Raw genomic sequence first — 111,456 nt, forward strand, 5'->3', positions numbered from 1 at the left:
TTCTAATTTGACTTGCTTTTCTGTGAATTAGAAATACTGCAAAGAGTACTTAGTCTAGTAATGTTGATGTAGATTGTATTATCTTCTGTGTCATAAAATATTCTTTTAGATTTTATTCAATCATTTAAAAATGTAAAACAAAACAAAACAAAACAAAACATTCTTAGCTTGTGGACTGTACAAAGGCCAGCAGCAGGCTAAAGTTTGACCTGTGAGTCAAGCTTTGCCTACTTCTGCTCTAGAGCACAATTATTTCTCCCCATGGTCTAGAAAGGTATGTGATAAGAATCCGTTAACTACCATTTATTGGGGGCACCAGGTTGGCTCAGTCAGTTAAGCATCTGACTCTTGATTTCAGCTCAGGTCATGATCTCAGGGTTGTGAGATTGAGGCTACCACAGGTGTGCTGGGCATGGAGCCTGCTTAAGATTCTCCTTCTCTCTCTCCCTCTCCCCCTACTCTCTGTCTCAAAAAAATTAAAAAAAAATAAAAAAAGAAAGAAAACACCTAAAAACTAAAAAGAAACATCTCTCCCTTTCTTAAAAAAAAAAAAAAAAAGTCACCATTTATTGGTTTCTTCTTCAAGAAGGGTAGATCCTTATTCATTAAAAGGATAATTATTTCTACTAGATTGTTTAGATCTTGCAGAACTACTGGTTGCTCAGTTTTAAGTGAGTCTATAGCTTTCAGGAAACTCCATCGTTGTGTCTGATTTTATCCCTTATTTCAACTTGCCCTTTTCAGTTGAGGAAAGAATGTGTGGCCCTTGGGTGAGACACTGTTAGAATTATTGAACCAAAGCTCAGGTTTGGGTCATTCTTGACCAGTGAGGCCTTCCAACAGCCCGAGAAGCCCCCGTTATGCAGGTACTGCTAAATTTGGACTTTTTTATTTGAATCTGACACTATGGGTCACAGAGAATACTGTGAAGAATATATGCTACGAAATCTAAGCATTTCTAGTACCTAAAACTGGGCTATAAGGACTCCAGCTCCTAGTTTTATACGTCAGAACTGTACAAAGGTGGCTCAACGGGGAGCTTCCCCAGCACTATTCCCAGTGGGCATTAGAGAAATCCCTAGCATTCCAGTCATCCTGAAAGATCGTCCCTTCTTTCTTGTCCCTTATCTCTATACCTGACTCACCCCTTCATGTTTGGGGGCTCCTTTTTGTTGCCATTGCCAAGTGGAGCCCCTTCACATTGATATCCCACTGTATACAGATGAAAACGAGGGAGGAACTAAGTCACATGCAGGCTAGGATGTGGATGTCATATCGCCCCCCTGCAAAGTCACTTCGTGTGCACAGGCTCCAGGTAGCAATCCGAAATTTCTACTAATCCATGAAAGGCCTACCCTAGGCAGCATCTGTTAGTTCCAAATAGTGATGTTACCAAACTTTGTATTACACTTTGTCGTCCCTTCCCGCTTCGTTTCTCCCTGACTTAAAATGAAGAGACATTGGGGAAGCTGTGGTCACTGGCTCAGGCAACCAGATGAACGTGCTTTAACCCTCTGAGTGGGGAAGAGGCTGCAGGATGATCAGTGCACGACGGGCAAGCCTATGTCTTGTGACGACCCTTTACAATGGCCAAAGGCCAAAGCATGTGCCGAGGCTCACACACTCCCCTGTTACGCAATTCTAGGGTGGCTGGTGAGCCAGAGACCTGGAACGACGCACGTCGACGGTGCTCCAACAGGAATCCTGGGGCTCAAGTCTGCTGAAGAGAGTCAGGGTCTTAATCATAAAGTCTTACATCTAAAGATAGATCCAGTTTACAGAATGGAGAAGGATGCTTCTCACTCCTAAAAAAAAAAAAAAAAAAAAAAAAAAAATTATACCTTATAGTGGGAAGGAAGAGGGAGAAAGACCCTGTCTTAACCTACTCCTGCACAGTCTTGAAGAGTTGTAACTGGAGAATGAATGGCAGGGGTTGAGCTCAAAACCAGACTGGGGGGGGGGGGGGGTAGCCAGATTAGGGGCAATAAACCAATCAGTGTCTTAATTTTGTTATTTTCAAAGAAGATAGTGCCCTCTAGTGAGAAAAAGGTTTTAAGCAGTCCTTACCAACAGCCCTATTTCTACAAAACAGGCGGCTACAGAGCAATTATGATCAGCTGAAATTCTGAAATACTTGTATTTACTGGCGACATCTGACGCCGAATACTCAATACGTGCGAGGCACTGTGCTAAGCAAGCTTTTCATGAGTATTATCTCGTTTAACACCGTGTGAGGCAGGTACCATTATCTCTGCTTTATAAATTGATCTTAGAGCTGCAATTTGCCCAAGTCCCCCAGCTAGTAAGGGCTGCAGTGGGGGCAGGGGGAAGGAAATGCTCTTTAAATTTTTTTTTTTAAAGATTTTATTTATTCATGAGAGATACAGACACACAGAGAGAGGCAGAGGCACAGGCAGAGGGAAGAGCAGGCCCCATGCAGGGAGCCCGACACGGGACTCGATCCCAGGACCCGGGGACCCTGGGACCCCAGGATCACACCCTGGGCTGAAGGCGGCACTAAACCGCTGAGCCACCAGGGCTGCCCATGATCTTTAAATTTGAAACTGTCCTAAGAAATCTCAGAAAACTACATGCTCACACACTAAAGGCCAAGAATACAGAAATTTGGAAAAACTTTGCTACAATTTGCTCATTTTTTTTAAAGATTTTATTTATTCATGATAGTCACAGAGAGAGAGAGAGGCAGAGACACAGGCAGAGGAAAAAGCAGGCTCCATGCAGGGAGCCCGACGTGGGATTCGATACCGAGTCTCCAGGATCGCGCCCTGGGCCAAAGGCAGGCACCAAACCGCTGCGCCACCCAGGGATCCCTAATTTGCTCATTTTTAATACATACTGATTCTGTTCTAACTTGCAATAATGAAATAAGCAAATCTGTTTATGAATAAAATTCTTCATATTTCCCCTAAGTCTCTCTCAAAATATTAAAGATTTAAATGATACGAGGGGTGCTGAACCATTAGTTTGTCGGGCATCATCACGTTCCTTTTAACCCCTGGGTGAGCCAAGTTCTGCACAATACTCTCCTCTATCACCAGAGCTTCTGAATTCCCTTCCAGAATACTTTATGCTCATTTCTCTTTCCATCTTATACGCTTGTCTAGAAACCCAAGTAAATTATTCAATAAATCACACAGCATCTACTACTGCGAGCTAACACAAGTCAACAGCCCTCCAAATATTATAAAAAATAAAACTTACATTCTGAGAACTTTACACTAAAACACCACAGGAGCCTCAGTAAAAGTAGCTCTGTGTCTCTGAACAAAAACTAAATAAAGCCTGCATTCTAATTTTACTACCTAACGACATTGCTAACACAATGCATCTTTGCCATGGTACCAGGTTTTAAGGACTAGTACCTACTGGAAAGAAGGCAAAAGGTTGGTTTTAGTATTTGGAAAAAAGTTCAATTTGACCACAACCACCAACTAATATAGGGACTAACACAAAAGATTAACATTCCCTGTAGACTGCACTGGAAACATCGGTTCCCTTCCTTTTGCCTACAGGATGAAATCCAGAATTCTTAGCTGGATTTTCAAGGGTCTTAGATGGACCCCCAGGCCGCTTTCTCCGCCTCATTCATTCAGAGAACACATATTTATGTTTCACTCCAAATTAATGCTAGGCACAATTCTAGTTGTTGGGAAGAAAAGAGTGAATTAAAAAAAAAAAAAAAGTCTCTGCTCTCAACTTGAAGAAAAATAAAGTAGGAGTAAAGCCAGGTGGGGACTGGTGGGGGTTAGGCCTTCCTGATAAAGGGACGTTTGCGCAGACACCGGAGGAAACGGTTTCCTCACCGGTTATCTGAGGAAAGGGTTGCCAATGAGGGACACAGGTCAAAGCCTGGGGCCGGAGGCGGATCTGTGGTTGTTGGAGAACAGCGAGGGCACGGGCTGGATTCTGGTTTGGGGGTGAAGGGACAAGCATCGCACCCACCTAGGATCCCTGGGCTGCGGCCGAGGCCTCACACTGACCCTGAGGTGGGAAGCCCGGAAATTCTGAGGACAGGCCCATCGCAGACGTGTCTTGCAGGAGTCTGCAGGATAGAATAGGGCAGTCCAGGGGAGCAGCACATGTGCGTCCCCCGCTGGCACGTCCCCCCAGATGCCCCCACACGAGCAGCCAGGAGCCGCCGAGTCTCGCGGCCGTGCATAACGTTACCTCTTCCTCCTCAAACCACACAGTAGCTGTAACAACAAATGGGCGGGAAAACCAAGACGACTCAGGCAAGGCCCAGTTTCGCGGTGCGGTTCCCCCCGCTACAGTGTGACACACACGACCGCCCTGGCCCGGGAACCCCAAGTCGCACCATTCTCCACTCTGGGCTCTGCGCGTCACCCTCTGCCTACAGCACCCTCGCACCCAATTGCTTTGATGGCAAACCTGTTCCTTTTTCTAGATCAACTCCATTTCTCTCCTGAGTGAAGTCATTCCAGGCCTTCTCCAGGCCACTTAGCTGCTCCATCTTCTGTGCCGTTACAGCACTTTCTCCATCTTTCTGTGAAACAATACTTGCTGGTTACAGCGTGTGTCCACTTGTCTCCCTCCACTCTTGAGTCCTCATGGAAGAACGCTTCTTAGTCTTCGTCACCTCTCTCACCCCATTATTCCGCCCTCCTCCGTCCACACACACCCAGCACATCCAGGAGCCAAATAAATGCTAGCTGGGTGGAGCAGTAAATTATTAAGGAATCGAATGCAGAAGGGCGCCTGGGGGGCTCAGTGGTTGAGCATCTGCCTTTGGTCCAGGTCGTGATCCCCGGGTCCTGGGATCGAGTCCCGCATCCGGCTCTACCCTCAGGGAGCCTGCTTCTTCCTCTGCCTGTGTCTCTGCCTCTCTCTCTATGTCTATCATGACTGAATAAATAAATAAATGTTAAAAAATAAAATAAAAATAAAATAAAAAATTAAAACAAAAGAATCAAATGTAGAGTCGCCATTCTACTCTTTGCATCTTACATGTTGGTGCCACAATAGAAACCCGCCCAAAGGAAAAAAGATAAATATGAGATGGTGGATGGATTAACTAGATGGAGGAGGGCACTCCTCACAATGTGCATGTATAGCAAGTCATCACAGTGTACACTTTTTTTTTTAATTTTTTTTTTTATTTATTCATGATAGGCACACAGTGAGAGAGAGGCAGAGACACAGGCAGAGGGAGAAGCAGGCTCCATGCACCGGGAGCCCGACGTGGGATTCGATCCCGGATCTCCAGGATCGCGCCCTGGGCCAAAGGCAGGCGCCAAACCGCTGCGCCACCCAGGGATCCCACAGTGTACACTTTAAATATCTTACAATTTTGTCAATTATACTTCAACAAAGCTTTAAAAAATTTTAGACAAAAGAGGCAAGAAGAAAAAACAAAGTGAGAAAAAGACAAGTCAAGAAACAGACTCTACTCTCCACTGTAGAGAACAAACTGATGGTTCTCAGAGGGGAGGTGGGGGGGGGTGCGTGAAATAGGTGATGGGGATGAAGGGGTGCACTTGTCCTGATAAGCACCAAGTGATGGAACTGTTCAATCACTATATTGTACACCAAAAACTAATGTAACACTGTACGTTAACCATACTGGACTTAAAACTCATAAAAAAAAAAGAAGAAAAAGTGGATGGGTGTTAGACTTATTGTGACCAATTCACAACATACACAAATATCAAATCATTATGTACACATGAAGCGGTTATAATTCAGTTTTTTAAAAATAAAAAAAGTAAAGCATATACTCTAGGCTTCGCCATGAAGTAGGGCTCTGGATTATTGGTCAATTGTAGGCTCTTAATCAACAAAATATTTAGAGAACATCCAAAAAAGTGAGACAATAAGAAACAAAGCTTTGTCTAAAGAAATATTTTAGAAATTAGAAACAGTCTGAAAGATAGAGCATTACCCTTGCTTTCAATACTTGGAAGGCTGAAATGTGCACGCGAGATTGTCTTGGGGGGCAAAATTAAGAGCAATATGAAGAAAACACAGAACAGCGAAAAGCGCTTTAATTGAAGCAAGAATATGGTATAAAACAATGCATTCCAGTTGCAGGAAACTCATTTCCAGAAACATTCCTACAAAAGCGACGTGGCTACCTTGATGAAAAATAACGGAGGGAACGTCTGGGATTCCTCTCTGACCTGATGGAGCAGAATTCCTATAATCCCAGGATCCTTGCAGGCGTCCCGGAGCTCCAGTTCGGACCCAGCTTAGCAAGTTCTCAAACTCATTAGACGTTTAGGGGCTCGCGGGCAGGCAGCGCAGTCAGTGAAGCACCCACTGAGGTTTGGGCTCAGGTGGCGACCTCAGGGTCGGGAGACCCGGCCGGCAGCTTCAAGCTCAGCGCGGATCCTGCTTGAGGCTCTCCCTCCGCCCCGCCCCGCCCCGCGCACTGGCTCTAGCATAACGGACTCTCTCCGGGGCCCAAGTTCTCATCTGGCCTGTGTTCTGGATGACCTGGTCTCTCTGCCACCTTACATCTTTATGCCCAGTTCCTGATTCGAAGGCTACAGAAGACCCTGCAAAACGGACGGCAGAGGCGGACAGATGGGGCATCTTAGATTTTTCCAATATGATGTTCTCTCCCACCAGAACCTTTCTAGAATCTTATCAATTCAGCACCTCTCCACTCCAGATTCATGCCGAAGGGGCTCTCCCGCTGTTTGCTGGCAGCTGCGCCATCAGTAGACAAGCTGGGTATGAAGACATCTGGTGATGCTCTTCCTCAGTCACAATCTCAGACTAGCTCAGAACATGTGGGGTTCTCCTTGGCACTCAGAGACCTGGACCAGGCTGGTGATCACCCTTCAACCCTGCCAGCACCAGCACCTCACGTTTCTGTTGGAGATTTTACTCGAGAGACACACACACAAGCAGAGACACAGGCAGAGGGAGAAGCAGGCTCCCTGCGGGGGGAGCCCAATCCGATGCAGGACTCGATCCCGGGACCCCAGGGTCACGCCCTGGGCCGAAGGCAGATGCTCAACCGCTGAGCCACCAGGCGTCCCCAACACCTCGTGTTCCGAGTCCTGGCCACACCGAGATCCCTTCCTGTCCGCGTGCTCACACACCCAGTAACTGGCTGCAGCTTTCCTAAACCTTGGAGGGTGGCTTCCCACTTGCCTAGTGACGATGACCAACCCTGGTCTATGCAAACCAGTAAACTCGGCCAGCCAGTGGGCTGCAGCTACCCCGTCTTCAGGGAGGCCGAAGCCCGAATCTTTGGCTCTCCTACTCCCAAGAGGTACCCAAGTACCTCTCCCTTGGGTACGCTCCCCCAACTCTGGGGTACCATAGAGCACGCTCAGATCTTATTTCGTCAGCTTAAAATCTTTTTATATTAAACTTCGTTATAGTCACTATGTGGTCCTGTTTCTAGACTGAACCCAGACTGACAGCCACCAAGCCAGGCTCAAAGAAGCAACACAGTGAAAATCAGCCACTGGGTTTCCCTGGATGTAGTACAAGATCTGTAAAATAACTTGTATACCTGATGAAATGCAAGACATATAAAATCTTAGCTGTGAGGGCTCAAGAGTAGCTAGAAGGCTTATGTCTTCCAAAACACACATATGTTGATCCTATTTGATTAACAGTGGCATTAACATAAAAAATAGGTTTAATTTACTTCATTTTAAGCATTCGCAGAACATCAGATAAATAAAAAACATGGTCTTTCTTTTCTTGTGCTTACAATCTGAGAGAGAACTAGGCTTAAAATCATCAGTCACCATTTTAAGTTTCCACGTTCCAGATTATACAATGTAAGAAAAGTTATCACAAAGGAGATAAAAAGCAATCTTTTTTTTTTTATTCATGAGAAACAGAGGGAGAGGCAGAGACACAGGCAGAGGGAGAAGCAGGCTCCTATCAGGGAGCTGGATGCGGGACTCGGTCCCGGATCCCAGGGTCAGGCCCTGGGCTGAAGGCTGCGCTAAACCACTGAGCCACCCAGGCTGCCCTAGTCCTCTAACTTTTGAGACATTTTCTCCCCTGGGGATACAATGTGATAGGGACACTTTTCAATACAAAAACAAATATAATAGCTAAATGAGTGATGGGTAAGGAAAAAGGAAGCCAAAGTACCAAGCCTGAAAAAAGGTTAGAATATTTTGGGAAAAATGCACATTTGGTCAGAGCTTTAAAGAAACGGTGGAGTAAGCTTTACAAAACCAAAATGAAAGAAAACTATTTCAAGTATAGGAAATAATACGCCCAGAGGTGAGAACATACATAGAAAGTCTGGGAGGATAGGGGTAAAGCAGCTGAACCACAGCAAATTTCTGAAATGCATTAGTGACTTCAGGGCGGTGGTGCTGCAACGGTGTCTTACAAACCAGCCAGCCTGTCCTCACTGCAAGGGCGGAGTGAGGGGAAGGAATGTTCCAGGTGGAAAGAGGTGTGAGGAGGCCAACAGGCTCCTTCTAGTCAAGGTTATGAAGGACGATGGAAGTGGTTACGCAGGTAGAAAGGCTGCCACCCTGGGAGAGAAGCTGTTACATACATTGGGTCTAGAGTAAAACAATGTAGAACAAACTGGGAGGGTAAAAAGCAAAGAAACTTTTGTTCAAAAAAGGAACATGATCTTAGCCACAGATGAAAATAAGAAGAAAAAATACAGAGAAATAGGAAGGGAATAATTTCAAGTATCAAGGGGGAAAGATGGAACAATATAAACCTCAATATATGGCTCAGGTTTAAGCCCAGGTTTGCATCAGTCATTTTAAGATTAAGTATCACAACCCAAGAGGACATATAATCATGATAAAACATCCAATCAATAAATGGGATAGAAAGATACAGTCTTTCACACCTGAAGAAACTTGCTGCTCAGAAATTATCAATTTTATTGGCTTTTTGCTGTCTCTTTTCATAATACTTGCCTTTTGGCACGTTCACTTCTCGATAGCACTTCCACCAAACAGTTTTTGAGACACAGTGAACTTTGGAACAGGAAGGATGAAACAAAAATTCAAATCTATGAGTGATTCCATGTGTTTGAAACTTAAGGGGGAATATCTTTCATGATGTTTCTTTAAAAAATATTTTTGTAGAATTGTATATAATGTTACCCTAAACATTAAACAGAATACCAAAAAAAAAAAATCCACATTTATAACTTTAAATAAGAAATAACAAAACTAGAGAGACATATAACCCAAACAAACCCAAGATAGTGTTCCTCGATTTGGTCAGAAATCTCCATATGAAGCTGGAATGTGCCAACACAGAAATACTGAAAGTAAAGTTCCTAGGACAATAATATACAGTTGAGTTTTAAGTCTTCATAGACTTATTACACTTTTATCCCAAAAAAATTTTGGAATTAGGATTGTTAAATTTTTTTCATACTCAGCTAAAAATCTGAAATCTTATTAAAATTCTTTTTCTAACACTTTTAAATATACCTAAAAGTAATGGATTGATAAAAATTTATATTCCCACTCCAATTTTTAAAACCTGTAATTGTTCTGTCTGCTTTTAATTTACAGCTCAGCAGTCTCATACAGTTGTCACCCTTTTACCTCTGGATAACTCACACTAAAAAATACTTAAATATTTAACATGTAACTAATTCTTTAGAGAATTTCATGATCATTTATCATTTAGATTGTTCTTAGTTGACTCTCCTATACATTTCTTTTTTAAAAAAGTTGGAATTAATCATTTTAATAAAGTTAATTCCCTTTTAAGGTAAATGACTAGGCTTCCATATTTAACACAACAGGAAAAATACTCCTTTAAGTATAATCAAGTTTCTTAGAATATTAGTTATAAATATAAAAATTTAGGTGGCTTATCTTATTTAGCATTGGAGACATTTTCTTGGAAATGACAGCACTAACCAAATCCATGAACAGCCTGACAGTCAGTATAGCATAATCCTTCAGAAATGCTTTTCAGGCGTACTAAATACTAGGTCTGATCAACATATATGCAAATAGAAGTTAATTATCTGATGTAGTCACCTTCCCTGTCTTCTACAGAATTTGTCTAACGGTGGATCTGGCAAGGCCTGGAAGGAATATGATCAACTAAGATCCACCTCATATTCACCCACTTAAAATCCGCATTTTTAACAGCCAGCCATACTTTCATCATCCGAGTAATACCATGTTCGATTACATGCAAACTGTGTTTTGAAGTAGAAGGCAATAATCAGAAAATAAAATGTTAGTGGCAAAAATACCTCCACAGAGTAAACAAAACTTAATGGCAAGTGACTCTCAAACTGGGTAAAAACAACTGTATAGTGGGAATTCTGACTCACTGGCCAAGAAAAAATAACAGAGTTCACTCTATACAGTTTTTGACATCTAAGTTTATAGCAAAAGTCTTAAATAATGCTTTCAATTTGGGGGGAAAAAATTCTTCAACACAATGTACTTAGAAATTCCTATTTGACAGTAAAGCTACCTAGCAAAGATGCTATAATTTGGGCAGTGTTAATTTGTACTGTTTGTATGCATACAATTTTTTTCATTTCATCGGGCTTTTTAAACATGCGTTATGATTTAATTCCTAGTTTCGTTGACAAAGATGCTTTCTTGCTTATTAGATGTTTAATCGGTAGAAAATGTAAAATTACAGAACTCTGCTCAGTTCCAGCTAGAGACAAACTTTACAGATTGCTTTAAAGAAAGTTCAGCTCTTACAAAACAGCTTTGTAATACAGTTGCTTTTGGATTTTACATTCATTTTAAGTTTACTTAAAAAATTGCATAAAGAGATTAGGCACTGATCTCGTAACTTTTACTAGTTGGAGCTAACCCCAAAACTAAAATGTGGGAAATAATATAGTATCAAAATATTAAATTCTCAAATATACTCCCCAAAAATGTTTTATAAACTGACCAGTAGTATCAAAATTATCTTACATAGATTCAAAATCAAAGCATTAATTAAGTAAGGTTTTCTCTTGGATTTCACAACATAAGACATATCTTTTAGCTCTGCACCACCCCATTCTTATTTGCAAAAACTATATTAAGTATTTATAAAAATTAAGAGTAACATACTTCCACATGCATAAGATACACCATAACAATTTTGATACTCCTTTAACCTACTTAAAAGTAGATGCTAATTGTATAAAAAGGTCTACTTAAGAGATTTTGGACAGAAACCAGGAAGAGTTGCTCAATAATCCAGAACCAGATGATAAAATGATGAAGATGCTCAAGATTAAGTCCACATACGCTTCAATAACAGACATCATCCATCTCTGAATATTGGATATGTGCTGGCCTGAAAACCAAAGTCCGACTGCAGGACACAGTGTGGGTCCTTCCAGTTCACATTCTGGTATTTTGGCATAAAATGAAGATAGGTCACAAAACCTATGTATGTTTTCAAGTTTGTTTTTTTTAAAAATATATAATACTTGAACCAATCACAGAATAATATATGGCTTATAATTTATCAGTTTAAGCACTAGGAAAAAAAATACATCTTTGTTCTGTGGTGACTATTTATTGGTTGGACTGTTTTATTTTCCTCTTCACATTTTCGGTGACTGTTTCCCACTGGTATCATCAACCAGGTCTCGCAGGCGAGATAAATGGTGCAAAGCCCTTCATTAAAAAGTATAAAACACATTATAAAGCAATATTAAGGACTGAACAGACAATGCAGACAGCAACAAATGGTGATTATATTGTTTAACTTTAAAAGTAGTACAGAAATGAATATAAAATTAGTATCAGACATTTATAATTTTTCTTTATAAAACTTTGAGATTTAAATAACTGAGGGCTAAAATAATTCATTTAATTAAACATTTACTTTAAAAAATATACTTTTGACAGGTAAGAGGTTTTTCTTTGAAAGTTTGCCAAAAAGTTTAATGATAGGTTTTATTTGTATAACACTTAACATTTTTTTCATGTCATTTTCACAACAGCTCTGTGAAATTATACCTTTTTCTTTTGGAATACTGTTTATATCATTTAACAAAGTATTTTCATTAAGATGTATATTCAGGATAGCTAAAATTTAAAAAAAGCACTGAAGAATCAGTTACAGTTGAGGAAAACTCATTTTTATTGAGCATGAGGGGAAACAAATGACAATTATGTGGTACTATACCAACAACCTGGTTTTTTTCTCTAAAACAAAACTAAGATTATAGGTCAGGTCTCAATGAAGAAAACTTAATTATCCCCAAACAAACCATTAGAAAAGTGAAGGCCCTTAGCTTTCCAGTCTTCCTCTAAAAATATTCTTCCTTTTTCCTCTCACCTACCATTCATTCAGATCCTTAAGGACCTGATTTATCAGAAAATCTGTTAATCAACCATTTTTCAGATGTCTGATAAATGAGACCAACAAAAACAAATAATATTAACAATTATGATGTACAGTCATCTGTTAGTAATTTCTAAGTTGAGTTGAAAGGTGGCTGGGATCCCTGGGTGGCTGAGCGGTTTAGCGTCTGCCTTTGGCCCAGGGCATGATCCTGGAGTCCTGAGATCGAGTTCTGCGTCGGGCTCCCTGCATGGAGCCTGCTTCTCCCTCTGCCTAGGTCTCTGCCTGTCTCTCACGAATAAATAAAATCTTTAAAAATTAAAATAAAAAGGTGGTAACTACAATACCCTCTTCTACAGTCTCTAAGGGAGGTTTGGTAAATGTATTTTAAATAAGATGAATCTTCCACTTTACCCAGGATATACAGATGCAAGAAACTAGTACTGTTATTTATTGCATTATATCTGTTTCCCTGTACTCTACTTCTTGGACACTTTTACTCAAATGTATTAAGAAACTGGATTTTGCCACCCTTTTTGGCAACTCTAGTTAATTTTTGAGATGGTCATCTTCATTAGATTACAATAACTTACCCAAAGTTACTATGCAATCAGAGATTATCATTTCTATATCCTATAGTACTTTTTATCTAAAAAAATATTTTCTTTCTCGAGACACACATTTATGAGAAAGAATATAATTTGTGAATATACTTTGGACTCAGATCTATATTTTTCTTTTTAGGCTTATTATTTATAGCAACCTATGAATTCAAAACAAAGGGGCACATGGCTGGCTTGGTCAGTGGAACATGAGACCCTTGATTTCAGGGTTGTGAGTTCAAGCCCCACACTGGGTGAATCTTAAAAAAGGGGGAAAAGGGGAGAGGGAGAGGAGAGGCAAGGGGAAGGGAGGAAGGAAAAAGCAAGGGGCAAACAGCTAGAGTCTTATCTCAATGTTTACAACTCTGAGGGCCAGAGATCCATGGATTTAGAGGGATTATGAAATTGGATGGGGGGGGGAATTCCTCATCTCTATTTTCACTAAATGCTATCTGTAATTAGCATTTCTTTCCATTATGAATGCAAGCAACAGACCAAAATCTGTGACCTCATATGACATAGAAATCCGAGATATTTTCAATCACATTGTGGTCATTGCATAGATCTCAAAATATCTTTTATATTTATCACTTCAAAATTACAACAGTTACATATAATAGTTAGAAAACTAAATTATTAACCCCATTGCTAGAACATACGTAGTCTTTCTGCCAACAGTCCAAAACTTCTGACATATGACATAAATGCCTACAGTCCAAAAGTTCATATGACATATTAGACAACTTTGAGCCTTGCTGTTCATCCACCAAACAGCAAAGTGTCACTGGTGACTGAGACACTGAAGCTTTCCAATACCTCGTCCCCTTCTCTGTTTGCTGATCAGTATGTGAAAGGTAAATAAAAGACCACAGGATGGTTTAACACTTTTATTCAAATTATCTAAGAGGTCTTCATTCTAATATGTTTTTACAAAATAAATTTTAATTTACCTTTTAAATGTCCTATTTTATTTAAAGATTTTATTTATTAATTTGTTCAGAGAGAGAACACAAACAGAGGGAGAGGTAAAGGGAGGCAGACTCCCCACTGAGCAGGGAGCCTCACTCTGGGGCTTGATCCAGGATCCCGAGATCATGACCTGAGCTGAAAGCAGATACTCACTGACTGAGTCACCCAGGCGCCTCTTAAATGTCTTATTTAAATGGATTAGTAAAGAAGCACATATTACTAATTAGAAATTCATTCTGATATTTTCATAACTATAACTCAATATAACTAGTTTCCTTTCTAGTCCTATTTTATGTCTTTAAGAGCCAACATTAGGGAAAAATAAGAACGATGGTAAGGAAAAAGAGGGGTGTAGTATGATGGGAATGAATAAAAAACCTAAGTAGAAATGTGAACTCTTCAGTCTCTGTACCTCGGCTACACAATCAGCTAGCAGTTCCTTTCATTTAACCTTTATCCGCCTTGCTAAGAATAAGACAATCTACTTAGAGAAGAGGCTATCAAAAGTGATTTGCTATTATGTGTAGGGACAAGCACAGGATAAAATTATAGAAGGAAATCATTCTTGAGTTTCTTTTCTATAAAGTAAAAAAGCAAACTAATGGGGAAAATATCAATTTAAGAATTATGTTACATACAACGCTGAACAATCCACCTTAAAAACTAAAATAAAAAAAAACTTCGTCTTATTGTAAGAATGTATCTATCAATGAACATTAGAATAAATAGAAATCCATTCACAGAAATTCAATAATGGATTGAGTAAATGAGGCAACTTAACTATATTTTATCTTACTGATATTCTGTGCCAAACCTCCTATTAGTATGGCTATACTGGCTGTTGTTAAATACTGTTTACTGGCCTATATTCAGCCTCGTACCCAGCAACAACTCAGCAAACTGCCGACCATTCCCTTGGTCTTAGTAAAGAACATCAGAATAAAAGAAAAATCTTTGCTCAAGGATGTTTTACAAATCTGAGAGGTAATTCTATCTCTAGTATAGAACAAAGACCAGAAAATTTAGCAAGAGAACTGAGAAACAGGACTTTCCAGCTATCATTAAGTCTGCACAGCATGGCCTTTAATACTAAGAACTATAAAATCTTACACATTCATTTCCAAATTAGAATTCCAATATATTCCAAAGCCAATACAAATTACTTTTGGATGATTGATGATTTTGCAATCATCTCCTGCTGCTCACCTTTATAGCATATGAGCAATATAAATATACTATTGCTCATTCTTCAAAGCCTGGGTAGAGTGACTGGTGGCTTACATGACAGATAAGATTCTAGAAAAAGCCCCTGCTCAAAAACTAGTTTTTCATTTGCTAAGATGGCAAATTATTCTTATGGAGGTTTCAGTTAGTAAGTTTTTATTGAGTTCCTAATATGTAAATGCATAAGAAAAGCTAAGAATTCTAGGGATACAAAACAATTACAATTTAGGTTCCTACTAAAAGCAAAATCCTTAATTAATTATTTATTTATTTATGATAGTCACACAGAGAGAGAGAGAGAGAGAGAGAGAGGCAGAGACATAGGCAGAGGGAGAAGCAGGCTCCATGCACCGGGAGCCCGACGTGGGATTCGATCCTGGGTCTCCAGGATCATGCCCTGGGCCAAAGGCAGGCGCTAAACCGCTGCGCCACCCAGGGATCCCCTAAAAGCAAAATCCCTCTGGAAAAAAAACCCCACATTTTAAGCTACTCAATCATTTACACTTCAGGTTCAGGTCCAGTGAAAGTGGTAATTCTAATGGAAGAACACAAGAAAACTGAGTGGCAAACAGAGTAAATAGAACCTATACTGTAAGAGCTTAGCATTTACTAAGGCTAATGAAAGACATTTTAAAACTGGTTAGCAATCAAACTGTTAAAAACAAAAATTGTTATTTGAGAGGTGGGGAAGATACAATAGGACTTTCATCCTAGGAAAAGTCATTAAACCACCCAAAATACAATCTGCAACTTTTTTTTTTTTAAAGATTTACTTATTCATGAGAGACACAGAGAAAGAGGCAGAGACACAGGCAGAGAGACAAGCAGGCTCCATGTGGGGAGCCCAACGTGGAACTTGAACCCAGGTCTCCAGGATTAAGCCCTGGGCTGAAGGTGGTGCTAAACTGCTGAGCCACCCGGGCTGCCCAATCTGCAACCTTTGAAAAAAATGTTTATTTTGAATTATGAAAAGACCATAAACCTAACCAGAACAATTTGAATTTCAAATTGTCCTTAAAATCTACAGATTATGGGCAGCCCAGGTGGCTCAGTGGTTTAGCGCCACCTTCGGCCTGGGGTGTGGTCCTGGAGACCCGGGATCAAGTCCCACTCCCACGTCGGGCTCCCTGCGTGGAGCCTGCTTCTCCCTCTGCCTGTGTCTGTTCCTCTCTCTCTCTGTGTGTCTCTCATGAATAAGTAAATCTTTAAGAAAATAAAAATAAAAAAATAAAAAATATCTATGTTATAAATAATGAAAACATATACTAACATACTTCTAAAAGTTTAAACTTACTTCCTAACAGTATAAATGCCTTACTGATAATACTTCTGAAATGTAAGTAAAAGCCAAATTAAGATTGCCCCAGCTAATCCAACAAAATCAACAGCTAAAATCCATCTAACAAAACATAAATCTTACTCTCTCTGAAAATTGCATTCTATATGTAAGCAAGATTATTATCTAAGCTAGAAAAAAGCTGGTACTACTAAAAAAATTTAGGTATTAGTAAAAGCACCTACAATTAGTATCAATTTTTGTGCTCATTTAACTACTTATGACGCAGTATTCATCTTCACCAAGAAAAACATCTTCCAGGCTACATACTTTAACATAGAAAACTACATTTAAGTCTGTGACCCACATTCAAAATTAATGTTCTTAAGAGGGGCACCTGGGTGGCTCAGTTGGCTAACCATCTGCCTTCAGCTCAGGTCATGATCCCAGGGTCCCAGGATCAAGCCTGGCACTGGACTCCTATTCAGCAGGGAATCTGCTTCTCTTTCCCCCCTCTAACTCTCCTCCCCCACTGCTTGTACTCTCTTGTAATCTCTCTCAAGTAAGTAGATAAAATCTTAAAAAAAAAAAAATTTTTTTTAATTAAAAAAATGCTTTTAAGGTACATGATAAGCTTGAGGTCATCTACTTTAAATTTCAAAGCATAATGAAGTCTTTATCCTAGATAATCAATTGAGGCCCTTGCATCAGTCTAAATAGATAATGCACCACTATCATTAATAAGAAGAGTGTTAGGAACACAGGCTTTAAAATCAGACTATCTATCTGATCTGAATCCTACCTCTACCTCTTACCAGCTATGTGACCATGGACAAGGTACTTTGATACTTGATCTTTATTACCTAATTAAAAAAAAAAATAGTAATAGTACTTAACTTCATAGAGTTGTAAAGATCACATGAATTACATTCAAAAGCACTAAGAACACTGACACCTGGTAAGTGTTCAATAAATGTTAGTTATTATCATTATTCACTGACTCCTAGATAGGGACACTATATCCAAGTACTATGGCAAGCTATAAAGAAAGAGGTATTACTTCTACCCAGAAAATTATAAGTAGAGGGGGAAAAATCATACATACATATATTTTTAAACTATGGAAACAAAAAAATACGTGTGTGCGTGTGTGTATACACACACATACGCATACATATCATGGCAATTAGAGTCCTAAGTTTACATGTCTAGTGTTTCACTTTTCCACCACTTCCTGAGAAAACCAAATCCTCAGCAAATTCTGAAAGGACAAAAAGATAATGTGTAGCCCCACTTATAGCCAAGTGAAATGATGTTACTAAAGTAAAAAATTTCAATCTTAGCATGTCTTAAAGTTCAGTATTCCATCTTCTGAGGGTACTGCATATTCACACAACCAAACCCATAAATAAAGACCATTTCCTCTGCCAACACCATGACCATAGGAAATATATGTATTAGTCTCCATATTTTTACTTAAGATAATGTAACTAAGGAAAAAGGTTGATCAACACCCTTACAGTATTTAGACCTATCTTTATATCCAGAACATTATGTCCACTTGAGGTTTCTGTGGAGATATGTCAAACAATGACACATTTATGATTACTGTATTTATTCAAGGAAATACATAAAAACATATTTCATGAACAAGTTGTTCTTCCATGATATCTATACCGATATTATCCCAAATTTAGTCAGAAATGAGAAGAGAACTCTTTTAAGCCACTCACATCCATTATACTTAGGTGTCTAAGGTTATCTCATTAGGTTCTAAGAACATTTTAATAGGAAATAGTACAACAGGAAACTTCAGGATTAAACAATATGTTCCATGAAGCTTAAATATACCAAGTATATCTACTCTTAGAACTATTTAAATCCTCCTATAATCTTCTGATTTCAAAAGAATGGCTAAAATGGATTTGTATCCATAGATATTCAGAAATTAGTAGAGAATACTTACTTTTGAAGTGACCTAGTAATAGGAACCATACTTTCCTTCAACTGCAATTTAGAGAAATTGTCTTCTGAAACCTATTATTCAAAACACCAAATATAACAAGATATTGAAAGTATTAAATAACTATAAAATTAAAATCCTATTTAATATGTGAATAATAAGAATAAAAAACATTGTCTGCATTTCCAAGGAAGTAAGTCTAGCAAATAATTTTCAGTAAAGTATTAAATATTTTTTTTATTCTAGGGGTGCCTGGGTGGCTCAGTTGGTTAAACATTTGCTTTTAGCTCAGGTCATAATCCCAGGGTCCTGGGATTAACCCCTACATCAGGCTCCTGGCTTACCCCCTTGGCTTATGTTCTGTTATCTCTCTCAAATAAAGTCTTTAAAAATATATATATTTCTCTTTATTCTAAAAATCTAACTACTGCTTAGGTTCATCTTTTTTTTTCTTTCTTTTTTTTTTTTAATTTTATTTATTTATTCATGAGAGACACACAAGACAGGCAGAGACATAGGCAAAGGGAGAAGCAGACTCCCTGCAGGGAACTCGATGCAGTACTTGATCCCTGGACCGGGGATCACGCCCTGAGCCAAAGCAGATGCTCAACTGCTAGGCTACTCAGGCGTCCCTAGATTCATCTTTCACATATGCTTCTAAATATATGTCCAATATAAATAAAACCTTGACTTGAAATTATAACTGTAAGAACAAGATTATGTCTCAACAAGGTCTGAAAAAGGATGGGATACACTCTGTATGTTAATATAATAATCATTAAAATGTATAGAGAAAAATTAAGAAATAAATTCAGAGTGTGACAGTTCCCAAGAGCTGATCCATTTATTGGTAATTAAAACTGAATTTCATAAAGCTCTACTGAATAAGAGTAACCAAATGACAATAAAAATATTTATTATTTACCAGCTATTAAGTTTTTATCTGGTGCCAAGTACTATGATAGTACTTCATATAGTTTATCTCAATTTATCTTCTCAACCTCATTTTACAGAAGAGGAAGCTGGAACTCAAGAGGTTAAGTGATTTGTACAAATACTGTACTTGCTAATTAAGTAGCAAAATTAGAATTCACAATCAGATTTGGGAGAATATAAATTCTCTGTAAACAGTATACTATTATGAAGAAAATTCAATCCCTACAGAACAGCAGCCCAATGCACAATGCGATTTCTAACTTCCTAGGAAATACACCAAAAAAACGATGTTTTTAAAAAAAAATTTTTTTTTTTTTTAAGATTTTATTTATTTATTCCTGACAGACACAGAGAAAGAGAGGCAGAGACACAGGCAGAGGGAGAAGCAGGCTCCCTCCGGGGAGCCCGATGCAGGGCTCCATCCCGGGACTCCAGGGACACGTCCTGAGCCAGAGGCAGATGCTCAACCACTGAGCCACCCGGGTGTTCCTCCAATGGTTTTAAAATAAAAATTTACATCAACTATAAGTACCAAACTAAGTAGCAAAACGAAATTTCAAGAAGACAAAGGTTATGTGGAGAAGTCTAAGGTTGAAAAGATTTTCCAGGCATCTCCAAACATAAATGCAAAAAGTCGGATTTATACAGATAATTTTGTAGGGCATTAAAAAACAACACCTACAATTCTTTCATACTACAGTTGTAACACTATTGTATCTACATAAGATGTTGTATTTACAACCATAAACCAAATAGAACAATCCATTCAGGGATACACACAACTGCAGAAATCTAATAGTATTAAATCTGGATAAGTTACCTTCTGAAAAAATAACAATAGTACAACTCTACAATATGTTATGTGGCATGCTTATTAACATAAAACTAAAAGTCAAGCCGAAAAAGATCTAGGAAGAAATCTTATATCTACATAGATCTCAAGTCACATTCCCAGATTTCAATTCATAAATCAAGTTTGTACTTACTTGATTAATCTCTTCTCTCAGTTCTGCTGTTTTATTCTGATTAAAACTTTCCTGTACTGCTTGAAGATTAAATAACATTTGTTTTAAGGCTTCAACAGGACCATGATGTTTCCCTCCAGAAAGGGTACAACTCTGAGGTTAAAATAGATGAATCATTAACCAAGCAATTCACGGAGGAAAATGTTACACACATACACACACACACACACACACATATATATATATATATATATATATATATATATATATATATATAAAAGAGTAATAACCCTTCAGTATTTTTAAATTTTATTTATTGAGAGACATGGAGAGAGAGAGAGAGAGAGAGAGAGGCAGAGACACAGGCAGAGGGAGAAGCAGGCTCCATGCTGGGAGCCTGATGCGGGACTCGATCCCGGAACCCCAGGATCAGGCCCTGGGCTGAAGGCGGCATTAAACCACGGAGCCACCCGGGCTGCCCTAGTCTCCGCTCTTTTCAATGAACAGTACAGTACATCTTCACATTTGCAATGCATTCACTTAGACATTTAAAATCATAGATTTTTAGAGCTAAAAAGTCCTCAGGGCTCAGGTAGGCTGACATTTTCTTTTTGGGTATGTAAATGAAGCTGGTTATCAGCTGAACAATGACTAGAATTTCAAATATAGCATTCTCTAAATGCAGTATGTTTTCACAGAGAATGCTAGTTTTTCACCTATTCATTGGCCACACATTCCTTGCTACCTAAAAAATACTTATACTTTAATTATCACTGATCTTATCTGTGTCCAAGAAGGGCACTACATAAGAGAATCTATAAGGGATATTTTAAAACTTCTTTTCTAAAGTCTTCTTACCAACCTATTATTTTTACATCTTCCAAATGAGTGCTGTATCCTGATAACTATCCACATAGTGGCAAAAAAGCCACACAACAGATTTCAGCATAGACAATATAATATACATAGTATTTAAACTTTAAGCTGTTGACAAGCACAAAAAATATTAGAAATAGGCTCTCATTGGTGAAGAGATTCAAAGTTAAGCACACTCTCCACAGTTACATGAATAGAGTATAAGAAATGGGATGTAGAAATGTAAAATGGTGCAGCAGCTATGGAAAATAGTATGGCAATTCCTCAAAAAATTAAACAGAATTACCACATGATCCCCTTCTGGTTATATACCTAGAAAAAGTAAAAACTGAGACTCAAACAGATTATTGTACACTCATATTTATAATAGTATTATTCACAATAGCCAAAAGGCAGAACCAGCCCAAGTATCCATCACAGATGAATGGGTAAACAAAACATGGTACAAACAATGAAGTATTATTCAGTCTAAGGAAGGAAGGAAATTTTGACATATGATACGACATGGATGGACCTCAAGACATCAGGCAAAGCAAAATAAGCCAGTCACAAAAGGAAAAATATTGCAAGATTCTTCCTGTATGATACTATTGATTGAACTGTGCTCCTAACCACCATAAAAAATTCATGTTGAAGCCCTAACCTCAAAAGCAGCTCTATTTGGAGAAAGGACTGTGAGGTAACTAAGGTTAAATGAGGTCATGAGGGTGGGGCCCTAACACTACAGGATTAGTGTCCTTCTGATAAGAGACACCCGAGAACTCAAAAGGCCATGTGAGGACACTGTGAGAAGGCAGCTATCTGTAAGCAAGGAAGAGAGCCTTCAACAGGAACAGAACCAGCCAGTACCTTGATCTTAGATTCCTCAGCCTTCAGAATTATGAGAAATAAATTTCTATTGTTTAAGCCACCGAGCCTATGGTATGTTTTTTTACCATAGTAGACCAAAACACATAAGGTTTCTAGAGTAGTCAAATTCAGAGACAGAAAATAGAATGGTGCTAGCCAGACGTGGGCAGAACGGGAATGGCGTGTTAGTACTGAATAGGTAGTTTCAGTTGGGGAACATGAAAAAGTTCTAGAAATAGATAGTGGTGATGGCTGTACAACAATGTGAAGGATGTGAAGGTACTTACTGCATAGAACTGTATATTTAAAAATGGTTAAAAGAACAAGTATTATGTTGTATATATTTCACCAAATTTTGTAAAATAAAGAAAAATAACAAGGCTTAAGGATCCAATTAGCCTCAGGCACCTGGGTGGCTCAGTTGGTTGACCATCTGACTCTTGGTTTTGGCCTCTGGGTCGTAGGATCAAGCTCCGAGTTGGGAAGTCTGCTTGGGATTCTCTTTTTTCCCTCTTCCTCTGCCCCATCCTCCCCCAACCAAATAAAAATAAATACATTAAAAAAAAAAAAGATCCAATTAGCCTTATACTCCTGACTCTAACCCTTGCAGACAGCACCTGAAGCATTATCTCTAAATTACCTCCATCCAGCCACTGACTTAGAAGAATTTCTAGTCACCTGATGCCAACCATAAGGGCTACAAAAGCCTGCTTCTGGAGTGAATTTTTCTTTCCCTTTTTTTTTTCTTTTTTAAAGAGTTATTTATTTATTCATGAGAGAGACAAATGAGAGGCAGAGACATAGGCAGAGGGAGAAGCAGGCTCCATCCATGCAGGAAGCCCGATGTGGGGCCCAATTCCGGATCCCAGGATCACACTGAATCAAAGGCAGATGCTCAACCGCTGAGCCACCCAGGAGTGAATTTTTCATGCATAGTAGTGATCAGAGTTCCAAAAAAGAAAACTAAAAAAAAAAAAAGATTATATGAACTGTCTGGGCCATTCACTAATGAATTTTTAATAAATGTTGGTATGTCTGAATGTCTGATAGAATTTGTCCTGAGACTCATCACTGAAACCTGGTAGTGAATGTCTTGGAGTGTATCTTTTTGTATAGCTATCTCAGAACTACAATAATGTTTCACATATTAAAAAAGCAAATAATTTAAACCAAATAGAATGTGGTTTAAGCCCAATATATACCATAAAAGTGAACCACCTGACAGTATTAAAATTGAACAACATGACCACAACCACAACTGAAGGGGTTGGGAAGAAAATAATTAACCAAAGTAACTTTTGAAAGCAGTACTTTGGATATTTTAAGGCCAAGATCAAAAGAATTATATATAAATAATATGATATCGGTAGTAAATTTGTTTCTTACAGGCATATGGAGTAACATTTGTCAAACTATGTATATGCTAAAATAAACAAACAGTTAAGGGATTATGGGTAGTAGTAGGGATTCTCACCAGTGGAAAGAAGATACAAATAAGGAACAGGAAAGGCTAAAACAAACCCTGTAGGACTGGAGTGGAGTCAGAGGTATCAGTATGAACTCATGATTTTATACACACGTATAAAATATACATATATACAGATATGTGTGGATTAGTAAACACACGTTTCCTAGATCTGCCTGATGAGAAAGTCTAGTAGCAATAAGCATAACTAGTGGCTGGATCTTAGTTTCTAGATGGCTCCACAGAGAAGTGCTCAAAAAAAAGATGAGGATATGTCAAAGGGACACAGGGACCACCTGAAGGAACTCCTTATGGCCTAAACTGTAACAATTTGAGCAAGGAAATAACAATATTGCATTAAAAACTTAGAATCTAAATATAGAATCTATGAGTCCCTACCAATATAAATAATTTAATTTATAAATAAATGGGGAGAAGGAACAGTTCTTCATTCTATAAGAACTTCAATTAATGTAAAAGAAAAGAAAATCCACCAATGGATGGTAACATTGGTGACTGAAATTTTGAGATTATTTGCAGTGTCAAAGTATCTCCCCATATTTATTAATGACAAGAGGAAACTGTAATTTAGTAAAGAGACAGCCAGTAGACACCAAGTGTTCAAGGTTAACATCACAAGTATTAACACGTTATAACTTCATATATTATTACATTAACATACTGTTATGGACTGAATGTTTGTGTTCCCCTAAAATTCTTATGTTGAAGACTAATCCCAATGTGATGGTATCTGAAGAAAGGACTTTTGTGAGGTAATTAGGTCACAAGGGTGGAGGCCTTCTGAATGCAATCAGTGCCCTCATAAGAGACACAGGAGAGCTTGCTTCCTCCCTGTTCTCTGCCATGGGAGATCATATGGAGAAGATGGCCATCTGCAAACTAGAAAGCAGGACCTCACCAGACACCTTGATCTTGGACTCCTCAGCCTCCAAAACTGTGAGAGATAAATGTCTGTTGTTTAAGCAACCAGGTCTGTTGCATATTTATTGCAGTATAGTGTATTTTATACAGTAGCCCGACTAAGACACATACAATAAATCAATGATATCAATATATCGTGAACCTTTGGTTATGATGAACTGAAAAGGGCATAGCATGATCTGTTGCATTCTTGTCAAAAGCATAACCTCACTCTAATCATGAGAAAACCCAAATTAAGGAACTATACAAAACCAACTGACCAGTACTCTTACACAGTGTCAAGGTCATGACAGATAAGGAAAGACTGAAGAATTGTCACAGACTAAAGTAGATTAAAGAGACATGACAACTAAACACAATGTTGGATCTTGGAACAGGACATTGGTAGAAAAACTAGTCAAATTAGTGTAAGGTAGCAGAATTGTACCTACGTTAATCCTTGTTACTGGTCATTATACTATGGTATATGATAATATTAGGGAATCTGAAAAAAGGTGACAAGAACTTTCTACACATCTTTAAAAATTATTAAAAACAAAACAAAACAAAAACACCCTGGTAATGAGATTATGTATGTCTTGGCAGGGGAAAAGGGACCAGCTGGTTAATCTTTTACACTCATCCATCTCAACTTAAAAGAACTTCCCCAAATTTGTTCCTCTACCAGTTTTCTTTAATTAAATTAATTTCTTTCTTTAATTAAATTTGTTCCTCACCCAATCTTTTAGCTCCTTGACTCAAGTATCTCGGATTCATTCTTTGAATTCTATCTCCATCCTACTAGGTCTACCTTCAAAATACATGCCAAGTCTACTCGTTTCTGACTACCTCCAATGTACCCACCCTAAGCCAATCCTATCCAGAAAGATGACAAAAGTTTCCTAATTGGGTTCCCTGCTCCTTCACCAGTTCTAAGTCTATGCTCCCTCCATATAGCTGTCATTTTATAGTTTAAAATGTAGATCTGATTGTTTCATTCTTCCACTCAAAACCCTCCAGTGGCTTCTCATCTCACCTAAATATAACATAAAATCTTCATTCTATCACTTTTAAGACCCTACATGATCCATCTGGTTCCTGGTTACCTCTCCATCTTACTTTTTTTTTTTTTTTTTCCCATCTTACCTCTTATCATCCTTTTCCTTGTTCATTCTGATTGAGCTACCCTACATTCTTTTGAACATGCCAAATGTAATTCTGCCTTGGGGTTTCTGCACTATTACCTCTAAATGTAAAGTTATTTCCCCATGTATATTTGGTTTATTCACTCATTTTAGGTTTTTGCTCAAATATCACCTCATTAGATAGGTCATTCCTAACTACCCTAACTAAAATTATACCTCATTTTTCTATCTCAACTAATTTTTCTTCACACTTGCAGTACTCCCTTATATATCACATACTATTTTTTTTACTTTGTCTAATTGGAATAAAAAATCCAAGGATTTCCTCCCTCTTATTTACTAGTAGAAATACAATTCTTAAAAAAGTGTTTAGTACTCAAATATTTGCCGAAGAAATATTTGATAATTAAGCTTTACTTACTCAATATCTGTAATAGTACCTTACACAAAGTTTTAAGGTCAAACATTCTGACAGCCGCTACTTTCTCTAATAAATTTCACAGGAGGAATTTATTTTATTCAATTTTGCAGCTAATTGCTGAGTGTTCAACCTCTCAAATCTTCCACATTTTAAGACCTCAAAAGAATGATCTAGTATTTAACAGCCATGGCTATATTTCTATATTAAATGATACACAATTTCTTATATGTACATATAAACTCTTATACTTTACTTTAGGGTTACTGCAAGCACATATGCTGATTTTGCAAAACTGGATGATAATTTTTCAATTTTAAATTATAGAAATTTATAATTTTCTAAAGTTAGAAACACAACTCTCAATAATCAACCATTGTATGGGAAAATAGAACATACTCTATAATGATATGCTTTGTACACTACCCCAAAAAAACAAAACAAAAAAAAAACACGATAATTTAAGCTCTCTGTAGAGTTCAATCCCAGGTCCCTCTATTTAAGAATACTTAAAACAAAATCATCAATAATTCTAGGAGCAACGGTTTTATGCAATTGTGTTGAACAAAAGGGAATTTGTGTTTGTTTGTTTTAAAGATTTTATTTATTCATGAGAGACACAGAGAGAAAGAGAGGCAGAGACATAGGCAGAGGGAGAAGCAGGCTCCATGCAGGGAGCCCGATGTGGGACTCGATCCCGAGTCTCCAGAATCAGGCCCTGGACTGAAGGCAGATGCTAAACCGCTGAGCCACCCAGGCTGCCCCAAAAGGGAATTTGAAGCATTTTTTTGTTTCAACATCTTAGAAATTGAAATCTGTATATTAGTCATAAATCCTTTTTAAGAAGTTAAAAAAGTCCTCTTTTAATAAGTTTAAAAGATTTAACTTCACCCACCTGATTATCATCATTTAAAAAATCTTCAAGGAACCCGTTAGCACACTTTGCTTGTGAAGTTTGTTGAGGACTATCATCAGAGTTAACAGGAACAGGAGATTTGCTAAATAGGATTTAAGGATACAAGATAGTAATCAAGTTCCCAATTTGTAAAAATTAGTGTATAATTGAATGCTTATCATTTAAACACAAACAGTCACCAAGAAACAATCATTATAGATATGATTCATATTGATTTTGCTTGGTAATTCCTTCGTCTTCTCCCTAAACTGATACCAGAATCTAACCCTCCCTATCTCCTTGTTTCTCCTTTAAAGCTTTAAGAAAAAACTGTGAATAAAGTAAAAACATCAGTCTTAAATGAAACAAATAAGCCTTCAACTATAGGGTACACTCCAAAAGCTTGTTTTAAATAAGCAGTACATTTTTCCAAATTAACACAGTTACCCATTTATAATAAAACCCCCCACAAATATAGGAGTTTCTATTCGAATAGCAGTTACGTGCTCTTCCATGTCAAAGCAATAGGACTTGCCCTTCAGAACTGGTATTAACATAGATGACAGATTACAGTGGAAAAAGATCGATTTTCAAATTAAAATTCCTGAGTTCAAATCCCAATCCCATGCACTATGTGACTATATATAACTTATTTATCTAAATTTCAGTTTTACATTTGTGGTCCACTTATCTCGCAGAAGTACTATATAAAGTAACTCTATGTACCTGGAACATATAATAGATGCTCAACAAATATTAGTTCTTGATGTTTCAAGGGATAGCAGAACAAAGGGCAAACCCAGCAAAAGTCAGAATTTTCCCCAAACGAATTCTATTAGTCACAGAGAACACACAAACTCATTCTCTTATTTATATATCAACACAAAATGTATTTCTAACCCAAGTTACTCAGATATCGAAGAATCTTTCTATAACATTTAAATGTCACAATTCTGAATTTTTCTTAATAATTAACACTAGTTCATTATTGACTCATTTGATTTGTAACTTACTATGAGCTTTTCTTGCTCCCAAGTAGTCTTTTCGCCCATTCTTTACCAAAGGAGTTTGCACATCCATCCGCTACCATCAAAAAGCATTTATTGGATTACTAAAGAGGAGTGTGGGGTACAAGGGGATTCATTATACTATTCTTCTACTTTTGTATTTCTTTGAAATGTTCCATTATAAAAATGTCAAACAAAAAAGTAATTATCTGATTGTGTTCTACCTTCTAGTATACTACCTTGAGTACTTCCTAGTCAATTTTTGTTTTGATGATAGATTATCAATAAGTTGTCAACATCACATGGAACTTGTCAGATCTATTCCTTCTTCTCACAATCTATCATTCATTTTATGTACAAACATATCCACCACAATATGAATTCAATCTTCCAGACGTCAACTTCTATATACAAGGTCCTGGGCCAAACCAATGATTGTGATAATAATTATACAAGCGTAAATTATATATCTAATTACATAACACACTAGATGCATTCAAAAATTTTACTCTTAAACACTTCTTATACTACTTGCTCACTCATTTTGGTTGCAAGTGAAAGCAAAGCATTACAGTTACGGTACTTTACAAAGACCAACTGACCAGAAAATAAGAAATTAGAAAAAAAGTTTAAGAATTAATAAAAAAAAAAAGAATTAAGTGAATAAAGATACTATCAAACCAACAATTGAAAAATGAAGCTAAATATAGAAAAAATATTCTGGATAATCATCATCACTGTTAATAATTATGAGAGCTCATCAGAAGTCAAAAATTGTCCTAAGTACCTTATATATATTTTCTAATCAAACGAATCCTCAAAGCAACCCCAAGTAGAAGAACTTATTATAAGGTCTTATACAAGGTAGAAGTAACTTGTACAAAGTAGAATCTGTACAAAACAGTAGTAATTTGTAAAACAGCAGAAGTGTAACTTGTATAAGGTGTCAGCAAAGAACTCACAGAGCTGGGACTCTAAACCAGAACTATAGTCAGCGTCCACATTCAGAAAAATAAGATGTTCAACTGAGAAGTGATCAAGAATAGATCCAGAGGGGAATCCCTGGCTGGCTCAGTGGTTAGTGCCTGCCTTTGGCCCAGGGCATGATCCTGGAGTCCCGGGATTGAGTCCCGCATCAGGGTCCTTATATGGAGCCTGCTTCTCCCTCTGCCTGTGTCTCTGCCTTTCTCTCTGTGTCTCTCTCATGAATAAATAAAATATTAAAAAAAAAATGGATCCAGAAATTAACAGATTCTGTCTATAACAGACTACAAGAGAACCAAAGTTTAGCCAACAGAAGATGAGAAATTACCTGAGCCTAAGGCAGGATATAGGGTCACCAAGAATGCACTGCTGATGAGTTCAGACATAATAATATCACTAAGAAAAAAAGCTTTCCTACCTAAGCTCAATTCTTACTCCATACTCATATTCAAAGGTATTTAGGTAAACAGTGTTTAAATTATTCTTGGAAACTGTATCACAAAAGGCTAAACACACGAATGAAAACAATCTTAGAAACTACAAAAATTTATACCACACCAAAAAACACACCACCGTTTAAGGAAAATGACAACTAAGGGAAAGTAAAATGTAAAGAACTGGATAATTGCATAGCTCTATATATGGAGAGAATATAGAGGGAGAAAAAAACTTACAGTAAAAAGAAAATAACAAGAATTTCACAACACTCCTCAATCTGCAAAATAGTTGGTTTTGGCTATGATTCCTCGTATTAAACATAAATCAATATTTTACAATTCAACACAAGAAACGTAAAAAAAAAAAAAAAAACAAAGGTTATACAATGTGCCTAAGGTTATGAAACAGTACACCATCTTGTGGTAACAACTGAAAAATGCAATTTAAAGAAACAAAAAGCAATGTTCTGTACAATTAACATGTCATTATCATGGTTAATTATCATTGAGTTACTTAAAAAATAAATCAACTGTTCACATGACATTTTTCATTTGGAAAACTAAGAGTTTTTCCATTGTAACTTACGTACAAAGTAACAGGAATATTTTCCCATGATCTTTCTGCTTCAAGTTTATCTAACGAACAAGGACTATCATCCTTTTTTGTAGACTTCGGTAACTCTTCACTACAATGCTCTAGATTTCTCTTGGCCTTCAGGATAAGCAATTCAATCTTGTCACCTAATGTAAAAGATTGAATTAAGAAAAAAAATAAATGCAAAGCACAGCAAAATCTCAAAGGCAACAAATAAGAATTCAGATAATTTGGAATACATACATAACTGTAACAACTTTTTTAGAACATTTCAAAGAAGGGGGAGAAAAGACATTTCCTAGGCACAAAATGCTACATAAATGAAGACTGTAAGTGTTCAAAAGATTTATCATCTGATCACTATATCAAGAATATAACATAAAAGCTCCTAGATGAGGGGCACCTGGGTGACTTAGTTGGTTAGGTTCTGCCTTTGGCTCAAGTCATGATCCCAGGGTCCTGGGACTGAGCCCAGTGTTGGGCTCTCTGCTCAGCTCAGCAGGAAGCCTGCTTTTCCCTCTCCCTCTTCCCACTGCTCCCCGTTTGTGCTATCAAATAAATCAAATCTCAAAAAAAATTAAAAAAAAAAAAAAAAAAAAAAAAGAAAAGCATCTCCTAGACATGAAGTCAAATTTACAGCAGTTTGGTTCTTAAAAACAAAACAATTACCACTGAAGGGCTTTTTGGTTGGTCCTGGGAGAACTGGATTCTCACACTGACAGTGGCTATGTTCAGAATCACATTTACATTCATTAATTAATCCTTTATCATCACTCAAGGAATCTGAAATGTTTGAGGGTTCAAAAGAATATTCAAAACAATCTAATTTATTCATAAGTCGAGAAGTTCTTTGTGCCTGGTAACTATGCCTAGGGGAACACTGTTCTTCTTTAAATATTTTAGAAATCCTTTGACTCTTTGTATCAGGTAGCAAGTCTTGATGATGGAGCCAGACTGGGTATGTGAAGTCAGGTAGACTAGTTATTCCTGAAACATTAAGGTCAGATTTCTGGCTAGTGAGCCATCTTGGGTAATTCTTTTCACAACTGTGTTCTGCACTGTCCTTGAAAGACAATTTCTTGGAAAACGATAAAGATGGTTCTGAAATGCATTTATTAGTCTTATTCACAAGTTTTGGGTTTTTTAGCCTACCACGATGCCTTCCATTTATATTTGTATATATAACAGGAGTAATTACGTTATCCTTGCACAAAGGAGTGGAAGGTTCTTGAAAATTTTGTTTCTTTTCAGTATCCCATGAACTCAGTCTTCCAATGCACTTCTTGTTTTTCTTGCTAATTCGGTGACTTAATCCAATGTTAGTGAAAGAAAATGATCCATCCGCTGGAAGTTTTAATAGATCATCAGTTGTTAGGCTAATGGAGTCTATGTCATTAATAGTCTTTCTTCTACAAAATAAGGATGAAGAGCTTTTTTTGGGATCAAGATTTTCAAAAGCTGAAAAACAAAGCATAATTCTGCTTATTTTCCTATATCACACTCCTATAACAATACTTAATAATATTCAACAGTAGATAGAATGAAGAATTTAAGAATCATTTCTGCTGCTTTCCCTTATCTTCATTAAAGCTTTGATTAAAAGTATAAAAGGTATAGGTTGATGGAATACAATGCTTTTTTTCTCACATCTAATTTGTTTTAAGTTCTAGACTTTTGTCTCCAAATTTTCCTGTGTTCTTTATTGCTTCTTCAACTTTTTAAATCCAGACATACCTGATGCACAAATACATTCACATTAATATTGGTCACTCAACACTGGCTGCAACATAGGAGAAAAATATGCTATTAAACTAGGTGGAAAAATAATCTGCCTACTAACCCTGCAACAACACTAACACTGAGAGAACAGCCATTCTAACACTCTTCTGGAATATACTGTCCACATACTTCTAAGAGTGGAATGCAAATTTTTTCCATACTAGGGCCATCCTGTAAGTACTCAGTAAAGTGTTAACTAGGTCATCAACAAATATAGTCTCCGAACTGGTCTCTGTGAAAGCCTTATCAAGGAGAAACTCTTAACACAGTATAGTACTGTCCCACAGAATACACATCAGGAAGACTGACAGGGTCTTATTCTGTCAACTGGGATTGACTAAGCATGAATTCAGAAAGACTGAGCTCTGTATAGTTACCAAGCTGGTTAATGAAACCTAGAACCACCAAGTCAATGCTCTTTCCATTATGCTATGATAAAATGGCTTAAGGGTTTAGGATCAACCACTTGCTACTATCAGTTACATTCATCAGCTTCCCCTCCAAGGTCACAAGAAGATGTTAGCTGAAAATTCCTGAGAACCAGAGAATTACAGAATCATTTAAGAAAAGTATCCAGACCTCAATATTATGAAAGTTTTTTTTTTTTTTTTTTACCCCGAAGGAAGAAAAAAAGTTATCTAGTTTTTCAAGGCTACAATACATCCCTCAAATGCTTTAAATCAGTGGAAAACACACACAATTAACAGCATACCATGGTTTGCTTTATAAATACAGTTGGAGAATTCTGGCACATGAGCAGAACATCTACCAGCATTAACCTTTCCCGTGCTTGCACCAGGATACATTTGGTGGCTTGAATCAAAATCATCAATGTAGGCCTGCAGAGCCTGAGATGCAGAACGATACAGTTTATTCTTATACTGAAAAGAGCCATCAGAGTTAGAGGAATTACTACCACTCAGGCTGCAACTTGCTAACAGAGAAGATACTGAAGATTCTCGAGAACAAACTCTGTGTTTTGGAATTGATTTTGCCATGGCTTCTTCAAAATGGGTTATTTCTATTCATTTCTCTTAAAAACTGTAACAGAAAAACAAAAGGTTAAGATTCCATTAAAAGGAGTAATAGTCTTATAAAGAAAAATTACTAAATACGTAAATCTTTTATAATATACTTTAAAGAATAAAATTCATTTCTATTATCCTTTTTAGGCAATGCACATTATACATTTTCTATTATTGTAATTATTGTGAATTCCTTCATCACTGATTTAGAAATAGTTATTGAGTACCTGTTATGTGCCTAGAATTTTATATACATAATTATCTGAGAATAGTACCAAGGGAAGAGTAATCATTATTTTTAAGTCCTAAAAACTACTGATGTACAGTCTTTTCTTATGGGGACAGATTTTATGACATCACAATACCTAACATTCTCCTATACAGAATATTTTTCAATTCATAGCCTACCATCATGCATTACAGATAGCAGGTGCTCAATAAATTTTTAAAGCCATCAAACGAGGTGTTGGAAACAACACAGAAGAATATCTACCTTCAATGCTGTAAATGCCAATATGTAACTTTAGCCAACCCTTCCTCCCCCCATCCAGGGAAAACTTGACAAGATAATTTACAGTACTTATTACAAAGAGATAAACTACCAAGTTTATTGAGCCAGCAACATGTTCTTTCCCCAAAACAACACTGTTAATCATTTTCTCACCTTCATTGATGGCAATGCCCTTACTATTTTTTCACTTATGTTAGATTCACCCTACCTCTCTTTTAAAAGAGACATAGTTTGGAAATTGACAACATATTCATCTTACTGTTTTCCATTACTAAAATTGAGAGAATTCCTGTCTACCTTAATATGGTAATAGGCTCTATGTTTGAAAAACTAAAAAAAATCACAGAATGAACAGGCACTACTTCAGTACTTTGAAAAAAATCAAATCAGTGGAAATGGATCTTCTGTACTAAAAAAAACTGACGTCTAGGACTTAGTACACCCTACAATGTTACAAAGAATACGTTTACCTTTGGGCTATAAAATTTTGGGAATGTTTAAGTTATAACAACGTTTAATGTAATCTCAGTGACTATTAAGTTTGATGCCAAAATACTGAAAGTTTTCCACTTGAAAACGGAGTAAAACCTCGTCCTGCCTTAGCCTCGGAGCATGCACCTGCCCTTGCAGGACAGGTGACAGCAGCAGCAGCAGCCCAGAAGTTAGCGCTCACCCGGCCTGACTTCCCCCGACGCCCTGATGTGGCGCTCCCTCTAAAGGACCGCGAGACAGTCAGCCCTGCCCTTTCGTGACCCCTCTCCCTAACGCCGTTTAGATTTTCTGGAGTAAATACTGGTTGACCAAACATTTTTTCCCCTTATTCCAACACGGCACAGGCCACCAATGCATTCCAAAAACAGAAACAAACCTCTGAAAGATAAAACTGTTGGATTCCGGATCTTAGCAAGCGGCTGAGGACAATGTATTTTCGTTCACAGGAGGCAAAAAACGGAAATCCGCAATTGGATTTTTCTGTTGCTGTTGAAAGCTTCCAAACAGACCAAAGTACAATGACTAGTCTAAGGAAACCCTGTGCGGGCGCCTGGGGGGCTCTGGGGTCGAGCACCTCCCTTCGGCCCAGGGCGTGACCCCGGGTCGTCGGGCCCCCTGCGTGGAGCCTGCTTCTCCCTCTGCCTCTCTGTGTGTATCTCTCATGAATGAATAAATAAAATCGTAAAAAAAAAAAAAAAAAAAAAAAAACCAACCCCCTACGCGCAGCATCGCCCCTCGGACAAGCGCCAGGGGGCCCCAGGCCTTCCCCCGCGGGACCCTGTGGAGGCACCGCCTACGTTATGTTCCCATTTCTTCCGCAAACACGTCCGTTCGCGTCTCCAGAGGGAAATCATCACTCGGGACGAATAAAATGTTAAACGGAGAGGAAAAAAAAAAAAATTTGCACTTACCTTTGACCAAAAACGGAACGTTCGGCGCCAGAGGAGCGGGCGGAGCCCGCGGGGACTGAACGGCAGCTGCGCGGGTACGTGTCGCGGCCCGACATCTGCTTTCCCACAGCAAGAGGCCGCGGCTGACCAGGCCGGAAAGAGCGCCCCCCCCGCGGCCTCCGTCACCGAGGGCACCCCGCCCCCCGCCCCCCCGGGATGGCCCCCGCCCCCGCCGCCCTGACGGAAACTCCAAACCTGAGGGCCCCCGCTCCCGCGCCGAGCTCACCGTTTTCCTTCTCCACAGCGGATAAAAGCGCACCGGTCCGCGACTCCCACCGCAGCCCGCGCCTGCCCCCGGACGGCGCACGCGACCACGCCCCGCCGCCCCCGCCGCCGCGGCCCCCCGGGACCCCCGGGACCCCCGCGCTCGCAGCCGGCGCCGCCGTCACAGCGGAGCGACGCCCGCGCTCGCGTTCAAACGGAGCCAGCACGGCGCTGGCTCGGGCGCGCATGCGTGGAGCTCGGTGGGCGGGGCGAGGGCGGGGCGAGGGCGGGGCTCCGGCCCCGTGTCTCGGGGCTGCGCTGCCCGCCGGCCTCCGCCGTGCGCGGGCTCCCGGGACCCTGGGCGCGGGCGGCCGCCGTTCGGGCCCCGGCCCCGGCCCCGAGCGCGGCCCTCCCGGGGCTGGCCGCCGGCCCCCCCCGCAGCAGGCGCGGGGCGCTAACAGTCCTGGGGGCCTCGGTTCCCGGGGCGGGATGGCCGGGCCGCGCCGGGCAGCGCAGAGGAAGGGACGCTCTCGGAGCAGGCGCGCAGACCCGGCCGCAGCCCGCGTGCACGGGGATACGGGGGGCGAGAACGCAGCCTCGCCGGGTGCGGATGCCAGGGGAGGATGCCGTCGCGGCGCCGGGCTCCGTTTCTCTCCCGCCGACCTTAGGGGCGAAGGCCACCTTGCCCGTCCCTCCCGCCGAGTGTGACCCGCTGCCCCGAGGCCCCACCACCAGGTAACCCCGCCGTCGGGGCTCCTTGCGCGACCCCCAAACCCATCCTCTCCTCGCTTCTCAGCGACCGAGAAAGTCCACAAGCTGCGAGGTGCAATGAACCGGTTCAATCCACCGCGCTTATTGTGGTTTGAAGGTGAGTGCCAGGCCCGCAGGACTCGACCCTCTAGAGCCAATAGCGGTTCCAATAATTGGTGCCTTTTCTACAACAGCTAATATCAGGTAGGCCGCTGATGGGAAATAAAGCGCCGCGTCAAACACGCCGGGACGAGCACAGGCCAGGGACTGGTCAAGGACTCGTAATGGCAAGAGCTTAAAAAGTTAGGCATATTTATTTGTTGGTTTGTTTTTTTTTTAAAGATTTTATGTATTTATAAATGAGAGACACAGAGTCACAGGCAGAGGGAGAAGCAGGCTGGCTGGAGGGACCCAGATGCGGGACTCTACCCCAGGACCTTGGAATGACTCCCTGGGCCAAGGCAGATGCTCACCGGCTGAGCCACCCAGGCTTCCCACACATCTTTATTACCATTCCACCTGAATGTCTTCTTAACCCGTCCTTCTTTTTTTTATTTTTTTTTAAGATAATTTCTTAAAGGTCCTTTTCATAAACCCTACTATTAACATTTCTCTTATTGCCTTTTTCTCTCATCACGGTCGAGTATAGCAAGTGTTTCCTAATGAGGACATGAAGTGAAAGTAAAGGACGCTGAGAAAATTGGAAGGGCAATGATCAAATATGCTGACCTAATTCACGGGATCAAAATAATTCTACTCCGTTCCTTCACAGGTTAAGAGAGATGGAGAGCTCCACAAGGATTTGGAGAAGAGTCCCAATAATTATTAAAATCCTGGACTAGATCGATTAGGAAAGGTAAAGAAACCAAAAGTCGACTGGGTTAAAAGGAGTTGTAATGGTTTAGTAAAGCTTTTCATATAGAGATGTCAACTAGGCGTTATGCCTTGCTGGAGGACTAAACAAGAGAAAGCGGGTTTAGGAGCCAACCTAGGGCTTTAAGTGAGAGCCAGTTAAGACATAGTTCTGATAATTGAACTTTAAGGAGGTTTATTGAGGCAGCTCTTTGGGGAATTTTTTAAAAAGATTTTATTTATTTATTCATGAGAGACACAGAGGGAGAGGCAGACACAGGGAGAAGCAGGCTCCATGCAGGGAGCCCGACCGGGGACTCAATCCCGGGACTCCAGGATCAATCACATCCTGGGCTGAAGGCGCTAAACTGCTGAGCCACCCGGGCTGCCCTCTTTGGAGAATATTTTTAAAAAAGATAGATTTAAGTGTGTCATTTTGAGCAAAGAAACTAATGTTTCTGATCAAGAAGGGGTCCCACAGTTTCAGTCACTTTTGCATATATTAACTCATCTTTATAATGACCCCATGAGACGGATATTACTGTCCCCAATCTATTCAAAGGTTAAACAATTTATTCAAAATAATTTAGTTGGTGATGAGCAGCAAAGTTAGGATTTGAATCCAGCTGTCTGTTGTCACATTCCTTCCAACATACAATCCAGCTTCCTCTAAGGGAAAACTAGATAATGAGCCAAAGGACCAATGGGACTTCAGTTTCCTGAACTCATTCAGAACAGAAATAGTATCTTGCTCAGTTGCGTTTGCCACACCTCCATAGTACCTAATCCCTAATAAGGGGTTCAGTAAATATGTTCATATTGAATTGATTTGACCTTGATCCTGTCTGAAGAGGCAATGTTTCAACAAAGTCACCAATGAAGAGGAGTCTGTCATTCATTTGGGAAGAATATTACAAGCAGAGGGAACAGCAAGGATCCTGAGGTAGGAAGATGCTTAGTTGTATTTGAGGAACAGCCAGGTCAATATGATTGGAGCTGAGTGGAAGAGAAGACAGGTAAGAGTTGCCTTTGGAGAGGAAGCCAAAGGTCAGATTCTTTAGTGCCACTGCCGTCACTTAAAAAAGACTTAGTCCCAGGAACACTGGATCAACAGATTATGATGCTTTACAAGAGAAATAAAACATGATTAAGCGCTTAGAAATATTAATGATTTATTGAATGGCTATTACATGCCAGGTAATGGGATAGGACATTAAAGTGCATTATCTCATTTAATCTTCACATTAATTTTGCAGAGTTAGCTATTATCCAAGAAAATGGGAAAATGGAAATATTAAATAATGTGGTTCACAATTAGTGGCAGAGACAGGATTCAATCCAAAGCCTGCCTGCTCTTTGTACTATACCACATTTTCTCGTTTGAAATATAATGAATAAGGAATTCATGCATGTACGCACTTAGCAATTATTAAGTAAAAACTTAATAAAAAATTATTGTTCATTACTCTGTGTGAGACTGTAGAAATAGTCTTAAAATGTAATACAGCATTTTATTTTATTTTATTTTTTTTTAATTTTTATTTATTTATGATAGTCACACAGAGAGAGAGAGAGGCAGAGACAAAGGCAGAGGGAGAAGCAGGCTCCATGCACCGGGAGCCCGACGTGGGATTCGATCCCGGGTCTCCAGGATCGTGCCCTGGGCCAAAGGCAGGCGCTAAACCGCTGCGCCACTCAGGGATCCCTGTAATACAGCATTTTAAAATTGTTTTGTATGATTATATTCTTACCGGTTGTCTGTTTTTACAACTTTGCAGGTAAATGGACTATAAGGCACTTGCCCAAGAAACTGCACTAGAAATTTTAGGATACAATCAAGACACAACAGGCTGGAAAGTGGTTAAGACTTCAGTAAGAAAAAAAGTTAAATGTGTTTCAAGAATTTATTTCTTAATGAGAAGTTTTTCATTATAAAGACTTTTTAAAATATTTTCTTTTACGAACCAAATAATACATTTTTACTTTTTGTTTGTTTGTTTTTACTTTTCATTTTTTTCCATATCTGACAGCTAATTTATTTCTGGATTTTTATTCCCCTTTGAGAAAAAGATAACTGTTTCCAGCAAGGCTTCTAAAAAATTCCATGGAAATCTGTGAGTACAAGTTCCTTTTTATAGTTGTTTGAATTCAGTGGCATTGATGTATATAGAATTCAGTGCTGCTTCATTAGCTATAACATTGCTTGATAGTAATCAGGAAATAGAAATTAATTATAAAGTCTTATAAAGTCACTGGGTTGAAATGTGATATTAATAAATTAGAGCAATTGTGTACCATCTAATCATTTTCAAACTTGAAGACAATCAGGAAAAAAATCTTTCAAAAAAGAAATAATTACTACCTCAAGAGATAATTACTATAAAAGCAAATTGGTATTTTCTTGATAACACTAATATTTTGTGGCCTTTCAAACACTTAGCCTTTCCATTAAATGAACCACTAAAAAAATATTTTATTTCCCCCAATTTATTTCTCTTGCTGATATATATAATGTTTTCTGAAAGCTGCCTCTAAGGATATTTCTGAGGACCCTGTTTTTTCAAATACAACTACACTGAGGGTAATTGTGCTGACATTCTTAACCTTATTCTTAAGAGTTGTTCTTTCATTGCCCACAATATCATATTAATGCAAACAGATTATCATGTTATCGAAATCACATTCAATTTTTTTGGAGTCTACTCTCTCATCTACTTCATTTTGTATTTCTTGCTCTTTTATCATTTAACTAGAATTTACTTACCTTTTATCTCAATCCAGTTTTCTACTATAAGGTAAAACTGGCATGCTTTATCCTATTCATTTTAATAATTATCAGGAAGATGATCCCTGCCTTCATTATCTAAATAATTAATGACTCTAATAGCAGCACTTTCAAATATTGACTAAGAAGGGGAGTGGATAAAGTCAAGTCCAGTCATACTAGAGGAATAAGCTCTTGGATAAGCTTTTTGGTGCTTACAGATCAGACAAGTATAGACAGCAACCTATGCATCAAGGAAACTTTGGAAGTTATTTATTCATTCAATAATACTTGGATATTTGTATGCAAGGTGCTATGCCATGCCTAGAGCCATTCAGGGAATAGCCCCAATTGGGCTGTTTTAAAGCTTTATTGAGATTTTTTTTATCAGAGGCATTATACTCTTTTTTTTTTTTTTTCACGTTTTAAAACTTTATTTGCATATTAAAAAAATTGTGCATTCCAATAATTAAAATCATTTGAACAAAAAAATGGCACTCTGATTAAACTGCATTTTAACAGCCTGCAAGATACCTTGGGCCAGCTTGGTTTTTTACTCTAGATCTCACTGTCCTCCCACCCAGCTTCTTCCTTCACCAACATGCAAGTTCTTTTCCTTCCCTGCCAGCCAGCCAGACAGGCAGATGGGAAAGGCAGGCGCCTTCGTTGTCAGTAGTTCTCCATTCTTTGATGTGAAAAGGGGCAGCACAGTCATTTAAACTTGATCCAACCGCTTTGCATCTTACAAAGTTAAACAGCTAAAAGAAGTAAAATAAGAAGGCAATGCTTGTGGAATGTACAGTGCATATTGGCGGCGCACGCCTCATTACGATTCGCCTGCTTGCTTCTCCTGTTCAATCGTTTCTTTCGAAGGCAGTGGATTTTTCTCTTGCGTTTCTGTCTTCTTCAATTTCGACTTATCGAATTTCTCAATCTCAGCCATATCGGGTTTGTCAGACATGGTTGCAGAGGAAGCGGAGCGCGGCGCACGAGCGAGCTGGAGAGAGGAGAGGGATCCGGTCTGCGCTGCGGTCGCTGCCGAATAGAGGCATTATACTCTTGCATGCAAAACTAAACAAACAAAAATTGGAACTTTCTGCACTCACATTTTAAGTGGGAAATTTATATGTACTATATAGTAGTTATTTATTAAAGTATGAAAATATCTTACCCCATGTCTTAGGGACTTAACATTTATTATCCTATGGAATCTGTGGGTCAGGAACCCAGATGTTGCTTAGCCTGGTGCCTCTGTCTCAAAGATTCTTACCAGGCTGCGATCAAGGTGTCAGCTGAGGCTTTGGTCTCAGCTAAAGGCAGCTCTGCTTCCAGGCTCACATACATGGTTGTTGGCTGGAAGCCTTCCTCAGCTCCTTGACATATGGACTGCTCCATAGGGCTACTCACAACATGACAGTTTGCGTACCTCACAGTGAGGTTCTGGGAGAGAACAAGAGAAGGAGCAAACCAGTCAGAAGCCAAAGCCTTTCTGCAACCTAATTCTGGAAGTGACCTCCCATAACTTTTGGAATATTCAGTTTATTAGAAGTGAATCAGTAGATCCAGCCCTGACTCACGGGAAGGGGAATCCACAAGTGTGAGTACCAGGAAGTGGATCACTGAGACCCATGGTAGAGACTACCTGTCACACACTGGTTTTGGAAAACTGTCTTTTAGCTAGTTTTTTTTTTTTTTTAAGATTTTATTTATTCATTCATGAGAGACACACACAGAAAGAGAGGCAGAGACACAGGCAGAGGGAGAAGCAGGCTCCATGCAGGGAGCCCGATGTGGGACTCGATCCCGGAACTCCAGGATCAGGCCCTGGGCTGAAGGCGGCGCTAAACCGCTGAGCCACCCGGGCTGCCCCAGTTCTTTTTTATAGTTGTGCTGTAGTCCAGTAAATATCAAACAGAGGTTTAAAATTAAGGTTAGTAAAAGGTAATAAAATTCAGTTTTGCATGCTTGTTTTCTCAAGCACAACTCAGTGATTCTTTTAAATTTGCCATGTTTGCTAATGCAAGGAGGGTATGACTGGAGCACTTTATATCTTTCAAAATACCTCTATTATTCTGTATTCCTTGTGGCAGATATTGAGGTTCCTACAAAGGAAGGTAGTCTGAACATGTTGGTCAGGTTTGTCTGCATCAGTCAAAAGTTTACTTCCCCTGGCCTGGAGTGAGAGGAAAGTGAGGTTGCAATCAAATCATGGGGAAAATCTAGGGAAGCTTAAAACTTTTCCAGTACATCAAAGGAAGCTTCACATTTTATTTAAATTGTAAATATGAGAAACATATGCATATGAATTAGAATGTGCAACAGAGTGTAAGCATTACAGGCTTTGGGAATATATAGCATGGTCCAGTGCTAATTGGCAAAGTAGTATCTGGGAGAAATGTAATCCCTCAAAATGCCTTGAGGTGGGAAATGGGTTGCATTATCAAATAAATTTTTCTTTTCTTTTCCTTTCTTTTCTTTTTTTTTTTTTAAGATTTTACTTATTTGAAAGAGAGAAAGAGAACGTGCATGAGTATAAGCAGGGGGAGAAGCAGAGGGAGAGAGAAAGGGAGAAGTAGACTCCCCGCTGAGTAGGGAGCTGATACAGGGCTCCATCCCAGCACCCTGAGATCATGACCTGAGCTGAAATCAATAGTTGCTTACCCGACTGAGCCAAACAGGTGCCCCTCAGATAAGTTTTTCAAAATACTCCAGACTGTATTCTCTTGCAGAAATTCCCTCTAAGGTCTGAGAAATCCTAGAGTAAAAAAAAACTAATGTTAAGTCAAACTTTTCCAAATGTTTTTGAACAGGAATATGCCTCTGAAATACTGGCCTGGATAATAGATTACTGACCAAATCAGTTTTGGATTTTTTAAAAAAATTTTATTTATTCATGAGAGACACAGAGAGAGGCAGAGACACAAACAGAGGGAGAAGCAGGCTCCCTGAGGGGAGCCGGATGTGGGACTCGATCCTGGGACTCTGGGATCACGCCAGAGCCAAAGGCATACGCTCAACTGCTGAGCCATCCAGGTGCCCCTAAATCCAGTTTTCTCACACCTAATATCAGTGATGGACAAACACAAAGGTCAGTTAGTTGCCCAAATCCTGACATGTGAAAAATGAATGAAATTCAAAAGTCATGGTTTATGAATAAGGTTAAGTTGTAATACAGACATGCCCATTCCTCGTATATTGTCTATGGCTGCTTTACTGCAAAGTTAATAGTTGCAACATAGATGATGGTCACCTGCAAAGCCTAAATTATATACTATCTGGTGTGAAAAAATTGCTGGCTACTGCTTTAGACCACATCACATCCTTAAATTAAGAATTGGGGCTACAAGGGTTGCCTGAATGGCTCAGCAGTTGAGCATCTGCCTTCAGCTCAGGGTGTGATCCTGGGGTCCCACATCGGGCTCCCTGCAAGAAGCCTGCTTCTCCCCCTCTGCCTGTGTCTCTGCCTTTCTGTGTGTGTGTGTGTGTGTGTGTCTCTTATGAGTAAATAAATAAAATCTTTTAAAAAATGAAAGACTTGGGGCTATAAGATACTGTATGTGTAACTGTACAAACGTCTCATCAGTTGCGTTTGGCTTATGATAAATACCACAGGTTAATATTTATGAAAAAGATTTTAGAAAATCTCTAAAAGAAGGTAGTAGCCCTTCTAAAAAAGACAACTATAAAACACTATAGATTTGTAGAAAAATACATTTTGAAATAACTTACATTATTTAATGCTTATTTAAATAAACCTGGCTAATTGCAATTGAATATTAGTGTTTTGAATTGCTGATACTACTTACAAGTGTTTTTTCCTGTTATTTGCTAAATTAGCCTACTTTATACTATGATAGCATCGTATTTTGAGCTTAGGCTAAACATGTTAAATTTTGAATTTTCTCTGTTTTGTTAACTATAGATATCGTGTTGAAGGAGTGATTCCAGAATCGACAACTAACCTATCTGATTTCCTCTACAAACCTGAAAACAGAGTTACATGGGATAAAGCATTAAAAGTGTACAATATGGTACACAGGATTGATTCGGTAATTTATTGTTTGATACTAGACTCTTGCTGTATCAATGTATTTTAGTTTTATTAGTGATTTGAGTATGTTAACTTATATGATGTAGACACTTCATATTTTATAGACTCGAATTGAAATCTTTATAAAAGTTTTAAAACTTCCCTCATTATTAATCAAAAGTTTAATGCCAATTAGCCTGATTCTGTTGTAAAGGCTTAGCACATTCTGAATCTAGCCAGCTCTTGCAGATGTGTCTTTAGTCTTGAAGGGAGTTATTGTATTCACCTCCCCCATTAGGTGGAAGAAAAAGATTAAGCATGCCTTCTTTTTTTTTTTTTTTTTTAAGCATGCCTTCTTTGATGGGAAGTCAGTAGATTTACATTAGATACATTAGATAATAAGAGCAACGCAGACACATACTGTAAAGACTCAAGAGCAAACAGCATGTAATTTTTTTTAAAGATTTTATTTATTCATGAGAGACACACAGAGAGAGGCAGAGACACAGGCGGAGGGAGAAGCAGGGAGCCCGATGTGGGACTTGATCCCGGGACTCCAGGTTCATGTCCTGAGCCAAAGGCAGATGCTTAACCACTGAGCCACTCAAAGATCCCTCAATAAACTGTTTTTAAAAATTGAGTCATATAGCAAACCTTTATGATTTTCACAAACAGTTGCATTTGTAAAATTTCAGGTCACTGGGTCTTTGGTTCTTTGTGTCTCCAAGCCACATTCCACACGTGAAAACAATGTCCCACATATCTGCCATCACATTATCATTTAGTTAGAACTCTGTAGGTTACCTTTACCTCCTTTTATTAAATTTATTTGTTTTATTTATTTATTTATTTTATTTTATTTATTTTTATTATTTATTTATTTATTTTAAAGATTTTATTTATTCATGAGGATACAGAGAGAGAGAGAGAGAGGCAGAGACACAGGCAGAGGGAGAAGCAGGCTCCATGCAGGGAGCCCGATGTGGGACTCGATCCCAGGACTCCAGGATCACGCCCTGGGCTGAAGGTGGCACTAAACTGCTGTGCCACCCCAGGCTGCCCCTAAATTGATTTTAAAGCTTGGGAGTGAGGAGAGGTTGTGGAAAAGCCCAGGAAGGTAAATATTCCGTTTTGTAGAGCAGTCCTGAAGTTCCTATGCACAAGAAACACCTGTCCATTACCCTCCTGGGATTTAAACTTCCAGTTTGAGAAACATAGTCCATCATGAATGAAATTCAAACACTGGACTGTTCCCCTCATGACTCTGTGATACTAACTACACAGTTCCATTCATACTTCATACATGTCTGCTGTTGCTGCAAGTCAACTTTAATAATGGAAAGAATACTAGATTTGGCATCAAAAAACCTTAACAGATTCAGAGAAATTATGTGATTTGCCCAACGTCACTACAGCCAATATGTGGTAGAGCCATGACTTCATGCTTGATCTCCTGATTCCAAATTCTGTGCTTTTTCCAATATACTACATTACCTCTGAGTAGCATTGCAGCCTAAGAATTATTTTACCTTCCTATGAATTTCATAATATGCATCTCTGGGCATGTATTTTACTGACTCATTTACCCCCACTAATGAGGGAGGGAGGGGGGCAGCCGGGGTGGCTCAGCGGTTTAGTGCTGCTTTCAGCCCAGGGCCTGATCCTGGGGATCCAGGATCGAGTCCCACATCGGGCTCCCTGCATGGAGCCTGCTTCTCCCTCTGCCTGTGTCTCTGCCTCTCTCTCTCTCTCGAAAAAAAATAAATAAAATCTAAAAAAATAAAAAAAAATGAGGGCGGGAGAGATTCCTGCTCTGGGGTTATGGGGGTGATCAAACATAGGACGTCTGACACTAGGCAAGTGAGGTCAGCAGTTCGGTAATCATCGTCATAACCCAGGAGACAGCCCTTCGACTTACATGGGCCTTTGTGAAGCGGAGCACGCGGTGCCGGATGGTGAGCCACGTTTCAACCAAAGACCACAGGAGAAATTGAAACAGAGAAGTGCGTTGGTCACCAGTCCCGGAAGGCGTCACAGCCTGCTTCCAGGAGCCCCCGCCGGGGAGGGGGGGGGGGGGCACGGGAGCCGGAGCCCGGGCCATGGTCGGTGCCTGCAGGTGCAGCGCTCTGGGAATCCTGGGTCAGGCCGGATCCCAACTAGGAGGGCGGGTCATTCTGTAAAGTGCAGGCGCCACCGTCAGGGAGCCCCGAGGGGAAGGCCGGAGGCGGGGAGGTTCCCTCGGGAGCTGACCCTCGCTTGTGACTCGGTGGCGACTTGTAAGGCACATGCTTAGCTCCCCGTGAGTGGCCCCAAAGCGGATGCTGGGGCAGCAGTGCCGAGGGGTAGCGTGCAGGCTCAGCGCTCCAGGTCACGCCGTGCCACGCAGTGTGGCCTGGGAGTTGCACCCAGGCCCGGAGTGGATAGTCAGGGGTTGTTCAAGACCGACTTTGTAGTACCCAGAGGTTGGCCTGACCCGACTCCTACAGGAGGCTGTGCTTGGTTGTTGGAATAGTTTTGCAGCCCAGCGGGGCACAGGTGGGAAGTGGCCTGATCCTGCTGCTCAGGAGTGCGGTTTGGCTTAGGGCCCTCACCTGGAGGACAGATGGAGAGAGTAACTTGCAGCTGGGCCAGTCAAGACTCTCCTGATTTCAGCAGATGTCCAGGCAGCACCAAACACCAGTCTTTAACTTTAGGCCTTACCCCACGGGTGCTAAACCAATATATTCTTTAGAATATATTACCTGGCCGATGTGGACTGGGAGGAATAGTTCTGTCCTGGGAATCAGGAACATGGGTTTAGTTCTGTCCTTATCTCCAGTTTTGCATGTGATTTAATCTGTTAGGCTTCAATTTCTTCATCTAAAAATTTAAAGGGTAGGGCAGCCCGGGTGGCTCAGCGGTTTAGCGCCGCCTTCAGTCCAGGGTGTGACCCCGGAGACCCGGGATCGAGTCCTACGTCGGGCTCCCTGCATGGAGCCTGCTTCTCCCTCTGCCTGTGTCTCTGCCTCTCTATCTCTCTCTCTCTCTCTGTCTTTCATGAATAAATAAATTTTAAAAAAATCTTTAAAAAAATAAATAAAAATTTAAAGAGTAGATGATAACAAGATTCCATTCTGAATTTTCTGCACTTACATTAATGCTTTACCAGGTACATGATTTGCAAATGACTTTCTCCCCTTGTAGCATGGCCTTTTTATTTATAGTTTCCTTTGCTGCGCAGAGCTTTTTAGTTTGAAGTAGTCCCACTTGTTCACTTTTGCTTTTGTTACCTTGCACTTATAGATACAGTGTTCCTCTAACAGTGAAAATGCAAGCTGATTTGATAAGCTCTTATGATTTCAAAGCCCTGCTTTTTCCAAAAAGTAGCTAACCGTACTCAGTGAAATGCTTTGTGAAGTGATACGAAGACTAGATATTAAGTAACTGCTGCAATCTTTATGGTTTGATTTGTTGCAGGACACATGCATATGTCATACCATCACACAAAGCTTTGCCATGGGCTCAATCTCCCCCCGGGACTTTGTCGACTTAGTGTACTTCAAGCGCTGTGAAGGGAATATGGATATTATCAGTTGTAAGTTGGAACAATTTACCCACATTTTGGAATTCTTAGGAGTCATTAATAAATGTGTTTTCCTTTAACTCACAGTTTGGAAGATACCGTGTGTGTTCAATTAATTTTTTATTTTTATTTATTTATTTATTTTTTACTGAGACCAGTAAATATATGTATAGTATAGACAAAGAAGCCTGACATTTTACCCAACTCCGGAGGTGCCATTAACATCAGTAAATAATTATGGTATCTCTTGGCCTTCTTGCAGCTTATAGCATGCAGGACTAGGTATAGATGGGTGCTTATAAACTAAAACTTCACAGCATATACATCTTATATGTATATGATATATAGTTAATCTAGACACAAAGTTAATCTTTGGATACATAATATTATACTTGAATTGTGTAGAATGGGCATATCCAGTAAGGTAAAATTCCTGAAGAAATTTTCTTTAGACAAGTCTTTACATAAATGTGCTTATATTTATTTTTTTAAAGATTTTATTTATTAATGAGAGAGAGAGAGAGAGAGAGGCAGAGACACAGGCAGAGGGAGAAGCAGGCTCCATGCAGGGAGCCCGATGTGGGACTTGATCCCAGGTCTCCCAGGATCACAACCTGGGCTGAAGGTGGAGCTAAACCGCTGAGCCACCCGGGCTGTCCCTTATATTTCTTTCAGAAATTGGAGGTTTTGTTATATCCTTAGCCCTCCCAAAAATATGTCACTCTATAAAATGCAAACAGGTGATCATTTCCTAACTTGCTTCGTTCACTTAAAACATACCAGTTCATACCACAAAGATCTTTGGACTCACATAGATGAAGGAACTTCTGGTGAAGGGACTTTGGTAGGACAGTGGCCTAGAGCCGTTTTTCTCCAGATTTCAATTTAATCTCACCATTCCTATCTGAATAGCTTTATCTATTGTAAACTGCTTGGACAGTTTAAACTGGATAGGACAGTTAAGTGCTGTTAATTATTTTCCAGCATGGTTTCCGTTGCTCTGCTATGTCCGTAGGACTCTAAGGCTCAGAGTCCAGACGCGTCATCGTCCTGCTAACAGCCCTCACTCGAACACAGTGTATTGCAGCGTGTGCCGCTAAGGCCTGAGATTCGTCCCTTCCCTGTAGCTGTCTCTTGTAGGTTCATACAGTTGTCACTGAGCTGTCTCCTTCTTAAATGAGAGCACATAAATTTTATTCACTGCCTCCAGCACAAAATACTGGGTGACTGCATTCGAGATCTGTTGTTTTCTGTATTTTGAAGCAGACCATTTTAATCTCCTTTTTAGCCATCAGAGGGAAGGTAAAGAATTATGGAAGTTACAGTCAACAAATAGTAGTAGTACTCAATCATCTGGTGTTCGATACTAAATCTGCCTTAAGCAATTTTCTTAAATGAATTTTTGATGAATACTAGGTTTTCTTAATGTTCCATTTGTTGTTGTTTAACTTATTGTGCAGCTTGTTTTAAGCTAAATATTTTGTGTGCATTATTTCACCAGTGAGGAAACTAAGTGATACAGTTATATGGCTAATTAGCACCTGAACCAGAATTAAAACTCAAGTCTTCTGACTTTCAAAATCTGTGCTGTCATCCCACATGCCTCACAAAAGACCCATACTAGTTTGTGATATAACAAAAAAAAAAGTTTTAAAGAAAGACAAGGATAATCTCCATATTTTAAACAGAGACAAAATATATTAATATCACCTCTGGCCGTACTTTTATGCCAACACAACAGGCTCTGATAAGGTGATGAACAGGTCATGAATATGGAAAATGCATTCAGTCACATTTGTCTGTTAAGCTGTTCCTAAGCCAGTGTTTGACATTGCATTTCCCATAGAATTGACTGCTTATGTTAAAATCATACAGGAAAATCGATCTTTTCTGACAAGAGCAGGAATCAGTTGCACAAAAAACAAATATATATATATATGTATATATATATTTTAAGATTTTATTTATTTACTCACGAGAGACACAGGCAGAGGGAGAAGCAGGCTCCACGCAGGGAGCCCAATGCAGGACTCGATCTCAGGACCCCCGGGGTCAGGCCCTGGGCTGAAGGTGGTGCTAAACTGCTGAGCTACCTGGGCTGTCCCACAAATATATTTTTAAAAATATTTTTAGAAAGTGTCTATATAATTATCACAAACTTAATCATAAATCAGCTCCCTTTTACATTTACATACAATATAGTTATGCTACATAATTGCTAAAACATACTCTACTGACTTTTAATTATACTTTGAATTAGCTACAGGCAGAAAGAGCATTTTTTAAAAGATGTATTTATTTACTTTAGAAGAAGAGTGAGTGAGTGCAGGTGGAAGCCGGCAGAGATAATCCCAAGCCAGCTCCACACTGGGCATGGAGCCTGACCCAGGGCTGGATCCCAGCACCTTGAGATCAGGACCTGAGCCGAAACCAACAGTCTGATACTTATCCGACTGAACCACCCAGGTGCCCCTGCAGAAAAGAGCATTTGAACTATCTTCGTTAATAGACCAAATAATCATATCAAATATTTTATTTAAAAAATGATTAACATGTTGTATATAAATGTTGAATCACTTATATTATACACCTGAAACTAATATTCCACTGTATGTTAAGCAACTGGAATTCAAATAAAAACTTAAAAAATAAGTAGATTTAAAAGGATCTAACCCTAAATAATAAATAAATAGATCACTATTAACCAAAAAACATCTACAAACCCACTATCCTAACAGAATAGTCTTTTCCTTTGTGATTTCTTCTTTTGCTTCAAATCTCAGAAAGTAATTAAATGATACTTTTTGTTTTATGTAAAGGGTAATAGCATCTTTAGAGATACTAACAGGAGAAAATTTGAGAGGACGATAGTGCTCATACTGGCATATTCACAATTTTGATCTGTGTACATATGAATATGTACAAACATACACACATATAAAATTAATATCAGTGCCGAAAATAAATGCTATCGCATACAATTTTAAAAATATGCTACTTAAAATAAAACTTTTCATCTTTGTGGAACAGGCTTCATTAAAACTTTTTTTTTTAAAATCACTTAGCTAACAGTGTGGATTTTCCAGCATATCCTCCATCTTCAAATTATGTCCGTGGTTATAACCATGCTTGTGGCTATATATGTTCTCCTCTGCAAGAGTAAGTGTTACTTGCATTTATTTATTTTATTTTAACAAGTTTTTCAGTTCAGTTTGTGATTTCTTAACTAAAGGATTCCTAATTCGTTGGTAGAAGTGTGTGCCAGCATATTCTGTTAGGAAAAAATTGCCCCTAAGTGCAATTAAAAAATAAATTTTATAAGTATTTTAATAATCAGAATAGATAATTCCCTATAAAGTATAATTGGAGGTCTCTGGGACTAGTCACACATACACATTCCCTTCTGTCCCCTCACTCCCAGTTAACCTTAACCTGATGCTTTATATTTCCCCATTAGAGTTACTTCTGTGAATTTTAAGGAATTTTTGTAAATTAAAAAATAAATAGAATTATAATACACTCACATTTATCAGTAATGAATGCTTTACCTCAAATGAATTCTTTCCAGTGGACTACCTACAAATACCTGCAGAATGAGACCTACAGTAGGTAATTTGAAAAGAGCTAGAGAAATCAAAGGTGTCACTGCCTATAGGTAGGTGAGCAGCCTAGGGATGGATGGTAACATAAAATATACACATTTTGTGAATGGATGTACATTAATTCAATGTATATCATTTCACAAATTCCTTAAGTTTGAGTTTTTGTTAAATGATTTCATACAAGTAAAAGATACTGGCACATAAAAACATGTAAAATTTTATATTGGCCAGATATAAACCTCTCAATAGAAGGAAAAAAAATAAAACATGAGAAGAAAGTCAAAATAAAATTACATTATAGACTGTATTCTTAATATTTTCTTTACTGAATTAGAGAACTGAAAGAAATTCACAATTATGTACATTAATAGACAGGATCATCGGTGCAGATGGTGATGATGGTGATGCATGGTCTTTCCTCCCACGTGTTAACTTTGAAACTATGGTCAAGACTTTATTCTCCACAGCAGAAGAAAACAAAACAGGGGAAGGATTCCTGCTTCAGATCAGTTGCATAAATCAACAGCTGGGAAGGACTGTAGTTGAGAAGCTACACACTCTGATCCATGCTTCACAGGCTGAGTCCCCTTCTTGCATCTTGTCAACTTTCCCTTTCCGCTACGAGAAACGTGGGACAAAAGCTCTGATCTAGATATCCCATCTAGGGTGCGAGCTCTGCCTAGCATCCTGTCAGAGGAAAAGATACAGCCTCATTCATAGACTCAGGGAAAGGTACTGACAAAAAAGTGATTCCTTTGTACCTTCTCTTTTCATGCAGCACAACATTTTGGGCAGCCCACATTTGTAAATGTCATGTAGTAAGCTTATAAAACTTATAAGTAGTAAAGGTGCTCTCTAGTAAATACTGGAAAGGTTTCCTTAAGCATGTAAAGCCCTAGCAAACTCAAATAGAGATTTAAGACCTTTCCAGCAGCTAGTGAATATTCTCAAACTAGCCACTGGGACACTATGAAAATAGTCTAAACTCTCCATAGACAAGAGTAGAAGAAAATGGACACTCAGTGGTGTGTTGAAGCAGTGGTCTCCATACCCCTCCAAAAGAATTTTTTAAAACTGTACTCCACCTTGCACATTTTTAAGTTATTAAAATTTTCATAGGATTAAATAGGGTGCAATTTTTAGCACTCTAAATATTGACACTCTAAAAAAAAGTGTTATATAATTCATAAACATATCCAATAAATTCTAGATACCATAATTGGAAACCTATTATAACTATCAGCTTCAAAATACATACAACCTTTAACAGTCAGAAATTTACATCATCGATTTTCTCATTGCTCCCACACTCTTACTTTTTCTCCCTCACATAATTTAATCCTAATAGAATATATTTTATATTTGGATTATTTTATTCTTTTACTAATCACCCTGTCATTCTTCTTTGCAAAAATAAGTGTTTAATTTTAAAAATCCATTTTCTTTGTGATCTTAAGTATCTAAATGTCACAAAATATATGTGTACTACATTATTATTACATGATCAAAATAAAAAATATATTACCAGATGTTACATTACTATTAAATATAAAAACAAACTTATTGAAAACACCTTTTATTATTAGCAAAACTTAGGTAGCACTTAACTTGGTTCTAGGCACTATATAAACAGTTTACATATATTGATTCATTTGGTCGTCCCAACAGCCCCATGAAGTGTAGGTAGTACTACTGTCTTTTTGCAGAAACGAAAATGGAAGTCCAGAAAGACTAAGTAATTTTTTCAAGGTTGAACATAGGTAATAGCAAAGCTCAGCTTCAAACCATTCCAGAGTCCATTCTTCTAACAATTACAACTAATTTAACTGTAATTGGTAATACTGATAAAATGAGATTGTACTTACTATTGTTCACTCTTCTGCATTTTTATGAATGTAAGCACTCAAAAGGTTTGTTTATATAAGTGCGCTAAAATGAAAAGAGTATAATTCCAGGACTGTCATTAAATGTCTTGAAATTCTTTTGTGTTGTATACCATAAATTACATAACAATCTAGAGTCAAATACTATTTTTAATGACTTATCAGCTGACAACTAAGTTAGAACCTTAAATGTTATTGAAAGCAAAGAATTGACAACATGACTTGGTAAGAATTTATTATCCAGTCATTAGTCATTCACTTTCTCAATTCACTTCCGATAGATCAGATTTTCCCTTTGGCATCTCAGAGATTTTTATATGCCAGAGTAAAGCACCGTAGTATCATTTGGTGCTATTCAGGGAAGATGACAGGTATACCTTTGTTCTGTAAAGCAACAGAAGGATGATATGAACAGGCTGGTGGGAAAGGAGGAGCCTTCATCTCCATCAGAGACAGTCTCAGATCAATGTAGGGAAAAGGAAATTAGAGATTTGAAAATTCATTCCCTTAAGTGTTATTCATCCTCGCATACCCTTTGGAAAGTCTTCACATACTCCAGTTTGAAGATTACTGAGTTAGAATATAAAATACTAGTCTTCCTAATGTCATTTGGAAAGAACATTGCAAAATGTTAAATGCACAAAACCTTTGACCTAGAAATTTCATGTACTTGTAGAAGTGCATATGTATACATTACAAAGACGTTTTAGTGCAGCTTTATAGTGGTAAAAAGAGAAATAATCAAAATGATAGTCAATAAAGGATTGGTTACATAGACGAATACTATATGCAGTCATGAAAAACAATTAAGCAGATATGTATGTATCAACAGAAAAAAGTGCTTGATACCTACTAAGAGGGAAAATAAAACTAGTTGCAGAAAAGTAGGTCATTTTTGTAGGGAAAATAAAACTAGTTACAGAAAAGTAGGTCATTTTTGTAAAGACAGAAGTCTGTACATTGTGTATATACGTGGGGTAGGTATCCACATCCGCACATACGCATGCTGTCTTCCTGTATACACAGACAGTAGTCTAAGAAGATGCAGCAAAAGGTTCAGTGATGATCTCTGGAGAACAGAATAAGGAGAATAATTATGAAAATTGTTTAAATTTTTATAAGCATACATTAATTTTGTGATTTAAAAGTTAAGATGACAAAAAGGAAAAGCTGACTGAAGACTTAACAGATTGTCTGGCTACTTAATATTTTTATGTACGATGTTTATGAGTGCAAACCACTCGGTCCCTTTTTTGTGCCCTTCCCTCCTCCCTCCTCAGTAACTGTTCTGTCATAAGCACTAAGGAGGGAATCCATGGTAAACGAGACAGGAATCCCGGTATCTATAAACTTAGAAGTTCAGTGGACAAATTTTAAAAATCTTTATATTTTTTTAACTCTTCCTTTGTTTACAGGAACCCAGCACATTCCAAACTAGTGATGTTTATTCAGACAGAAATGAGAGGAAAATTGTCCCCATCCATAATTGAAGCAACCATGCCTTCCAACTTGGTAAGCTTCATCCTCAATGCAAAGGACGGAATAAAGGCACTGAGAAGTCCATCGGGATGCGGACACCATCAGGGTGGTCACTCATCGTTCCTAAAGAATTAAGGCCGTAGAAAGCATGTGTGGCAATGACTGCGGTTTACTTCCAAGTCAGTATGCATAAATACTGTTACACTATTCTAGGCAATATCCTTGTACACATTACTGAAGGCACTTTGTGAAAATAAGAACTCATAGTTGTACAAGAGAACAGCATTAAATATAGCTTTTAATCTCATATAAGAATGATGTTAATAACAAATGTTCTTAATGCACTTTAATCTGTTGCTTTTTTCCCCTGGAAAATGCTCTGTAAAAGAATCAGTAAGAAAAAATATGCAGTCAGAAGTCAGCATTAATTAAAAATTAAAATATGGGATCCCTGGGTGGCGCAGCGGTTTAGCGCCTGCCTTTGGCCCAGGGCGCGATCCTGGAGACCCAGAATCGAATCCCACGTTGGGCTCCCGGTGCATGGAGCCTGCTTCTCCCTCTGCCTATGTCTCTGCCCCTCTCTCTCTCTCTCTCTCTCTATCTCTGTGTGACTATCATAAATAAATAAAAATTAAAAAAATAAAAAAAAGCCAGGTTAGTGGGAGAAATTATTAAAGAAGAGGGTGCTAATAGAGATTCTGTTTAAAAAAAAAAAAATTAAAATATATTTTAAATTGTTTTTTCTTCATTTACTGCTTAAATTGATCATTGTAGGAGATAGGAACATAAAAACTGAAAAGAATTCCAATAGAATGTGTGAAGAATGATATCTAAAATTTTAAATTGAGTGAATCAGGGATTAATAGAAATTTATAACTTTTTAGCCTGTGTTTTTTTTTTTTTAATTTTTATTTATTTATGATAGTCACAGAGAGAGAGAAAGATAGAGAAGCAGAGACACAGGCAGAGGGAGAAGCAGGCTCCATGCATCGGGAGCCCGACGTGGGATTCGATCCCGGGTCTCCAGGATCACGCCCTAGGCCAAAGGCAGGCGCCAAACCGTTGCGCCACCTAGGGATCCCTTAGCCTGTGTTTGAGATCTTTTTAGATCTGCATGATGAATTAGAAATAAATCACCAGGGGCACTTGGGTGGCTCAGTGGTTGAGCGTCTGCCTTTGGCTTAGGTCATGATCCCTGGGTCCTAGGATGGAGTCCCGCATGGGGCTCCCTGCATGGAGCCAAGGAGCCTGCTTCTCCCTCTGCCTGTGTCTCTGCCTCTCTCTGTGTCTCTCATGAATAAATAAATAAAACCTTTAAAAAAAAAATTGAATGCATCATGAATCAACTTTTGGTTCTGGCCAAGATGTAGTAACCCATTCCTCCCAAATCCTTCCTCTTAAAACTAAAAGATTCTGCATATAAGAATACGAAGATTCAAGCAGAGGTGAAAAGAAGGCAAGCTGCCCAGGGACCTTCGGACTTGAGGAATGACATAGCAGTCATTGTCTGAGTCTCCTTATTGCCTTCCATATATTCCAGACAAGTCACTGCAGAAGCCTCCAACCTGAAACCACCAACAGGCAGGAACAATAACAAAAAGCTTCCAGAAAAAGCCTATTCTTCCTAGCTATAGGAGTAGCTATGAACAAAAGGGTGACCTAATGGAACAAAATTCTACAGCAGCCAAACATCAACCTAAAACTGCACCCACTCACTCTCTGGTTTCAGTGGGCAGAGAGATGATCTTACACTCCACCTTGTTTCCATCCCGCAGAAGCAGGTGGTGCTGCTCTGATGAAGTTGAGCAAAAGTAGCACTATGACTACCCTTCCAGGTGGTGTAGGCTGACCAACCAGATGATTTTCCATCTTCTACTCAGTAGGTAGTGGTCCTTTGATGTCCCTCCAGGGTCTGATAGAGACCCCTTAGTGTGACCACGCATCATTTGGGGCCCGGTGGCAGAGTAGGCATCTAACCCCACCTGGGAGGCAACAAGACTTAGCCAGCTAGTGCAAAGAAGGGTGGGTCACTGTTCACTGCCCTTTCCTGATCCCCGGAGTCACCAGGGCCCAGGAGGATAGGGTGCTGCACCTCCATGCCCACCCAATGTATTCCAGTATTCCATGGTTTCTCCTCTGTAAGTGTGTTGGATGGCCTCCAAAAATATGTCCTTGTCAAATCCCCGGAACCTTGAATGTGACCTTATTTGGAGAAAGGATTTTTGCAGGTGTAATTAAGGCCCTCAGAATGAAATCATTCTGGATTATCTGAGTGGGCCCTAAATCTAATCAAGTATCCTTACAAGGGATGTGCAGAAGAGAGACACAGTGGAGGAGAAGAAGAGAGTCAGGGATTAGAGTTTTGCAGCCACAAGCCAACGGACACGTACAGCCACCGAGAGGTGGAAGAGGCAAGGAAGATTGTCCCCTGAGCCTTCGGAGTAGGCTGCTGACACTTTGATCTTAGACTTCTGGTCTCCAGACTATGAGAAAATAAATTTCTGGGTTTTTTTAAGCCACCAAATTTGTGGTGATTTGTTTCAGTAGCCAATGACGTTAGTCAAAATTTTTAAATGTATACTCTAGGAAGGACCCCGTGGAGAAAATGAAAAGACAGGCCACAGCCTGGGACAAAATATTTGCAAGGTATTTCTGTCAAAGACTTGAATCTAGAATATGTAAACAGCTTTCAAAACTCAAACTCAACAGTATAAAAAAAAAAAAATCCTATGAGAGAGTTGCCTGGGTGGCTCAGTCAAGCACCTGACCCTTGATTTCAGCTTAGGTTATGATTTCAGGGTCATGAGATTGAGCCAGCATTGGGCTCCGTGCTCAGTGGGGAGTCTCTCCCTCCACCTCTGTCCCTCCCCTCTTTCTAAAATAAATAGATATTTTAAAAAATCCTATTAGAAAATGGACCAAACACATTTCAGTTAAGACGAAGATGGTACGTAGATGGCAAAGAAATTCACAAAAAGAGATCACTGGCCATTAGGTAAATGCAAATAATAACCACACTGAGTTATCGGTACCCACTTGTCAGAATTACTAAAATTTTTAAAAATCGAGATTACATCAACATGTAATTAGTGAGGATGTGGAGAAACTAGAACACTAATATAGGGCAGGTGGAAATGTAAAATGGTACAGCTACTCTGAAAAAGACTACGGCAGTGTCTTACAAAATGAAACATTGCATTTACTATGCAACCCAGCAACTGCATGCGTATACAAATGCAAATGTGCATATAAAAGCCTGTACACGGGGCACCTGGGTGGCTCAGTCAGTTAAGTGTCTGACTCTTGACTTCAGCTCAGGTCATGGTCTCAGGGCTGTGAGATGGGCGTGGAGCCTAATTAAGTTTCTCTCTCCCTCTCCCCCTGCCCCTCCCCAACTAGGCTCTCGCTCTAAAAAAAAAAAACAAAACAAAAAACCTGTACCTGCCAACAAATATTCACAGCACTTTTTATTTTACTATAAATAGCCCCAAGTAGGCAACAACTCACATATCCTTTAACAAGTGAACAAACTCTAGTAACCCATACATGGAACACTACTGGGCAGTACAAAGGAACGATCTATTGATACAACTTAGGGGGTCTCAAGGAAGTACTGCTGAGTGAAAAAAGCCAACCTCAAAAGGTTAAATAGTATATTATCCCATTTATAGGACATTCTTGAACTGACAAAATGATATGGAAAACAGAAATAGAGACTTGTTGGGATCAAGGCGGTGGGGGCAAGCATGTGGCTGTGGCTTTGAAAGGGTTGGAGGGATCCTTGTGGTAAGCCTGTTCTGTGTGTTGACTGTGATGATGGTCATATGAGTGTACATGTGATAAAACTGCACAGAGTTGAGAACACATACACACACTCACACATAAATGAGTGCATGTAAAACTGGACATATCTGGTTAAAATCTGTGGATTGTGCCAATGTAGATTTCCTGATTGTGACATTATACTACAGTTACACAAGATACTACCGATGGAGGAAACTGGGTGAAGGGAATATGACATCTCTTTGCATTATTTTTTTATAACTACATGCAAATATACAATTATCTAAAAAGGGAAAAAAAGGTAAAATCGTATCCAAGCCCCCCGCAACTGAATGAGTCATAAAGTTATAAGCTATAAGGCTCTCTTGTAGTATCATAAAAATCAATATTATAAGGCTATCTTTTGGTCAATATAAAAAAAATTGATTTTTAATGACCTATCATAGAGCTCATTATTTACCAATATATAGTTGGTACATTTACATTATGAGAACCTGTTTAACACTCTTTATAAGCAATCTTCTAGTCAAGTTTCTAATCTAGTTTCTAGTCTTCTAGTCAAGTTTCTTTCTAATAATCACCTTCTAGCTTCAGAAGTTCTTCTAGCCTCCTTTGTGTGAGAAAGGATGCATGGAAACCTGGTGGGGTGGGAGACGGGAGGGCATAGTGGGAAAGTCGCTGGGAAATATGTAGAAAACCACCACAGTTTTGAAGAGCAGCTTAACTAGGAAGTCAGACTTCTGTCCACAACTCCTTGAAGGCTGGTCTCCCTAAAACTCTGCAGACTCTGAGTAGTTTTCCTTCTCTAATAAAATTCTCAAAAGACATAATGAAAGATGAAATTATGCTGTGATTTAGGATGTGCCTTATTTTGGGAGTATGCCACTTTTACTGTTTTCCACTTTAGACTGTACTTTCAGAAGAATGTGAGCCTTTTAGCCATAAACACACAAATCACAAAATTAAACATTTTAATACAGTACATATATTCCAAGAAAGACAATTTTTGAAACTGTTTTCTCCATTATACAAACAGGAAGATAATATATTTAATAAATTTGTATCCTATGTAAGGTAAAGCATAATACCAAAAAAATAAAACTAAGTACTGTATCTTTGATTCCTTGTCCTTGTCCTGTCATTATCCCTATATATTATGTTTTACCATCTCGATTACCTCTTAATAGCTAGGAATTGTAGAAGGTACCACCTATAATAACAAAAATCCCATATAAAACTTTGGTTTTATCATCCAAATAATATGAAAAACAAAAATAGTTTAGCAATTCTGCACTAACAAGTGTTGGTGAGAAGAACCTCATGCACTATTGGTGGGAGTGCCCAAAGCTGCAGCCACTATGGAAAACAGTATGGAGCATCCTCAAAAAATTAAAAAAAAAAAAAAAAAAAAAAAAACTCTCATAGAATCCAGCAACTCCACTTCTAGGTATTTTTTCCAAAGAAAATGACAACACTAATTTGAAAAGACATGTACCCCAATGTTCAATCACAGCATCATGTACAATAGCCAAAATCTAGCCAAGACAAAGGCATAAAGATGTATGTATATTTACAGGATGGAATATTACTCAGCCAAAAAAAGGCATGAAATCCTGCCTTTTGTACCTACATGGATGGACCTAGAGGGTATAATGCTAAGTGAAATAAGTCAGACAAAGACAAATGCCATATGATTTCGCTTATGTGTGGTGGGACCTAAAAAACGAATGAACAAAGAAAACAAACAGATGCAAAGATACAGAGAACAAATTGATGGTTGCCAGCGGGGGTGGAGGAATGGACAAAACAGGTGATGGGGATTAAGAGGTATAATCTCTCCATTATAGTGTAAACAAGACATAGAGATGCAATGGACAGCGTAGGGAATATAGTCAATAATATTGTAACAACTTTATATGGTGACAGATGGTAACTAGACTTATCGTGACTATTTCATAGTGTATAGAAATATCAAATCATTGTTATGAGTCTGAAACTATTATATGTCAGTTATTCTTCAATAATAAATAAGTTTTTGGCCAGTTTCTATTATCACCATCATAAAATGAATTGGGATATAAGGATAAATCTGAGGTCTCATCCAAAAATATTTATTACAACTTTGTTTAAAAAATTTAGACATCAACACTTTAAAGTGGGACAGAGTGCAGGGAAAAATAATTTCTCAGTATTGTCAGCTACTAGACTATACCTGCAGACGCTATACATATTTGATACTATAAAACACACAGGTTCAAGTGGCAGTCTACATATAATCATCTTAATAAGTTGTTTTAAGTTTTTTTTTAATCCTCCATTTAAAGGTTGTTTTGAGATTTAATGGGTCAGAAGAAAGTAAGCTTTAACTACCACATTTTTCACTAACACTTTCTTTGTTGTATACTTTGTGAGGAAGATGATTCATCAAATATACTATAATGAATTATTATATGATTACCAATTACCGCAGTAAATGTATAATAGACAATCACGAAACCACAGGGTCACATAACGGGTGCCTTTATTTATCTGCTAGGTCTGTGGGGAAATTAGGCTGGCATCAGCTAGCTGGGCTCTCTCACATGCCCAGCTATTGGCTTTGGGTCATCTGGGAAAGGAGGACACCTGGAAAGTCTGGGCTGTGCTTTGTCTCATCTTCCAGCAGCCTAGCCCAGGCATGTTCTTATGATGAAGGCAAAGGGAGGAAGTGGAAACACTGTGCTTTTTTCAAGTCTAACATCCCACTGGGCAAAGCAAGTCACATGGCCAAACTTGTCATCAATAAGCAAAGAAATCAAATCTGCCCTTTTAGTGAAACTGTAGAATCATATGGTAAAGGAGTATGAATACGAGAGGTGGAGAACTGAGACAATTAATGCAGCTGTTCTAGGATGGTTCACTCTCTGGCCACAATCACATTCTTTCCACATGCAAAACACATTCACTCATTGTAGGACCCCCACAGTTCTCCTACAATCACAGCATGAGCCCTCAAGTCTAGGATTTCCTGAAATACGACAGGTCCATATGCAGCTCCTCTTGATCCAGAGATCTATGAAATACAAAGACAAGTCACCTGTCCCTCTGCCTCCACACACACACAATATATAATAATTAAAAGAGAACAGAATGACCACAATAAATAGTTTCACTGGAAAAAGGGGAGAAAGGGAAGCATATACTCGCTGCTTCCTAACAGAGCTGCTACCCTACCGTGCCTACCTCTCTGGCAGGGGGGAAATGTTTTCTGATTGGAGCCCAATCTCCTACTTGCTCTCTGGGAGTCTCTCCCTGACTCACCATTCCCTACAGCTTTTGGTTATCCTATCTAAGGTGTCCTTCTTTTCCTACCACCCTCCTCTTTGTTTTTTATGAAGAAATGATCCCTGATTTCCGCTCAGTTACTTTCTCAAGTGGCTTCCTGCCGAAGGAAGTCAAGGGCCAAGAGACATTTTTACAGTATGATCATCTTTTAGCCCAAGAAGTTTTTGTTTTTTGTTAGTTACCACTTTAAAATTTTTTAGCTTTCTTGTCTGGTTATGGTCCATTACACACTCAAAAGCCATACCTATAATTGGTATCAACATATGCTTCTTTATATTTTTTTCTTTATACTTTCTTATTGCTACTTTTGGATCACGCTTCTGTGGGGCCACACCCTTAGGCTTTTGTCCACTTGAGAATCTACTCAGTACCACCTTAACTCAGACATCTTCTCAAAATATCTGATAGTCATAATCTTGATTTGAAGGTTTGATATGTGTCCATGTCTTAATTTGAGACTTTGCTAGTTGAGGTGGCTGGAAATAAGAACACTTTACCTTTCCAATTTAGTAACTCTGGCTCTCTCTATAATAGAACCTTTAACTTCTGCTTACAACCTAACCAGCCCTTTCCTCCCTTCTTCCCTTTCTTCCTTCTTTCTTTCCTTCCTCCCTTCCTTCTTCCTTCTTAGCTCAGCTCTTTCTCATTAGTACACTTTAACCTATGCAGCTAAACACCACCAGGTGGCACTTTCTTCACTTTGCCTGGAGACATCCTTGCCCAAAGCCAGAAGTTCATTAGGTTTATTTTGTTTTCTAAGATAGCACAAACAGCTGTTTGTGTTTCATAACAGCTTCTTAATAAAGCAATTTCCTCACCATTATTCCAGCTTCAGCAAACAGTTTCTCACCTTACTACTGCATATACTTTAGGTTTTTGTTGTCCAGCTCCCCACCTTCACTACCAGCTTGGGTAGTTGTAATCTATTTCCCAAATAATGCTACAACACAAATAACCACACATTTTTTTTTGTTGACTCAAAAAAAAATGCATGTTCATCATAAAGTTATTGAGTAATTTCACCCTCTCATAATCCGTATTAACTCAATCTTTTAAAATATTTATTATTGAAGTAAGGTTGACATACAAGTTTATGCAAGTTTCAAGTGTACAATATAGTGGTTCGACAATTCTATACATTACTCAGGGCCCATCATGATAAGTGTAGTCACCACTTGTCACCATGATCACAATAATACTGACTATATTCCCTATGCTGAACTTTTTCTCTCTGTGACTTATTTTATCACTGGAAGTTTGTGCCTCTTAATCCCCTTCACCTATTTCACTCATTCCCCAACTCCCTCCTCTCTGGCAACCACCAGTTTGCTCTCTATCTATGAGTCTCTCTGTTTTATTTGCTCATTTTGTTTTTCAGATTCCACTATCAATGAAATCATATGGTACTAGTCTTTCTCTGCCTGACTTATTTCACTTAGCACAATTCCCATGTTTTCACAAATGGCAAGATTTAATGTTTTATGGCTGAGTAACAATCCAGTGTGTAAACTGTACACACACACACATCTTCTACCAATCTCTTTCTCTATTCAATAATTTGAAAATTAGTTGTTTTCTAAGTAAAATAGTTTTCATACTCATCAAATACTCCAACACTTTACTTTGTAATAACAATCACAAATTTATACTCTGATGGAATTACAAGAGGAAGCTCATGAGATTTTATTTGGTTATATCTAGAAAGCTTGCCTATATTTGAAATCGAATACTCAGATGCTAATAATAAATCTAAATATGACTTATTTTTATGACTAGAATCATTAACACTGCTTAGATATGATTGGCAACCTATATAATCATGTGGTAATTTCATGCACAATTTCAGTAAAGCCACAAATGGTGCTAAAGTAGCTGATTATTCAATTGTCCCAAAACAAAATAACTGAATTTGGCCAAATACCAAAACTAAAGCTAAATTATTGTATCCCTAGTTAAATAATACAAATACTGGGAGTGTATGGCTCTCCATTCTTTTTACTGCTAGGGTGTTATATCAAAAAAGGTTGATGACACTTAGAATACTACAATCTAGCTAAATCTAAAGATTAAATATTCTATCAACTTCTCAAGTTTTTTTACCTACAATATATCTGCATCCATGTAAGCTTGGTTTAGATAAATCAACTCCAGGATGAATTTCATCACAGTACGTTTGTAATATGACATTAAAAAATTGCCACTATAACACAAACATATTGTAATAACTTTAAAAAATTTAATAGTGATTTGTATAATAGTTATATATTTACATGACATATTATATATAATTATATATCCAGTAGTAATTATATAATTCATTTATAAATTCATATATACATTACATATGTATATAGTACTTATATAATTATATGTAAATATACCTATATCTGTACTTATATAATTATATGTAATTATGTAACTATGTATATGCATATTATATATATTATATACATACATATTCACATGAACACATAGACATACACACACATCTGTAATGGACAATTCTGTGAACTGGCTTGCTCACCTTCATTCCACCTTGCTTCTAACTAAAAAGGATGGAAAGCTAAAAAAACAGCATCCCAGGAGTTGATTACACCTAGTCTTTGGTTGCAAATTAGGTTACACCCATTGAATGAAGTCTTATGAGAGCTGAATGAGGCAGAGGCCATTTTTCCTATTTTTTTGTTGTTTCTGCTGGCCAGCAAGAACAAGGAAAAGTGAGGCTTTTCTTCTGTGTTCCAGTGTCCACCTGCCAGATTCTTCTGTGTCAAGAGGTGGGTGCATCAATGACTGAGGCAGCAGCATCTTCTTGGTTTCTTGTTCCTGATCACTAGGACACAACTGTAGATAACTGTTCTATAGCTTTCCAGATGTCAAGCACCGGCAGTGGTGACAGCATGTTAATTTCAGCTCCTTGAATTCATAGTATCACCAATGGCTTCAAATCAGAAAGCTTACCTGGTGGATTGGTTCTATCTAGTCCTCAGATGTGTTTCTGGAGGCCAAGCCCAGAACCCCACTGTGTCAGCAATGCAATAAATTTGGTAAGCATCTAATTTACTACGTTAAAAATTCTTGCCTAAACTCTCTACAGAAGTTCTATCTTCCAGACCAAAACAACATTTGAAAGAAGTTAACAGTTTTCTCAAAGTACTTTAGCATGTTTTAGAAATATTTTTTCAATACTTTAAATTTTAATATATCTAATATATAATAAATATAATTCAGGAAAGAAAAGATATTCAAATATCACCAAATTATGAAAGCCTTACCTGTACATATCAAAAGCAGAACTCTTTGAAAGACAATATTGTTAATAGCTCTTTGTTCCAAAAAAAAAAAAAAAAGAAAAGAAAGAACAGGTAATACTATGATACTATGAGATAAGAGAGTGAATTCCACACAACTCAATCATTTACAAGTGGAAAGAGTATGCCAAAGGGAGAAATGTGACAAATAAGAAAACAAAATAAATCAATCAAAGTTTATAGACAAAGGACAAAACCTTGGACTCATCCAAGTAAGGTAACTGGGATAAGATGGCCCAGGAATCTCGCAGGATGATCCTTTCAGTAAAATGGTGAATTAGAAAAAAATAATCTGACCATAAAACAAAAGACAAATGGGTTGGCTGAGGGGAGAAGGTAAAAGTATCCTTTGCAAAACCATCCCCACAGTCTGCCCAAATCTAGGGTTTTATTCTACAGATGAGAAATTAAGGTGGTCCAAGGTTATGGTTTCCCAAAGGCTGGCAGAAGCAAGCGTGAATATTTTTGGGAGGGACACACCTGTACCCAGACTCTATAGGAGTCCCACAAATAAAGCCGAACAAGTATGCATCCACAATCCAAAATTATAGAATACCTGAGAAAAAAGACCAGCATGAAAAAGTCGTCAGAACAAAGAATAAATAAGAATCTGAGTCCTCCACCCAAGAATTCAAACATTTGTATTACCTAATCCAGAATCAATAGGACTATGTTTAAAATAAGTAAAATAAAGACAGGACTAATAAACTGGTTTAATACAGAGTGTAAGAAAAGGCTCAAGTAGTTTTTAAGAAAGTGAAATAAAACTTTGTATCACTCTAGGAGCAGGACAGAAAAGAAACAATCTATGTATTTTAAGTAAAAAGGGATGGATTTAATACAGCTAACTTGGAACTTAGAACACTGTTGGAAAAGTTAGATGGGCAGGTTCTCGGCCAAGGGGTGTCTCCCAGAACACCATGGAGGCATCCTGCCAGAAGGACTACTACCTCTAAGTCTACATTGGCACTACTACATGCAAGAACACATATTACAGCTGTAATTCAAACACCAGGAAATCCATACTTTGACTCCCACAAATACTTCTTGACATCTATGAATTAGTGACTGGGCACTGGAACAAACAGTCCAGTCACCAACTCCATAACAATTCTCTCTCCAGAAAACTGGAGAACAGACTGAGCAATATCATTACAAAAATGACTCGTGTTTGCACAGCCTTGTCAGCAGAAAATAGTCAAAACGGCAGGCCTCCATGTCACCTTCATCATGTAAATTTTTTTAAAGATCTTGCATTTTTCACCTTTCAAAAATTGTGGTGTTTTCCATCTAACTGCCATGCCCTGAGTCGAAGGCAGACACTCAACTGCTCAACTGCTGAGCCACCCAGGCGTCCCTAGTCCTGTACTTTTAATGAAACAAACAAAATAAACTTCAAGAGAGATTTTTTAGTATGATGAAATCTTGGGCATTTCTATTAGTAACAATTTTAGATAATAAAATACTGTATCCAAGAAACAAAGGATACTATAGAAACATTTAGAGAACAAGAAATTCTTGTCCCAGTGATCTCTAAATACACACACACACACACACACACACACACACACACACATAGGGACACCTGGATGGCTCAGCAGTGAAGCTCCACTCTCAGCCCAGAGTGTGATACTGGAGTCCCAGGATCAAGTCTGACATCAGGCTCCCTGCATGGAACCTGCTTCTCTCTTTGCCTAGGTCTCTGTGTATCTCATGAATAAATAAAATCTTAAAATATATATATACATATATTTAATATAAATACTTTATATATAAATGTTTATTAAATAATATAAATGTTATATTTATATATATATATATATAAACAGCAAAAATGAAAAGTCTGCAAATGAGGCCTGACAATTTCCCTAGCTTACTTCTCTGAAGGAGTTTCCAAGATGGAGTTTTGGAAGAGAGAAGCCAGAGAAAACCTAGCAGTCTTCTGTGAACTAAGGAGAGAAAGCCAGGAGTCTAGAGGCACCAAGATGACTAGAGTTCAGAGAGCAGAGTACTAGAGAGAGAATACCTTTTGAATCTTCAGCTGAGTACTGATTAGTACATGCATGTGAAGGAATTACCCAACATAGGGGAAGGGACCACCTGAAAAAAGCAGAGGGAGCTATCTCCTGAATCCACACAGGACCAGAGATATTTTATGTTATGACCAGTCCAAGCAGAAAACCTTACAAATCACAGGACATATAATACAATCCTCAAAAGGATTTTGCTTCAGAGTGGGGTAAATTGTCCCTAGACTAAATGCTGCTCTGGTTTTGCATAATAAAATAAGCCATTAAAGTGACTAAGAACCAAACTCGTGAATATTCACAGAAAAACAAAACACCCATTATGCAACATGGCAAAATTCACAACTACTGCAAAACATTTTATGGGGTGCCTGGATAGCTCAGGTCATGATCTCAGGGTCCTGGCATTGAGCCCCGGGTCAGGCTTCCTGCTTAGCAGGGAGTCTGCTTCTCCCTCTCTCTCTGCCCTTCCCTTCTGCTTCTGCTTTCTCTAATAAATAGATAAAATCTTAAAGACTTCATTAAAAAAAAATAACCAAGCAGCACACAGCAGAAAAATATGACCCACAATGAGGAGAAAAGCAAATGAACAGAAATAGTTGCAGAAGTGACACAGATATCAGTTAGTAGAAAAACCTTAAAACATTTTTAGTTAATATTATAAGTATTCCACAGTAGAGACATGGAAGATACATAAACAACCCAAATCAGATATCCAATGAAATAAAATGTCTGACACGAAAACCATAATGAATAGAAGTAACAGCAGACAAATTATTATGGAAGAAATAGTGACCTTGAAGACAGAGCAATGAAACCTATCTAAAAGATAACAGAGAGATAGAAAAGACAAAAAAATAACTGAGCATCAGTGAGCTAGGAGACAACTTGAAGCACCCTAGAAATATCTTATTCAAGTCCCCAAAGAAGACAGTAGGGGGTATAAAAATATTTGAATAAGCAATGGCTGAAATTTTTCCAAATTTGATGAAAACTATAAGAGATTCCAGAAGCTTGACAAATACTTAGCACAATAAATATGAATAAAACTATACCAAAGAATATGGGATCCCTGGGTGGCGCAGCGGTTTGGCGCCTGCCTTTGGCCCAGGGCGCTATCCGGGAGACCCGGGATCGAATCCCACGTCGGGCTTCCGGTGCATGGAGCCTGCTTCTCCCTCTGCCTGTGTCTCTGCCTCTCTCTCTCTCTCTCTCTCTCTGTGTGACTATCATAAATAAATAAAAATTGAAAAAAAAAAAAAAAAACAAAGAATATCATCAAATTTCTTAAAACCAGTTATAAAGAGAAAACCTTAAAGGCAAGCAGACCCCTAACCTCCCCCATCAAAACAAAACAAAACGAAAAGAAAAACAAAAAAATATGGGGAAAAAAACACAAAAGAACCCACACAATTTAGAATTCTATGCCCAGCAAAACTATCTTCAAAATATAAAGACCTAAGACATAAGACATAAGCCAAAAGAATGCTGAAAGAATTCATGTCCAGCAGATTTATACTACAAAAATATGTTAAAGAAAGTCTAACAGGCAGAAAAAAAAAAAAAAGATACCAGATGGAAATATGGATCTACACAAAGAAATGAGACTAGATATGTGGGTATATTTAACAGCATTTTTCTCCCTATTTTTAAATCTCTTTAAAATTTGATTTTATAGGGGCATCTGGGTGGTTAAGTTGGCTAAGTGTTCAACTCTTGATTTCAGCTCGGGTCATGAGCTCAGGATTGTGAGATTGAGCCAAGTGTTGGGTGCCATGCTGTGTGGAGTCTGCTTGAGTTTCTCTCCCTTTCCTTCTCCATCCCCCACTGTCCCTCTCCCCACCCACATGCACATTAAGACAAAATCTTTAAAATTTGTATAAAGCAAAAATAAAAATAATTAAAAATCTACTCTGGGGTTACAATGTATGGAGCAGTAAAATGTATGGTAAAAAAAGCACAAAGGCTGATTGGGGAGAAATGGAAGTATATTAGTGTAAGGGCCCTAAACATAAAGTAGTAGTTAGAGATGTTTAGTATCAACCCTAAAGCAACCACCAAGACAGCAAAGCAAAGAGTTACAGGTAACAAGCCAATAAAGGAGATAAAATAATTATTAAAAAAATAATAATAATCCCAGTAAAAGCCTGAAGAGAAAAATGGGGAGGGAAGGGGCAAGGAACACAGGGAAAAAAACAGAAATAGTGGACTGGTATATTTAAACAAAACTGTATCAGTCACCATATAAATCAAAAACCTCACTTAAAAGGCAAAGATACCGGGACGCCTGGATGGCTCAGCAGTTGAGCATCTGTCTTCGGCCTAGGGTGTGATCCTGGAGTCCTAGGATCGAGTCCTACATCGGGCTCCCTGCATGGAGCCTGCTTCTCCCTTTGCCTGTGTCTCTGCCTCTCTCTCTTTCTCTGTGTGTGTGTGTGTGTCTCTCATGAGTAAATAAAATCTTAAAAAAAGGTAAAGATATCAGACTGAATTAAAAAGCATTCAGTTGTATAGCCCCCACAAAACATCATTTTTTACATAAACAAATAGGTTAAAAGGATGGGAAATGGCACTAGTCTAACATTACTTTAAAAACAAAAACAAAAACTATAGTGGCTTTTATCAGGAAACTGGCTTCCAGAGCAAAGAATTTATCAGGGTTAAAGAAGGTCATTTCAGAATGATAAAGGGGCCAATTCATCAAAACATGATAGCCCTAAATATATCTTCAAATAACATGATGCAATGAGATGAGCACTGGGTATCATACTGTATGTTGGCAAACTGAATTTAAATAGAATTTTAAAAATATATTAAAATAAAAAAAAACATGAAACAAAAATTGATAAACTGCAAGGAGAAAAAGATATTTATAATTATAGTTGGAGATTTGAATACTCTTCTCTCAATAATTAATAGACAATAAAAAATCAGGATACGGAAGACTTGAACACTAACAAAATAAAGCTCATTGATATTTATACAATATTCCATCCAACAGCAAAACACACATTCAAGTGTACACAGAACATCTACTAAGGTAGGGCACATTTGGGGCCATAAAACATCTCAAAACTTATTTCAAAATATTCTGCAGTAGAATTTATGTGGCCTTTGTCCGGGGTTCCTGGCATGGAGCTCCTAAAACCCTTAGAATTTCCCAAGTAATCTAAGTGTCTTTTTTACTCAACATAGAGTATGCTAAATGATGTGACTCATGAGGAGCCCCAGATACCTATGCCAACAGGAAGCAGGCTTAGGATGCAGTGGTCCAGACCAGAAAGATCACCACATGATTAGAATGTTGAGACTTAGAACCATCCTGGCATTCAGGGAGGGGAGGGGCCCTGGGGACCCAGAGACTGATTTTAACCACAAGGTCAATAATTTCCTAAACCTTCCCAACATACTGAAATCCTAAGAAAAACTCTGGGTTTCCTAAGATCTTAAAAGTTCTCATCACAAGGAAAAAAAATTTTTAACTATGAGTGGTGACAGATGCTAGACTTACTATGGTGATCATTTTGCAATATATATACAAGTACCAAATAATTATATTGTACACCTGAAATAATGTTATGCCAATTGTATCTAATTTTAACAAGAAAACAACTGTTAGCTAGGATACAACAGAGTTACCCAAAGAAGAGGCCTGAATGTTGGCAGCAGAAGGGAGGAGGGGGAAGGCACAAAAGTAGGGAAGGAACCGGGTTTTGTTTTGCAGAACCCATAGTTCCAGCCAAGTAGAAGCTCAACCAGGTGTTTGGCCTGATAGCTTGCTAGGTGTCTTGCTAGGTTATCCGTCCCCTGGGAGCCCCCTATCTAAGCTAGTTGGGCTGGACTGGAGCTGGAGCAGGGCAGAAGCCCTCTGGAGTTGTCCTGAAGTACCTTTATCTCATTATGATAATAAGATCTCCTTCTATGGGTGGAGTTTTCTGCCTTTTTTTGAACACATGATGTATGCATTAGCCTCTTGACATGCTAGGCTCGCGCAATTCAAACAAAAGTGCCTTCGGAAGCTCCCTCCTCCCACCCTTACACTGAATAAAAGCTTCCTGCACTAGTAGCATGGTGAGACAGTTCCTTGTGAGCTAATTCCCTGTCCTCTTACTTGTGACAAGCAATAAAGAGTTCTTTGCTTTCAACATTCCCTTGCGCTGTGTTCAATGTGGTGTACCCCCAACAGGGAACCCCTTGAGTTCAGTTACATAACCAAAAACAAACAAAAAAACCCTCTGGACTTCCTGATCACTTGATATGTTTTATTTCTCGACCAAGTTAAACAGTTGTTGCTTATAATTACCCATTAACTTATGTATGCACTTTTCTGTATGTAAATTTCACGATAAAATGTTTTTAAATATTGAAATTAATCCAGATTTGATGAAGACATAAATCTGCAGATTCAGAAAGCAACTAAATCCCAAACATAAGAAATCTGTAGCTAGACATATAATAAGAACTGCAGATCTCCAAAGATAAAAGTGAACCTCTCAAAACAGCCCAAAGAAGTCAGTTCAAAATCCAGTTTTAAAGACACAATTTTAGAAAGTGAATTCTACTTTGAAGGAATGAATGCCTGAGATGCAAGTTAAAAAAAGAAAAAGATAATCCTGTGTGCAAACCTAAACATTAACTCTATAAAATACCAATAATATCCAATTTGGAGGCTAATGAAGTAGAGGAATTGATTAAAATTAACATATTTTAACATCTTTATGTTGTTTAGAAAGAAAGCACATATGTTTGCTATTTTTGGATGTTAGGCATGTTAAATTTTTTTTTGAAGATTTTGAGAGAGAGAGCACATGCGCAGGGAAAGGGGCAGAGGGAGGGGCAGGGGGAGAAGCAGACTCTCTACTGAGCAGGGAGCCAACTGCCGGCTTGATCCTAGGACCCGGATATCATGACCTCAGCCAAACAAGCACCCACGCATATTAAAAGGGTAATCAGAAGTACTTAAAATGTTTACATTTAAATCAGTCAAGGGAAAATATATCTTGAAAATTCAAGTAATCCAAAAAAGGATGAAAAAGAAGTATAGCATAGAAAAAGAGAAAAAAGTAGAAAATATGGAAAAAATGAATCCCACCAGATTTGCACTTTTGCACTATGGTAGGACAAATACTCTTAAGAGTTCCTCCAATTGTATATATAGACTGCATCTTCTTTATCCATCATCTGTTGATGGACACCGAGGCTCCTCCCACAGTGTGGCTATTGTGGACATTGCTGCTATAAACATCCGGGTGCAGGTGTCCTGGCGTTTCCCTGCATCTGTATCTTTGGGGTAAATCCCCAGCAGGGCAATTGCTGGGTCGTAGGGCAGGTCTATTTTTAACTCTTTGAGGAACCTCCACACAGTTTTCCAGAGTGGCTGCACCAGTTCACATTCCCACCAACAGTGCAGAAGGGTTCCCCTTGCTCCACATCCTCTCCAACATTTGTGGCTTCCTGTCTTGTTAATTTTCCCCATTCTCACTGGGGTGAGGTGGGATCTCATGGTGCTTTTGATTTGTATGTCCCTGATGGCCAGTGATACGGGGCATTTTCTCATGTGCTTGTTGGCCATGTGTGTGTCTTCTTTGGTGACATTTCTGTTCATGTCTTTTGCCCATTTCATGATTGGATTGTTTATACTATATGTTGGCAAATTGAACTCCAATTAAAAAGTACATATAAAAATTGTTTAAAATAACCAAGAAAAAAAAAGTTCCTCTAATAGTGGGGCACCTGGGTGACTCAGTGGGTTGAACATCTGCCTTCAGCTCAGGTCATGATCCCAGGGTCCTGGAATCGAGTCCCATATCAGGCTCCCTGCTCAGCAAGGAGTCTGCTTTTCCCTCTCCCTCTGCTGCTCCCCTGCTTTGTGCTCTCCCTTTCTCATTTAAATAAATAAAATTCTAAAAAAAGAATTCCTCCAATACAAAACACTAGATTCTAGAGAAAAAAGACTTTTTAATTCATTGTTGGTTGAACAAAGGAAATCTCCAGGCACCAATCCCCTACAATCAAAGGGGCAAAAATTGAGCTGAAACAAGCAGGAAAGCATCAGAAGGTATCAGGCAAAAAGCAAACTTGAAAGGCGGGGTTCACCCTGACTGCAAATGCTGACAGCAGCCAGCAATTGACCTCTGGAAACAAAACTTTGGGACAGGAGCAAGGTCGGGAAGCTGAAAATAAGACAAACTAAGACAACTGGCTACAGGAAGGACCCTTCAAGGGGCTCCAGTGGTACCAAATGAGTTTATACTGACTCACTGGAAGCAGATGCAAATCATATCTGAAGGGAAGCATGCACAGATTAGGTCCTTTGTCTTCCCACAAACTAAGCTCAGCAACACACTCAAGGAAACAGGCTAAAATGGCACACAACAATATCCAAAAACAGACTTACAAAGACTGAAAATATTAAAATGATCAAAAACAGAATGAGTTTTTAAAAATTAGAAACAGACTTAGAAGAGGCTATAATGAATAAATGGGAAGATCAGAAAAAAATGAAATGAAAATATAATTATTAAAAGCATCATTAGTGTTTTAAACAGTAGATCAGGGGCAGCCCTGGTGGCCCAGCAGTTTAGCGCCGCCTTCAGCCCAGGGCCTGATCCTGGAATCCCGGCATCGAGTCCCACATTGGGCTCCCTGCATGGAGCCTGCTTCTCCCTCTGCCTGTGTCTCTGCCTCTCTCTCTCTGTGCGTTTGTCATGAATAAATACATAAAATATTTTTAAAAATAAAAAATAAACAGTAGATTGGATAGTGCTGAAAAACAAATTAATGAACAAGAACAGAGCTGATGAAATTAACCAAAATGCAGCAGATAAACAAGATGCCGAGAACGATGTGATCAAGGGATATGAAGGATGGAATAAGAAAGTCCATCATTTGTGCAGAGTCCTAGAAGAACAGAAAAGCAGTATCTGAGGAACCAGTAGTTAAATATCTTACAGAACTAACATGAATTGAAAGAAAGTGGAAGCCAGTATATATACTTAGGAAAAAAGGAAATTCACATCTCCAAACACTATAGTTAATCTGTGGAATACCAAAGGAAAATAATAAGGATTAAAAGGAGATGGAAAATAAAAGGTAACCTGTCAGAATGCAAAGGCACAAAGATGTTGAAAAGGTAATTTAAAGCCACAGGATGAGTGACAAGGCTGTAATAATACCTCTGCATCCTCATTTCAGAAACTACCACTTCCACTTTTCTATTTTTAAACTGGCCAAAATTGTTTTACTCTTAACCTTTAAAAAAAAAAAAAAAACCTTTCTGTTTAATAATTTCAGCTGAAATAATACAAGGATTCTTAGAAAAAAATTTAAATATATTATCTAAAGTAATATACTTTATCAGTTTAACAACCTTACCAGTATGCAACACGTAGAGAATTCATAATCCTTGACCTAGAGTACTAAATATTTGCATATAAATAACTTTTGAGGCTCTTGCTCCAAATTACTGTTTTTGATAACCCCAAACTCCCTGTTAAAAATCCTTGGTTAGGGAATTTTCAAATTTCAAGAAATCTAAAACTAAATTAAAACTTCTTACCTAAAGGAAGGTATCTTTACATTACTCTTTATTCACATTTGTATACTTCATTTTTATTGTCTTTTCTTTAGATTATATCTGCAACTAGATTATATCTGCAAGGTTATAAACCTGAGAACAGGACTCTTCTAAATCAATGCTGAGGTATACTTTGATGTGTTCTAGAAACTTGGGAAAAAGAGAACACCTATAGATTTAGTGATTGTATACATTTGATTTGGGTATGACATCCTTAATCTCATCTCCAAAAATAAGAAGATGCAAAAACATCTAATCATTATTTGAAAACCTGGGGATCCCTGGGTGGCGCAGCGGTTTGGCGCCTGCCTTTGGCCCAGGGCGCGATCCTGGAGACCCAGGATCAAACCCACGTCGGGCTCCCGGTGCATGGAGCCTGCTTCTCCCTCTGCCTGTGTCTTTGCCTCTCTCTCTCACTGTGTGCCTATCATAAATAAAAAAATAAAAAAATTAAAAAATTAAAAAATAAATTTTGAAAACCTTATAGACTAGCCCGAAGGAAATGGACTTCTTCTATTACCTACATTCTGAAAAACCTATCATGGTGCCTTTCTGGTGTCCATCCTTCCCTTAATCTACCTGGATGGAGAGTTCCTTCTAATTGTCTACAACATACACACTCCTGCCCAACTTCACACTGGCCCCTGCCACACCATGCATTCGATATTCACTGAGTGCCTCCTCTGTACTAGTCACTGTAGCAGATTCTGGTGTATACTCAGAAGCATTCGTTGCATATACATTGCTTTGGTATTTTTTTTAAAAATCAGATTATTAAATGGTACACAATACTTCAGTCATAGATATCTGTATTTTTAGTAGTTGGCAGCAGAATTTCTTATCTGGAAGTTTCCTAATGGGCTGAATTTCTTGAGCCATTCCCTATTTCACAGAAAAAAAAATTGTTCTTTGCTACGTCACAGCAATGATTTGCTAGTCTATGTTTTACACACAGATGTATGTCTTTCCCCACCACCCATCCCGATTTATGGGAAATGTACTAATATTAACCATGATATTCTTTTTATTGAAAAGCAATATAAAACAGCTTTAGAAATAAGATAATTTTACATTATTTCTTCTGTTATGAATATTGTTATGCTTTGTCAGAATTTACTTCCCATAACTAGACTTGCTTTTATCTGGAACATTTTATATTGGAATTTCTACATTATTGAATATCTATTAGTGTTTAATTTAGAGGAGCTTAATAAACTGCTAAATCTGAGAACAATGGCCTTTCCTTTGCTTTTTAGACCTTTTTTCTGAACGTGCTTATTTATGTACATTGTGGAAATCTGATCCTGCTCTCTTCCAGTCTGCCAACAGCTCTTTTTGTACCTCTTCTGGTAGTTCATAGAAAACTTCAGGATCAACATCAGAAGGAAAGGTAATTTTCTCATCACTAGAATCTTGCTCTCTATTTTCTTTAAGTCCTTCATGATGAGAGACTGTCACTACTGGTTCCTTATGGCTATCTGTAGAGCAGTTCTTGGAGAAAAGTTGCTCACTCTGCAAATTTGGAAATGAATGGAAAATAGATACAGCAGGGTTTGTATTTGAGAAATGAAATCCTTGAGATTCTTTAGGTCCTTGACTCATTCGTTCATCTTGTAATCTACTGTCTATATAATGTGAATAATTCTTTTGGCTAGATGGAGGAGAGGAACTACTGCTATTTAAACCTGATGTTCCTGGTTCACAGGAAGATACAGACGATATCTGTTTACTATTGGATAAATGATCTTTAGGATTTAAGGGACTATCTTGCATTTGTTTTGTAGAAAAGAAAGATAATACTCCTCTAGAGGCATGTAACGGACAATTCAAACTTCCTTTGCCTTGAACTTTTTCTCCAGATTTTCCAGAAAGGATTTCTTCTTGAATATCTACTGGAAGCTCCTTAAAGACTTCTTGGTCAATACCTTCAGGAAGTGAGCGGAGTGGGAATTCATCACTGTCTTTTTCTTTAGAAAAATCTGCAGTATCTCGTGGAGCCTCCCCAGTTCTTGTACTTTCAATTCTTCCAGATGGTAGAAAATCCCAATTTGTTTCTTTGTCTTTGGGAAAATCTTCCATATGACTGTCTTTCATTTTCTAGGACACAAGAATAACAGTAATTAGAGGTATCCGATATTTTTTAAATATTCATGATGCTGAAGAGGACTATTACCTGACCAACACGTTTCTGTCCTACTCAATAATTTCAATCCTTTTGGCCAATTCCAAACAACGAGAGATGATAAATCCACCACATTAGTCACACTATTGTGTGCATCTTTCTTCACTATTCAAGGGAGAGGTTTCCTTCCTAGATAGTATTGAGCCAGAAGATAGGTATGCATCTGGAAACTTGGAAAGGACCTTAACAATCATGTTTTCAAATTTACAATTCTGTGAATAAAGGAACGGTAGCCTAGAAAAGTAAATGATTTGCCTACAAGTATCTTAAAGATATATATATGCACAGAACATCAAAGGCTAGTTTTCTGAAAATCTCTATTCTGAAGTGTAACATTTAACAAAAAATATATATATTTCTATGGTAAAAATCCAGTATTGATATGAAGATATTGTACTATTTATATTTACATAAAATAAAAATTTAAATTTCAGTTCTAATTAGCATAATTTTTCTATATAAAAATTTTCACTTAAATTTTCCCTCTAGTTTTAAGCACCATGAAAATATATACACAGTCATAAATAACCCAGGAAACATCAACAGTAACTGCAAAAAAAGTCAAAGGAGAAGAGATCTGGGACACTGTATTTACCATATGCCAGACATGTACAAGGTACTTTCATTTATGTTTACCTTCCTAAAACCATTATAAAGACTCTAATTTTGTTTCTACCAAATAAGAAGTAAAAAGTAACTTTTTAAAATTTCAGTTAATAAAGGGAATAAAAACTACAGAAAAAAAGTAATTTGAAGAGACACTGATTATTTCTGTAACAGTATTCTGTTCTCATTTTTAAACTGAAATGTTAATGAAGATATTACTGATATACTGATTAAACATTAAAACAAAGAAAATAACATTTTGAATTAAGAGTTAACTGCAGGCAAGTACAATTTAGTAAAATATGATTATTTCTTAAAGCATCCCATATTTAGTAAGTAGAGATTTGCTAAATGGCCATAGAGTTTTATTTTAGTCACTTGAAAGTATGACCAGCCTCTGCTTCTGTATTGCCACACTCTTAATTTCTACAATTTAGAATGAGTAGTCATTTATCAATCCTGCTAGCAAAATTCAATGTAATTTCAAAACCAAATACGGCAGCCCAGGTGGCTCAGCGGTTTAGCGCTGCCTTCAGCCCAGGGCCTGATCCTGGAGACCCGGGATCGAGTCCCACGTTGGGCTCCCTACATGGAGCCTGTTTCTCCTTCTGCCTGTCTCTCTCTCTCTCTCTCTCTCTCTCTCCTTCCTCTGCCTGTGTCTCTGCCTCCCCCTCTCTCTCTCTGTGTCTCTCATGAATAAATAAATAAAATCTTAAAAAAAAAACAATTTCAAATTTCAAAACCAAATACTTTAACAAAAACATTGGGAGAGGGAATGCTGCTAGCTTATGTTTAAATTAATAGACAAACATTTTATTTCCAATATCTAGCAATATTTTCATATTCATCATATTCCTGTTGCTATAAAATGTTTTAATACTTCCAAAACAAGGAACTTCCAAAATGGTTTTCTCTTGTATTCAGTGATGCTTATGTTTTCTTCTTAGATCACAGTACAGTACTTATGGCTAGCAACCATGATATGATAGGTAATATATACAAGTAAATTCAAACAATATCATCCAAAAGGATCTCTGAATTGTATCAGTGGAACATAAACAGATTTGTAAATTAAGGGACGCCTGGGTGGCTCAGTGGCTGATCATCTACCTTTGGCTCAGGGTGTGATGTCAGAGTCCCAGGATCAAGTCCCACATCGGGCTCCCTGCATGAAGCCTGCTTCCCCTCCCCCTCCTTATGTCTCTGCCTTTCTCTCTGTATGTCTCTTGTGAATAAATAAAATCTTAAAAAAAAATTTTCTAAGTTAACCACACAAATCCAACAAGAGTGTACTTACAAAACTGCGCTTGCCAGACCGTGAAGTTGTTGATAATGATGGTGTCAAATAATAATCAATAGTCCCTTTCTTAGAAGTATTTAGTGCTTTAAGGTTACAGAGGCACACACTTAAAAGAGTAAGATGAAACGGCATCTTCACATTTACCATATTTCGGAAAAGTTTCATAAGTATATCAACCATGGGGGTTATCACATCGCAATTTCCTAAACAAAATTATTTGAGAAGACTATATTTAAGCACATTATATCACAATTAACATGAAAAGCTTAATATAATTTATATTGCTTGCATTAAGAAGTTAAAATCCTAAACAGATATCATTGGGACATCTTGACATTACATACTAAACTGGGACAATCTCACACCAATACTAAAGGCCAAATGAGTTTAAGTTTTCAAAAGATTTGAAATATGGGACTTCTGATTATGCAAGTGTGATCAGGTCAGAAAATCTTCTCCTCATAAAACTACAATAAAACTGGACTTTGTGGGGATCCCTGGGTGGCTCAGTGGTTTAGCGCTTGCCTTTGGCCCAAGGCGTGATGCTGGAGTCCCGGGATGGAGTCCTACGTCGGGCTCCCGGCATGGAGCCTGCTTCTCCCTCTGCCTGTGTCTCTGCCTCTCTCTCTCTGTCTCTCATGAATAAATAAATAAAATCTTAAAAAAAAAAAAAAAAAAAAAAGAACTGGACTTTGTGACTAATGTGGTGACTTTCAGGCCCTAGCATTTGAACAAAAGCTTTGACCACTCTTTGGCTAACCACTAAACTATGCAGACATAGTCTGTCTTCGGCTCAGGGTGTGATCCCAGGGTTCTGGGATTGAGTCCCACCCACATCGGGCTCCCTGCATGGAGCCTGCTTCTCCTTCTGCCTGTGTCTGTGCCTCTCTCTCTCTCTCTCATGGATGAATAAATAAAATCTTAAAAAAAAAAAATCCAAATCCAGAGTTATTAAAATACATTATCTAAAATGTCCACTTTTCAACAAATATTACAATGTATGAAGAAATAGGAGTGTGATTCTAGTCAGGAGGAAAAAGCAGTCAATAGAAATGGACTTTGAGTTGCATTTAGCAGACTTCAAAGTTGCTACTATAGATATGCTCAAAAAACTAAAGGGACACCTATGTGGCTCGGTGGAGTAAGCCTCCATCTCTTGATTTCAGCTTAGGACATGATCTCTCAGGATCAAGAGACTAAGCCTCAAGTTGGGCTCCACGCTCAGCAAGGAATCTGCTTCTCTCCCTCTCCCTCCACTTGTGCACACATACTCCGTCTCTGTCTCTCTCTAAAATAAATAAATAAAATCTGTAAAAAAAAAAAAAAAAAAGAATTAAAGAAAACCACTTTATTTTTTTTATTTTTTATTTTTTATTTTTTATTTTTTTTAAGAAAACCACTTTAAAGAATTAAAGTAAAATACGAGGAGTGCCTAGTATTTTAGGGACCAGTCAGTTAACCATGTGACTCTCAGTTTTGGCTCAGGTCATGATCTCATGGGTCATGGGACTGAGCCTACTTAGAGGTTCCAAGCCCAGCAGGGAATCTGCTTGAAGATTATCTCCCTCTGCTTCTTCCCCTGTGCTCAACACCTCTCTCTCTCTCTCAAACAATCATTTAAAAAAATAAAAATTAAAAATAAAGTAAAATATGTTAACTACCAAAAAAGGAGAATTTCATTAAGGAAACAGACTCAAATATGCAAACAAGCCAAATGGAGAGTCTAGAGTTAAAAAGTACAGTAACCAAAATAAATAAAATCATTAGATGGGCAATAGCCGTTTTGAGATTAAGAGGTGAATTAAGAGAACTTGAAGACAGCTCAATAGAAATTATCCAATCTTGGGGTGCTTAGCTGGCTTAGTTGGTATAGTATAGCATGCAACTCTTGATTTTAGGGTTATAAGTTGGAGCCTCATATTGAGTGTAAAGATTACCTAAAAAATAAAATCCTTAAGGAAAAAGAAATTATCCAAGCTAAAAGAAGAGAAAAAAGACTGAAGAAAAATGAACAGAATTGCACATACCTGTAGGATATTATCAAGCATAGAGACATATGTACAATGGAGTCCCAGAGGAGATGGTAGGGAAAAAAAGGGCAATACTTGAAGAAATAAGAGCCTAAAACTCCCAAAATTTCATTAAAAAATAAATCTACAGAATCAAGAAATTCAATAAATCCCAAGAAAGATAAATACAAAGATTCCACACTTAGACATATCATGGTCAAACTGATGAAAGACAAAAACAGAAAACTCATCACATAAATGAGAATAACAATACAACTACTATTGTTATACCACAACTCAGCTCCAAATTCATCCTTCAGTACCTGCTCTGTGATAATGCACTGGATTCTAAAATTTTTCACACTGAATATGACATTACACATTTTCATTAGAGAACACTGGAAGACTATTAAAGGAGAAAGGTGGCTTCTCTTCCTGGTTCCAATGTACTACCATTTGCTTTTTCTTTCTCCCACTACATGCTTTGTAATACATACGTGTGGGGACATCTAATAGTGTTTTCAATACTACACACATGTAGAACACTCAGTAACTTCAAGCCCTAACCTGAGCTTAGTGACTATGTACCATGGTACTACCCACTCAAATACCATACGTACCAGGAGAGTGCTCCCACTCATTCTGCACACCCACCTAACAGCCTTGACTTGCCTCTAACCTCAGATGGCTGTTTCCTCCAGGTCTTCCTATGCAGGCACCGTATCTTCTGCCTTTGCATTAACAGAATACAGATATCTTCAGCACAACCATCCACGAGCCTCAGCTTGCCTGTATCCTAAAGGGTTGATAACAGAATCTTCCAACACGAACACTGCATACTCCAACACATGCACTGCCTCATCAATAAGGAAACTCCCAATATCCCAACTCCTTCTGTGTGCCTACCAACCAGTCTCAGCTCATCCACAGATCAGAGGATGGTTTTCTCTCTGTCCAATAACTATGGACAAGCTCTGGGGCAGGTAATTCAAAAGATTTCTCCACCATCCAGTGTTCTGCAACCACTCCTTGTCCTTGAGGGGTAGGGGACTTTCCTTTCTAAGTTTGTTCTTCCTTATTAGGTACTTTTCCTCAGTCCTTGGTTACCTCTTAAGAGTCTTCTTTATACCTTTAAAATCATTCCCCTATCACAGTTTAATAATTCTGTGAAGCTTTCTCTATTCAAATTTTTGGTGGTTATTCTCTCCTGACTAGAAGGGGACTGATTAAGAGCTGACTCCTCATCACAAATTATGAAAACCAGAAGACAACAGAATGGTATATTCAAAGTATAGAAAGAGGGATCCCTGGGTGGCGCAGCGGTTTGGCGCCTGCCTTTGGCCCAGGGCGCGATCCTGGAGACCCGGGATCGAATCCCACGTAGGGCTCCCGGCGCATGGAGCCTGCTTCTCTCTCTGCCTGTGTCTCTGCCTCTCTCTCTCTCTCTCTCTCTGTGACTATCATAAATAAATAAAAATTAAAAAAAAAAAAAGTACAGAAAGAAAAACAGTCAAGAATTATATCCAGGGGATCCCTGGGTGGCTCAGTGGTTTGGCGCCTGCCTTTGGCGCCCTTTGGTCCAGGGCGCAATCCTGGAGTCTGGGGATTGAGTCCCATGTTGGGCTCCTGGCATGGAGCCTGCTTCTCCCTCTGCCTGTGTCTCTGTCCCTCTCTCTCTCTCTATGTCTATCATAAATAAATAAATAAATAAAATCATTAAAAAAAATTATATCCAGACAAACTGTCATTCAAAAATGCCATATTGGTCGAGTCTTCCACAAATTTTAGTTAGGTAGAATGATTTGACAGTGTTGCTCAACTGTTCTTTTCAAATATAAATAGTGAATTTTCCAGGATAGACTACATGCCAGGCAATAAAATTACACTCAAGAAATCTAGACAGACTGAAATTACTCAAAATATGTTCTCTGATCAACATGAAATTAAGGTAGAAAACAACAGAATGAATTTTGGGAAATCATCAAATCTAAAGCATCTAAAGCACTACTAAAAAGAAATGTGTTTGACAAAATACAGCATCCATTCCTGATCAAAACTCTTCAGAGTGTAGGGATAGAGGGAACATTCCTCGACATCTTAAAAGCCATCTATGAAAAGCCCACAGCAAATATCATTCTCAATGGGGAAGCACTGGGAGCCTTTCCCCTAAGATCAGGAACAAGACAGGGATGTCCACTCTCACCACTGCTGTTCAACATAGTACTGGAAGTCCTAGCCTCAGCAATCAGACAACAAAAAGACATTAAAGGCATTCAAATTGGCAAAGAAGAAGTCAAACTCTCCCTCTTCGCCGATGACATGATACTCTACATAGAAAACCCAAAAGTCTCCACCCCAAGATTGCTAGAACTCATACAGCAATTCGGTAGCGTGGCAGGATACAAAATCAATGCCCAGAAGTCAGTGGCATTTCTATACACTAACAATGAGACTGAAGAAAGAGAAATTAAGGAGTCAATCCCATTTACAATTGCACCCAAAAGCATAAGACACCTAGGAATAAACCTAACCAAAGATGTAAAGGATCTATACCCTCAAAACTATAGAACACTTCTGAAAGAAATTGAGGAAGACACAAAGAGATGGAAAAATATTCCATTCTCATGGATTGGCAGAATTAATATTGTGAAAATGTCAATGTTACCCAGGGCAATATACACGTTTAATGCAATCCCTATCAAAATACCATGGACTTTCTTCAGAGAGTTAGAACAAATTATTTTAAGATTTGTGTGGAATCAGAAAAGACCCCGAATAGCCAGGGGAATTTTAAAAAAGAAAACCATATCTGGGGGCATCACAATGCCAGATTTCAGGTTGTACCACAAAGCTGTGGTCATCAAGACAGTGTGGTACTGGCACAAAAACAGACACATAGATCAGTGGAACAGAATAGAGAATCCAGAAGTGGACCCTGAACTTTATGGGCAACTAATATTCGATAAAGGAGGAAAGACTATCCATTGGAAGAAAGACAGTCTCTTCAATAAATGGTGCTGGGAAAATTGGACATCCACATGCAGAAGAATGAAACTAGACCACTCTCTTTCACCATACACAAAGATAAACTCAAAATGGATGAAAGATCTAAATGTGAGACAAGATTCCATCAAAATCCTAGAGAAGAACACAGGCAACACCCTTTTTGAACTCGGCCATAGTAACTTCTTGCAAGATACCTCCACGAAGGCAAAAGAAACAAAAGCAAAAATGAACTATTGGGACTTCATCAAGTTAAGAAGCTTTTGCACAGCAAAGGATACAGTCAACAAAACTAAAAGACAACCTACAGAATGGGAGAAGATATTTGCAAATGACATATCAGATAAAGGGCTAGTTTCCAAGATCTATAAAGAACTTATTAAACTCAACACCAAAGAAACAAACAATCCAATCATGAAATGGGCAAAAGACATGAACAGAAATCTCACAGAGGAAGACATAGACATGGCCAACATGCATATGAGAAAATGCTCTGCATCACTTGCCATCAGGGAAATACAAATCAAAACCACAATGAGATACCACCTCACACCAGTGAGAATGGGGAAAATTAACAAGGCAGGAAACAACAAATGTTGGAGAGGATGCGGAGAAAAGGGAACCCTCATACACTGTTGGTGGGAATGTGAACTGGTGCAGCCACTCTGGAAAACTGTGTGGAGGTTCCTCAATGAGTTAAAAATAGACCTGCCCTACGACCCAGCAATTGCACTGTTGGGGATTTACCCCAAAGATACAAATGCAATGAAACGCCGGGACACCTGCACCCCGATGTTTATAGCAGCAATGGCCACGATAGCCAAACTGTGGAAGGAGCCTCAGTGTCCAACGAAAGATGAATGGATAAAGAAGATGTGGTTTATGTATACAATGGAATATTACTCAGCTATTAGAAATGACAAATACCCACCATTTGCTTCAACGTGGATGGAACTGGAGGGTATTATGCTGAGTGAAGTAAGTCAGTCGGAGAAGGACAAACATTATATGCTCTCATTCATTTGGGGAATATAAATAATAGTGAAAGGGAATATAAGGGAAGGGAGAAGAAATGTGTGGGAAATATCAGAAAGGGAGACAGAACGTAAAGACTGCTAACTCTAGGAAACGAACTAGGGGTGGTAGAAGGGGAGGAGGGCGGGGGGTGGGAGTGAATGGGTGACGGGCACTGGGGGTTATTCTGTATGTTAGTAAATTGAACACCAATAAAAAATAAATTAAAAAAAATAAAAATAAAAAAAATAAAATAAAAAGAAATGTGTAATGTTAAACTTGAATTATTATAAAATGAGTATAAAATAAATGAAACACCAGGGAAAAAGAAAAATTAAACCTAAAGCCAGCAGGAAGAAGGCAAAACAAAGAGCAGAATTAAATGAAATTGGAAGTAGATAAACAACAGAGAAACCAATGACATCAAAAGTTGGATCTTAAATCAATAAAACCTTTGAGTGAGGCTTACTCAGATAAACTTTGCTAGAATGACAAAGAAAAAAGAATACCTTCATTACCAAAATCAGGAATGAAAGAAGAGACATCACTACAGATCCTACCAAAATTAGAAGGATTACAAGGGGAAATTTTTTAAAAACTAGAGATGAGATATTGATTATGTACCCATTTCCCAGCTTTGATAAATTATACCATTATGCTCTATTGGTTCAAGAATCTTTTTTTTTTTAAGATTTTTATTTATTTATTTATTTATGAGACACAGAGAGAGCGAGCAAGTGAAAGAGAAAAAACGAGCAGGGAGAGGGAGAAGCCTAATCCTCGCTGAGCAGAGAGCCCAATATGGACTTGATCCCTCGACTCCAGGATCATGACCCAAGTTGAAGGGAACTAAGTCACCCAGGCACTTGTAATAAAAGAATATTGACCATTTCATGCCAACAAACTAGACAACTTGAATGAAATGGACACATTCCTAAAAAAATTAAAATTACTAAAACTGACTCAAAATAAATAGAAAATCTGAATAAACCTACAATAAATAAAAAAAATCAAATTCCTATTTTAAAATCTTCCCCCAAACAAAAAGCCCAGGATCATGAATAGCCAAAATAATTCAAAACAGAACAAAGGTAAGGAATTACACTACTTAATTTCAAAACATAACAAAGTATCAGATTGGGTGGAACTGATATAAGGATAACCATACAGATCAATGGAATAAGAAAATCAAGGGGATCCCTGGGTGGCTCAGTGGTTTAGTGCTGCCTTCAGCCCAGGGCATAATCCTGGAGTCCTGGGATCAAGTCCCTAATCAGGCTCCCCACGGGGAGCCTGCTTCTCCCTCTGCCTGTGTCTCTGCCTCTCTCTCTCACCCTCTCTGTGTCTCTCATAAATAAATAAATGAAATCTTAAAAAAAAAAAAGAATAAGAAAATCAAGAAATAAACTACTTAGTTTTTTGACAAAGGAGCCATGACAATTCAAGAAAGAATAATCTATTTAACAAATTCTGTTGGAACAAGTGGATATCCACATACAAAAGAATGAATTAAGCCCCTTATCACACACCACACACAAAAATTTACTCAAATTAGATCTAATTTTAAAGCTTAAAACTATAAATTTCTAAAAGAAAACATGGAGGGGTAATCTATGGCCTTTGGGTTGGACAAAGAATGTTTAGATAGGACATCAAAAGCATTATCCATAAAAGAGGAGGAAAAAAAACATAAAATACAATGAAATACCACTACTAGGCCACAAGAACAACTATAATAAAGGAAACTGACAATACTAAGTGGGAGAGAGAACATGAAAACCTGGGACCCTCATGCATTCTTGCTAAGAATATAAACTGTTATACTCACTTTGGGAAAACGTTTGGCAGTTTCTTAAAGTTCAATTTACCACATAACTTAGCAATTCCAGTCTTTGTAATCTACCCAAGATAAAAACATGTATCTGCCCAAATGCAAATATTCATAGCATCATTTTCCTAAGAGTCAAAAAAGGGAAACAATCTAAATGTCCATAAAGAAGTTATCTTGTGCCATATAATACATTATCATAGTTTTGTTTTCTTTGAACTTGGGAAACCCTATTAACTGCATCTTTTAAGATTTTAAAAATTTATTCATGAGAGAGACAGAGAGAGAGAGAGAGACAAAGACAGAGACAGAGACACAGGCAGAGGGAGAAGCAGGCTCCATGCAGGGAGCCTGACCTGGGACTCAATCCCGGTTTTCCAGGATCAGGCCCTGGGCTGAAGGCGGCGCTAAACCGCTGAGCCACCCAGGCCGCCCTGCATCTTCATTTTTACTATCTATAAAAACCAACACAGTTTTCCTGTGAAAATTCCTGATAGAATGAAGGTATTTAATAGCTCACTAACTCCCTGTGAAGACCCTACAACTTTGGATCATATTTCTAATTCAAAGTTAGTTCTTTTAAGAGTTCAACCTGCCAATTAAATTATTAGAAAATTAGCCCATACCTGTCCCCAACTTCTGAATTATATGTGATGGAATAGGGCACTGACGACTCTCACGGCTACAGTGATTCTCAGATGAATATCGACGGATTATTAATCTGATTGTATGTGGCTTCCTTCCATCTTGGCATACTCTAAAAGTTAAGAGAAAGGAGAAACAGGAAAGTAAAGTATTACCTAAAGATTTTTTTAATCTAAGAGGTATCAAATTTAGTAACTGTAACAATTATAAACATGGTTGATAACTAGGCAGTAAGCAGTAAAAGGCCCTGAATGGCCCAAACAAATTACACCAAGCGTATGCACCAAAGCTCTAAAATCTTAAACGTAGAGCTCTCAGACCTTAATCAGAATTGAGTGAAATCAGGAAAAGAATGGAAATCAGATATAACAAGTCATTTTATAATCAAATACAAACATCACTAAAAACAACTTATTAAAATCAGCAGGAAATTTAAGAAACTAAGAGACTTGTTCACTGGCAGAGGCAAATATGTGAAATTTTTATACTGAAAAAAAAAAAAAAAGATTACAAAAAAGAAAAAAAGGTTTTAAATTAGATAACTTTTGTCAAAGAGCACTCCCTGAACAGACACAAGGAACAGGAATATCACCATTATATGGCAAATAAGAGCAATGACTTGAAACATCAATTATAGGGGGGATCTCTAGGTGGCTCAGCAGTTTGGTGCCTGCCTTTGGTCCAGGCATGATCCTGTAGTCCCGGGATCGAGTCCTGCATCGGGCTCCCTGCATGGAGCCTGCTTTTGTCTTTGCCTCTCTCTCTCTCTCTGTGTGTCTATCATGAATAAATAAATAAAATCTTAAAAAGAAACAAAGAAACATCAATTATATACTAAAGACATACATGTACATGTGTCTTAAAAAGTGTTCCATTTAAATGGCCTTGGTTTTAGCGTTGAAACAAAGGTTTTAGTGAGAAAGAAATTCACTTAAAAAGCAGAAAATCTAATTACTGGAATAAATGTCATTAAAAAATAATATTTTCCTTTTTATATATATGGCAATGCACTAAAAAATCACAAACATAAAATAAAAATATTGTACACTGTTAAACATACTCAAATATTTTGAACTGGAAAACTTGGATTTTTGTGATAATTTTTTATCACAAAACGTCTTGATTGCTGCCTTACTAATAAAATATCTTACATGGTTCCTATAAATGTGTTACTAGTTTAAATATCTTCCAGTTAAACTTCTTCTATGAAGTCCTTATATAATTTAGAGTGTGACTTGGTTTATAGAACTAATTAAGACTTATTAGGAAAAGGTTATATTCTAAGCAAGCTTAAACTAGAGGGGAAAATACATTCACACAAGCACAATTTTTTTTTTGGCCAGTCACTTAGATGGTATTATACCTCAGTTACTGAAGAAGAGGGGATAGAAAACAGAGACACGGATAAATGGTTCATACTTGGTAATTTACAGGTTTAGAGCACCTAGCCTCATTTCTGTGTCGATTCTACAAATATAAGAGCCTACAAAAATTTTTTTGTAGTTTCTTTACGGGCAGAACTCTTTCCAAGGGCCAGGCATTTCATAGTAGTCTCATAGTAACTGAAGCCAAGCAGATGACCCAGTTTCAGGAACATACTCACAGGCCCAGCCTGAGTTATATCACCGAAGCTAGGTCACTCAGCCAGCCCCAGTCGTGTGCAGCAAATGATGAATGCATGGCTCTGCTCAAGACATGAGAACCACACAGCATGTGACAGTAACGCTGTAGGAAATTTTACCCCATTATTTTACTGAGACTTAGAGTCATCTAAAATCCTTTTTCCTCAGTCATAGTTAGCCATCCTACCCTCATTTACAGAAGCACAGCTACTCTAAACTGTTAGGCCCCTGCCACCTTATCCTGAGAAGTCTAAGAAATAGGAGGAAGACAGACAATACTCTTCTATGGAATACTGAGAAACAGATATATGATAGTAAAGGAGCATCAGAAAGCTAAACATCTTGTTTGGTTTATGCTATGCTATTTGTATACTCATAATGCAGCTGACACGTTCATTTATTTACAGACCAGGGCCCTGCACACACCACACTCTGGCTGCACACACATAGCCTCATTTAGCTATTCCTTTGTCTGAGTCTATCTTCTTTCACATAGTCTGATGCAAAGGAGATATGAGGGTTCGTCTACTTTCTCCATCATGTGCTCTTCACAATTTCCTATCCTCAATCATCACAAATTTCTAAGTGTAGAGATTCTAAATATCCATAAAACCCTCTTAGGTAACTGTGAGCAGCTTAAGAGCCACAGTATAACCACAATGTTATTAAAATTAAGACTAATGAAAATGAATTATATTTAGTTATGAGCGTCTATTGCTATTTTTTGCAACAGTTTATATTGTAGAGAAATTCAATGATAAGCGATCTCTCTTTACACTGTTCAGTCTCCAGTTAATCTATAAATTTCAAGATAGAATATCAACTATACTTTCTAGATACTCTATACAGAATATATAGAATGATATGGCAAAATGGAAAATCACCTGTTCAAGAGACTGGCAAGTAGTTCTTCAATCTTATTTTTAACTTCGACTTCTGATGAACACTTTTTAAATGAATCTTCTTCACTAAAGGACTACCAAAGAAGCACAAATAGGGATTATTGTAAACCAATAAGCATATCCAGTTATAAGTGTGCATGCCAAATATTCAGAATATTCTTTATTAACTTCCTTCTTGTGCTTAATTTCAGCCATTTAGTTCACTTTTATTTTATTTTATTTTATTTTATTTTATTTTATTTTATTTTTTAGGATTTTATTTATTTATTCATGAGACACACATACAGAGAGAGAGAGACAGAGACAGAGAGAGAGAGGCAGAGACACAGGCAGAGGGAGAAGTAGGCTCCATGCAAGGAGCCTGACGTAGGACTCAAACCCAGGACCGGGACCATACCCTGGGCTGAAGGCAGGCACCAAACCGCTGAGCCACCCGGGTGTCCCTAGTTCACTTTTTTATTAACTCTTTTTATCTGCAAGTTACTGTACTCCACTAGAAAGTATCCAGAAAGTCAAGAAAATTATAAAGCTCTAGTACCAACTCCAAGCTTTACTTTACAATTACAGTGAGGCTCTTAATCTCCTAGCACTTGAATTTGAGTTTAACCTTAGACACGTTATTTAACCTTTCTGAAGTACAGTACCCTCATCTTTAAAACAAGAACGGGAGAGTGGGTAGCACTACCTACCTCGAAGCTTTGTTGTAAAGATTAAATGGACTAAGGTACATAAAGCACTTAGTAAAGTGCCTGTCACATAGGAAAAAAAAAAAATCAGTGTTAACTGGGTGATTATACCTGTCTTCATTTCCTAAATCATTAGACTACTCGGAAAACAAGATTTCTTAAAAATTAAAATATTTTGCCTAATATATGCAATATGGGCTGTAAGTAGTATTTAAGCAAGGTACCTAACTTGAGACAGAAATACGAATTCTTAGATTCAATTTAAAAATATTTACTAATCTAGGGATGCCTATGTGGCTCAGTCAGTTATGCATCCAACTGTTGATTTCAGCTCAGGTCACTTGATCTCAGGGTCATGAGTTCAAGGCCCACCATAGAGCCTACTTAAAAAAAAAAAATTTACTAACTCAATAAACTAGTGTTCTCATAGGATAGAGACCAATACTAACCTAGTAAGCAAATTAGAATAATAAGAACATAGTACTAAAGCCAGAAATCTTTATCTCAAATAATGTGGCAACCAGTACCCAATTAAAATAAAATCATTATCAGGTACCTGAGGTGGTCCTGAAGGTGTCACAGGAGAGTTATCCTCTCCAAAACTGAGCTTCTGGATACGCTGAGCAACTGAAATTCCTAATTCTTTTTCTAATATTTTGGATGAAAAGGTTTGAAGATCATACACACTACTGATACCCAGAGCTTCAAGACGTTTGGCAGTTTTATAGCCAATACCTAGACAAAAAGAAATACGTACAGTGTTAGAGTAGCTTTTCTTCTTAAAATAAAGCTAATTAAAATATTACATACACACACACACACACACATCTTTAAATTCCATAATGAATATTTCACTAGGATTAAATTTTATTGAAAATTAGGCTATCCTTCTTCTGCTCAGGACCTCTTATATGAACCACTTCAGAAACCTCACAACCCTAGTACAACGTAATAAATATGGAGACAACCAAAAAATGCTGTCTTGATAAAATGAAATGTTTACCACCTGTTACATAACACCTTGGAAGTATTCAAGAATAATGGTTATTATTCATGCAAAGGAAGACTGTCACTACAGCAACAAAATTAATTAGCATGTGCTAGTCAGCTAACCTGATTCTTACACATAATATCACACATTTATCCACAAGACATATCTGGCAATATTTACTATCCCAAAATAAGATCAAGGAAGCAAACAAACAAAAAAATCTACTCATTAGCAAAACTCTTATCAAAAGTTCTTGCACTAAAACTCAGTCAATACTTTATCACCCTGAGATACTCAGGTAATTAGTACTCCTTTATTTTTCTCATTAAAAAGAAAAATTCTACAGTATTTTGATTTCCCACCACAGTAAAAGTAGTAACTGAAAGGCAATGGATGTGGAGGAATATTTTTTTTTTTTTAACATTTAAGAGAAAAAAAGAGCAAGAGCAGGAAGAGCAGAGGATAAAGGAGAGAATCTCAAGGAAACTCTACACTGATAATGGAGCCCCATGCTGGGCTTGATCTCATGATCCTGAGATCATGACCTGACCCAAAATCAAGAGTCAGAGGTTTAACTGACTGAGTCCCCCATGCCCCCGTGGAGGGGAAATTAGTAGTGTGTCAGATATTTTCATAGCTGAAATAAAAGAGAGCTGGCAATCTGGCAATAAGAAAGAAAAGAGAAAGCCTATAAAAATAAATAAACGCAAGTACTCAAAAAGTAAAGCCAAGTAATAATGTCGTATGAACGGTATACAGTCCTCAATTTATTACAACCTGATGTAGTCAGAACACAGACTCAATGTCATCCAGAAAACTTCAAGGTACACAATATTAATGACAGCAAGGCAGTGTACAAAACATTTTGTAATCACACAAACATGGGTTAAACAAATGAAGTTATGACATCTGAAGGTTCAGCCATCTTAGAAATTCACTTCCACAGAATTCTAACATCTTACGCCCTAGCAATGCCGTAGAAATGAAGTTTAACATATCCTTCATTAATGGTCTATAAAACCGTATCTGGCCGTCAAAGACAGAAATTTGCCCCATGACCTAAGGTCACTAATCCCCTCAAGAAAATTAGTTTCCTCATCTTTAAGACACGAACTTGGCCTCAATGCTTTGAAGGGCCTCTTATAGCCCTAATATTTTCCATATAATCCCAGAATAGTTAGTAAAAGGCCAATGCCCCCTCTAGATGCAGTGTATGGTCTAGGGATACAAAGCAGGGATTAAAAATAAAGGACTGTGTTTCCAGGTTATAAGTTTCATGATCATATTCAAACTATACAAAAAGTGGTGAAACTAGAAAAGTACTTTCATAGATTTCTTAACCCAGATTCCCTAAAGAACATTAGGGTTTTGGGTTTTCTCCAAGAGCCAAGTATACAGATTCTAAGAATTAAGAACATTTAAGTATGATTTTTAAAATTAAAAAAAATTTAAGAAAACTAATGTATATTTTTCAAATATAAATGTCTTACCAGGCATTTCCTTTACATGGTTCAAGCTCTGAATGAGAACTTGAGAACTTTCAGGTAGTAAGACTGTTTGTTGATTTGGTTTAAAAACACCAGAAACTAATTTTGCCAATAATTTATTAGAAGCCACTCCAGCACAGCCAGTGAGACCCAGTTGATTATACATGGCTTCCCGCATCTCTGCTGCAATCTGAGATCCAACAAGTAATCTGATGTGCAAGATGTCATGCAGGTTTATATCTACAAAAAAAGCAAATATCATTAAAAGTCACCACAAAATTTTTTTTTTGCAAATGAGTTTAAAAAGGGCATAGGGCTTGGGATGCCTGGGTGGCTCAGCAGGTGGGTGCCTGCCTGTGGCTCAGGTCAGGATCCTGTCCACATTAGGCTCCATGTGGGAGCCTGCTTCTCCCTCTGCCTTGCTCTCTCAGTCTGTGTCTCTCATGAATAAATAAATAAATCTTTAAAAAAGGGGGAGGCACAGGGTTTAAACTATATCCAACCCTTTTCTCCAACACCACCATACTGTCACCCACTTAACACATCTCTTTGATTCTTCATAGTAATCCTGTAAAGTAAATAACTTCCAGAAGTGAATTCCTAGTGCCTGTGATAGTGAATGCATGCTGGGAGTGCTTAATGATTAACAGATTGTGAAAACTGATCTCTCATTAAAAAAAAGTCCCTACTGACATTGGTAAAACTTTTACTCATGTTTAATCATAAGCAAGCATAAAAGTAGAAGTATTACATTAATAAGAGCTGATATTACAGCTTTAAAGGTGTGAATCTAAATTTTACACACACTACCTATATGTGCTACTGAAAACAATTCTTAATCTGTATGTAATTTATCTTTTATGAAAGGTATATGGAAATTATACTGAAACATTTTCTTCAGGGTGAAAATGGTATTAGGATTATATGAGGCTCTCCTTATCTTCAGGAGTATTTACAGATGAAATGTCATGATGTCTGCAAGTTACCTTTAAACAGGTCATCAATCAACCAACCAATCAATAAAGAAGGAGCAAGATAAAGTAAATGTAGGAAAATAACAATGGGTGTATCTACAAGGAAGGGCATAGTGTTCTCACTGTATTACTGTCAACTTTTCTGTAGGTTTGAAAAAAAATTTTAACAGAATCTTGTGAGGAAAGATTCATAAAGAATTAGATATCTTCTCTTTAGGATAGAAAACCTAGCTCTCGGGATCCCTGGGTGGCTCAGCAGTTTAGCGCCTGCCTTTGGCTCAGGGCATGATCCTGGAGTCCCAGGATCGAGTCCCGCGTCGGGCTCCCGGTATGGAGCCTGCCTCTCTCTCTCTCTCTCTGTGTCTATCATGAATAAATAAATAAAATCTTTAAAACAAAAAAAAGAAGAAGAAAATCTAGCTTTGTAATATGTTCTAACAAATACTGTATTTGCTTTAAAAATTATACGGAAACCTACTTAGAACCTTCTATTCAGTCTTTATAAGTGACATGGCACAAAAGATGTGAAAAGCTTCATGTCCTCTGCTAGAAGAGAATTGTAGCTCTACCCCTTTTCTTCTTTAATATCAGAATGGCAGAAAACTAGACTGGAGATTGATCACCAGCTCTCAAAAAAGCGATAAGAGGACACATATGCTGAGACCTAGGAGCAAGAAGGTCAGGGCAAGTCTTACACAAAAGCAGAGTAGCATGTTTTCCATGGTAGTATGATTTGGAAGTCACCAGCAGAGTTACAAGGTGTTTAAAGTTTAATAGATATTCACTGGGGCTTATTGACACTTATTTTCAAATGCAAATATCTCTGGAAATACCATTAGTCATTTATACTTTAATATGTGAAGGAGATGGACCATTCTGTTTTCTTGCTAAGAGCTGGCAAAGATTGTCAAACTGACTGAATATGAGCTTGCAAAAGATGGCAGGTAGGCCTGGACAAGCTTCCACAGGGGTAACTCAAGAACTCAGAGAGCAACATAAGTGTCTTGATGCCTGGGGGAATAGAAGGGAACAAGCAGAAGAGGCAACAAAAAACAAATTCAGTTTACTTCAAATTTTTGCTTAAAGACAGTTTTAGGAGAATCAAAAATTTTTCTAAAAAGTCTATTATCATGGCAACTCTTATAACTTAAGGATGACCTAAGGAGGTATGGCTGTTAAGAAATGGTAACACAGGGCAGCCCGAGTGGCTCAGCGGTTTAGCGCCGCCTTCGGCCCAGGGCGTGATCCTGGAGACCTGGAATCAAGTCCCACGTCGGGCTCCCTGCATGGAGCCTGCTTCTCCCTCTGCCTGTGTCTCTGCTTCTCTCTCTCTCTCTCTGTGTGTCTCTCATGAATAAATACATAAAATCTTAAAAAAAAAAACAAAAAAACAACAAAAAAAAAGAAATAGTAACACAAAATGTGTCAAAGAAAAGAAAAGAGCATGGAGCCCTAAGCTACAGATCATCAAAATCTCACTTTCTGCCTACTTAATATGGAATAGCAATATCTAATTTTAGTCATTTGAGATCGATCACTGAAATATGCTGTACCTACAACAAAAGCCATAAAATTTTCAGAAAGATAATTCAACTCATTGAACTCACTGAATTCAGTGAAAAAATTTAGGTACTTTTAGTTATTAAATACAAGAATTCACTTACACTGATTATTATAAACATGACCTGACACCGTCAGTGCTGAAAGTTCATCACTTTGAAGTTGCTGTAGTCTCTTCTCAACCATTTCTGTTAGATCCACAAAATTTTCATCAAATCCAAGTCTCTCAACAACTGGACTAAATTCTTCCAACAACTCTAAATTGAAATAATATTGGTACACAGATGTTATCTAAAGTCCTAACTAAAATATAGATTCAACTATTTCGTGCTTAAAAATATATCAAATATGTTAAAGGTTTTATGTATATTCACACTTCCACAATATCTTTAATAAAGTTTTCCACTGGGACGCCTGAGTGGCTCAGTGGTTGAGCATCTGCCTTTGGCCCAGGGCGTGATTCCGGAATCCAGGATCGAGTCCCACACTGGTCTCCTTGCAGGGAGCCTGCTTCTCCCTCTGCCTGTGTCTCTGCCTCTGTGTGTCTCTCATGAATAAATAAGTTAAAAAATAATAAATAAATAAAACTTCCAATAATTACTGAATAAAAAAAAAGTCACTTAAGTTTCAAAATATACAATGCAAAATATTGATTAGTCATCTCCCAGCTTATTACTTAAGAGTAGATATGGATCATGAATTACATATCTTCAAATGTCCAGCACCTAACACAATACCTTGTCCTTAAGTCAAATGCTTGCTAAACTGAACTGAACCAAAATTTGAAATAAATTCAAAATGACAATTAATTTTTATTTTTTGGATTAAAACTAGTTAACTCTGAAATCATTGAGAAGAATTTTCACTTCTCTGAATCATCTACTGATACGAGCAGGATGGCAGAAAACTATTAGTCCCTTCTTATATAAAAATGCAGTTCTCAAAGTTCTATAAATTCATAAATTCATAAATTAAAGTACATACAGATCATTTTTTATATAAATAGTAAAAATATCTCCATTTTATTTATGCCGACTTGATAATATCCAGGGAAAACAATAATGATTAATGTGACCTAGTGACCACCAAAAATCCCTTCCAATCTACCTAGAGAAAACCATTTATCTGAGACTGACAATGTTTGATCACATAAAAGGATTCTACTGCATTTCCCTCAATTTCTGCAATTTGTTTCAAAAGCATATACTATATAAGAAAAATAATGGATAATTTTTAAGTAAGCAGAAAAGCAAATTAAACACGGGACCATGCACAAAGCTGGTGGATCACTGAGCACTGATTGATTATATGAGTTCTATTACTAGGTCACAGGGATAAATCATTATCCTATTCCTGAAGTTAATCTCTTTTTTGCTGTCAAACTTCATGAACAAGATGCATTTATTAAACATACAAGGCCAAAGAGAGCAGTTTGTAATTAGAGAAAAAACTATCTAGACCAAAACATATAAAAATATACATAGTAGAAAAATATAAAATAAACAAGATTATATATTATAAATAGCTCAGAGCTAAATTCAGTATAGGACTATTAAGCCATTTTCCTACTTCAACTCAGAAAATACTATGAGAAAATTAAGAAAATACTTTTTATTAATGCACAAATCATGCTTAGAATATTTGTCATTATGTAATTACACCAACATGGAGCTTGAATTCACCATACAGTATATATCTCTAATTTCAAAAAATGTTTCTAAGTACTTTTTTATAAAAGTATAATGCTTTGTTTCTACTTTTTCTCACATTCTTTATTTTTTGCAAGTATGATGGACATAAAACAATCTCTCACTAATTCAAATTTCCTTAGCTACTAATGAATTTGAGTATTTTTGTCCCACATAATTGTGGACATTGGGTTTGTTCTTTCTGTCAACTGCCTATTTATATCTTTCATCCATTTTTCTTAAATATCTTTTTTTTGTAAATTTGAAAGGGCTTTGGATATTTAACACTTTCATCTGAAAACTGCTCCAATTTATAAAAGAACATGCAAAAACAATAGCAAAAAAGATGAATAGCTGATTCTTATACGTTTTTAAATTATTATATATTCGCAATATGCCAGTACAAATGCATTTTCATTTTTCCTATAATTTACTAAAACTCTTAAGATTCAAACCCAAATCTTAATATGGAGGAGTTTATCTATACTATAATATTTAGTGTACATATACACGTATGTATACAATCCAAGAAAAAATGAATATACTCATTATTTTGTCTAATAGTTCTTAACAAATCTAGTTTTTAATTAAGTTAATCAAATATCAGAGAAGCCTCTCCCAAATATCAGTGCATCAAAGTACAGTTATTTCCTCATAATTCATTTAAATTTGGTATTTAAAGGGCAGGCCGGGTGGCTCAGTGGTTGAGCGTCCACCTTCAGCCCAGGGCGTGATCCTGTAGACCTGGGATCGAGTCCCACATCGGTCTCCCTGCGTGGAGCCTGCTTCTCCCTCTGCCTGTCTCTCTGCCCCTCTCTCTCTCTCTCATGAATAAATAAATCTAAAAAATAAATAATAAATAAATTTCGTATTTAAGTTTAAAATAAAAAAAAGTATTTTACTTTCTTTGGTATATCTTTCCATTATCTTGTTTCCAAATCTTATTTTACATTTTTTCTCACAGTATATAAATATCAGTCATAAGGGTCTCCAAATTTCTCCCAACTATACATTTTTTGTCAATATTGCTCATATAAAGTCATCCTCTTATGTGTATAAAATGTTTTTAAAACCAGGCAAGATCCAAAATAAAAGTCATTAGCAAACAAAAGTGATTTATGGCATTTTACTAATTAAAAGACTCATGTAGTGAATGGGCATCCTATATACAAATTAATGCTGAAAGTACATTGCCCATGATCTGTACCTGTAACCTTATATGACATCTCTCTGTAACGAGTCAAGTCTTCTCCATTAACTAACACCAGCTGTGGACATTTTTCTTTTGCATCTCTGACATTCATTAGTTTCTTAACTCCAAGTTTCCTAGCTTCATAGTTGCAGGTAACTACCAAATATTTCTGCTGAACGCCTATAAAAAGTAAATATTTTATGAGAAAACTGAGCAGGATTAAAGAAATATTTTAAAATAAAATCTACTAATTCCTTATTATAAGTTGTAATGCAATCTATTTTAAGAATAAAAAGCTCTACTCATTTAAAAAGCAAATCCTCCATTCATCAAAGTTTTATTAAGTAAAATTCAACAAAAATTATCATAAATCAGTATGTTCTCTGGAGTCTTCAGTGAAAAGATACAAATAAAATCCTTCTAGGATTTTTTTTTCAGACAATACAAACCAGATTGATTTACATTGAATTAACTCGCTCTATATAAAGTGTATGCCATATTTCACCAAAAAAATAAGGCAGATGAAAATAACTGAGTACAATTAATTACTGGTTTCTGCTAGAAAAACTTTCCAAAGAATATAAAGCAACGTTCTGTTACAAGTGTCAAACTACAGTAATCATTAAAGATCTCTCCCATCCCCAATAAATGTAATTACCAAACTGTTCTTCACAGTAATTAGCTGAAAATATTAGACAGTGAGGCATCATTAATAGGCCTCCTCCTTATCAAAAATGATTAAATTATGATCTACAGATCATAAAAATTGTAGCTTACTAGTGGTGGCTTAAGATTGATGAAATTAATTTTCTCTTTACACAAGTTGACCACTTGTTTGCCATTATAATAGTAATGTTCATCTAACATACGTAAAACGCAAACAGGTGGGTGAACGAAAAAGGTTACGTCCATTCCACCAATGTCAGACATTTGTTTCTAAAATATTATAAACAGGGCAAGAAACGTTATTTCATATAAAGATTTTTGATATATCAGATTGTGCCCCAAAACAGAATCTCTGGGTCAAAGTAATTTAAGAGTCATTAGTGAACTATATAAAAAATAGGACTGGTAACTTGAACTAAAAAAGCAATCTCTTAATACAGAATTAAATTAAGGTAGACTCACCACTGTATGTCACCAGCCCAAAAAGTCACACATTCGGTGAGCATAACTGAAAGACTACTTTTGTTTTCTCCTAGAAACTTTTAGCATCACATTTCTCACTTCCAGATAATCATTCATTCCTGTGTCTTAATCATACAATAATTTTTTATTGAGCATTATCTACATAGCAGCTTTGTGTTATACTGCTACTAATTACAAATGCCTTTACGAGAAAACTTACATCCTCCAATCCTAACTCCTTGACGCCCTTGGGAAAGTTTAAATATCTTAGACCGGTACTGGCATACTAAAAACTAATCATCCCTTTGTTCAACCAGGCTGGGTTGAACTGGGATTTATCAAAACCAAACTAGGCACGAGAGGTTAGCAGCTGGTGAACCAGAATTGCCCTTTATGTTTATATTAAAAGATAAAGTCTTACTACATGCATAAATTTTTGGAAATTTAAATGACTTTTCCAAATACAAGCCAACATAGGGATCCCTGGGTGGCTCAGTGGTTTGGTGCCTGCCTTCGGCTCAGGGCGTGGTCCTAGGATCCCGGGATTGAGTCCCGCATTGGGCTCCCCGCCTGGAGCCTGCTTCTCCCTCTCTCTCTCTCTCTCTCTGTCTCTCATGAATAAATAGAATCTTAAAAAAAAAAAAAAAAAAGCCAACATATTAATAAGTAAATTCTCAACATAAAATTTCTCTTTGCCTTTTATTCAAAATGATACTTATATTTTTGTGAAAAGCTTACACCCTATATGCCTTAAGTATTTAGGGGTCTGTTCAAAATCCAACTGTTGTGCAATTCAAGAGTTAATTTCAAAACTGGATAGATGAAAACTCCACTAGAATGTAGTAAGACTTTGAGACAAGAGGATTATAAATTTCATTGAGAACAAGACTGCAAGTTTATTATGGTCTTTCTGTTCACGTTCAGTTGGCTATAGTACTTGTATAAAATCCAGCATTTATTAAATAGGGCTTATCAGTTTCACACCTGGTCGTGAGAGTTTACAAAGTACCTCAAGAACTGCTTCCAAAATCTTTAATAGGATTAACAACTCGGAATATAATCAACATAAATGAAGAGCTAGCACTCTTATACAAAAAGGAATTATTGCTAACGCCCAGAGTTACCTAAAGGTTTGCCCTTCAGTTCGGGGTTGGAGATCATTTCTACTTGTGCATAAAAGCAATCCAGGTCCACGTGAACTATGACTCTGGCTGGAGGGCCTCCTTCGGGCACCACTTGACCGTGAACCAATGCGCCACATGCAAAAAAACAGAGAAATAAATATATTCAGGCTGCTGGTCGTCTCTGAGTAACCGTCAGTTCTTTAAAAAAAAAAAAAAAAAAAAAAAAAACGGTAACTGAGAAAGAAGAATGCAGAATGACTTTTTTTTTTTTTTTCCTGGATTCATGGGTCAATGCATCTGAAAAAAAAAATCATAGAGATGAAACTGCACGTGCAGTCGGGTCTCCAGTCCTGTTCAGCTCCTATTTCTTTGTGGACTCTTACTGCTCTCAGGCTCCTCGCTACCTGGAGGCCGAAAATCCTATCCTGGTCGATAACGGAAGATCCAAGAGGCAATCCGTTGCTTGCAAGTTTATGGTAAAAAAACAAAACAAAACAAAACAAAACAAAAACCCATCTAGATTAAAGCCTAAGGGGCAGAGAAGTTCAAACGCTGATTTCAACCAACTAAAAAAATCATTCAAAGTAGCATGGCCTTAAATCAAAAAAAAAAAAAAAAAAAAAAAAAAAAATCATAAAGACACAAAGGCAGAGAAGCCAGGCCATGGCCCCCAGGCCTCCCCCTAGGTACCAAGGGGAACAGGCCCGTCTAGTTCGGGGCTGAATCCGCAGGGTCTAGGACCGCGCCTGGCATCTAACAGGCTCCCGATAAGAACTCGTTAAATGGGAAAAGAAAAACAAATAATAACTATTTCTTGAATTTTAAAAAGGAGCTCATGTCCTGGGGTGGGGAGGCGCGGGGAGGGCGCAGGGCTGTGCAGCTCTCAACCGGTTAAAGGGCGACGCGCTACCGTGGCCCCGAACGGGAACCCGCACTTTCACGGGGAAGCCGGCGGAGCTGCGTGGCGTCTGTGCCTCAGTTCGCCGCTTGGGGCCTGCGCTCGCTTCTCCGCCAACTGAGCCCACACGCACCGCAGCCGCCCCGGCCGCGCGCTGCAGGAGGCCGACGCGCTTCTGCGGCCCCCGGGTCCCGGGATCGAGTCCCGTGCCGCGCTCCCCGCAGGGACCCTGCTTCTCCCTCCGCCTCTCTCTCTCAGATGAATAAATAAATAAATAATCTTAAAAGAAAAACAGGGGGGCGGCCCGGGTGGCCTAGCCGTTGAGCATCTGCCTTCGGCCCAGGGCGTGACCCCGGGGTCCCGGGATCGAGTCCCGCATCGGGCTCCCTGCATGGAGCCTGCTTCTCCCTCTGCCTGCGTCTCCGCCTCTGTGTGTGTGTGTGTGTCCACGAATAAGTAAATAAAAATATTTTAAAAAAGAAAAGCTTTTTAAAAAAAAGAATTAAACGTGTAAAGGGGGAGCGGGTAGGGGGTGCGGAGAGCAGCCTGGCGCCGGGCCGGGGTGGGCGCTACGCAGCAGAGCCCCGAGGTCGGAGGCGGGATCCCCCAACCCGAGGTCGCAGGCGGGGGTCCCCGAGGTCAGAGGCGGAGCACCCCCCCCAGGTCGGAGGAGGCGGGGTCCCCGAGGTCGGGGGCGGCCCCGCGCATGCGCCCGTCCGCAGCGCCGCCCGCCCCCTCCCCTCCCCTCCCGTCCCCTCCCCCGCCCCTCCCCGCGGCACTGCAGCGCGCACGCCCACTCGAGCCCGAGGAGGCCACGCCGCGGGCGTCGGGGTCTGGGCCGCCCAACGCCCAGCCACTGACGGCGCCCTCCCTCGCCCCCGCCCCGCCCTCCTCATTGACGCCGACCGAGGCCGCCGGGCTCCTCCGGCGCGGCCGCCGCGGGGCTGCAGCCCGCCTCCCCCGCCTCCGCCGCCTCGTCGCCGCCCGCTTCCTCCGCGGGCCCCGCCCGCCGCTGCTCCATGTCGCCGGGGCCGCCGCCGCGCTGCTTCCGGCCGCCTCCGGCCGCTTCCGCCCGGTCTCCAGGGAAACCGCGCCCCGCCCCTCCCCGGCCGCCACGCCTGCGCAGTCCGGGCCGCCGCGGGCTCGGCGCGCGCTGGGCCCACGTGCCGGGCAGGCCGGAAGGGCGGGCTTTCAGGCCGAAACAGCTTTTTTTGGTTTTTTGCTTTTGTTTGTTTTTGGTGAGATCTTTGGAGTCAGGCCCATCGCACAAATTTAAACGTTTTTAGTCTGACAAAGAGGCCAGCCCGCTCCCCGGATAACTTAGCGAACTGGGGCCCCGTGGGGTGCTGGGCGGAGCCGCGAGGCCGCGGAGCCTGGGGGTGGGGGGGAAGGAGGCCTCGGCCCAGCCGCCAGGCGCCTGCGAGCCCTGGGATGGGGCGGGTCCCTCGCGGGGTCAAGGCGCCGGCGGCGGGTCAGGCCTGAATCCTTGAGCGGCTCAGGTCGGGTGGCCGCGGGGGGTTTCGGAACCAGCCTCCGCCTCGCTGCGCGCGTGACCCGGGCGGCCCGGGCCGTGGGCTCGACGGCGCGGCGCTCCCGGGCCAACGCGGCATCAAAGACAGAAAAAAAGGTGTTTTCAGTGTCGGGAGGTTGAATGAACTCACGAAACCTATACATGCTTGCGCATTCCCGTGTCTGCAAAGCCGGGGCGCCCCGCAGGCGCTCCGCAGATGCTGATTCCGTTTGCCGCTCCGAGGATGCCCGAGGGTGCCCCGAGGATATCCCGAGGATGCCTGAAGATGCCCGAAGATGTCCGAGGATGCCCGAGGACGCCCCGTGAATATCCCGAGGATGCCCGAGGGTGCCCCAAGGATATCCCGAGGATGCCCGAAGATGCCCGAGGATGTCCCGTGAATATCCCGAGGGTGCCCCGAAGATGCCCGAGGATTCTCCGAGGGTGGCCCGAGGATGCCCGAAGATGCCCCGAGGATATCCCCAAGATGCCAGAGGATGCCCCGAAGATGCCCGAGGATGCTCCGAGGGTGGCCCGAGGATGCCCCGAAGATGCCCCAAGGATGCCCGAGGGTGCCCCGAGGATGCCCGAGGGCCCGCCTGACTTCCAAGAGACGGGGTGGGGCATTTCTGTCTGCTGAGGACATATTTGTGCTTACGTTCACACACATGTTTTGCCTTTCTTTTTTCTCCTATTTAAGGCAGGATTCTGTTCTTTCAAATAGGATATGAGACCCTTGACAAATCCTTTAAAGAACAGGCTGGTGCATCCTTAACATAAGAAGGAATGACCCACAGAACTGGGGCTTGGTTTGCAGACCAGCTCTTCCTCTGTGGGTGTTTCACTTTAAGACATCCGGGCCACACTGGTCCCTTAAAAGTCTCCAGTCCAGGATCTAAAATATTTCGAGCTGTGCTGCTTTCTTTGGGAAAGCTGTTGGATAATTTGGATAAAGAGCTTTTCAAGTAAATGCCTCTCAAGCTACTAAGTACCTCTTGGGCTCTCATCAAGCATCCAATTTCTTATAGACAACTGAAGTGGTTTTTTTTTTTTTCTTTTTTTTTTCTTTTTTTTTTTTTTAAAGGTTTTATTTATTCATGAGAGAGAGAGGCATAGGCACAGGCAGAGGGAGAAGCAGGCCCCACGCAGGGAGCCCGACATGGGACTCGATCCCGGGACTACGGGGTCACGCCCTGGGCCAAGTCGGTGCTAAACTGCTGAGCCACCCGGGGATTCCCCCCCCCCTTTTTTTTTCAATTCCTCGGTGTTGAGAATGAAACAAACCCCTAAAATGCTATGGCAAATTAAAATAGGTCCTTCATAATAGCACTAGGCTCATGACACTCAATAGCTTGAGTAAAAGTGAGCCCGCATTGAAAAACAACACACACAGTCAAGCCCTATTTGGTTAGTGACATTTATTTCCCTGTCAGTTGTCAGATTGAAGAGGGGCTTTTAATTTAGTGGAATAGACAAAGGGAAGGTTGAGAACCCTAGGGGGGTAAGCAGGGCTGGCTTTATGAGAGTACAGCTGGTGCAGTAGCACAGAGAGCCCCTGCTCACAGGGGCCCTCACTTGGCTTAATGTTTTATATTGTCATCTTGAGATTCTTAATAATTCTTGAGCAAGAATTTTTTATTTTGCACTGAATCTCACAAATTATTTAGCTTGGTGCTAGGAACAAAGGCGGGAAGTGGTATAGAAATGACATTAATAAAACACCTCTATGTCCAGCACAGGGCTAAAAGCTTAAAACATGATCTCATTCAACATGCCCTAGAAGGTAGGTATCATCATTCACATTTTACCAAAAATGAAACAGGCCAGCAGAGACTAAGGGCTTACTTACTCAAGACTATTAATTTAGTAATGGTAAATCAATTTGTCACAGTTCTCCATAGAGAAGAATTTGTTTTTGTTTTTGTTTTTTAAGATTTTATTTATTTATTCATGAGAGACACAGAGAGAGAGAGGCAGAGACCCAGGCAGAGGGAGAAGCAGGCTCCATGCAGGGAGCCCGACAGGGGACTCTATCCCGGGACCCTGGGGTCACGCCCTGGGGCTGAAGGCGGCGCTAAACCGCTGAGCCACCTGGGCTACCCATAGAGAAGAATTTGTTAATAATGTTTCTTCCATATAGGAATCACTCTCTCTGCCCATTTTCCTTGGTGCTTCAAATACCAGATAACTTGAAGTAGGGAAAATAAACATCCCTTGCATATATTAAGATGCATGAAATACAGTTTATACGAGCTGATATGTGTTTCTTTGTTGTGCAATGAATTAGGAAGTGATTTTTTTTATTCTATAAATCCCATCCTCAGTTTTCATTACCTAGTTCTAATCTAGGATAATTTCAGGAAATAAATATGTTGAGCCTAGATCATAACTGCCTACTTAAGGACCAAATGATAGAATTGCAAGGCGAAATAAACATATTGAATTAAATAAAATTATGGTTGAAACAATATTCACATGAAGTATGGGTTGGGGTCTCGGTGTGACTAGCAGATGAAAAAAAAACCCTGGATATTTATAAGCTTCAGTAGTCAAGACACCATGAACTTAGGCACATTGCAAGTGACAAGCATGAGCACTGATATCAGTGGAGGGTGGGAAAGTTACCAGTGCCTGCTTCTCTCTTCCAAGCCAAATTGGCCACATAGGGCTCAGAGGAAGAACTCTAGACAATGTTCAAGGGCTTCGACTTGAAAAGTGTGAAGGTGTTTGTGAGTGTCTTCATTTTACGTTTGGTAGTTAGGTAGGTACGTAGAGGTTGACTCTGAGGTCAAAGGAACAATTTGAATTGGCAAAGGTACAAAGCGTTTGGTTTTGTAGGGTTCTGGGCCTAGTGCAGTGGTTCTCAACTGGGATTGATTTTGGTGCTAGGAGATATTTGGCAATATCTTGGTGATACTTTTTGGTGGTCACATCTGGGGACTGGCATCTAGTGTGTAGAGGCCAGGGATATTGTTGAACATCCTAAAATGTGCAGGACAGCCTTTCACAGTAAAGAATTATCCAGCCCAAAGTGTCGGTTGGGCCAAGGTTGGGCACTTTGACCTAGTAGTATCATTGTTACCATCCTGCTCCCAACTGTCTCCTCAGCTTCAGGTCCCCAGTTATAGTGAAGAACCAATCTTTGGATATGTGCTTTTAATTAAAAATAGACATTTTTAGAGAAAGGAGAAGATAAGAGAGGGAGAGAAGTATTATTTAATTGCCCCTCATTGTGGGAATTTACATTCTGAGGCTAAAAAAATGAATGCATTTGCTAGAAAAGAGATTTAAGAAAAATATCCACATTTTTATGGAGCTTGTGAGTTGCCCCTAAGGTGAAAAGCTGATGAGTCAGAAATAATTTATAAGTCTTAGAAGTTGAAACCAGAAAACACAGAAAGGCTTCAGTTGGTTGAAAGCAAACTATAATTATGACTTGCTGTCATACAATGTGCATGTCATGCAGTATTTACTTAACAACTTTTATCCAAGGATCTCAAACCCTTTGCACAAAAACTTTAATCATTAAGAAACCCTCTTCTCTCTCTGTCTCTCTTTGCACATCCCATTGCACACCAAAGCTGCAGCTTCAGATTTTCTCCATGTAACCTAAAAATATTTGCTTCATACCATGTGATTGTGGCTATGAGAATGTGTAAGAGGCTACAGTTTTTCTAACAGTCAGCTTCTCTTTGCTTTGACCTTTCTTTGTGGTTCTGTAGAATTCTAATGAAAAGCCTGCATAGTTGTTTTAGTAATGCCATTTAAAACACTCTCAGGTTGTGCTCAGTGGACCTTGCTTTGTCATTTTGGAGAGAGATGGGGATCAAGGTGATCACTATGCAAGTGATTTGGTCCCAGTTTGTAAATAAAGTCTGCAAACTTCAGCCACTGTGGGAAAAAGAACTACTGGATGTCATATAGAAAGTGCAAGCAGCTTGAAATATGTTTACTATGTTATATTTATAGGCACCCTTAATGTAACAGTTTTTTTTTTTAAAGGAAACCCTTTTTCTGATTGCAAAGGTAATTCATGATTATTATGGAGAATTGGGAAAATATAGAAAGGGGGTAAGGAGAAAATAGAAATAATCCATAAGAATCCATAATTTGGGTGCTCAGAAATAACCATCCTTTAATAGTCTTTTCATAAAGCACAACTTAGAAAGATATTTTTTAATTTAACAAATATATTTCTGCATCTATTTATTTACCAAACCACAAAAACCACTGTGAGATGTATTGTCAGAACAAATGACATAGAAAAACATTATACATTTATTTGCTTTTGATATTAATTTGAAGGAAATGAATAAATATGGTCTCACCATCATCTTGGAGATGTTAATAATTTCAGTTTAATCAGTAACCTCCATGTTCCTGGTTTGAGTTTAATATAAACTCAAAAACGAAAATAATATTTATATGTTTAGGACTTACGTCTTAAAGTTGATTCAAAGACTTCATTAAAGTACCTATTAATCCTAAATGTACTGCTTGTGACTGATTTTTTTAAAGTTATTTTTCTTCTCATTGTTTAAGATTTTCTATTAAAAAGTATAAGGTGTAAAGTGAAAATCTTCCATAACCCCCTCTGCACCTTGATTTAGCCACTGTTAACAGTTAACCACTATTAACAATATAGAGATGTAGGGACGCCTGGGGGGCTTAGTGGCTCAGGTCATGACCCGGGTCCTGGAATCAAGTCCCACATCGGGCTCCCCACGGGGAGCCTGCTTCTCCCTCTGTCTGTGTCTCTGCCTCTCTCTCTCTTTCTCTGTGTTTCTCATGAACAAATAAATAAAATCTTAAAATTAGATAGATAGATAGATAGATGATAGATATATATTGCATCAGACTTTCTATTATAATGCTTAGGATAGGATAGACATAGTGATAATCATTTCTAGTTTATATGAGTGGGCTCACACCATACAGACTTTCTGCACTATGTTTTTTCAATTAGTATCTGTTGAACATCATTTATTTTCCATGCACACAAATATGCTGTATTCTTTTTAGTGGCTGCATTATTTCACAATTCCAAATTGATAGACACTCATCTCTGATTTTCTGTTGCAGTAAACATCCTTGTACATTTGTCTTTGCCCTTCTTCAGGAGTGTGAACCCACCCTTCCCCAGGACAAATCTAACCTCAAGATCTAGTAAGAATGTTATCTTTATCTTTTTAAATTAATAAAACACCATGTGAAAGCACACCGTGATACATGAGGCCTGTCAGTTCTGCTTCTAGACATGCTCTGAAATCCTCTGATTTTGCACCAACGCACTCCATGTCCAGGCCACATACAGTCGTTTCTGGTTTAGCCTATGGCAGTAGCCTCCTAACATCTTCCTTTTACCATATATGGGCCCTAGAATGATCTTTTAATGATCTATAATTTCATTTGCTGGCTATGAACCTTTCAAAGGCTTCCCACAACCTTTAGAGTAGAAATCAAACCCCTTGCTTGCCATGGTCTTCATGGCACCACTGGGGCACACTTGACCTTTCTTCCTTACTTCTTCTCATAGCTGTTTATCATTTTTCCTTGCACTTGGGCCACACCAGCCTCCTTTCTATTCTGGGGGTATATATTAGTCTGTAGTCAGCAATCTGTAGACCTAGGAGAGCTGGAGATATAGTTCCAGTCTGAGCCCACAGGCCTAAGTACGAGGCAAGCCAGTGGTGCAAATTCTAGTTTGAGTCCAACTCTGAAAGCAGAAGACCAGTGTCTTAACTATTTGGCGGGTAGATAAAGCAAATTGTTCCTTAGTTCGGAAAAAAAAAAATTCCTTAGTTCGTTTTTTGGCAGTATTCAGGCCTTCAACAGACTGGATAAGGCTATCCACAGTGGGAAGGCACTCTACTTCATTCATTCTACCAATGTCAATGTTAATCTCATCCAGAAACATTTTCATAGACAAACCCAGAATAGTGTTTAACCAATATGTGAGCATCCTGTGGCCTAGTCAAATTGATGCATGAAATTAGCCACCGGACAACCTCCAGCCTCCAGACCACTCAAAAGTTTTTTTCACATTAACTGGCTTATTCTCTTTCTCCAGTTCTCAATTCAAATGTCAGCACCTCCAACTGACTTTTCCAAACCACATTCTCTCAGATAGCCTCCCCCAGAATCACATTCTCTTATGACGTATTACGTATCATTTATAACACCCAAATATGTAACTTTTTATTTGCTCTTTACTTGATTTTATTTTATTTTTTTAAAGATTTTATTTATTTATTCACAAGAGACCCAGAGAGAGAGAGGCAGAGACACAGGTAGAGGGAGAAGCAGGCTCCACGCAGGGAGCTCGACGTGGGACTCGATCCCTGGTCTCCAGGATCACACCCCTGGCTGAAGGCAGGTGCTAAACCCCTGAGCCACCCAGGGATCCCCTCTTTACTTGATTTTAATCTCTGCCTCCTACTAGAATATAAATTGCATTACAATAGGGACCCAGTATATCTTTTACCTTACTGATACTTGCCAAAAATATATGTGCAGTAAATGAAAGGCATTATTTCGACATCAGCTGGCTAACTTTTCATGATGTTAGATTTTTAAAAGTCCTGTATAGACAAATCTTTCAAATAAAACCTCAAGTTTGTGGAAATACATCAATGTTGATTTCTTAATTTTGGCCAAAGTACCGTAGTAATAGAAGATGTGAACACCTGAGGAAACTGGTAAGGAGCAAGACCTCTTTATTATCTTTGCAACTTTTCCCTAAGCATAGATTTATTCCAAAATAAAAGGCTTATTTTAAAAAATAATCACAAACTAGAATTTCAAATATTTAAATATAAAAGAACACAAAAACGATAAAGACAGTCCTCTAGATTCAGCGCACACACACACATGCACACACACAGGGAACTAACTCTGAGGTGATGGTTGTGTTAATTAACTTGATTGTGGTCATCATTTCACAATGTGTACATATATTAAATCATCGTGTTGCATACCGTAAATATGTATAATTTTTATTTACAATTATACCTCAATAAAGCTGGGAGGGAATCTTACATGTTGCTGCTGATACTCGAAAGTGCAATGAACACTTTGTTTATTAGTTAGCATGTGTATAAATTGATAACTACCATCTTCTGAATTATGTTTACAAAATTTTTAAGCCTCCTAGGTCTTAACTATTGTTTTCCACTTCTATTACCATAATGTCAGATTCCTTGAAAGATGCTATCTGTGTAGTTAATGCCCATTTAATTTTTATAATTGAAGGATATTTTTGAACATACTGGTACCTGACAGATAATTACTACTGTTAAAATCATCACTCCATAAAAAGAGTTTCCACATGAGATGATTCTTACTTGTCTATAAGTTTTAGCTTATTTTTCTTTTGAATAAAAGCCAGCAAGATTATTAAGAAATCAGTGGTAATGAGAACCTGAAGTCAGAATTGCTGAATGTGCAATCCATCTAAGGTGATGGACATGGAGTACTGCCAGCAGATTCTTCTCCCAATGTCCGGAATGGTTCTTACCATAAGGTAGTAACTACCCAAGAGCAAAAGCACTTTGTTACTTTTGTTGTCACTCAGGCAGTTATATTCATTCAGATAGTGGCATCTGCTACATTCACTTGTATAATGACAAATTAATAAAAAAATCCACTGTAGAAAATATCCTCCTTTTGGATTTGTACAGCATTACCTAAGAATTCTTACTTGAGACATTTATAAAAATGTCAACTTTACTTCAGTTTTTTTTCTTTTTTCCTACATGGAGGCACAGATCAAAATAAGGAAAGACTAAGGAACATGAGGAAATGTCACAGAGTGGAGGAGACTAAGAAAATGTAGCAAATAAATGAGAGCTAGGATCCTGGATCAGATCCTGGGGCAGAAAAAAGGACGTTGGGGGGGAAAAAAAACCCCAGTAAATTTGAATAAGCTATGCAGTTAGTAGTTTTGTACCAGTGTTTGTCTCCTGCTTCTGATAATTTTATCATGGTTTATGTACACTGTTAACATCAGAGAGACTGACTAAAGGGGAGACAACAACTTTTCTGAATTATTTTTGCAGCTTTGTTGCAACTTTTGTAAGTCTAAAATTATTTCAAAATAATTTTTTTTTGTAATTGTGTTGGAAAATTCCTCAGGAAGTTGTTACTTCAGAGAGAGACATACTATTTCTCAATAGTTCCAATAGAGCTGGTTTTCCCTCCAGCTCTGAAACAGAGCATCGTTTCTTTAGTTGAGCAGTAGATAAACGACAGTTACTGCTATACTTGCTTTAGGAATATTTTGTACAGAAGTACACATTTCAAGATACCAGATTTATACTTTGCACTGCAAAATGTCCCTACTTGGAGAGGCCCACTGGACGTAAGACCAACTGAGAGAAAGATCCACATTTCCCATCTTGTGTTTATGCCAGATTTTGGCTCATTGAGTGGGTTATTGAGCTAAATTGCCTAGACAATGTAACATTGGGGAAATTTTTTTCCTCTTTCCATTTTGTTCTTTACTGTCACATGCATATAGTTGAATTTGAATAAGTAAAGTGTAGATATTATTTGGCTTCATTGTGGTCCAGTGGAGGAAGTAAATACCCAGGAATTTTGCTAGTGGAGTGCTAGGGGAGTTTACTCTTTGAGATCATCTTGTAAGTGATAATCATTAAAAAGAAGTCCTTTTGGCAGTTTAGCAATAATATATATCATTTTCTAATTACTATTCAGTAATCACCTAGAATGTGCTTATGCACTTGTCTCTCTCTAGTCTAATACATAACTCAGGAAGAAAACATCTCTATTTTACAGAGGAAGGAAAATGGAGGTTCAGAAATGTTAAGTCACTGCCCCAATCTAGGCTTTGACCTCCGATTGGGCTGTCTCTAAATGTCTCACTATTTATATTTATCTGCAACAAATTCTACCCTTAGTGTAGTTGTGTCATAGTGAGATTTCACTATGACATATTGGCAATGTTCTGCTAATTTTAAGAGGAAATGTGATAGTTGAAAATGGTCTTATATATTTATATTTTCTTCAATATGTAGAAATACATGAGGAAATCCAAGGTCTAGGTCTTCTAGTTGTTATAAGGTTCTATTAGTAATGGAATGTATTAAGCTAATAAATTATGTATTTCATAAATACATTAAATTAACTATATCAAGATCCTAGAGTGCCTTTTAATAATGTATAGGATGGCAGTATAATAAATGTGTCTTTTAAAAGCTAGAAAAGAGGTCAGTGATCTAAAAGAAATAACTCAATGTTTACTTTAAAACGTCTACTTCTTTAGTCCTTTTATTTACCACTCAGAACTATAGTGAAAAATTTATGGGTAATCTCCTTGGCACAAAGTCACCCTTTCAAAGCAAAGATAAATAACCAAGCTTACTCTGATCTCTTTGAAAGTCCCAACTAAAAAATT

At 38.5% G+C, this 111,456-nt stretch overlaps 4 protein-coding genes across 23 annotated transcripts; 1 reads left to right on the forward strand and 3 right to left on the reverse strand.

The window, feature by feature from the left end:
- Window positions 1-8,836: 8,836 nt before the first annotated feature.
- On the reverse strand, window positions 8,837-34,871 carry C1H18orf54 (chromosome 1 C18orf54 homolog). Of its 11 annotated transcripts, XM_038525950.1 has the most exons (10): window positions 34,775-34,832; window positions 34,510-34,604; window positions 33,975-34,094; window positions 32,283-32,611; window positions 30,461-31,249; window positions 29,787-29,937; window positions 26,769-26,871; window positions 20,221-20,352; window positions 18,302-18,372; window positions 12,037-12,573 (listed from the first exon to the last, which is right to left on the reverse strand). In XM_038525950.1, the coding sequence occupies exons 4-10, from the start codon at window positions 32,566-32,568 to the stop codon at window positions 12,381-12,383; spliced, it is 1,725 nt and encodes a 574-aa protein (XP_038381878.1). In that variant the 5' UTR covers window positions 32,569-32,611; window positions 33,975-34,094; window positions 34,510-34,604; window positions 34,775-34,832; the 3' UTR covers window positions 12,037-12,380. The 11 variants fall into 11 exon arrangements, 8 of the variants coding, with proteins under 8 accessions (XP_038381882.1, XP_038381878.1, XP_038381877.1 ...); XM_038525949.1 differs by lacking the exon at window positions 33,975-34,094 and having other exon boundaries at window positions 34,775-34,837; XM_038525951.1 differs by lacking the exon at window positions 34,775-34,832 and having other exon boundaries at window positions 34,510-34,617.
- A 404-nt stretch (window positions 34,872-35,275) lies between these two features.
- On the forward strand, window positions 35,276-76,076 carry STARD6 (StAR related lipid transfer domain containing 6). 7 transcript variants are annotated; one of them, XR_005353469.1, is made up of 10 exons: window positions 35,276-35,487; window positions 36,275-36,358; window positions 38,133-38,226; window positions 38,419-38,468; window positions 43,041-43,167; window positions 46,605-46,722; window positions 49,776-49,869; window positions 53,611-53,853; window positions 74,949-75,082; window positions 75,552-76,076. XR_005353469.1 is itself a non-coding variant. In XM_038525967.1 (10 exons), the coding sequence occupies exons 5-10, from the start codon at window positions 38,137-38,139 to the stop codon at window positions 53,807-53,809; spliced, it is 672 nt and encodes a 223-aa protein (XP_038381895.1). In that variant the 5' UTR covers window positions 35,278-35,487; window positions 36,275-36,358; window positions 37,018-37,097; window positions 37,206-37,297; window positions 38,133-38,136; the 3' UTR covers window positions 53,810-54,018. The 7 variants fall into 7 exon arrangements, 6 of the variants coding, with proteins under 6 accessions (XP_038381889.1, XP_038381895.1, XP_038381894.1 ...); XM_038525967.1 differs by lacking the exons at window positions 74,949-75,082; window positions 75,552-76,076 and adding exons at window positions 37,018-37,097; window positions 37,206-37,297 and having other exon boundaries at window positions 35,278-35,487; window positions 38,425-38,468; window positions 53,611-54,018; XM_038525964.1 differs by lacking the exons at window positions 74,949-75,082; window positions 75,552-76,076 and adding exons at window positions 37,018-37,097; window positions 37,206-37,297 and having other exon boundaries at window positions 35,284-35,487; window positions 53,611-54,018.
- Window positions 39,523-40,163, reverse strand: LOC100683370 (thymosin beta-4). The gene has a single exon (XM_038525968.1). The coding sequence runs from the start codon at window positions 40,077-40,079 to the stop codon at window positions 39,945-39,947; it is 135 nt and encodes a 44-aa protein (XP_038381896.1). The 5' UTR covers window positions 40,080-40,163; the 3' UTR covers window positions 39,523-39,944.
- POLI (DNA polymerase iota) lies at window positions 74,699-101,495 on the reverse strand. 4 transcript variants are annotated; one of them, XM_038525957.1, is made up of 10 exons: window positions 101,438-101,495; window positions 99,634-99,744; window positions 97,397-97,561; window positions 94,606-94,758; window positions 91,971-92,207; window positions 90,046-90,224; window positions 88,786-88,877; window positions 86,261-86,391; window positions 77,778-77,983; window positions 74,699-75,789 (listed from the first exon to the last, which is right to left on the reverse strand). In XM_038525957.1, exons 2-10 carry the CDS (start codon window positions 99,668-99,670, stop codon window positions 74,968-74,970), a joined length of 2,022 nt encoding a protein of 673 aa, XP_038381885.1. In that variant the 5' UTR covers window positions 99,671-99,744; window positions 101,438-101,495; the 3' UTR covers window positions 74,699-74,967. The 4 variants fall into 4 exon arrangements, with proteins under 4 accessions (XP_038381885.1, XP_038381886.1, XP_038381888.1 ...); XM_038525958.1 differs by lacking the exon at window positions 97,397-97,561; XM_038525960.1 differs by lacking the exon at window positions 91,971-92,207.
- Window positions 101,496-111,456: the final 9,961 nt, after the last annotated feature.

Source organism: Canis lupus, chromosome 1 (assembly GCF_011100685.1).
Source record: "Canis lupus familiaris isolate Mischka breed German Shepherd chromosome 1, alternate assembly UU_Cfam_GSD_1.0, whole genome shotgun sequence".
In the NCBI taxonomy this organism is placed as follows: domain Eukaryota; kingdom Metazoa; phylum Chordata; class Mammalia; order Carnivora; family Canidae; genus Canis; species Canis lupus.

What these genes read in the sequence shown, in the direction of transcription:
- C1H18orf54 (XM_038525952.1), bottom strand. Translation starts at nt 32,568, where the DNA reads ATGGCAAAATCAATTCCAAAACACAGAGTTTGTTCTCGAGAATCTTCA. An exon ending in TATTTATAAAGCAAACCATG is followed by an intron (nt 31,250 to 32,282) that starts GTATGCTGTTAA and finishes TTTGTTTTTCAG; the next exon opens with CTTTTGAAAATCTTGATCCC. An exon ending in ATTACTAGGTCACTTCAAAA is followed by an intron (nt 12,574 to 18,301) that starts GTAAGTATTCTC and finishes TAATTTTTAAAG; the next exon opens with ATTTTATTTATTCGTGAGAG.
- STARD6 (XM_038525961.1), top strand. Translation starts at nt 38,137, where the DNA reads ATGGACTATAAGGCACTTGCCCAAGAAACTGCACTAGAAATTTTAGGA. An exon ending in AAAAAATTCCATGGAAATCT is followed by an intron (nt 38,469 to 43,040) that starts GTGAGTACAAGT and finishes TGTTAACTATAG; the next exon opens with ATATCGTGTTGAAGGAGTGA. An exon ending in TGGTACACAGGATTGATTCG is followed by an intron (nt 43,168 to 46,604) that starts GTAATTTATTGT and finishes GATTTGTTGCAG; the next exon opens with GACACATGCATATGTCATAC.
- LOC100683370 (XM_038525968.1), bottom strand. Translation starts at nt 40,079, where the DNA reads ATGTCTGACAAACCCGATATGGCTGAGATTGAGAAATTCGATAAGTCG.
- POLI (XM_038525957.1), bottom strand. Translation starts at nt 99,670, where the DNA reads ATGATCTCCAACCCCGAACTGAAGGGCAAACCTTTAG. An exon ending in CCATGTAAAGGAAATGCCTG is followed by an intron (nt 90,225 to 91,970) that starts GTAAGACATTTA and finishes CTTTTTGTCTAG; the next exon opens with GTATTGGCTATAAAACTGCC. An exon ending in CACCTTCAGGACCACCTCAG is followed by an intron (nt 88,878 to 90,045) that starts GTACCTGATAAT and finishes CTTCTTTGGTAG; the next exon opens with TCCTTTAGTGAAGAAGATTC.